Source organism: Phalacrocorax aristotelis, chromosome 5 (genome assembly GCF_949628215.1).
Source record: "Phalacrocorax aristotelis chromosome 5, bGulAri2.1, whole genome shotgun sequence".
NCBI classification, from domain to species: domain Eukaryota; kingdom Metazoa; phylum Chordata; class Aves; order Suliformes; family Phalacrocoracidae; genus Phalacrocorax; species Phalacrocorax aristotelis.
The window spans coordinates 49836867-49958648 of NC_134280.1; the positions used below are offsets into that span (position 1 = coordinate 49836867).

The window sequence follows — 121782 nt, forward strand, 5'->3', positions numbered from 1 at the left end:
ACACCAGGGTGAAAAACAGGTACATGCTGCTCCCTGCGTATCGCCAGCATGTTCCAGCCCCACAACCCAGGAGTGGTGTGGGTGTGATGTGGCCACGGGACTTGTGTTGCCCTGTCTGTGTCCAGGCATGGCACCTGCTCCTCAGCTAAATGCAGGGCAGGAGAGTTTTCTTTCATGCCTCACTACCTACATTTTCCAAATTATCTTCTGTGGGTGGGGAGCTGTAACGTCTTGAGATAGGTCTTCATCCATCAGAGGACTTGGAAGGAAGCACCCCTTATTTCTGGAAATGATGGAGTTCAGAAAGACTGCGGACAAACGACATGATGGATCATTGCATACAAAATTCATCTATGTCTCATCAGGGTCTTCCAAGAACAGCTTTGGACCGTCTCCAAAGCCTGGAGCAGTGCAAAAAGCACCTGAAGTTCCAGTGTCAGAAACACCTGTTATAAAAGAAACAGTTCTACAGGTCACAAAGGGTTTGATTTTTACCTAGGATTTTCCCTTCAAAGGGTGGGTACCTGGAGTTGTTCTATCCCGGCTGATTCCCAAGTGGGTGCTTTAGTTTGGAGGGAATAAATAAGCAGTATGTGTATAGCCCTGCACTAATAGCACTGGTGTACCTGGTATAATGTGTAAGAGAGAGGCTTTATCAACTTGTTAGCAAAATAGATCAAATGTTGGAAGCACAACAGGAACTGGAGGGGACATGGATATTTATCACTAAAAATGTGGATGGACAATGCTATAAAAAGCAGGTAAGTTAAGTAGATAGGAGAAAGAAAGAAGGGGAAAACATTGGAACTAGATCCCAATTAAAGGGGTAATATATTCAGATTGGGACACAAATTATCTTGTTAGCTGCATTGTCTGAAGCCTGGAAAAGATGACACATTTGCATTACAAAAATCAAAGTAGTGGACTCAAGTGGGGTCATAAGTCTTAACAATTTGGGGTATCAGCAACTCCAAACCTGGTTAAAAACCTCTGTGGTAATTTCATGGAACTTTCTGTGATGAAAATTACCAATGTTTTCATGGAACACCAAGAAAAAAATCACCATAAAGCAAAAGCTTGCTTTTTCCTATATGTACTGAGTGACGAAGGTTTCCCTGGACTGGAAAGAGTGTCTCCTACCTTTCTGTGTACATACAGTGGAAGGATACTTGGTGATTATTATCCACTAAAGCTCCCAGCAAAGGTACAGACTGAGTCACTCTAACAGAAACCCACCCATTCCCAGGCCTACAGCACTTACTCACAAGCCAGCATTTAGATATGCAAATAACAACATATTGTTATCAGCAGCTTGTCCAATAATAATTCCTTTGTTTCATCAAAAGGCGTATCAGTTTTGTACAGTTGGCAGTGAACATGCAAAGAGGAATTTGAAAAAGCAAGACCAGCCAGAACAGCAGCCTCTGCCAGTCTGATTGCAGGCATCACTGATGTCAGATGATGCATCAGCAGCTTAGGGTGCTAATGACTTGTTGATGCATTTGACATTATGCAGCTATCCCTTAGCAGATATTTTCATGGTAGGTATTGTTTTTATAGATGTTGCCGTATTACTCACGAGCTGGAAGTTTCAAGGGAAAATTTTGAAAACAGAATGAAAGCTTGAGGGGACAGGGAAGAAGCGAGGGATAAAGCTTGTCTGAACCCTCACATATACTTAGTCCAAAACATAGAAACCTGAAATACCTTGTCCTTGGTCACAAGCCTGTTGCAGAATCAGAAATATAGGACATCTGATTTCATCTTCTCAGCTACAGTCATTTGTTTATAATCAGCTGTAGTCCTTGAACAGAAGTTAAACCATATTAAAAAAAAAAAGAGCGAGAATTTGAAGTAATAGATCTAACTAAATTATCGTCCTGAAATAATTTGGCTAGTTTATTTTCTTTGGGTTTTTCGTCCATCTTTCCTTTAGAGATTTGTAAGACAATTTTTAGAACCTAATATACTTTTTGCATGAAAACGCACTCCTTTCATTTTGGAGAATTAATCACAGTTAATCTGCAGACACTAGCCATTATAGCAAATCTGTCTGTCCACTGTGACAGATAGATTATGAGAGAATAAATGGAAAGTGACATTCACATTAGCCTGAGAGTGTTTTTGGCAGCCATTGACTGGCTTTTCTAGTTGCTATGATTTTAACCCATCATCACTTTTTCATTACACCTACCCAGTTGAGTAGGTTAGGTTGCCAAGTGGCTTTTCCAGGCATTTATTATGACAGTAATGTTGTTTATGTTTGAAGTTATCAAACCCCTCTGAGTGAATCGCTTTCTTAAATATAGAGTATCTTGCTGTCAGCTAGAGACTGGCTGTGTGGGGCAGTTTTGTAGTCAAAGCTCTTCAGGCATGGAGGAGCGCAGATCCAATTGCAAAGAGGGGAGCAGAATTCATGAACCCATTTTGGGCTGCATATCCAAGGAAGTTTGTTCCAGTAGTGAAGCTGCTGGAAAAGATGACATATTCTTACAGGGGACTTTGCATAAAACAAAGGCGTGTGTACCTATATGAGAAGGCAAGTGAGCAAGGATACCAGTGCAGTGAAATACGTCTAAGAAAGAGCAGGGTGGGAAAGAAGGACTTCTTTCTAAATAAAAGGATTGAGAAGTGTACAAAAGATTTCTATAACCATGCCAAAAAAAAAAAAAAAGAAAGATACATTTGTGCTTTGCACTTCGGCCAGAAGTGCAATCAGTACTTTGTGGAATACATGCAGAAATAGGGCTGCTTAGGAAAGCATGTGTTCTAGGGTGATTATCAGCTAAATAAAGGTAATTAAAGATATAAAGGACTGAAGCAGTAAAAACAGGACTGAGCTATTTAACCAAATGTCACAGCTTTGCATGACTGATTATTCATTAACTGCTCCTGGGTAGTTAAGAAACATAAAATGTGATTCATAACCTCTAGAAAGAAAACAAGCTATTTATTAAGAAGCTTAACTTTATGATGCTCCTAAAACTAGTATAAATATTTGAATTCACTTCTAAAAACTTTCTTAATAACATGAAGAAATACATCCATTCACATAGCGTACATACATCTACATACATACATTTCCTAAGTGGCAGTTAGAAAGTAGGCATTGACATATGCAATATAAATGCATATTCCAAAAGCATTATGCAATTAGTTATAATTTCTACCAAATATTTACCACGCATTTTTTATGGAGAACAACTCTATCAGCTAAGGAATGCTAAATTAAAAGAGAAATGATCCACAAAATTATCCTCTGATGAGGCTGAAACCTCTCTTTGGAGGTACGCAATCCAGTAGTACACTAAATGATGACTGTAGAGTGTATTAACAATTCTTCATTAACTCTTTGCATGCAGTAATTGCAGCTCATTTACTCCATCAGTTAGCTGCTAACACTGACTGCACTGCAGGCGTATATATGGGGTGGGGGGGTTAATGTGAAAGCCACTACAACACGATGATTTACCAGGTCATTGCGCAGCACCTAGGAAATCCTTCATTACAGGTCACAATTTGGTGATGAACCAAACATACGTAATTCTGCAAAACAATCTGTTGAAAGTAATTCTTGTTTACTCACCTGGACATCACAGCAGGAAGAGAGATAAATGTTCATTTCCATGTGATTTAGGGTTTTTGTTAAATCTTTTCTTTTTCAATTTCCCCTACCCATTCTGCTGCTGAGTACAACTATTTCTCTTGGCTTGTTGTTTTTTTTTTTTGCATTGATGAGGTACAGCATGTAAATATATATAATTATAAAAAGTCATGCGATTATGAGCATACTCTATTATGAGCATGCTTTAAAGTAAATTTAAAAGGAACACCAAGGAATTGCTGCAAAAGGTAATTACCATAAAATAATGTTGCTTGACTATCAAATGCTGTAATTGGATATTGCTACAGTTGCCAGTGCATTTGTGGTTGAACTATTCAGGTATTAGTTGGAAGTAATTTTTCTGGAATGTCCATCTGAATCAAACAGTACATTTTACAGACCAGTTTAAACACAGACATTCCAGCTTTTCTTTCAGGGTAAAATTATGGCACAATTTTCTGCAGGATCTGTTTTGGAACTGGTGTATTGTAGTTAGATTTTCCTTCATCTTATGATATTCACTCTTTATTGAAGAAGAAAAAGATATTTTTAATGTTTTGAAGCACAAAACCCCCACCCTCCACAACCACTTCATATTGATTTCTACAATTATTTTCCATCTTGTTTTGCTTCAGTATTTCATGAAAAATTTACAGTAATATTTCTGACATCCATAGATTTGTTCCACTTTGATTGCAACTACAAAGTTCCCTGGAACAAATCAAAGCTTATATTTAAAAATCCTTTATGTCATATGCATATAGAAGTTACTTTTAAAAATGCAGTGGCCCTTTATATGGTTGCTGCTATGTCTGACTCTACTGCAGCCTTGCTTGCTTTTCTTTGCCACCAGTTAATAGTTAGAGCTAAAGGAAAAGGACAGATTTTGCAAGGAGTCTGCAATGGGATGTTCAGCTTTCTCTCCTTTCACTGGCTGAAGTTTTTATATCTCTTACTACAACCTGGGGATAAATACTCATAATAAAAGGATATATTCTCATTTTCCTCCTGGAAATGTACATTTCTGTAAAAACGTTTAAAAAAATCTGTGAAGCTCTGCTACAGCAGTATCATTCAGTTAAATTCAGTAGGATGGATTCTGTTGTGTAGGACATCCTACAAAAAGAAGTATGCATGACTTGAAAAGATTTCTACTGGACTTTGCAGGATTTCCTCCCTTCATCTTTTCAACACTACTTACCCACGACTTAAATACAGCTTTGAATCTATGTCCCTAAAGATACTAACAACTGAAAAACAGTGTCAGTAAAATAAAGGTAGACCTACTTACAGAAAAATATGCATAGCTATGCGAAACATAAACTAATGATATGCTCATAGCATTAGATATGGAAGATACTCATGAAGGTTGTTTAAGCTGCCTCTCTATTTATGAAGGCTAGAAGTGTCTAAGGACTAATATAACTAATTCCAGAGCCAGTAAACTCATGTGGTGTCTGTTACTCGGACAACTGAACCTCCCATGTACTAAGCACCTGCTCTGAATTATCCTACCAACCTGCTTTGTTTCAAGAGGCCTTTGTAATAGCAGAACAATTAGCCTCAGTGTTTTCATACTGCAACGTTGTCAGTCTGAGAGAGGAAGATACACAATGCAAATGATGACCTGAGGACTCGTGAATTTAATAAGCAAAAACACCACATGCAAACTCTGGTGGGTAAAAATTCCTCTAATATGTATGAGTGTTGGGTTTAGAGCGAGATGGAGTGATCTTGCTGGAATAAATTATTGCGTAAGCGTAGAACATCCCTCTTTGACCTGCTGGATTTGGACAGCCCGGCTCTGGGCTGACATGCAAGACTCTGACCCCGAAGCTATTCTGTGGACACTCAGAAATACTCTGGAGGGAAGCCAATGGTCCGGTTTTCAGCTGGAGTCAAGGCATTTAGGCTGTATGACATAAGTGTTTGCACTGCATGATAAAAAGTGTTTGTGGCATCTAATAAACTCATTGTCTGGTTCATTTAGGTACTAACTGCTGTTATTATTGTTGTGGTTAACAGTAGTAGTGCTAATATCCCCGTCTCAGTAGGGAATGGGATTTGTGAAAAAAATAAATCAATTAAAAGCCAGAATGAATCTCAAAGAATTCAAATTTTATTTAGCTGCAGCTGAGGGGATCATGAATTACCACCACACACTGCTACGTTTCAAGGCAGAGGAAAGATAAACCAAAAGCAAAAGAGCAATTTGTGTGCATTTAGCAGTCTGTGACCTAGAAAGCACTAGACATTGATACTTTGCCTTTTCATCACCCCCATTGCAGGGCAATAACCCCTGGCAGACAGGTGTGGCAGCCCATCATCTCTTCGAACAGTGCAGCATGTATAGGTAGAGCTCATGAGTCAGAGTCCAAAGGGTGGATGCAAGAGCTCTATCTTGCTACTACCTAAAGAAATTGAAGCAGCTTTTCTCCTGTAAACAGGACCATTTCATCTGCGTTGGTCCTTGCCCTCCAGAGCACGTGGGTGTCCTTGGCTAGGAAATACAAGGAGCAGAATAAATTCAACACCACTAGGGCAGGAAGGAGCTTTGCATTTCACAGGGGAAATGAACCTCATGTTCTTGCCATAAAGGCCAAAAACCCAGTGCTGCAAGCTCACCACGGGCTCAGCTAAAAAGGCAGCCTTCAGCCTGGGGTGCCCAAGTGCCACCTGGTTTTGTCACCCCTGCTTCCCTGGGACTACAAAGCCTACTCAGTTTGCAGATGCACCTGTGGACAAACTAAACCCTACAGTCCCCAGGGCCATCGGACTCCCTCACCTCACGCAGGCTGCTAGTGGGGAGGAGCTAGTCCTAAAACAAAACATGCTGGGAACTGCTTGAGAAAGTGGCAAAATATGTGCCAGGGATGTTGTGAGAGTGCAATGGCATAAAAGATCAAGCTAGGAGTGTTTCTTAACTGTTTAATTTAGTAGCTCAGATATAGCCACAGAGGCTATAGGCATTTAGTTCCCATCAGATCTTCCCTGAGTGATTACATCCAAGTGTCAGCTCTGTGCAGAATGGACCAAATGCACCTCCGCTGTCACTCCATTCATTCCAGCAGAATTATAGGAGTTTGAACAGTTGAGGGAAACACTGCACAGTTCATGGTGGCTTGAACTGTCCCAATTCTTGAGATGTTACTGAAAACACCCACTGGGAAAAGGACCAGGTACTGTAAAATTTCTCAAAATTATCTCCTCCAGCCCTGCTTAGATGTGCTTTCTAAAGGGCTTCCAGCCAAAAATTTTTGCTTTTCTGTCATTACTGTTTTGCTTCAGCTTGAAATTAAACCTGAAAAGTTAAAAGAAGAAAAGAGATTTGCTTCTAGAAACAGACGAATGTATAATGCTTGAATGGGTAAAGAAAGAGAGCCTTTTTCCGTATAATCAACTTGCCAAAATTCATTTTGCAGTGAAATTATTCTTCCTCCAATTCCCTCTTCCCTTCTGTCATTAAACTGACACTGAAATAACACTCTTAATCCCAAAGAGGCATCAATATTTTTGCTGCAAAGTGTTGCACAACTTGTGGTATGGACTAATGCCATGCATTAGCCATGAAGCAATGTCTGACGTAGCTAAAGAACATCAAGTACAATACCACATTTTATCAAAACCAAACAGCAGAACAATGCACACAAGGCTCTTGCAAATATACCAGACCCATCAGATTTCAATCTGATAAAGTCAATACAGAGGAGAAATATAGGGTACATTCTGTCTTCATTAACACAGAAATAGGTCCAGCAGTTCCACTGTCCCTCTGCATCATGCTCTTAACCCAAAAAACTTGAGGACCAGCTTCTCAGGCTGAAATATTGAGAGCTTGGAATTTAAAGATCTGTGCTTTTTTCAATAGAGCACACAGCCCTCTAAATGCCCCAGGCAGAAGGACCACGTGGTGTCTTGGTTTCTTGGGAACGCCTTGCTGGAGACCTTCAGTAGGGGACCAACCTCTGTCCCCAGCTCTGCCTGCAGCTAAAAGGGAGGCACCCACACAGATAATCAGTTAGTCAGCAGAGGCTTAATGTCTGCCATATGGCTTACTGTGGTTTAATGTGCCCTTTCTAATGTGGAAGAAATATGTTCAGGAAGAATGTGGGGTGCACCACAGGGAAGAGCTGGAGAGCGGTTGCAGAGGGTCGGGCTGAGCTCTGGCCATTGGTGTTGAAGTGAGGTGGCTCACCAGCATCACAGCCATCCCTCATCTTCCTGCCATGGGTGTCAGCACGAGGAGCACAGAGGACACTGGGGGTGCATCCTGAGGGCGTACAGCAGGCAGTGCATTGGAGAAGGACCCCAGCTACTTTCACCTCAACCTTGCAGGTCTAGCTGTGGTTGCATAGACTGCTACATGGGCTATTTGCCCAGGGGTTTACCCCATTTCCCAGGCAGGTTTGGCTGTTGGACACACACTCCCAGTTCGAATGCTACCAGTACCTGAGCAAGCTAAGCGAAAGCTACCTCGGGTCCATCTACACGCCCAGCCGACATACTTTGTTATGACATGGCTTGTGTACATTGACAAGTTATGGGAGTAATTGTCCGTGTGCTTTTCATTGTCTCATTACAGGGACAAAAGATCTGGCCAGATGGATCAGTTTGTCTGTTAGAGTGCAAGGCAGCACCACACAGATGTGTGCGAGTGAGTACAAACACCAGAAACAACATCACTTTCAGAGCAGCGATCCACCTAACGATGTAAGAGATGAACCCTGCTGATCAAGGAGCTACAACAACCCTGAGCAGCAAGTGTAAAACCACCTGGGATGCTTCTGCACTGTACCGGGCACTGTGCACAGGCAGTTCAGCAGAGGGGCTGTACTAATTTTGTGGGTAGCCTGCTCCCAGCACCCAGCCTGCCTGCTCACAATGACCCAGGACACCCCAGCGCTGCAGCCTGCCCTGAGCTGCACCCAAGTTGACCCTGCTGGCTCTGACACAGGGGGACCCTTGGCTCACCCCACAATGCTTTTCTTAAGAACACAGCTCTTACCAGCATCACCAGGTTCCTTGCTCACTTTTTCTGCTCAGTTTTGGAGGACATGTGTGGGGTGCATGTTGTAGAGGGGTCTGGCTGCACTGCATAACACAGCACAGTCCATGTTTGGCTGTGCTTCTCTTTGGTGGAAACAACAGGGTTTGGGTAACATTCCCTAGAGCCTCATCTTTGTGATTTGTCTTCTGGTTCATGCCTCCAGTGCAGGGCCTAGAGGGAGGAGGGATGGAAGAAAAAGCATTGACTGCCAAAGCTGGAGTCCAAATAACATAACTCACCATTGACAAGTTTAACAAAAAAGCTAAATCCTTGATTGGTATGTTAGGCACATGGTGACTGGAAAAGCTGAGCAGAGAGTGAAGCACTAAAGTGAAGACAAATGAGAAAGCACACACTGCTGAAACTCATGCTGTGACTTGTTTACAGTAAAGCCAAGGTTTTGCTTAGTTCAGTAAATAACCTAACTTAGACACCAATCCAAACTTCTTTTAAAAAGACACATTGAAATCTTGCAAAAAGTGCAAGATTCCAGTGCAATCTTCCTGTGCTCCTGACTTTGGAGAGTTTGAAAGTTATACTGCAGGAGTGATTTTTTCCCCACCGTGTTTTCTCTTTCAATCAGGACTGAAGCCAGATAACACAAAAGGTGAGTGCAAATATTCTTAAAAGGAAGTGTTTCTAAAACTTTATTGCATTTGTTATGGGCAAGGACCTAATCTCCCTGAATTGGTTTGTTCTATGCAGTAACCAAAATGATTTATTTTCTCGTCTCATTTTAAAGGGCAGGTAATGGGCATTTTCTTATTTCATTAAAGAAGAAATGCACAAAGACCAAAGGTTGGTCTGATTTATGGTTGAGCTGTCTGGTAGATGTTATGGCTTGGATTTACATTAAACCATTGTGACTTAGAGTAAACTAAAACTAAATAGAGACCGTACATGGAAAATGTTTAACAAGCCATTACACAATGAATAAACGGGCTGAAAACATCGTCTGCATGCCTCTCCTACACACATTAGCTGAGGGTGACGGCTTCATCTGAGATTGAATGTGATTTGTTGCTGCTATACATATTGCCAAGCTGCAGCAAATACTACAGATCACATATAATTAATTTTTGAAGAACAGTGAGGGAAAACAAATACAATTAGATAAAATTACTCCTTTTGCAACTTCACCATCTCCTCATTAAGTTTATTCTAGCATCACCACAGGTAAAGAGACAAGAAAATGACAGATATAAATTTTGTATACAGAAACTAGAGGGGACGATTACTAGGGGCAAAGGTTTACCTCCTAGGTGCTTGGTTTAGCACTCGCTTTTTAAGGTAACCATTGCATTACATCACCAGCCACCAATAGAGCTGCCAAACATTTCACAGCTCACGTGGAAGGAAATGCAGTGTCTGAACACAAAGGGCCAAGAAGGCAAAGCCGTCAGCTACACCTTCTGCACAAAGCTGTGCCCTGTCACCGCTGAGAGCATAGATGATTACAGCCTGTAAACCAAAAAGAAACAAACTCACCTGAGGAAAAAACTCCAGTTATTTTCTTGTTACCTGATTCAAAAGCAACCGTAGCACTGCTGAACAATCATTGGGGGAAAGGAACAGACTTGCGTAACCTACAGGGACTCTGCAGCAGATGGTGTGGTACCGGAAAGGACCCAGCCTCCACCAGGCACTCACTCACTGCTGGGATTTTGTTTAGAGACATCCGAAAGGCCACAGATACACGTGTTATTCCTGGGCAGCTCCCCAGTGACCTGCACTCGCTTTGTCAATTCTTTCCTCCTGGCATTTAAAAAACAGTGGTTTGGTAACATTTTCTTCTGAAAATGTCTCAAATGCGTGATCACCTGTGTTTATTTACAAGATTCTTCCACTGCTAGTTTGAAGTACCTCATAAATGTCACCCATCTTCCAGGTTTTTTATTTAGCCTATATTCTTCCATATGATGAGCAGAAACGTATCGGATTAACAGAAACAAGGCACAGAAATGTCCTTTCTCTGGTGCTGCCTGCGTGGCCTGGGACAGCCCCCGTCCTCCCCTGTGCAAACATGCAGTTCTGTCCTCAGTAAAATACATTGTTCTCTGTCAGACAAGGCTCAATGGATGAGGAGTGCTGTGATGACAGCTGTGAGGTGCTCAGATTCCAACTATAAGGCTCATTTCAAGGTGTTTGCTTTAAGTTCAAGTATCAAAGCACATCGCCTGCCATTTCTGTGCACCCCTTTCTTGCCACTTTCTGGGAAGGGTTTAAGGTTTCTCCGTCAGTTGTGATGACTGATTCTCTATGTGCCTCTACAACTTCATTCTACAACAGCAAAGTGAATCTGTTATCAGTTCATAATTAAATAAATATTAATCTGAAGCACTTCATATGAATGCAAATAGCTGTTTGTGAAGATTTTTCCCATAACCAACTTGAAATGCTATTTAATTACTGTTTTTCCTGACATCTTAATTTCACTGACAATTCAAGTGAAATCCGTGCTGAAAAGTCACGTCACATCTCAGATTTCAGGTCGCTTCCCTGCAAGTGCAGGGGAAAATTCTAATCAAAAGCATTTTCCAGTTTTTGTGCTACAGTGAATTTACAAAGCTCTCAAAACAAAGCTGAACTATTTGGTATGACAAGAGGAAATCCTATCAGTTCATGGTTAACAAATTGCCCTCTTTCCAGAGAATCAAGATCAAAATGTGTTTTTATTACAAATTGAAAACCTTGGGTGTGTTGGATAGCTGAGTGGTGAGTAATTGGGATATGGAGTCTTTCATCTGCAGGAGTCAACTCCTATTCAGAGCCCATGTTGAATGACTAAAGCTTCTTTAGTCATGGTGCCAGTGCAGCGCCATCAACCCTCGTGCACAAAGGTGATGCCTAACAGGATTGCTGCCTCTAGCCCTCCTCCTGCCTCCCGTGGTTGAGGAGGGGTGAGGCAGGAGATTATTTTAAAACGATCATGAAAGCTACAGAGAAATCATACACAAAATTTCACCTTAGCGGTTTGTAGAAATAGAACATTTCATGCGAAAATATCATGCCTGCTTCTGGTTTGGAGCAGGGGAAGACAGGGGCATTCACAAGCTATAATTTTTTCCCCAGAATGTCAGATAACAATTAACAGAGTCTTCAAGCTGTGAGGATCATAATTGTAAGCAGATAATTCTGCCACTTCTTCTACACTGCTGAAATCAATAGTCTACCTGTGAAGGAAAACAGCAGTGCTGTGAGAAATTATATTTGGTGATTGCTCTGCTTTCTTATATCTTTTAAATACTCTTCATTTACCTTTCAGGTTATCTGTAACAGTTGTGGCAAGAGTGAGCATACGCAAATGGTTTTTCTGCTCGATTTCATTCATTAGTAATATCTAACTCTGCAGGCTTATGTATTTAAATCTGCGTCCATAGCATAGCTTGTGGTCAAGATGCCTACTGTTTTTCCACATACATTTAATTTCCATGGATGAAATGCTGATTCAAGTGGACTTAATAAAGAAGTAAATAATTTAAGCATGGAAATGAAGCTGTTGCATGTGAGACATCTTCTCCAGTCATCTCATTACTGCATACTAATGGTGCAATTTAATCTCTACATCTTTTGTTTGGTCTGATTAGGCATATCCCAGTTCCTATTAGGCATCAGAAAGAGAGCAAGTTATCCTTAGAAGATAGCAGTGTGAAGCTCAGTCCTTGCTTCCTGACACATCCAGATCCCACATCATTTCATGTGCCTGAGGATGACAGTCCCAGGTGCCAAGTCATTCTAGATAGCCAAGATCTTTTTTGCTGTCATCTGGCAAGTTCAGTAAGATGTTTCCATCTTGTTAACTCTTAGGTCATGCTCTGTCTTTTGATTCGGTGCTGAAATTCTCCAAACACCAAGGTAGAGAGAGGTTTGCCCCAAGTGGCAGAGAGAGGTTTGCCTAAGTAGTAGGACCAACTTGGTAGTACTAAGTAAATTAGTCATTAGCACTTATCTATAGTTGCTAGAAAGAGATCTGGTCTGACACCAGAGCCAGCATATGCTTTGCATAGGTTTTTCTACTACTCCTGGAATGCCGTGCAGAGTATGCCGCTTACCTGCAATGAATTTGTCTGCCGACTCTTCCAACGCAGGCATCGCATATCCTGCATGTCCCAAACACAGACACAGACACAAAGCTTTCATTGACTACAGACCATCCTCAGATGACTAGTCTTAGTAGGCTGCAGCCAGACTTTTGTAACTGCTTTCCTAAATACCAAGCATTACTCGTCTTAGATTATTGATGCTAATGTATTTTATTTGTATCAGCTGTATTGTGGATGCTAGGTCTCCTTTTCTTGTTGCTTTGTTGATAGTGATATGGAAGTTTAGTGCTGGGTAAGATTTCTCGGCTTCTTTTCTCTTAAGCTACTTATTGAGAACTAAACTGAACACTGAAAACTAGAGAATGAAATCAGAGAATGAGTCTGTTGCAAAAGAGCAGAGCTGCACACGGCATGTGAAAGGAAAAAAATAGCACGAACTCCTTTAACTGGATCTGTTTCTTTTGAAACTGTTTCTTCCACATATCCAACTTCCACTGGGACTCCTTTGACTCCCACTGGTCAACAAGAATAGGATGAGCTAAAAGTTTTAATTTCCCATGAAAAAAAGTTAACTTGGCAGGCTGGTTAACTGGGTGTTTAGGCTTTTCTGTCAAACCAGAAATGTCCATGTTACTTCACATTTTTCAGGTTTTGTAAATTTTTTTAAAATTATTATTTTGCTAAAATCTTGCACTATTAATTTAGTACAGTCCATTTTTCACAGACTGGCAAGTTTCTATAAGAATTTTTTTTTCAAACAAAGCAAAAATAATCAAACCTTAATTTTTAACACTTTCAGCAAAACCAAAAGCATTTCACTAGAAATGAGCGTGCCTCCACTAGGTAGTTTAGTGCTTCATGACAGCTGAATGAAAGGAAAGAACAATTCCAGTGCAGGGCAGCTGCCTATATCTGGCAGATGCATTCACATTCAGGACCTCACTGTTTGTATGACTTAGAGGAAGTTGTTTGAGCTCAAGTCTACACAGGTACATGAGCATCTCAAAACCACCACACAGATCATGACTTTATTTTCTGTGTATAAATGGTGTGTAAAAAGATGATAATTGTACTTCTGTCTTTGACAGTAATATTTCAAGGGCAGGATTGAAAGGTGTTTTAGGATACTATACCAGGATGGGCTATATAAGTGTTTTAAGCATACAGGAAATTTTTTTGTCTTATCTTTTTGTAGATAGAAGAGCAGTTATTTACAGCACATGTTGCTGCTGTAAATAGTATAGAAGTATAGAAGCATAGACCAATGTTGGTTAGTGTTCTCCACAATCTAATGACATCAACAACCTGTCTTAATTCCTTTTAAAACTTGAACTTGCTTTATCACTCACCTGCAGGGAAACAGTAACCTAACAGGTTAGAGATAGGTGAGGCTCAAATATAACTTAGAGTAGGTCATTGTGATATGTTCTCTCCCTTGTCCTCTGCAGCCAATTTGAACTTTGCACATATTCTAATTTAAATGGCATGTCCATATGCTACTGTTCTGCCCTAGAAATGCCTATAATTTCTTGCAGAATATAGAAGCAAGAGACCAAAGACAACAGTGAAATCCTAGCAAAAGACAACTTTACGAACTGTCAATGAACACAGCTTGGCCAAAAGATTTGGAAAAAATGTTTTTGAAAAAATATTTTTTCTGTAGAGCCATTTTTGTTTCATCAAAGCCTACATGAGTCACAAAGACATACTGCAGAGTCATAAAAAACCAAGCTGGAAGAGATCTAAGATCATGCCAGTCCATCCCTCACCCAAAGGGCAGATCAGCTGCACTAATGTAATTCTCCAAAGATGTTGGTCTAACCTGTTCTTAAAAATGTCTATTGTCGGGATTCCTATCCGTACCATCACAAATCTCTTGCATACATCTAAACTGAATTTTGTTTGCTAGTTTAGGCCTGTTATTTCTCGTTTTGTCTCACTGGAAATAGGAAATTGTTTATCTTCTTTCTGGCAACTTTTTACATGTTTGAAGACTGTTAACATCTTTCTGCAAAGTAACCCTGATTTTCTAATCTTTCCTCATAAAACACATCTACTAGATCTCTAGACCTTCTTGCAACACTATCAGGCTCCTGGTTTGGTTTTTTTGTTTGTTTGTTTTGGGGTTTGTGGGGTTTTTTTTGTTTTTGTTTGGTTTGGTTTTGGGTTTTTTTTTTTTCCTTTAAGTACTGTGTCCGAAGGCAGACATGATACTGTAGCTAAAGCTAGTCTCACTGCTGCTGAGTAGGCCGGAAGGCCAGTATTGTTATCTCAGAGTTGTCACACCTATTTATATGTGCTCATCTATTTTTTTCACAACAGCATGACACTGACAACTCATGTTTAACCTGTCATCCACTGCAATGTTACATTACTTTTTTCTACAAAACAACCATCCAATAAGTCATTTACCATCTTGCTTTTGTGCAACTGTTGCACATTTGTGTAGCATATTTGTGCAACATATTGAGCCATTGATCTTGCTTTTGTCTGTCTGGAATGGCCTTTTACTTATTTCAGATCAGTTCTGTAATCTGTCATTATTGTTTTGAATTTTTATCCTTTCAAAGGGAGTATTGCATCTCCCAGCTGGCATGACCTACAAACTCAGTAAATTGACTCTCTTTTTTTCATAAGCAATGTCATTAATGAAAATATTCACTAGTACTTGACCCATGACAGATCACAGTGGAGCCACATTAAATCCAACCTAGTTTGACAGTGAATCACTAATAACCACTTTTGGAGTAAAATTTTGCATCCAGTTTCAACACAGTTTAAAGTAATTTCATTAAGACCATCTTTCCATACCTTGTTTATGAAAGTATCCTATGAAACAGTATGAAGTTGATACCTTAGCATATTGAACATAGCACATTCTCTCTCCTATTCCTAAAGGAATGTCAGCCTGTCATGTTATCACAGAATAAAGTTGGTTGGAATGGTGCTTGGAAATCCATTGCTGCTTCTGTAGGTGTTTTGCAAACAGATTGATTATTTGTAGTATTCAAGAAGCTGAAGTTACACTTCCTGACCTATATTTGCCTTGGTCATCATCTCCTTACTACCCCCTTTTAAAGTATAGTTTCTGTATTTACATTTTTCTGTTTACCAGATCTCTGCTTTTCTTTTTTGAACATCATTGTTAAAAACTCAAAGATTGCCTCAGCCACCTGCCTAAGCAGTTTCAAATGGATTTCTATAAAACTAGCTGATGTGAAACATCTAACTCATATTCTTTTACCTTTCCAATCTGAAGTCTCATTTCTTTTTTTTTTTTTTTTTTTTGCTGATATTAATTTGTGTGGGCATGCTGATCAGATGTCCAACCAAATTTCCACTGGGAAAGTTTCAAAAGTTCAAAATGCTCTCACTAGTCAGATGGAGACAGTGAAAAAAGAAAAAGAAAACAAACCTATTTCAAACTGAAGAAACCCACATTTTTTACATTGTAACACATTAAAAAACCTTTCAAGCTAATTAAAAAATATTCGGTTGTAAGTCATGGCTGCTTTTATTTATTTGCAACATGACTTCAGGAAAAAAAAAAGTTGCGATTAATTTAAGAAGATTAGTATTTCTTTTCTGTTTTTCCCCAGGACACACATGAAAGAAAACTTACTAGCAGCAATTTTCTACTTCCATACCATGCTACATGTACCAAGATTTAAAAGATGTGCTATATGCCTTTGGTACTCAGTACCCAGGCTATGATTTCTTCATAGTGAAATAAAACTAACAGGCCCAAAGTAGAATTAAAGGTTTATGAGCAAACAACTCCAGAGAACACTACCTGAGATGTCTCATCTGTGGATCATACTCATTCCTTTTTGCAAACTATTGCTTTCTCCACATTAGTGCAGAAAATAGAGGTGTAAAATAAAACAGAAAAGCATTAATCTATTTTATTTTCAAGGCCTTGCAGAAATAATCTTTTCAAGCATATCACACTCCAGAAATAATTTAGTGAGACTAGGTATTGCAGCTAGACCTCTCACATCTCACACATGTACATTTGTCATAAGTCAATGTTCTGCATGCAGTGCTTCAGCTGCAATCACTTGAGGCATTGAGAGAGATTTGTGTCTGGAATAGAAAATGGCACAGTGGTAAACAGGAGAGTTGCCATCTGAAATGGCTGATACTATCCACTGCAAGATCTCTGCAAGTGATCAAAACCAATACACACATTTTATGTACCTGCACACATAACAAGTCCCTTAATAAGTAACGACATAGCATCCCACAGAGGCATGAGCATACCTCCCTCTTTATCAAAAGCAGGACTTATTTAGGAGAAACACATTTACAATTATACTTAAGGAAAAAAGAATGAAGTCTCCAGCTCCATCATCTTAAGACAACAGCTGGAGAAAAAAAGTCAGACATAGCCAATGAGAAAATGAGAAGACACAGGCAGGAGTGATTAACAAGTTTGGACTTCATAGTTAAGATAATTGGCTTTTTCTGGGAAACCAATCATGTATGATCACATGGGTATATTTTCACATACACATAATTATCCAGGTCATAGTTATGATTTATGCTTTATTGCATTTGGTAGATAGAAAAAAGCATACTCAAGAACATCTTAAAATAGTAAAACTTTAACTCTTTCAATGTTATCCCTCTCCATTGCAAGGCACCATCAGGGAAATTGCCTGCTTTTCACCAGAAAAAGACATAGGAGGGTGGACACTGTAACTGCGGTATCTCAGCCTTCCTAGCTGTAAAGAGGGTCATTTTTTGCTAAGTAAACACCTGGACCATAGACCTTTTACTAACTTCAGTTCCTTATGTAGGGCTAGATTGAAAGGATACTTGCAGCTGTCTTGCTTAAAAAAAACCAAAACCAAACCAAAAAACCCAAATCACAAAACAAACAAACCAAACCAACCCAACCTCAAATTTTCCCATCAAGGGTCATATTTTCTTTCCTGACTTTTCCTGGAAGCAAGCAGCATCTCTTGCTCCTCACAGAGCAGTTCCCATCTCCCCTTTTCTACTGCCTAAGCCAGAGAAGTATCACTATGACTCCAGCTGACCCCTGTGCCCTTGTTCTTGGGAAGGCATGTGCAGAACAGATGCCTCACACATCACACTTGATGCCAGGCCATCATACCTGAACCCAAACATGTAGTCACTGCTCAGCATCAGGTGGGAGATGCTTTATTCTCCCTCATTCATTTGGACAGATGTGTAAGTCCAGGGAATAATCTAGCCCGAAGAAATTAATTGCTTGTAACCAAGCTTTGTGGTGGTGTGATGATCCAATCATGGTTTCTTTGGGTTTTCTTTTCAACCAAGGCCTTTGAATGGGCTGGGGAGCAAAGGTATGGAACAGAGCTGTATAAGTTGATCACACAGTATTTTTTATTTTATTTTATTACTTTAGCATATTAGGTGAACACATACAGCCAAATCATAAAATTTGGAGATGAAAAAACCATAATAGGTCACACCTATCCTATCCCTCTGCTGGTACCAGATTATTATCCGCAGTTTATTTTCCATCTTGGTTTTTCATGGGATAGGTAATTGCTCACTACATCTGAAAATCAGGCCCTGCTGGTGCTCAGTAATGGGGCCTCAACCACTTCCCTTAGGAGACATGAGGTAATTGTTCTCAGATATTAATATGCAAATGCAGCATCCAGAGTTCAAAAGGACTAGATGCATCACACTGCAATTTCAGTCATTACAGTTATAATGGTTTATAATTCTGACCATGTACTGCAGCATGGTGAGCACAGCACAGCTTTGCGGCCCACGTGCCTCCAGCTACACAACCAACCCTTCAGAAAGACAAGCTGCACAGTCAAGAAGTTATTCCCAAAACTCTACCATACAAAATTTAAGGAAAATTGTTGCTATATTAATCAAAGCATAGTACACCTACTAGGTTTCCCCCGGTCCTTTCCATGATGCAGGTGATCGCTTGAGGTTTCACTAACTGGCTTATGCCAATCTAGCTGGAAACAGTTGCTGAAGAGAAAAGAAGTCATCTCCCTCACCTGCTCCTCTGACTGCAGGTTTCTCCCATCTCCCTTGAGTTGTGACTGATGATCCTGTGGCCACGAATGCATGATCCAACAAAAAAATTTACCCTTTTTCATTTCAGACTAATTTTGGGACCTATCCAGCAGTACTGCTGGTGCCAACATCAGGCAACAACAGGCACACAGGAACAAGACAAGGGAGCCAGAACTGCCCTTTCAAAAGCAATCTCTAGTCAGCTTAAACAGGTTATGACTAAATTAAGTGGCAAAAAAGCTCAAGGTGTTTCACATGGTGGCTGAGCTAGGATGTATGCTTCTGCTAAGGCCCCACTTCCAGCCTTGCCTTCCTCCAGGCTGAGGAAAGGCCTGCTGGTGTACATCCTTTCTGGGCTGGGGGATCGGCTTAACAGTCTCTGCCTACAGGTCCCCTGAAACTTATAACCTTGATGCCAACCAAAATACCAGTTTGTAGTATTTCTCCCACAGTGTTGCTGGCTGTTGCAGTGTGACTTTCTCTTGAAATGTAAAGAGGCTTTAAAAATGCTGATGGCCCTTGGGCGTAGCCGCCTGGAGTTTTTATCTTGTGAAACCGTTTATTAAAGGTGACAGTAAAGACTATTAGCTGACTTTGTTCTTAACTTGAGTATAAACAAATGGGTTATCTGTGCCTAGTGAATTAAATTCTTCTTGCACACCAGAAAAAAGGGGTTTAAACTCCAGCACATAACTTTTCACTGTATGTGTATTGAAAACTTACATCTGACGGAAAGCAAGATAAAGGGCATGTCTCATTACAACTGTTCATGGAGACCAAACTCTATGGCAACAGAGCATACTGGGGATGAGACAGTGCTTGCTCAGATCCTGCAACACCGACAGTGGGTCTTTGTATTCTGCCCCCCCAAACTGCTAGCACAGGGTTGCTCCTCACCAATACAAGTACACAGTTCAGCGTGTGAATTACTTTCCTTCATTTAAATAGTGCACTCAGGTTTTAGGGAGCCAAAGGATAATTGTCAGCCTCAAAATTTATTTCAGTCCTCCAATCCTTCAGTACTGTCAACCCTGATCCCTGTTTGTTTACATAGAAAAATTAAAGAACTGCTCCATCTGACATGCTGCAGCTGCTGACAGTGGCAGGTATGAGGGGGGCTGACGGAATGGGGTAGTTTGCTCCCTCGCCCACTCTAGCTCAGTCAGAGCTCTACAGAAGCGCATGAGCTTGCAGCGCCATTGGGCAGCCTCCGAGCCCCCGGGGTTCGGCATGGCTGGGCAGGGATCACAGCAGCAGGCAGGAGCCAAGCTGAGCCAGGGATAAGTCTGGGGAGGTGGAAGGGCAAAGTGTGTCCCTCTTCCAGCGACAGCAAGGTAACAGATTGGATTAAATTTATCATCCAACTCTAAATTTCCTTGAAAGCAAATATAACTTTTATTATCCTCTCAGCCCCAAACCTACTGGAAAAGTAAAATGTGTCCATAAGCTGTACGTGATTGCGTGACAGCTGCTGAATATGCCGTGCATCCCCATGCATAGTGCCCTTCTCCATTAGATGCCTGCTGGCATGCCAATGATTTCAGCCTGAACATGCTGAAATGTTTCACCCATGGACTATAAAATACTGAAAAATATTGGTTTGGCATGAATAACTGGTGAATCATCAGCATTTTTAATTGTTTTGGGGGTATGGAGGTAGTCTTGGTTTATTTGTATTCTGGTTTCACATGAGAACATTGATATGAAACAGCAGTAATTGAATCTGATAAGCTCTGGTGAGCCTTCCCCCAGGAGAAGAGGTACGATTTAGAGAGAGATATAAGAGTACAGAGGGAACTCTAGGAGGATGAATGGAGACTTACAGATTGCCTCACATAGCAACTCATGGATTTTATATACTCCTAAACTGAGTGATCATCATCTGAGGCAGAGCTAATTACCTGAGACATTATGATTGTATCTGCCATGAGAAGGATGAAATTCAAGGCGTTCCCCCCATCTTTTCTTTAATTAATTGTCTGTCTATTTAAGCTTTCTTTGAAAATACAGGGATCTTAGATAGCATAAGACTACAGTCTGTGAGTCTTTGGTAGTGAAGGTTGTTTCTCCTCCCCTTAGTGTTTGGACCCAGGCTTGGTGGGATGGTTGTGTCAAGGAGAAGTACAGTAGTCCACAGGAAATGGGGCAATATCAGAGCTGTGATGTGATCCTCTGTTCTCTCTGAACTGCAGTGCCTCTGTAAGAGAGCCCCTGGCTGTAGATTTGGTTTGCGCTTTTAAATTTCCCTGACTTGGCAAATTCACCGCTTATAACCATGTGAGCTAGAGCCAAAGGGTTAGTTTGGTCTTAGCCCGTGAAAGCCAACTCAGAAGACCAGGGGGCTGAGGGACAAACTTTTTACATTTTATTCCAGGGAAAGAGCAGTTTTCGTGGGCACAGCCAGCAACACTATGACCCCCCGACTTGGGAAAAGGGGATGGGAGAGAATATTGGAGGCAGGAGCTGACAAATAGTGAGCAAAACTGTCAAGACTTGAAGGACAAAGTGCAGTCCACTCTCCCAGAGCATGTTATGATCTCCAGGGAAAGGCTGTGTTTCAGCATCCTCATGGCAGCATCACCTCCAGGAGCTTCAACAGTCCCATCAATCTCCTGACCTTTCTGCAGCACTCGCAGTCACAGCATTTGCGGTGCTTCTCTAAGAATATTAAAAATCTTCAGCCTACATCTGCCTGGCACATCTGAGAAATGCAGGGCCTGCAGCCCAGGAGATGGAGGGTGTACAGTGGCATTAAACCTCTATACACAGTGAATCCTACAGTCTCCAGAGGCTGCAACCTGAATAAACGCAGTGCTTCTCCTCACCCATAGGTTTCTATGGAGCCATCCTGGAGCCTTCCTTAGAGAGATATGAAGCACAACAATCTCCTTGCCACACAATACTGCAGGTCACGTTATTGCCTGAAGTATTCAAGATCCAGAAAGGAGCTTTAAAAAGCAGCTTGTAAGGTGTCTTAGTCAGCCCCTGAAGACCCTCAGTTTCAAGAAGGAGGCTTTCAGAGTATCTTCGTGCTGTGATAGTCTCTTCACCGCTCTTAGAGAAAGAGAGGGGAGGCTCCTCTGCAAAATTCACAAGATGTGCCACTGATACTGAAATCATTGCTTAAAAAGGCATTAATTCCTCACTGAGATACCCACAGCCTGAAACAAGGAAATCCTAGCAGATATCATAAACATATGTAAAAATCTGGGATCAGTCAAGAAGCATCTGCCGATGGAAATAAAGTTATTTTCATGAAGAGTGAAATAAATAGTCCACCTGCTAATCTCATTTTGTGATCTGATTGACTTATTATTCACTTGAATGAAATCGCTGGAAGAAGAATCTATCTCAACATCTAGAGTGGCATAAAACTGCAGACTCAGATACAAATAAGAAATCAAGTACAAGACATACATAAAATGTATAACACCAGCTGACAAATATTTATGAAGCATTCCTACTTTCCAGGGCCAAAAAGTATTGCATATGCAGCAATTTTGTTTGTAAAGGCATGGGGCAAAAGTGTGTTTTGTGTTGCTCTTGAGCAGGCCTTGCAGGGCAGCTCTAGGAACAGAAACTTCACTTCTGGCACAGCCTGTCTCCCCATTCCTCGACAAGATTTGAGAGACGAAAAAATGTGAAGCTCTGAGATTTTTGTAGGTTGTGTCCAGATTTTCTCACTTTTCATCTAGCATCCAAAGGAACACTTTAGATCAAATACTCTGCATCAGATATTAGGGGCAGGCATCGGGGATGACAGTGGAATATGAGGAGGTCCTGTGGTAGAAAGGAAGGTAAGCAAGGTAACAGCAATGATCCATCAGGATGCAAAATTCATGGGACAGTTCCTTAATTAGTTTAATTATAATGAAAAAGTGTAATTGCTTATGTCAGATCTGCTGTGAACCATAACACTTTAAGAAAAATATAATTCCAACTACCAAGTGCAGTTGATTTTCACCTAGAAATTTTCATTAATAGGGTTCTCCCAGAAAAACTTCAAACCAGAACAAAGTTTCCAGTGAGGGGAAGCTGAATCCTGAGCTACTGATGCCAATGTAGTGAGCATGGGATTTTCATACTGTCTCGATCTTTGTGGTTGAAGTTGTTCACAACTTATGTTTATCTTTGTAAATTCTAAAAACAGGTGAGTCACTGAAGTACAAAAGTGTCGCCAGCACTCCTTTTGGAGCTTCCTTTGACAGTCTGTCTGCTTTTGGGCTCCTCACCAGGTTTGAATTGACATTATCATTGCTGAATATCTTTCTTAACAGTTTTTTTGTCGAATTGTATTAATGTAGCAGTTTCTTTAAGAGATTTAGTCAAGCCAGTTCCTGTGGGAACATCCCATCCCGGGTATGCTGGCATGCGTATGTCCAAATGTATGTGTTTACTTTACAGAGAAAGATACTCAACAGGTGCTGTCAGTTATTAAAATTTCCCTGTATCTTCATTTGCTCGATAGGATATAGAAAATACAAAATATTTTTAAAACGGTGACTGCTCATGAAATCAGATTCACTGCTGGTGCAATGACTATAATGTAATGTAAAAGGCAGAAACAAAACAATAAAAGGAAGGTTACTACATAACCTTTTCCCAAAAGTTAAAAATAAAACAGCAAGAAAAAAAAATCTCCTGATTTTTTTTGTGTGTGTTGTTTGTTTTCCTGGTATGTTGGAAGTCTTTTTGGTTTTCAGTAAAAAAATTTGCCAGTGAGAGCTTTTGAACATGAAAATACTCTTGTAGAATATAGGTCTTTTCCTGCTGAAACAATACAGGGTTAGTTAAATTAAAATGTAAATACCTGAGCATGTTTCAAATTTCTCACAAAAATAGTCAGCTCTTTTAAAACAGATTTAGCTAACCGAGTTAACAGTCTCACCTCAAGAAAAGTATTACTACATGGTATAGTAACTGACTGGGGCAGATGCATTAGAACCTGAATTGTAGAAAAAGAAATATTTGCAATCTTAAAAATATTTTAGTTTTCCTTTTCATTTTAGTGATGTCACATATTTAGACTAAATTTACCCCCAGCCTCACACAAAGCACCTTGTTCCCAGGAACAGTATAAATGGTGAATAAGAAACCAAAAAGCTTAAGAAGAAGATATAGCTTGCCTATTTGTTTTGAACCTGCTACAGCATTACAGGTCATATATTTCCCTCATCATTCCCTGTGTTGAGACTGAATCTTATTGTTGAAAATTCAAAATACAATGAAAGCAAAGGAGAATATCACACCATTCTGAAGACAGAGGGGGGAAGTCTTCAGCAAAAATACTGTCAGTCATTTTACTTTCATAATTAAATATTTTTATGGCTCACAAGATTATGCAGTGCACATAGGCATATTGTTCTAATTTCTTGTTCTCCTCACAGTTATAATTAGACCTGTAAACACTGATTTATCTTTAATTTTTGCAACCAACCTCTGATGGAAATAAATAGACTGACTTGGATGTCATCAACTATTTTGTGCATACAGTCTTCGTATGTCCACACAGAACTCTTTGGTGTGGTAAGACCTGGCCATCTACTCAGTCTCTTTCTCCTGCCTATTTTTTTTCCTTCCCTGTTATTTTCTCTAAAGTTTTCATGGGTTGAAACAGAGTCAGGTGACTGAAGGAACTAAATATCTGAGGAAAGGCAGCAGGAGAGGTTGTCAGAAGAAATTCTTGGCTGGCACAAAGCAGAGGACTTAGACTGCATTGTGCAAAGCTCCATTAGCAAGGGAGCAAATGCTGAAACCCCAGATAGATAATCTGTCTTTCAAATTATAATTGTCCTACTTACACTTCTTGGAAGTTATTAGTATTGGTAACTCTAAATTGCTCATCTTTCTGCAGTACCAGATTTCACTTACCTGAAGCAATTCTCGCTCGTCCTTGATGAAGACATGCCCACAAATTTGTATCAGGCTTAGATGTAGCTTGGTAGACTCTCTTTACAGTACTCCTCTTACTTATTCTCAATTTACATAGGATTTTCAAAGTCTGAATTTTGCATTGACTTTTTATTTCATATGCCCTTAAAATGCAGCTGAAAACTGAAGTTTTGCTTGATTTTAAGTCACAATTGAAGAAGAGTTTGGGGGTTTTTAAAGTGTGTGTTTATTTGCATGTTTCCAAACAATATTCTCATTTGTCTTTGTCTCAAATATTGGCCACGGCTTGCTTGAAACAAAAGGCCTGACCATTTACTGGAAAACCAGCTGTGTGTTTATTTAAAATTCAGTCTGAGCTTGCTTGAAATCTGGTTCCAATTCCTTTTGAAACCTGGCTTGGGACTCTCAAGTTCTCAGACCATGACAAGCCTTTCAGGGAACTGACCTGGTTTTGCATGCTAAACATGGGGGTTGTATCTGTGTTTAAAATTCAAACATATTGTTCTACTGAGGTGGACATAATTTTGGAGCTCCTTGAAATTCTGGGTTTGAATATAGGATGATTCAATATTGACTGAACATTCTTAGAGCCACCATCCTCAAACAGCCATACACATAATTTCAAATGCTGTGGAATCACTCGCTTGCTTAAAAATTAAGCACGTTTGCAGATTATAGAGCATGATGGTGTGATTAGTCCCATTGCAGGTAAGCTCCCGGTTTGAGACTCCAGCTCAACTCCAGACATGCTGGCACAGTGACAAGCACAGGTTGCCACAGCAGGCATGCCGCACTACACCACTGTGGTGCCCCATGCTGCCAACCACCTTAGGTTACTCAGGGAAGCAGCAGCAGGGGCTACAGTTTGGCTCATTGCAGGTCCGCGTACTACACCCTTGCACTGTTCTGATACAGTGACAGTTCCCCGCAGAGCGTATATGCCATACAGACCTATTCTGACTTTCACTTAATTACAGGTATTTTCACTTTATTTCCTCAAGCTGCAGACCAAATCAGGAGAGGTGTTCTCTTTGTTCATTAAGTGGTTTTGTAGCCACCACTTAGATGGAAAAATAACATGAAAGACAGGATTTCATAGTTTTAGCTTCTTTGATTCACTAAAGGAAATGCTCAGTGTGAGTAATATCATCCTTAATCAGCCTAGCCCTTGCACACTCTTCAGAACACCTTGACATTAAATCAGTGCTGAAGTAAGACCTTTGTAAAGTTTAGCAGCTGAACAAGAAAGGCAATCTAGCTGCGTTGACATAATCAAGTATTCCAGCAAAGCCTGTGAGACATAAATCAGGTTTGGAAATCCAGTATCTTCATAGCAGCTGGGCTATTCAGCATATTAGTGAATTGAAGCCACTGGATTTTGTGGTAATTACATCAGCCCTTTTGTCAATATTGAAATATTGAAAGAATTAATATTAGTCACTTCTAATCTCAAGACATAAAAAAGTGAAGATAAACATTAATCAGAAAATTTCTGAGTGTTTTATTTGAATTTGTATCATATCCACAAAAATAGAAACAGTCTTTAGAACCATTTTGTGATACATAGTCACCAAGCTGAGATTTACGATGGCAATAGTGAAATATCTAATGTGTATTTGTTTCCACACATATACATTGAACATGATGCTGCGACAAGCAAGCAGGAATTATGCAATGTGCTGCAGAAAGAAAAATGAAAATGTAACTAAACATTTTAATGTCTGTGCAGTTCACCAGCCTACATACAGTTTCTCAGGAGGTTTTTAGAGTAAGTTGCTCTAATTTTGTGCAGAAAATATAGTTTGCAAGTGCTCATGCCAGTACCTTCGACACTGTGATTTGCATGTAACTATATAAATATAATATACTTTCCTATCTAGAGCTTTATACATATGAAAACTTATGGTACAATAAAAATCTATACACATGGTGCTACCAGTTCAGCAGCTGCTGACTTAAAGGATACATCTAAAAATATGATTGCTCAGCCTCTGAAATATAAAATAAAAGAGCAATCAGAAATGCTTTTTGTTTAAATAGTAATTTACATAAACATTCTTCTCTTTCTCCATTTGCTTAGGTCTGGTGAAAAGACTCCCTTTGGTTGGTTGCATCTGTCCTTGGCAAGAACTGTAAACAGTCCTTTGTGTTTGTGTTAGGCAAAGGTTAATATATTTGTAAAACAGAGTAAATGTTGGCTGGCTCGTATTCCAGCTTTATGCTATTGTAATGCTGAATGACAAGTACCTAGTCTGAAAAGTTCTGCAGAGTGGGAATAGAAACTTGCATGATTTCCACATGCTGAAAGATGTGACAGTGTAAGACTGGCATTTATACAGCACTCCAGCATAAATCACTCTCTAGATTTATACAGTATGCTTCTAAATAAAACTTTATCTTTCAAAACCTTTAAAAGCATATTTAGCTGCTGCTTGGTAACCAAATGGCGATGCATGTATATCACAAGTTCATTTTATCTCCCAAGAAATTTGGTGAAGCAGCTTTTTGAAAGTATTACAATCAGTTGCTGTAAGATGTATGTTAACCTGAGATAAGGTACTACAGATTTGTGACAGTACCACTGATTTCAAATAGTCACCCTAGGTGTGGACTGGAGCGGGGGGATGGGAGGAGGGTGAAGAGCATGGAGCAAACGGCTGCAAATACCAGTGGGGTGGGGGGAAGGAATGGTCTTTGGAGCAAAGTGAAGGTGCTCTCCTCCTCTGGTGACCTGGTTCTTGTCATATGAACTACAAAATGGTGGCAAACGAAGTGCAATGTAGCTAATCAAGCTAAAAAAAAAAGGAAATTATTGAGTTGTGCAAAAGCAAGCAAGGCTAGGACAGTCAGTCAAGAAAAGAAAAGAGAGGGAGATAGACTGAGAGGAAAAAATGCTTTGAAGTACAGCGGCTCATGATTTGATTTGTAAATAAGATGAACCTCTCTCCACCCAGGTTATGAAAAATAAGAAATTGTCATGTATGGGTAATTGATGGTGACAGCTCTGGCATACACAGTGTAGGAGGTGGTGTTATTGTTTGACATGTCCTACATGTGTAGATAGCAAGTTAGGCTCTCATGTTTGCCTATAAATTGTTGCTACACACATTTGATTCCTTTTACATTGATAGTTCTGCTGTGGCTTGGTTTCATCTCTATTCCCTTTCAAGACAGTAAAAAAATGGAATATCCTACAACCTCCAGCTGCACCTTGCTGCACTCCAGGCTAATATGGATTAAAATCCAGGGGACACCTGAGGAAATGGATATTGGATGGATTTAATATTGTTAATTGGGGGGTTTTTGGTGTGGTTTTTGTTGTTGTTGTGTTTGTTTCGGTTTTGTTTTGTTTGGGTTTTTTTCTTTGGTTTTGGGGTTTTTTTGTTCTGGACTTCTCAGTCCCTGTTATTGTTTTCCAAATTCCCCACCCCTGAAAAAGTGAGCTGGAAACGATCTTGGTTTCTCCTCTGTTGACATCACCAAGAAAATCCTGTTTCTCAATTCCCACATCTCATGTACTCAGTGACCTCGTGAAGCGCTGCCTCCTCTAGTTTTTATTTCGCCATGTTCTGCATGTGCTTGGTGCCAGCAGGAAACATTCATGACTTGGAGAAAGAAAAAGCTGCCAATGAATGTTCAGTCTCCGCATAGCACTGCTAGAGATAAGCCCAAAATACTGACCCACATCTGAATGTCCCCAAATTTCAGTGTCTTTAGGTTGGTGGGGTTTTCTCCAACTAGGAATCCCAAGCAGCGCCCACAAATACAAAATAGAGTTAGACTTGAGAAAAGCAAAGGGAACTAATATTTTACATACAATGGAGCTTTGCATTTCTCAAAGGTTTTTTCAAAGTATCTGTCCAAGTGAGACTTGATCTGCCAGGAGGACCATACTACTTGAAGGAACTGGGGAGACTGCTCCCTCATGCCATGGGATTAATATATGTTCTGCTTGCCCACCTCCTCACTGCTTCATACGGCATGGATTTGAATCCTTTCATCAGGAATATAAGAGAGTGGGAGGAATATGAACATTTCTACTGGGAAACCAGTGCCTTTTAGTAAGTTTGCCCAGTCAGAAAACAATCATCTTCCTTCAATAGCTTTTGGTCCCTGAGACTAACTCTCTTCCCGCAGTTCACCTCAAAGATGTTAGTTAAAAACAAATAGCCCTTTTCCTGGGATGAGCTGAATGCCCTTTGGAGATTAGGGAGAATACTCTGTACCAGGTAAGGTCAGGTCCTAAACTTCTGCCTACAAAAGAAGGTCCTAGTGGTGGAGGTAGTATGGGTTCTCCAAACAAATGCTGACAGCCGCCTTGCAGAGCCAGTGCTCTCTGTGGCTGGAATAAGCTAACTGAAGAGGAACCCACCGTATGACTCAACAAAAACAACTGGAAGCTAGCAAAGTGTTAAAACACTCAGAAATCAGAGGAGGGAAGGAACAAGTGATATTGGCCAATGAAAGCTATAAACCAGCTGACTATGGAAGAAGACTACTTGGCTCAGAGATGCTTTACTGTTTCCTCCACTTATAGTTGCCTTCCAAAGTAGATTATCATACTCCCTAAATGCCCTAGTATTTTGCTCCTTCCCTTTCATTGCATGACTCGTAAATCACATTATGCCTGTATGATTTAAAAAAAAAAAAGATAAAAACTTCACAAAAAGGGAAAAATAATCATAATTCTATAATGTTACCTTATATCACAGAAAACTGTGTACATTTTTTCCCCATACAGGACATACTTCAAATAAAATAATTTTAACACCAATAATGATAATGTTCCTTCTTCCCGACAGAAGCAGAATTGGTTTTTCACGCCAGTTTGGTACATAAATATAAGAAAATAGTCTTTGAATATTTACATCCAGGTGTTTTAAATGTTATTTCTTGACATATTTAATTCTCATTTTCTCTCCAGCCACGGGCATTTTTTCCAAATTTATATACTAATCTCCGACCATCCACACGCTCCAGGATTTCTCTTTTATAATAATATCTGTTAAAATAAAAACATAGAAAAAGATTTAAGATTAAATTCACTTAGAGTCCTGAAAGGACACTGCCAACTAGGGAATCCCTCGGCTAGCTGAACTGTCTTTATTTTCTATTGATATATATAATACCTAAGATTATTATAACTGAAAGACAGAGAAGAAAAAATTGAACATCTATTTACTTTATATTAATTATCTTCTGAGTTTGAATTTCACCATATTTCAGATCACAGTATATTGCCATGTTTATTGCACACTTTTATGAGATTTCATGGGGTTTTTTTCCAGATAACCCAGGATCTGAAATCAGACCAGGAGAAAATCTCAGCTTCCATTTAAAAATACCTTTTGAAATTTCATAGGTTATGTGAAAATGCTCAGACTTTTAAAACAAAGGCCAAAGAAAATCCTCACACAGAATTTGTAAACCTATTTTAAGATAGTGGGTGAGGGGTATGTCTAATTTCTGAAAACTACTGCACAATTTAAGCCTTCCCAGTTCAGTAGCATGTGAACTTTCAGCTTGCTACAACCATGTTTCCTCCCTACATCGGTTGTCTGGGCTACAGCAACAGCATATATATTATATATAACACTTATGAATGTTATATATATTATAGTATACAGAAGCAGGTGGGGAAAGAAAAGTCAAAGAATATCATAATGTTACAATCTCAAAATCAGTGGGAGAGACTCAGCTGTCAAATAAAGCAACTGGTGCTGCTGACAATACATTTTTAAAAGTCAACCAGATTCTCCACTCAGGTAGTCTATGTGCCCTAGTCTTCTACAGCAACATCTCAGCTCACCTCATAGCCCGGCTGAGTTTCTCGTAAGTCATGCTGCTGTTGTTTTTCTTCTTTCCCCAGAGCTGAGCCACAGCTTCAGATTTCAAAAATCTGAAGACACCTTCTGACCGGTCTTCCCACTTGATTAATCCTGGGTTTTTCTCAGGATTGAGAAGAATATCTCGAATAAATTCCCAAAGATGAGTTCCTCGAGGGTCTGAAAGAGGAAAGGGGGTAGGAGGAAGGAGTGTCTAAAGAGCTTTCTGGGCTATGCTTGCCATTTTTATGTCATGTTCTTACAGTGTGTCATCTACAGATGGTGACCACTTGGAAGGGACAAGCCATGGTTCCTGGAGCACAGGACCCCCACCTCAGAGATATATAAGCAAAAAATGCTGACAGTCTTTACACCGAGGCTGGAAGTGAGTGTCAGCCTTCGGCAGTCTGAGCCCTGTGGCAGGCATGTAGGAGTCCCTGCAACCAGGCGAAGCAGAGTGCAAACCACCCACAGCTTCCTTCAGTCTTTGACACTGTTTCTGCCCTGAAGATAACATGTTTAATTCTTCCCCTCATCTCATTTGCCCATTTTTCCTGATACTCTTCTACAGCGTGGCATGTAACCTGATATTACCATGCGGTACGTGAAACAGCCAAGATAGTTGTGAAGCAGGCACTGAATCTCCACGTATTTAAAAGAAAGACAACAGAAGGCAAAGGAGGTGAAATGCCATTCTGCATTGAGTATTTGGTCTCAGGTCTCTTAGGTAGACTCAAAGAAGTAAGAAGGTGTAGAGTGGATAGAGGGATAGTGACAAAACTGGCTAGTCAAAATTGTATGTGAAAAGGGTATAAAATGTTTGTCTGTGATATCAGAAAAGGCAAAACCAGATCTGGTTCAACAGGTAGACGTCCCAGTTTAAGCACAAGTCCATCCCACAGTTACTATAGAGATGGCACCAGAAAGCCCAGATCAAAAAGAAAAAAGATTAAATAAACTCAACAAGTCAGGTGTAGCAGTTTATGAATTAAAAATAATAAACACAGTGACAAGGTGGACCAGAAAGATAGCAGTCCTTTGGTCTGACTTCAAAGGCATGCAAGGGTTTAGACCAAATTACGAAGGAAACAAGCTAGTCAAAGATGTGAAGGTAAATAGAAAAAAGTATACAGTGTAACATGAGTAGATTTCAGTCAACTAATCGAATATTTTTCTTTGTTATTATAATTGTTTTCTAGAATTAACAAAATGTGGTGGACCTAGTCTATCTGGACATCAGTAACATACTCAATAGATCATGATACAGAGCAATACTGAAGCAACTAGAAATGTAGGGCATTAGCCCAGCATGGCAATGTGACCTTTTCTACATGCCACGGCCGTGACTGAGTTCTTAGAATCATAGAATATCTCAAGTCAGAAGGGACCCATAAGGATCACTGAGTCCAACTCCCTGCTCCTCTCAGGACTACCTAAAATTAAACCATATGACTAAGAGCTTCTTCCAGATGCTCCTTGAACTCTGACAGGCTTGGTGCTCTGACTACTTCCCTGGGCAGCCTGTTCTAGTGTCCAACCACTCTCTCAGTGAAGAACCTTTTCCTAACATCCAATCTGAACTTCCCCTGATGCAGCTTCATTCCATTTCCTTGTGTCCTGTCGCTGGTCACCAGAGAGAGGAGATCAGCACCTCCCCCTCCGCTGCCCTCCCTGAGGAAGTTGTAGGCTGCGATGAGGTCCCCCCTCAGTCTTCTCTTCTCTGAGATGAACAAACCGTGTGACCTCAGTTCTTCACAGGTATGTCTTCAGACCAGCCTGCCTAATCCTTTCATTAGCAACCTCGATATACACACACAAAAAAAGAGACAAAATATCTGTGCGCAGATAAAAAGTTCAGGAGTTCTGGCTGGGCCGAGTCACAGAGCAGGGTAAAAAGAGGGAACGGAGGAGACAGATAATCTGGAGACCATACTGAAACCAGATGAAATAAAACACTAAAAAATGCAGAGAAGGACCAACACTAAGGTTTTCTATTATAAATAGGGAATGACACAGGATGCAAAAGACATACACAAGATATTTTCAGCACAAAAATCTCAGTAAAGTATATTAATGGAACTATGTCCAGAAATCACAATTATGGTAACCTGTCTTCAGAGTCAGCTTGAATCAAAACTAGCAGAAAAAGCAGATAAGGGGAGTGGGAATACTGTCATATCGGAGCAGAATAAGGTGGCATGATTGAGGGGCAGGCACTTGCTCATGATGCTGTGCATGAAAGGTTCTACAAGGCGATGTTGAGCAGGGTCTCTGGTGCATGTTTCGCCCAGCAGGCACGGGCACAAGCATGGCCATGCCTATGCACAGACCTTACCGATTTAACCTTTTACTCCGGTCCACCAGCCTGGCTCAACACAGAGCAGAGGCAACTAGCTTCTGGTGGCTTCCCCATAAGCCCTCACTGATAAAAGCAATTTGAAAAGTATAACAATACTGAGTCAAAAATAATGTAAGCAAGCAGTACTAGAAACAATCAGATCCTTGGAGGATTCAATCACAATAACAATCTAGCCAGTTTTGTTTTCAAAATGCTTCCTTTTCCCTCCCAAAGGGGGTTTGCTTTTAATGTGTTCCTTTTTCTTCAGTCAACCAACCATTATAAACATGGATGTCGACTTACTGTGCTTCTTGGTGTGGGACTTTGGGGTATGATCTTGCGATTTTTTCACATCTGAAGAATCTGCAGAGAAGGAAAATGAAGCCTATTTGTAAACTTGATTAAAGGCTTTCCATTGACTTGCAGGTTGAAAGAAATAAAACCACAAAAAAGAATGAATATATCTTTTAAAGATAATCACTTTTCAGAAGGTAATCTACGTGAGGAGGAAGGGGGAGAGTTTTGTTTTCTGTACTATATGTTAATCAGCACACTTCACAAAGAGACCATTGATGAATAAAGAATGAATGCAGAGGTAAACATTTGGCTTTTGAAACCTAAATTTGATTAACAAATACCTCACCTCATGTTATGTGTGAGAGAGAGAAAAATAAGACGATCATGTCTATAAAAGGAATCCTGAATTGTCCCATTATGTCTTAGTCTTTGCAGAAGCATGTATCTTTGGGGGTTTATTTGTTTCTGAAGACATGATCTAATGTGAAATGTATGCGTTGGTACCAATGCACAGAAGACCTACCTGACTAAAACATAATGAACTGGCAAAACATTGTTTTGGGGGGGGGCAGGGTTGGGGAATGAGGCTGCGCTGGTAGGAGGTTTTTGGCAGCTGGACGTGCATATATTGTTCCTTGGCTCAGAGCCATAGAAACAAGCCATTTCTCATCAATGGTACTTTATCACCTGCAGCCAGCCAGAGGAGGATAGGGTTTCTGGCACAAGCATTTCTTCAGAAATGAAGAAGAAGAAAAGTTCTGCCTGTTCATGACTGTAAACTACCTCACAGCCTGCACGTTCAACCCTCCCGCCCTCAAACCAGTGCAGCCTGGCTCTCCTCTTGTCATTAATGAATAGCTTTCATCTGATTGCTCTAAGTCTCACAAAATCTGTGGGATAGTCCTGAGAGGCAGCCCCTTCTGTGTTTGCTTTTCACCATGCTTCGTGCGTGAATTCCATAAAGCAAAGCTTATGGTCCCACGCGCTTTTTCCCAGCTTCTATGAATGCACGATTATCATACTTTTCATGGAAACCGGGCATTTGCATGGGAAAATGACTCACAGGAAATATTCATTTGCATAGAAACTTGTTGGATTTGCACAAGCAACTGCAATAACTGCATGTGAAAAGGTAGATGCAAAGCTATTCACACACTTGCTTTATTCATATATAACTGGAAACATAAACTGAACAGGTCAGTGAGGCTAAGCCTAACCTCCACTATTCTGAGCCTGGCATAATTATTGTCCTTGACCCCCAAGCAGCAAATGCGCTCTGAGTCATCTTGCCTTCCCACTCTCAAAGAGCAGAAACTAGCCTGAACCTCACTCAGCTTGGGGGAAAAAGTAAAATGAGGCTTATTTCACTGCCTTTTCTCAGATTATGATTCCCCTGATGTTATTAAAAGTCTGTGGGAACTCCAGGCGAGGACAGCAGGGCCCAGTTCTTTATTTGCCCTGTTGTATAAATCCTTCTCATTTTAAAATCCCACAATTCACTTGCAAATATTTTTTATGCTCCACTTAGCTGGAGATTTACTCTTGGAAGTTCAGTTGCCTTCTGCCTAGCTGGTGATTTATTCTGGATTTCAGCTGTGTAAATAGCCTCCTGCTCTGCCTCCATTCCTAAATGGAGACCAGTTTCAAACATGCTATGTTAGGAGGCTGGGGCCTGACAGATGAAAAGACTTATGATGCAGTTTCAACAAAGCTGTCTTGCAAAACTTCTGACAAAAGGTTGCACAGTATTTGCATATGATTCAGGAATGAGCCATTTTTTTACGGGATATACAAATTTAGTTTTTACAGGAGGCTGTGCCCTTGGCGTGCCACCCTACCTCTAGGCTTAAGCAGTCAGCAGGTAAACACACTATGCCATGATCTTGACAGGTCCCCAGTCCTGTCAGAGAGCTCCAAAATCCTGGTAGTCATCTTGTGGGAGTGGGTGGGGGCGATGGAGAAAGCAGAGTGTTTGGTTGGGTTTTTTTTAGGTTTGGTGGTTTTCTTCTTCTGGTCAAGTTTTCTCTCTATTTTTAATTATTACTGAGTGCATTAGTTTAAACTGTATGTCACTTGGCAAGTCTGGCTATTCTGGGAGGCTGGGGGATGCAGCGAATGGGCAGGCACAGAGCTTGGGTTGCCCCCAGTGTAGAGGTAGCACCTGCGAGGCTGCATCTACAGCAGTGTGCTTTCCTTTCTCACCCTCCCATGACCTCCACTGCTTTCTCCCTCAGGTCTGCTTGCTTAACAGCCTCTAAGAAGGACCTGCCTTTCTTTCCCCCCTTTCTTGCTCCCCTGCCATCTCTGCTCTCCTTTTTTCCCACTGCCTCACTCTCTTACCTCCGCTCCTGGTGTCTGCCCATGGGACATGGCCATGGAGTGCCCCAACCAATGTGCCTGGACTGCACTTTCACCAGGCACTACAGGAAATGGTTTTGCTATTTATCCTGCCCTTTAGCAGGTAAATTGTATCTCTGCCTCATGGAAGCACTGTGGAGGGGTGAACAGGCAGGTGGTGCCTGCCCTGCTGTCAGCTGAGATGGGCTCCAGTAGTAAGCCCTTCTGCTGGTGCAGTTGGGCAGAGAGCTTGGTGCCTGCCCTACAGGTCCCCCAGGCCAACCCCAAACCCACCCCAGAACCAAGCAACCTACTCAGCATGAGCCACCGCCTCACTAGGGAAACGCAGCCACTTCTGGGGAGGAACATGGCACTTGATTGCCCATATCCAGCTACACCGCAGAAAAGTATGGTGGAGCTGGAACATCTCGTCTCTCAGACGCTAACAACTTCCTCTTTGACTCAGTCACTTTAAAAGATATGTGGAGATTGCAGATTATTTGATCTTCTTTGTCTTGACAGAGAGAGATGACAGAGGCATTTCTTTAAAGCAAACTATTGTAAATTGTAATAATGATACCTAAAATAGCTGTCAGAGTAGGTATTGCTTGGTTTAAAATTACTGGAGGCTCAGATTCAATCCTACGACAGAATAGCACAGACACTATCATATGTCGGTAGCTCTGGGACATGTGACAAACAATTAATTACAAGTTCCTTACCAGGAGGCTGGTGACTTGGTGTCGTCATGGAAATCTGAGCACGACAGAATGTTTTACTGTCTAATAGCTCTGGGAATTGAAAAGAAGACATTTAAAGTAATAGCCTCAGACAACAATAAAACCATCTCAGAAATGCATGAACTACGGTGATGTTAGTTACCTACTGTGCTACCATATCCACTGTCATACAGGTAATTCTCTTCTTTCCAGGACACCATTAACGATGGATCTGAAAGTAAAGGACCGAGAGGAAAATCAGATCACTAAAAGAACATTTTTTTAGCTCAGGGATGAATACTGAGCACGGAGGGAATAAGAAATGTACGAAAAAAGGGAACCAAGAAGTGAAGGGGCTGTGCACAAAATTATTTCCTTTCACTCAAATTATGGATGCATTTTGCATATTCAGACTTACACAAAGCACTGACTTTTAGAAATAACATAGTAGGCTTTTCCTTTTCCTGGGTAATATATCTTTTATGCCTGCCCTTGAGGCAGGTTTCCTATGCCAGATCAACTCTAATTCTACCTAACCTAGTCCTGAATGCTCAGACCCTGGTGATTATGACAGTGCTTTGGTGCCATAGAGATGAAAGTGTTCTCAAATATCTAGCAAAACAGGAGGATGCTTATAATGAGTATTTATTTCTATAATGGTAGAACTCAAAAGTCCCCTCTGAAACAGAGCTTCATGTGTAAGCACACAGTGAGAAACATCAAAGCCTAATCCTAGGCGAAGGGCCATTTTATTCCAGGTATGTCAAGTCCCCATCCTTAGGCTAAAAATCACCAACATGATTAAAGATGAATAATTTTTAGTGACCTTCTGGTCAGATGGATCAATACAAGCAGAACAGAAGTATTGTCTTTATGACCTGTACATTGATCAGGAAATTACTCTCTTCACAGTTCATTTTTGAGGTCAGAAGCCTTAAAAAAAAATCTCTCTTTCATTTGAATCCAGGTCAGAAAATATGAGGTGTAAGGTTCAAATCTAGGTTTTGCTTAATTTTATTTCATGTTCACATAAATGAAAAAAAAAAAAAAAAAATGGGTTACAGCTAAATCATCATGCTTGGCCGAGTTACCACTTATGACATAGGAATTTAGCAGGCGTGCTAAGTAATAACTGCATGTTTGGGCACCTAGAGCTTGTGTTCCTACAATAGCACACACCCTTTGCTTGCTTGGACACCTGATCCGCCTAATGTTTCCTCTGAAAACAGGCCTTACCTAGCCAGAATATGGGGAGACAGCTTGTCTTCCTGCTTTGGCCTTTTTCAGTACCCATATCCTTGCAACTGCGACAGTCTACTAGGATGAGGCAGTCTTCCCCTCTAAACCACCAGCTCTGTCCCTGCTGGATCACAAGGAGTCCCTTCCCCAGCAGCCCCAATCTGCACTGCCTGCTCCTCCCCATGCAGAAACTAAACCTGCTCCCACTGCCTGTGGTTGGCATCGTCAGAGACACACCACACCACTACTGATTCGGCACAGCTAGGAGAACCATCAGTTAGTCCTGGGCTTTGACCTTTCCAGGATGTGCAGCTTTTCACTGCATACTTTTCACTGCACCGTGTATCTCTAGTGGGAGGCGGAACTAATATTATACCAAGATCTCAAAAATCAGGACTTAAAGGATTACTGTATTTTCCTACTATATGACAAGCATCAAGGCTGCTGCATGCACATCACACGCACTACATGGGCACGGGCAAGGAGTAGATTGCAGATTGCAATGCTTGCCTACTGCAGGCAGAAGGTGAATAGTGTCCCTGGCTGGACAGGCTCTCAGTTAGCTGAATAAACAGGCTGGCAGTATTTGTCAGAGACATCACACGTTACACATGTGGATTCATTCTGCCAGGAGATATTAAAACATGGCTTGTGAACACACCCACATACAAAGAAGCTGGGACTAGTGAGGTAGACCGTGTTTGGCTATGGACAGAGGCCCTCTGACAAAGAAACCCAGAAAATAATCGTGTCTGAAGAGGAAGATTGAACTGAACTGCAGTTCTTTTCATTGTGAAGCAAAGTCCTAGGAGGAAAGGGATCTAGCTATGAACACACTGGTAAAAAGAGACTGCCACAGGAAAAATGCAGATTTGGTCAAACCAAAATACTTCCTGAATTTCAGTTTCATTTAAACACGTGAGGAAATTGAAATGTAACATTTTTTTTCTCTCAAAGTTGTTTTGTTTGGAAATTTCCTCATGTTTCAAACATTAACAAAATTTTTTTAATCTTTTTTTTTAAACTGAGAATACTGTGAAAACAGTTGTTTTGAAATCCACTGAATGAAGCATACAATGAAGTCCTTTACAAAGCTGCACTCACTGAACACTGCTAACTATTCCAACTGTGAACATCAGTATAGACCACTGTTACTGCAGAGGTGTCCTAGGAAAAGTGGCCACATACAAAGATACAGTGGTACTACCCAAACCTTCAAAAAGTAGACGTTGACCTGTAATTGTTTTACTTCTATTCTGCATGATACACTTTCCATTTTATTTAATGCCATTTTGATATCTCTTTTGGAATAGACAGTTTCCCCTTTTTGTCACCATCAAAAGACAAGTTATCCAACTGTTACTCACCTGTTTGCTCTGTCTTCACAATAACATTATGAGACTGATACATGTCACTTCCGCACTGGCCTGCAAGAAAGAATATGGCAGATAGGATGTATGACAACAAGCACAGAAAAATCAAAGGTATTAGCTCCAAGCAGCAACTGCTACAGCTGAGCCAGAGGGCTAATTCTGGAGTGGGAAACATACCCTTTCTCATGGACCTTCAGAATTCTGCCTTATGTCATAACTAAGCAATTTAGCAATACAGTGAACGAGGTATAAGCAGTATAGCAAACATAGCAAATAAGGTCTGCCAGGTAGGTCTCTGGGGAACGTATGCGACTTCTGAAGATCCCAGAGTTCAGACCACTGTATGGGTGTCTCTGCCTAATACCTATTTACCATTCCATTTTAGGTGCTGAAGGTTGCTGTAAAGCAGTTGCCCTGCTGTCCCAGCTGCCTGAGTGAATTCCTGTAGGCTCATACTACACAGATGTTCCCCATTGATATCAAACTCCTGGAAGGGTATGCAGTTGGCATCCAGTTGGTTGGTATCAAGGAGATGCTGTAGCCACTCCCAGACTTGAAATTTAGTCCAGTACTGCGGGTGTATTTCATGCCACTGGGTTCCATAGAAGCTGCTGGACACTGGAAAAGAAAATAGGTATTTACTGTCTCTGTTAGCACTATGGGACTATGTCAATGACAAGAAAGGTCTATAGCTAAATTGCATGCCCTGGAAGTCCACAGATATAGATTCTTTTCTCAGTCCTTAACACTAGCTCAGTAGCTATTGCTGGAGAAGGTATTGTTTGGGGTTGGTTTTTTTTTTTTGACTCAGTTTTTCCAGTTAAAAACTGGAATTATTACATTACACTTCTCTTGGCAGATTGAATATGTAGGAATTAATTTATTAATATTGGCTAAATACACCAAAATTCTTTGATGGAAGATACCTTGCAGAAGTACTATTGAAAAGGTATGTTGATCCTTGTGAGGGAAAAAAAATTTAGTGCCTCAGAAAATGATAGAAAAGCCTTGCAAAATTCTCATAATGTGACGTGAAAATTTCCTTTGAATAAGGACTTAATAAGGACTGAATATGAATTGTCGGATTCAATCAAAGAATAGTAAAAGCCAAGGCACTCTCATATTGCTCCACAGTAAAAGTCTATCAGTAAGGCTCACAGCTTCCTGATAGAGCTTGTGTTCTGATTAATCCACACTATTTCTGTAGTCAGGTAAGGTGATTTCTGGATGCAACTGTAAAACTCATTTTTAGTTACGGAAGGTGCCTAATTTTCTTGTTAGGATGTCTGAATCTTTTCTTGGCAATCTTTTAAACTGCTCTCAGTTGTATGTCATTACACAACAATAATTTACGTGTGTAAATGAAAGAAATTGTGAGTGTGGATAGGATAATCATATAAGATAAGAGCAAAGGCAGGACTGCTTTAGTCTTCTCTCACAGAAGGGCTGGCAAAAGGACTTCAGTGCAATTTACTCTTTGGGAAAAGAAAATGGAGTATGCCAGGCAGAGATGGTGGCACAATAAAATATTCACAAGTGCATGAAGCGTTTAAGGATGACAGACTGCAGAGGTGGTTGAATTACAGGAGCAGGAAAGACTGCCATGGCCTAGCTCTACAGTAGCCCCACTCCAGGATATGGCACCAGTCCATTCTGAGTCTCCCCAAGAAAAAGATTACCTACAGAGCTGTGAGAAATACTGTCAACAGCAGATATTGCTAGAGGACCACAAGCAACAGAATTGCTCATTTTAGGAAATCATGTCCCCTCAGGCGCCACTGGACCTCAGGTCTCTTTGGTTAAGGTACAGTGAACAATGCTATTTTCCAGGTAAACACAAGAAAGCCTCAGAGTTACTTAGGTTTCTTTACCAATATTGGCCAACAAGATATGTGCCAGTAACTTAGGGAGTTTGCAGGACTGTTTCTCATCCTCCTGTTGAAGGATTTGGGGAACAAATGTGGAAATTAAGACTGTGGTATGTCAGAGAATAAATGTTTGATGGAGCCGTCAAGTATTCCCTGAAACGGAGTTTTATATGTCTTCCCATCACTTCAGGAGGGTGAAGGAATCTCAGAGGCCACTAGACTCCTAATGTAAATGGAGAGCCTTTAGTAAAAGGAAAGACTAGCTCAGTAAAAGGAAGTGAAGTGGTGAATGATTGTAGAGGCCGATCTGATCTTTCGGCTTCCTGGCCCTCTAAAACATAAGTGAATCCTAAGGATTTTCACACTGGAAACATGAAAATAGACCCACCATTTCCCTTCATGAAATCTGGTGCAAAGTGAAACTCAACCAGGGCTTTTTCCCCCATGAATTTGTTACAGACAGGGCGGCACATTTATTATGTGAATTTCTTAAGTATTAAGAAATTACACATGAAAAAGAGTTTCATTGAGCGGGAGCTTCCATTGTAAATTTTGTTGCAGCATTATTTGGATTAGAAGGACGATTTCAGTATGTGTTTGTCTGCTTAGATTTTAACGTTTATCCATTGACTGAGTGATGAAAAGAATTTAAAAATTATATCAAACACTACATATATGGGTATATACTTTTATACTGAGAAAGAATATGTATATATGAACACATTCTTGTATATACAGGCACATAATCAGAAAACAGTAAGAAAAAAATGAAAAGTTTGCAGATTGCAAGCTATCTAGTGCTTTAATGTCAGTTTAATTAGAAAGCTATCTAGGAATATGAGCTGATAAAGCAAATACAGTGAAGGAGCAAAAAGACTATTCCCCTGGAAAGCTGGAGGGGTGATTAGCATTGAAGAGTAATGTGGTTCAGAGAAGGTGTGAGGGTTAAAGGTAAGAGAGAAAGAATTCTGGACTGAAGAAAGGGAGCTTTTGGCACTTCCAACACCACTAAATTCATTTTAAGAAAAAGAACCAGTAAGGAAATGAACCATAAACTGGTCGCTTTCAGAAACTTAGTGTTGTGAGTTCAGCTTTTTACAAATAAAGCAACAAATGGAAATTTTTCATACCAGAATTGAAACTCCAGTAAGTTAGTGTTACTGAAAAATAACACTTGTGCATCTTTAAAGCTGTAGTAACCCCTTCCCCCCTCAGCCTGCCCCCAAAAAACATGGCTCAGAGCTGTTGAATTCCTCCTACCATTGCATGTGGAATATCCGTCTGTCCAGGAAGGCTGCTGGTGGAGTAGATTGCTGTTGGAATTGATACTCATTCTGCCAGCTCCTTCCAAAATCATGATCTGTAAGTGAATTGAACAGCTTGCTTAGTGAGCAGTGTCTAGTCCAAGAGGTAAATGGCAAAAAAAAAAAAAAAGAATCCACTGAGGTTGAAGTGAGGAAGCCAATTCCATTTGTAGAAGATACAACTGAAATCAAGAACATGTTGCCACAACCCCTTTTCCACTGCCACAAAATCTCCTTATGATAAACATTACCCTAATTGATTTGCATATGCAAGAAGCAAGTTTCTACAGCTGCCCATCCATAAATGAATAATCTGTAATCAGAAATGAAGCTGACTGAAAAGGCAAGGCTCCTTACAGAGCAATACAGGAAAACTGCCAAGCTTTGAGAAATAAAATACTAAATAGTTTTACTTTTTTTTTTCCTAATTTAAAGAGAAATGTGGTTTAAACATGCTTTCCTTTTCTTCTTTTATTTTTTTTAGGAGGGAAGAAAGGCTTATCAACAATTGCAATTGAAACTATACGGTTGACAACAACCCATGTTCAGAAACGCCCTCACACAGAAGGGCCTACATGTTAATGCTACACGGAGGTAATGTTACAGGGAATATCTTGTCAGCTGACCCAGATTCTTATCTGATCTGTGTCAGCAGTGTCCATAACACTTCCCAGTAACAAATATCAGAGATCATACATTTCAAACCACCAAAAAATCAGTCAATGATCTTGAAAATGAGACAGACAGTCTTGTAACAGAAACAGCATTTAGGAGTGACAGCATTCCCTGTTTTAAGTAACATAAACTTTCCTTTCTACTTATCTTAGCATTAGCACCATGACTAAAAGTGTCCTTTATTTTATTTATACTTTAAAAAACCAAACCTACTTATATGATATTTTAGAAAAATGTCACATATTTATTATATGATTAATCTTTACCATGAAGGTATACAAAATTCCCCAATTACAGGTATTCTTGATATTTTACATTATCTTTCAGTGGTTTGAAGTTGCAAAGTTTAAAAATATACATTATAACCATAGACATTCTTGAAGAGTTTGGAAAGTAATTTGTTAAATATTATAAAGGCCTCAGATTGTTACTCATATAAATACACAGAAAAGAATGAAACCTGTGTTCAAATATGTTCTAAGCTGGAAGCCACAAAGTCTGTAAAAACGAAACATTAGACATCAGGATGGCATGTGAATGAAGCTAGACTTCACCTTGGAATTAAAAAAGGGATGAAATACAAAATGGACTCGTGAAAGTTAAAGTCACTGGTCACCCACTGAGGCCAACAACAAAACTTTCCTTGAGAGCACAGCCTGACCCTCTACAAGCTTATACCAGCAAATTTTTAGGTAGAAGAAAAGGAGTCAGTAGAAACACTCAGCCTTGGTTTTAAAGAACAGCCTGAAGACGACCTGGGTTGGTATTTTCCTCTGTAATTTAAAATAATTTTTGTAACTTTTAAAAGTTACAAGTCTCTCTCTTTCTTCCCCCTCCCCCCACCCCCCCCCGCCCCAGATATATATATTTGGAGAGGGGGAGAGAAAGGTTACTGAGAATTGCTTAAACAGTCTTAGAAAGTTTATCACAGAGAATGGTGTTTTACAGTATATCCTAGTTCAGGGCCTTTTTTTGTAACTATATGGTTTTTAATCATTTAACACAATTAGGTATGAATGAATGAAGCATAAATGATAAAGACCTTATTAGAGCATCAGATAGAGGTGAGGTAGAATACCAGATATTCTGGAAAAACTATAAAACTTGAGGCTTAGCAAAACACTCTTGGGAACTTAGTTTGGTAAATAAACTTATTTTTAAACAAAATTACAGGACGCACTTAATATTGAATTTCAACTTATTGATTTGAAGTCACATTTTCAGAATCCGTCTCGGAATTTCAGGTACTGTGTTAAGTGGTTTTGCCTTCTGCAACTTCTGTAGTTCTGGAATTCTACGTAATTTTCATGTCTGACACTTGTGCAAATAAAAATGTGTCTGGGAACATGTGTGCATATGAACCGAAGTTATTTCTGTGTTTAATCTCCTGTGTAATTTTTCCCTGAAAATTCAGTTCAGGTAAACTCTTATATTTCCTTCATCATAACTAATCAGGTGAATTTCCAAACTAAAAGATCCTATGACACTTTGATTCAGCAACTCAAGCTATGGATCGTTAAATAAACAAAATCATGTGTCCTGCATAGTTTTTCCACCCCAGCAGGAACCATGATCAACGCATATCAGAGATCTGAGAAGAAGCACTCTGACAGCCTTTTCCCTAGATTCGGATTTCAGTTATTTTTCCTTTAAACTCTTCTTCCCTGACACAGTCTAGCAGCAATTGTTTTCCACGTTATCCCTGAACAACATTCATAGTATTTTCAGATAATGTGCATAGAACTTGCTTTATAAATGAAGCAATCAATATGTTTTTGAAAGCTATATAAGTTATCTCAGCCAGAATAACTTAATTAATTTCCAGTATAACCTGTGGGAACAATTGTGCTTGAGAGGAAGAATTTGCAATATGACATTATTCACAGGAATAGGACTGGTTTTAGCTTTAACCCAAACTTTCCCAAAGTTCCGTGTATTATTCAAGGTACTGGTTTCTTGGTGACTTGAAAATTGTCAAGTCATCTCCTTTATCTTAATGCAAGGGTGTTCCTTACCTGGAAATCATTCTAGCACTTTGTTCAGGGTGAGTATAAAGTCCCACTAACATAATTCCACGCCTTTGCTTGGAAGCATACAGCATCATGCTCAAAAATGCTTTCCCTATGAAAACAAAACTCTGATTGTCTCCATTTCAACCCATATATGCCTTTCTTTGATACAAGTTCATGGCAGATTTATGCTTATAGCAGTTTCTCATCCCGTACTTGGAAAGATTTTGAATCAGGATATTGGAAGGGGCATGCTTTTCATTAGTTTAGGGCCAAATCCTCAAATCTCCCTTGTGTATAGACAAACCTAGTTAAAGGGTGTGAAGCCTCAAGGGGAAGGACACATAATATGTTCAGTTTTCTTTTAATCATATGCCATGTATCAAAGCGAATGGTGGAACTAATGAAGCCTGGTTTCCTATGACTGTGTATCTTGTGGTTGGATTCTCTACTGTCTAGTAAGATGTGAGTGCTGATTGAAGTTTTTCCCACGGTTGGGGCATTCATAATATCTCATCGTCTCAAAGGAGTGAGCTCAAGCTTCACTCTTTCTTTCAGATGGAGTATTAATAGATATTACTCCTGTACTTGGAAGTCAGTGTTCATTAATCCTGTAAGAACTTCATATCTTTGAGACTTCTACCACATATCAAATTTAATTAAAATTAGCGATGGGACTCAAAGATTGTTACAGACCAAATGCAAAAGCCAACACACAGAGAGAATAACAACAAAAGCCTCATTTCCTCAGGAAACCGTGTTAAAAAGGGATTCTAGATGAGTTGAGATTTTGGAAGAAATATAAAGATCTTGGGATGTGTCTCTCTACTAAGACATGGTACATTATAAATGAAAGCACACGTGAAATGTCACATGTATTTATATACACATATATGCCTCTGTGTTTGTGTGTGTGTGCATTGTGTGTATCTGTATACACATTTCCATTCTTTTCCATTGAAGAGGAGCCATCTCTGGAGTATAATCTTATACCACTACTAGGAACATTGCATAGTTATGAGAGGAAGCAAATAGCACTTTACTCAATCAGCAAGATTAAATATAGTTGTGCACTGGTGTTCAGCAACATTCTTTCTGGAGAGAATTCTATGAGAAGGGATGAATGCATCCAAAAAGAATCTTTCACCTACATTCAATATATCAGGTGGTATTGAAAGACCAAACCCTGACGGCCTTTCTTAGTGAAGGCTTTCACTGTAGTCAGGAGCAGCTTTGATTGAGCCACAACCCAGTGACTTGGCAGTAACAGGAGATCGTTTGCTCTATTCTTCTTTTCTTCCTTGAACACCTGACCACTCAGAGTAAACTGCGGTAATGAAAAGAGCAAGGAGCCATGGCCTGCCCATGGAGCAAATCCAGTATTGCAGAAAAACATATTTACAAATCCTTGAACCTTGGACACTGTATAGTGCACTCTATGCAAATTATTTTATTGCACTACAGGTGTGCTCTGAAAATAAATTACTCTGTTCCCCATTTCCACATTCAACCCAATGAGTCTTAACATCCTGATAATGAGTTTCTCCTTTATTTGAACCAGAATCTTTCAGGAACAGCTCGTATTAAATGACAGGAAAGTGCTGAACACAGTATGAAAGGCAAATAAGCAATACAGAGAAAATGAGTGAATCCTAAAGTACTACAACAAGAGTGATTGTTCTGACATTAATTTGCACAGTCGCTTGTTACAACACTGAACTGAACTAGGGGTCTTATTAATTAGAAATATGAGGGGGTGTGGAGCCCATAGGGGAAGGGGGCCTACTTCCGGTTTGTAAAGCTAGGTACTCTATGCAAAACACACACACAAAAAAAGATATCTAAGGCAAAACTGACTAAAACTATTAAACTATGACTCCACCCGTAAGCTATGCAAAGTCTAAGAGTGACTTCTAGCTGAGACAAGCTCAGTGCAGGTCCTCCTGGCCTGTCCAAAAGGGTGGATCTCTTTTGGCATATTTACCTATGGGATCCTTCCCCATTTTTCCCCTTTTACCATCATGGCTGAACTTCAAATGCAGATTTCACCTGGGCTTATTTTCTTTGAAGTATGTTATGTACACAGTGAAGACAAAATGCCTGTTTTTCAGGGCTTGGATTTTGTGGAACTAGAATCTACAGAGTATGTTAAATATTTCAGATCATTACTGCAACTTGGATTACAGTCAAGCACTTAAACGGCAATCTAAAATAAATGATACTGGGTAATAACTGCAGCCGCAAAGGAACAGAATCCGGTTTTTAATCTTTTTCTTGAAAAATCAAAAGACAACGAAGTGGGCCGAGTTTTCAAGACACCAGAAACAAAGGACAACTACAACAAAGCAAGTGGACCTGCTTTACACATATGGTTACTTCAGAAACATAAATGCATTGTACTTGTAATGTATATGATCAATTAACTGCTTTGCATTCCAACCACCTATTTTACATCTCCAGTAGTGGTAAGGGCAGGCAAAAACTGAATATATAAACGCTGAGAGCCTGTTTACATGTTACTGTGAGCTTTGGATCTTCTGGGTTGGGTTTTTTTTTTCCTCTCACTTAATGTGTATTACTACCAGGGCTCCAGGGTCTTATTCTGAGCCAGCGTGCCTACACATACAGTTATGGCTGACCCTTAGATTGCCCTATGATCTCTATCTGTCTATTTTGCAAAGGTCTCAGGTTCATCCTTAGTGTCTGCCAAACTCCCAGATGAGATATCATCCCTGCCACAGCTCACTTTCAGATATGACCTTTTCTGCAGTGTGGTAGGATCCCTTCTGGCCATGTAGATCCACATGTAGCCATGACACACTTTGTTGTTTCCATCCCTTTGTTTTAGTGCAGAGAGAAGCCTCAAAAGAAACAACTCATCTGGAGGCTGATTCCTGGCAGGTGGCCACAAGAAAATGCTCAACTTTGGACCACTTTGCTATGACCCACAAGGTACCTTTCAGATGACATCTTATGCAGCTTGGCTTGGCTGATAATAATCTCAAGACTCTCCACTAATATCATTACAAACATACCCCATAAAAATTTGTTTCCAAAGTCTTTGAAAGCTTTGAAGAAAGTTCATATGAAGAAGCACTATGATCACACTCAATATTTGTTGTATAACATACTGAGTATTTGATGCACTTCACTTTTTGTCCATCATATGTACCTTTGGGCCACAGTAACAAAATGTGTTTACTGAATCACATTGTGAGTGTGAAGTTCAAGGAATCATTTTTATATGAAAAATTTCCAAGTAATCTCCAAATCTCTTTGTATTCAGGATTCTGGTTTGGGGATTTGGGGCCAATCTTTTCCCCTTCTGTGATTCCCAACTGCACATTCCTATGCTTCTATATTTTTGGTGTATACAGCTGTGGTTCATATGCATAAACCCACCTTTGCATGTGCAAATATGATTCTTGGTGAGCTTTCAGAGGATACACTGAAACCTTGATCGTTTACAGTTGTGGGTTTTTGGAAAGGAAGAGTTTGGTTTATTCTTTTGTTTTCTTTGAACCTTGTATATTAAATGTATACCTGAAGGTAAACTGAAAGACCAGAAAAAGGAAGATGAATAGAAAAGGAGTATTTAACATTTACCTACATTACAGATAGGATCATGATAAACAAAATCAAATAAAGCTTGATTGGAATCTTTTATTACTAAGGATCTGATTTTCATGATGCACTACAAGGCAACTTTTGTAAGAGCTATGTGGTGGTTGTTTTAACATGTTCATATGGAGGCTTCAAAATCTTGCATATATATTTTAACTAAAGAGAAACTTGGGTAGAAAAGTTAGGATCTAGATCTCTATCTGAGCTATCCCTCCGCTCTAGGGTTTGGGTTCGGTTCTTATCTCTCTTTTAACAATGCAATTTAAAGACAAAACCATAGTTCAGTTTCCTTTTTGAGAGAGAACAAAGTTCACTTTATGAATGAAAAAAAAAAAGAAAATTTACTTGACGATATGCAAAGTCTCATAGGTTGTTTTTTCTCTGACCCCTTTTTTCCACAATCAACAATCTTCATATGAACTGACTTCTATTTTCAAGGTACTTATTAGTATAATGAAAATAAAAGGGAGAATTTTAAAAGAAGGTTTCCTTCTTTGTTTTTCTAAATCAGAAGCAAACAGAAGGCCAACTGTGAACATAGAGTCCTCAAGGCATAGATGTGTCTGACAGTGCTAACAGCCAAAGGTTGGTACTTCTGCAAATTTTACCCATAGTTATGTTACCTTAGCAGAAGAAACAGTGAACTGGAACCTGCCACTTAACAAGGATCCAGTGTTTGGGATCCATGCTTCCTTGTCATATCACAGGCTAGATGTGCCTCTTCTTGCCATGCCACTAGTTTTTAAATATGAAAAAAAGAATATAATCATTAACTTTACTGTCAAAAACCTCATTCTCTTCTTGCAGAAGATCTGTCCACAGATCTATATATTATTAGTGGAATTGCTAGTCATAGAGCTAACACAAGCAAGTCAAGAAAAGACTTTATTTCTTGTGATAAATGTTCATGTTATTTTTCCATTAACATATCCTTAAAATGTTTGGAACAAGTAGACACATTAGCTAAAAATGGCAAAAAAACCCAGGATTTTTTTCTTTTTTTATTCTTTTGAGTTGGTGCTGCAAAACACAGCTTTGACCAGCGTATGGCACTCCTTTCATTACTGTCTGCTCTACCTCAGCAAGTTTGTGGTAATTCAGGTCAGCCATTTTTCCTGAATTTTTAGAAGTCATTTGCCATAGATTCGTCAGTCTAGCCTCAGGGATACAGTGTCTTGGAAAACACAATAATGGGAAAAACTACCTTTGTTCTTTATTCTTCTTTCAGCACTTAATACCACACCTGATGGAACAAATCCACACCTCCTTTCATGTCCTTCCTATCTCTCTCATACATCCTTCCTCTAACCAGAAGCCAGCTCATCTCCCTAATCTCCTTTTGCTAAACACGTTTCTTTTGCTTACAATACACTAAATATACAAATGGCCAAAAAGCACTCTAGATGCCCCTGTAGCTTGACAAGCCACATGTCTATAATTAGGCAAGAACCTCATCAGCTAACAAAATATTACCATCATGTTCTAACACCTTTGCTTTTTCCCTTGGCTCCGGTTCCCCAACCACTTCCCTTTACCTTCCATGACAGCTTCTCTTTGCATTGCATTAAAGACTAACAGCATATCGAGGGAACTGCTTTCCATACTGCTAATGTAGCTTGTGTGACTGTTCAGTTATTAGTGAATAATGACAATAATAATTGTGTTTGTATTCATGTTTGGCTCTCATTAGGTGCTGAAGCATTTCTGACATAACAGCCACTCAGCTATAGAGGCTCTGACATATGCTGCTGCAGAGGCCAGTACTTTATGGAGAAGTTTATTTTAACCACTGTCACCACCAGCACTTCTCTGTTGTTATGGGACTAATCTGGTTTTCAACAGTAGCAACCATTGATTTTCCTACTTCCAGAATAAAAAGATCCTTTTCTTCTCTTTTCCTTTTTGTAAAATGTATTTCATACATTTTGTGTTTATAAAGGGCATCTGCTTGGAAACCACAGGTTTCCTCTTTGGGGCTCAATTTGAGTGACAACTAAACAGAGTAAGGAACATGGGATGGATATGAAAACCAGGACAGTGCCTTGAGGAACATACAATTTTTCCCATTGATACTACTATTTTTAACATGAATTGATTCATTCAATCAACGAACAAATTGTATTTCTTCATTAGGTACATGAGGGCCACAGCAAAACTTAGCTAGGACAGGGAAGATGGAAGAGCATAAGGCTTTTTATCCTAAACTAGGTAGCTTGCTGGAGGACTAACCTAGTCCACAGCAGTGTTTATACCTTATTACAACCCACTGCCTGGCTAACCAAAATCTGATCACACGCTCTTTTGCTGGCATGACAGCAAAAGGGTATTTCAAGGAGGAGACATAGCAGAGGCAGTGCAGGGCTCAAGGTGGGAAGGATGATTCTGTGCATCTGACAGGGAGGGTTTAAACGGATGACTATTGACTTCTCTGCCTGGGTCAGCCATGTTCCCTAGTGCTAACCTGGGACTCGCCAATCCCACATGCATGATAGCTCCAGCCAGGACACCTGCTCCCACTGCATTCCTCTCTAGACTACCAAGTATCCCAAGCTGGGCAGCTGTTTGCAAAGGAAAGCATCCCCAAGTGGGCAGCTTCCACTGGAACAGTTCAATGGAGCTCACTGACCCTGTTTCAGGAACCTGCTGTCAGACTATTATTTGACTGTCATTCAGGCTCACATGTTTGTGTGTGTTTATTAAACATTTCTTTGGAGCCCAGCTACATCCATGTGGTTTCTTCATATTGTATTTGTTGTGTAAAGAATAAGAGATTGCAAGACCACTGCCCTGGCATCCCACTCCACTGGCTGCACAAGAGCTGTCTGCTTCACCCCCTGGGTGTAGCAGCAGGCTTACTCACCCCACGCACCCAGGACTTCAAGGAAGCCCTAAGCCTCCCAAAGCCACATGGCACTGGGACAGTAGCTGACGTATATGCTGGCGCTCATTTACACTCCCTGTCTTCATTAAAAGCAACCAGAAAATGGGGGGAATGAAGTTTCCTTGCTCTGCAGCCACCTTCTATAAGTAAGGCAAAAAGTTGTCGTAATCAATGTCTCCCTGCTTTTGTAAAAGCCAATAACAGCTTCCTTCTCTCTCTTGCATGTGGTTAGAGGAGCAACGCTTCCATGGAGTTGCTCCTTCTCACCTGGCACAGCAAAAGCTGCCCATCCTGTTTCCATTGATTTCTCCAGAGGTTGCGTTAAAAAATACAATGGAGTATTTATGTGGCTGTGTTAGGAGCAGGTTATTAAGTAAAACCCACCGTAAATAGAGCCGTTAATTCAGTTGCTGGCATGGCTCTCTGTTATCTTCTCAATACCTCCCAGAGGGTATTAGTCTTACCCTTTCGTTTGAGTTGGCAGCAGAGTTATTTTTTTGCACCTGCTGCTCTACTCTGATAACAACACAGGTCAGCTTTGATTTGTTGGAATATAAACAAAAGAGCAAAGCCAGGCATCTGCCTCAGCAGCCTGGGCCGGTTTGACAATAGAGCTTTTCCCATTGGGTTTTGAACAAAAGTACTCTTTCGATTCTTACGTGAACTCTCTCCCGCTTCATAAATAGTCCTTTGCTACAAAATAGTCTGGTGTCGGAGGCAACCTCAATACTGTACTTTTCCATCAGCTGAAACCTCAGCAGGTCAAAGTAACACACTAGTCTAAGACTTAAGTCACAGGAGGTGTCATACAAAATACATAAAGAAAAATAATCTGAAACACAGTGGTTCAAAAATTAGCAGGAAAAAGCAACAAATGAAGGGTAAGCAGTAAAGGAACTTTCTTAAGAGGTAAAGAAAACCTGAAGCCCTGGGAAGGTTTGCTTTCCCATATGAACACATACATACTCCAACCCTTAATCTACTATTTAAAAGAAAGAAAGTAAAAAAAAAAAAGTATTCCATGAGAAGTAGGTACTCATCTTGGAACTGGGCTACTTTAAAGTTCTTCCGATAATCAAGGTTGCAGGGCTTATCTACAGTAAAAGCATCTACAATGATGGAAGGACTCCTGAAACACTGACAGTCATAAAGCAGAAAAGGAAGAGTCCACAGACAGGCAGTAAATAGCACAAAGCACAGAAACGAAGGAAGGAACTAGCTTTACCTCCTTATTACAAATAGGAAAATTGAGACACAGAGCTGAAATTATTTGCTTAAGTCATATAACAAGTCAATGGACAAGTCAGTCCAACTCTTATCTTCCAGCTCAAACTCCATTGCTATCCATTGCATCATACCTCCAGCAAAAATTTCAACATGCAGCTGACAGGATGATCATGGGTTTTTTGAGGGCAAAGAGAAGGCATTAAACAAGGGAAAGAATTTTCTATAAAAAAAGGGACCTGTTCAGACTAAAACCAAGACTCTTCTGTGTATCATGACTGTTATGTGCCTAGTAGGGATTTGAATGTTAAGTTAGCCAAACAATTAAATTTACACTTGAAATATTAAATCAAAAAAACTGCTTTTGACCTATATATGTATGATCCTGAAAATAAGCTAGAAATTTGTAAGTAGAGCTGGCTGAAATTCAAAATTTCTGTTCTGTGGAATTGTGGCTATTTCAAGGTGCTTTTTTTCTTCCTTTTATTTTTTTTATAACAATGAAAGAAAGGAATTTTAAACAGCAAGTTACCTGGCAACAGAGAGGGAGGATTCCCATCCCAGTCAGCTGACATGTAAAAAAAAACTATATTCAGGTTGTCCAAGTCACAAAAGTGCAACTCAACCTGTATGTATAATTGTTCTTAAAAGTCGGAAAATGTCAAATACCAGACTAAGATATTACTGCAAACAGGCAGTAATGTCACTACAGAGCAGCTGCACTGGAAGCAATAAACTTGCCTTACATGGTTATTGTGCACATGGTCACCAGGGAACCCTCTGCAGAGCCTCACCACAGTAATCCTGAAATGCAGCCTCTGCAAGCTACCAGATTTGACTGTCTCAAACGCTGCCTAGGTTGTGAAGTTTGTGATCCTGTTCCTCTTCTCTCACTGATTGCTGATATTCTTCTCTTCTTCCTTATTTCTTTTATTTCTCTTTTTTAAATTTTTGTTTCTTTTTTTTTTCCTCTCTGTTCCATTTTTTGCCTTCTACTTAGTCAGACTGGTTGACCTGGCCAGCTAAGCTTCTTTCAAACACCACCACAAACCTGTAACCAGCAAACAGCAACAGACAAAAACTTCACCTTCAATAATCTACCTATGGTACAAGAGTGCCAGGTCTTACAGCAACTGTGGAGTTTGTGGCTGGTCTCTAGGATGGAGGCTGGAGGAGTCAGAAACAGGGAAAAAAGCTCACTTCCCTCAGTTCTTTCCACTCCCCTGTGCAGGTATGTATCTCACTTAGTCCTCAAGGTAACTGGAACAGGTTCCACCAACAATACCAATAAAAATATTTCTGGTCTATTTCAAACAACTGTTTTCGTCAAGAGGAGATTTAGTACCATGTGAATTATATCAATTTTTACATTGTTCTAGGAAGGAATGTTAGCAGAGATCCTTATAACAGCTGTTTTCAGGTGCTGGGGAGTTTTTTCTTCTTTTCTTTTTGTCTTTAATGATTAAATCTTCGTAAGATTTTTAATATTGAAGATGTGTCATAGCATAAGGCAGCCTGACACCTTGGTTCTAAATGACACAAAGCCCTGTTAGCTTTTCACATATATAAAGCATTGATTGTGTTAACACCTTCAAGTCTGTTCTTCCCTCCATTATATCAATGCTAGCGCAGAAGAGCCTGGTTTGTTCTAGAGCTGCAGGCCTGCTGCTTATAGTCTGGGGTATGGGGAAGGGCAGCCCCAGGTACACCAGCTCTAAGGCTGCGCACGTGTCCCTGCAAGAAAAACTACTGCTGCACAGGGCAAAAACAGCAGGCGTGGAAGTCGCAGACAGCTTGGGCCGGGGCTCTTGGTGTGAGCACCCCCCTCACTGCACTGCAGGACAACACTAGCCAGTCATTTATACCTACAGACAAAACACTCCTATATACCAAATACCAAATGCAAAGAGCTTTGCATTTTAAAGGATTAAATGAAGAAGCTAGTTATTCAGATTAGCAAACAAAATGGATTGAAATGAGGGCAAATATTTGAATTCCTATATTATAAAGTAAAGCAAGAAAGTCTGTGCAGGAGATAAGGGATGTGCATGTACTCAGTGCAATACATTTGTGTGAGTATATGCATATAGGGAGTGGCTACAGGCAAGCTAAGAAAAATTTACTAGATTGACTACAATTTTACTATCTTCCAAAAACATTTAATCATTTCAGACTTTGAAGAAAGAAAAGAAGTTTCTACCTGTTCTTACAAAGTATTACAGCTCCATTAAAAAAAGTCTTGGGAGGGGTAAGGATATCTACAAGTCACTAAATGAAGGAAAAATGATATCTTACATTTTGTACATGTCATTTTTTATTAGCCTGTAAGAATATCTTACTCATCTAATCACCTATCTCCCTCATCTACTCATCTAATCTAATCATACAGTCTTCTAAAACTTTTTCATCTTCCTTTGTCAAGGCAGCTGCCTGGGACTATTACAAGTAAAGTCTGTTTTATGTGAGTAGTGTGTTAGGTCCTGCTGCAAAAGAGATGAGAACAGTGCCCTTGAATGCATCAGAATTTGACTCCCTGATAAAGCCCCTCCATAGCCATTCCAATCTATGAGACAATTGCTTAACCAAGCGTACTTTGAAAGTGCATCATCAGGATGCAAGCTTCTAAACTATTGTGTAATAATAATTATATGTTTCAGTAAAAATCATTAAGAAAGTTTGGGGGTAATCATTATATCATGGACTTAGTCTGATTCCTGACCATAGCATCTTGGGCAGTTTTACATGGGTTTACATGGATTTGTTAATTATATAGCAATATAAATTAGTTACCTGCTCACTGCTAGATGAAAGAAAACCCAGAGTGGTTTTAAAAAAAACCAAAAACAATTCTGATAATGGCACTTGTGATTTGGACAAAAAGAACGTATTTTTATACATAGTTGCTCAATTGTTACAGACTCATAGGGGCTCAGGACACTATTACAGCTACATCTGATTGTGAGCTGAGGAAATATCTCCAGTGTTTATGTCTGTATCCCTCCTCCATAATAGGCAGGAACTTTTATTTTAATCTATGTGTTTGCAGATCCTTTAAGTAGAATTACTTTCTTTTCACCACTGCAAAGCAATTCTATTTTACTACCCCATCTTATCGGTCTATAACCACCAATCATCCAGCCCCAGCTAGTTGTTTTATCTACTAGTTCTCATACTCTTTCCTGTGGAGCACATTTCACAACATCAGCAGAGGTAATGATAACTACAAGCGATGTCAGCTTTTGTAAAGGAAGGCTTTGAGGGCTCTTCCTCAGAGGGAGACACGCAAAATGCCAAATGCCAGTTTATTGCTCCACTGGCTGCATGACTCCATGTTTACTCATTCTCACCCTTCTATAGACCAATGACCAACAAATGTCCCAAGTATTTTAGGCATTCAGTGAGGGAGTTGGTGCAAGCTACATCCCCAGTAGAGCACAAAGCAGCTCCCATACTAAGAAAGACTCCAGATAACTTCTACAGAAACCAAATTAATCCTTACTTTTCCATATACCAGCTGTGTGAACAAATGCTTCTTTATTTACCCTTTCTATCACCAGTGCTACTTATGAATTTCACCCATACCAAATTCTCAGTGTACGCTTTTCTCGAAAACTTACTGAAATAAATCCTTGGTTCATCAGGGGCCAAAATATATCTAAGCTGCAGAGCGTGCTGAAGGCAGGGACAGGGAGAAAGAGAAGCAGGCATCTGTGGTTAGAGATCTTGAAGTGCCCTTGAGCACTAGACTGGCTGAGTGGCTGAAGCCAGCACACTTTGCTGAAGATGGTGTTGGATTTCATGTTCACAGGGCACTTCTTATTAGGACAAAAGCTCCATGAGTTTATGCTTGAAATTTCGATAGTAACTAAGCTGTGAGATGGGGCAAAGACTTCACTTCACTAAACTTCACAAACTGTGCAAGCTACAAAGATTGTTAGCATTTCTGTCCATTTCCTTATGTACAGCAAAGACTTTATACTTGGTTCTGCCACATCCTAACATCATGTGTCATTAGCAATGACAACTGACAATTAAGTTTGTGACCCTTTTCTTTTTATGTGCTGCTTGCTGCAGGAACACCTAGCTCTCAACAAGAATACCTACTTTATAACTGTAGGAAGGCTAATGAGAAAGAGCACTGCAGAAAATCCTATAAAGGGTGGTCACATTACCATCAGAATAAGAAGGGGCTATTCATCTCTATCTGTAGCTTGGTCTCAGCACACTGACCAATTTTTAAGCTAGACAGGTCTGTCCTGTAGCACCCACTTTCCAACCTGTCTCTCTGTACAGTAGGTCATTGCTCCAGTTCACAGAGATGGTATTCATCGTATTGCAGAAAGAGCTCGGACAGGTGTGTGTAAATTGATTCTAAGTAAGTAAACAGCAATAGAAAGCACATAACTGTAGACTCCATAGAATAGATCCAGGTTACAGTGCAGTCAGTAGAAAGTTTGCCTGGGAGAAGACTGAATAGTTTGTCCTGAGACTGTTAGACATGTTTTTAAAGAGTGTGTAAGCAATGAACAAGAGAGGCTAGGCAAGCTTCGATTTTGGAAAGTTATCATGGCTCATGGACAGTCCTCTGAGTTCACTGAAGCAATAAAATCATTAATCCTCCTCTGTGAGAATTCTATATAAATATTCACTTCTTCAGCAGGTGTAGGATTTCAACCTCACAGGGTTTTTTTAGTGCAAATTGCCGTGGGACAGGCAACAGCCTAACACGTCAGTCCTGTCTGGACACAGACACGTGTACAGAAATCCTCCTTTTTCCTCTCTAATCTTTCTTCATCTGTGTCTCTGGACAATTTCTTCCTTTTTAGTTTGATCTCTCTCCACTGCAATTTGTTACCTTGCACCTCCCAGACAGAACAAGTACTGATCTTAACAATAAAACTCACTGGAAATGAAAAAAAAAAAAGGAAATTCAGTGGGAGCCAGATGATTTGTCATTGTCCAACAGTCTTATTGGCTGTTTCCACCACGGCTGAAAACTCACAACACACTGAGAATATCTGAAGTAATATAAAATTACTATGACAATACCACAGTATATTGTCTCAGGTGAAAAGAGGGTAATAATATCCCATGTTAAACAGACCATATTCTATTACCTGATCTCACCATGACTGGGGTAATATGTATTGTTGTCACCATATAAATTGCTGTGAAGGGCTACCTAATTTGTGCTGGGGCAAACCAAGCATTATACTGGTCTGATAGGAGATCCTTTACTACTGTGACTTGGGAAAAACACACTTTTTTACCATCCTTATAGGCTTTACAAATAAGACTAGGACTAGGAAAAATGAAAAAAACCGTGCAAACAAACAACATCAGCTCTACTAACAATAACCTCATCTCTGCATGTCGGACCAATGCTTGAAGGCGAGAAGGGGGTCTGGAGGACAGTGATGCTAAGAAAGCCTTGGGCACACTCTATAAACCCCTGATCCTGAACTCCCAGTATATTGACTCATATTACCTTTGTGTTTAGCACTGCTGTTCCTACAGCCTGTCTCCAGTCCTGACATCCAAATTTCACAGCAGATGTTCAAAAATTAGAGGGGACCATTGAATTGATTAAAGGATGGAAAAGCTTAGAGTGGAACAGGTCGAGGTCCTAGAGGATTTGGCCCTAGTGTAAGTTTTTCCATGAGAGGGAATAGCCTATGGAGCTCGGACTACTACACAATTATCAAAGATTAGGCTATGGAAGGATTTGTCCCTAGCTACCTACACAAGGAAGAGGAATTTGCCACCCAGGGGACATCACAAGACAACAACATCAGGTGGCTGAATGCTGAAGTTAGACCATGTCAGACTGAAATGAGATAAAATCTTTTTAGAGGCATGGTATTTAATTGCTGGAGCACTTCAAAAAGTTCTGCTGATTTTCCCATTGTTGGACTTCTGGACTTTTTTTTTCAAGATTAGAAGTTTTCTAGAAGATAAGCTGTAGTTCAAGTCAACTAATTAAACTCTGACAAATTCTGGGAAGTCCTGTGTTGTTATCACAACAATCACTTCTGGTTTCGAAAACTTTAAGGGCCAGGAATTAAACTGTCATTAATTGCAATATTTGTTGATGAAACACCTTAATACTGTTGTTTTTCTACTTTTAATTGCAACTGTTTTCTTTGGTTTTTGCATTTGCATTAAATAGAAAAGTTCTGTATTTTCCAGCGCTGGAATTTTCTACAGCGCAAATAGATGTCAGAAAACTGACTTAAATTGTTACCCACAGATTTGCTATCAAAACAAAACTTAAAGGAGTGTATTTTTCTTATTCCACTGAATTTTTTCACCGAAATACTGGTGCAAAATAGGTATATTTAACGCAGTCCCATGTGGCACAAGTACAAAAAAAACCACTAAATGAAACTTTTACTTCAATGTTCATTTCTGTCACGATGAACCAGTTTCATTGTCTAAAGAATATGAAAAAAAGGATAGCTGGATATACTTCAGAAGCAAAGTTGACAAGATATTTTTAGATGAAGTAATCGGAAAGCACAATACTGACAAAATTCAATGACTTTATAACCATATACACAAAAGTATGCGCCTAAAATGTCTCATGGTGAAATGCAAGCCTTCATCACTAAGCCCATTCCACATATATTACAAAATCGACATGGATTTTGAGCAACTTTTTCTTTACGTTTACTTCTACCATTACTTGAACAGCTGTGTCTATACCTTAAGGGGCCAATTCTGGTTCTATTCAAGTAAAATTACCATTGGAAGAGAAACAAATTAAACAGGCAAAGACACTGTAGGCCTCTACTCACACTGTATTTACCTACCCAGTGCTTGAGCTGGGTTCTTTGTGGTGCTTTATCTTAGAAGGGACTAAGATCGGCAGAACCCCCCCTCACCACAGGAATTGCCAAGAAATTGCCTTAAGGATAAAACCAAGCCAAATTATAAATATATTTTAGGATTTTTTGTCATCAGCACAATCACCATCAAGATCTTCATCACTAAAAGCAAAAGGAACACCATCATTGTAAAGTGTCTCCCAGTTCTGCGACACCAGCACTCTTAATGATATTGAGAAGGTCCACTTTCTCACCCCTTGCCTTACTGAACAGATGACCACTCTGTGGACAAAAGCAGGAGATTTAGGACCCAGCATATTATTAAATACATCATAATAAAAAGAATCCTCAGGAAACTTTAAGTAATCCTGACAAAGCCACTGGCTCAATTCAAAGTCAATGCCATTCTGGGTAAGTAAAGGCAGTACATCTGGCCCCAATCAAATATAAACACAACAGAAATATTTAAACACAAGTAAGATACAATTTCAAAATAGGAAAACAGACATCTTTATTGCAACGTTAAAAAGCCTTTTGATCAAATGAGCTTAGCTGCTAGTCCCAAGTGGGAAGGGAGGGGCTCGGTAGGGTGGGCATGAGTCCAGTAGACACTTTCCTCTTTTTTTTTTTTCAGTGGTGTTAATTTAAAGGAAGTATATTTTTAAAAAGATACCCAAACACCTTACCTCATTTAGCTGCAGATTCTGGAGTGGAAATCCTTAACTGAGGCAATGGGAAAACACAGGTACTAGGTTATGTCTCCTAAAGACTGCCAGGAGTGAAGATAAATGGACGTGATATTAATTTTAAAACATTTTGCTGAACACTCAGGCAGCCAATAGGGAAATTCCTTAGGTCATTTCCTGTTCGTTTGATTGGGTCTTCAACGACAACAACCAAGATGAGATTGGGAGCATTTGCATAAGGCCAGCTCAGTCCTCAGTATTCAAAAAGAACAGGTCTAACCGGGTTACACACGTGGCTCCAGAACAAAAGAAAAACCTGGTAATGGATGAGGGATTGATTTCTTTGTAGTTGTTTTTTTAGGACCATCCCTTTTTTTTTTTTTAATGGAGGTTATTTCAGGTAGATAGGGAGATTATAATTAGAATGAGGAGAAATGAAAAGCAGGAATGTCCTAAATTTAAATTAGTCTGGAAATAGCATTAGGAGATGCATGGTATGGAATAACCCTGTGCTGGAGGGAGGTTGACTGGGTGAGCCAATACTATGGGCTCAATTCTTTCTTTTCATACCTTGAACATCCTGCAAAAACCATGAATCTGCAGAAAGGGGAGTCTCTTGGTCTTCCAGCTTCTCTGGGCATCTGAGAGAAAGTAAAGACAAAATGAGGGAAAAAATCATCACTGTATGTGTACATGGGGTTGAGTATGAAAGCTCAGCTACATACAGGTTAGCAGGACAGAAAATCAGCAGATGAGTGCTCAGCTTTACATTTCTCTGCTTTTGACCTTTCTAATTCTGAAGGTTAAGATCGGCAGGGCAAAGCTAAAACTTTTCTTAAGGCACCTGCTTCACAGCCCATGGAAGTCAGAGAAAAACATTTTTGCTTGTTCTGAGCCACAGCCTGGGCATTGCGTTAGAGGCCTTTCACTAATTCAGTCATCAGTTCAGCTGTCACCTTGGGTGAAGAGCAAGGAAAGGCTGTTTCTTCACGGAAGATCTGTGCTTGCAGAACAGACCTGAGAGTTGTGAGTCCAAAGCTTTCCTTGAGCATTTGTGAGTTACCCCTCCAGCTTGCGACCATGGTCCTCAGCAGGAAACAAGGTGCTTAAATGAAAATATGAACCCTCATCTCTCTCTCATTATTTCACTAGTCAGAAAAGGCAACTAACGTGACAACAGCTAAAAATGTAGTAACGTAGGAAGGTTCTGAAGTTTCATTAATTTGTATGCATAAAACACAAGAATTGCTGAATGTTATTACGCAGTGACTGTTCAGTGGTCTCTGTGAATTGACTTTTCCAGTCTTTGTTCACTTTTGATCCCAGGGCTCATCATAGATCTCCCTCCCAACAGATGCTGACAAGCATTCTCAGTTCTAAATTTGCCAAACACAGGGAATGAATTGTCCTTCAACATCCAGAGATACTATTAATTATTATTCAAGGCTCATTGTAGGGGAAACATTTCATACTTGTTATTTATGCTGAACCTGATTTCAAGATAAATAGTGCATCTCAGACTTTAGGAATGTCACCTTTGTTCCTATCATCTACACTAACATCAATTACAGTAAAACCTGACCTGCTTTTATTTATACAGATAAGATGCACCTGTGTACAAGTGTTGCTTGGGAAGATCATATTGTTTTTCACTCAGGTTATAGTCAAGTTCCATGGCTGCTCACCTTGAGTCTCACCTATCAAAGAACGTTTTCACTGAGGAAGAAGGATGGCTGTAAATGTCCATCTTCAAGAGCAGTAATGTCTTGTAGCTACAGCACCAAGCGTTAAGGACATCACTGAAGACAGCTAGATAACAGTTTGGAGTTCTCATAAGTAGGTCTAGTACCTATAAGAGTTCTCTAAGCATTTATGTCACCAAGTTTAAGTATTTGCATACCAGTTCATGTCTTGGTGGGTATTTATATTAAAGTTTTCACCATCAAAATGATGTCTTTTTATCATAGCAGCATGGATGATCAATGCAGAGCAGGAGAACAGGAAAAAGCTAAGAAGGAAGCAAAGAATGAGAAAGCAATAACAAGCACTTCCCTTCCCAGGAAGGATATCTTTAACAAAGAACCAGCTCTTACATCCCACTGAGCTAAACATGAGAGATTAAATCACGAAATACATCTCATGCTGCAGAACCACCACAGAAGCATGTGTCCACTGAGTTTCAACATAGCTAGGGAAATCAGACTTTTCCTACTGCTAGAAAGGACACCAGCAAAAGCAGCAGAAATTTGGTTCAAGTATGGTACTTAGATTGGTGTGTCACTTCTGTTTGTGTGGCTCTAAGCCTTTTCTGTCTCTGCTCCCAAGGGCAGAGACAGCTCTGGTTGCTAAGACCTAGAATAATTCCAGACAGACAAAAAATCACATTGTACCAACAGGTCTGGGCAAGGTGAGGCTAACTTGGCCAGCACACCAGCATGCATTATTTAGTAGTGTGCTATTTTCAAAGGCACGGTGCCACACAGGGTGGTGGCTCCTTAAATTTACTGCCCTGCCTGTCCAGCTATGCTGCACCCCCATGCTCCCAAGTATGCTATTGACACTTACATGTGGTTCAGCACAGAGAGAATTACGGGTGGCTTTCGGAGACAGACAGAGCTTTCCCTCTGCGTATCCTTCTCCAGCAATGCAGCCAGAAAATTAGCATGATTTTGGTCCCCAGACAATTCTAGGTGGCAGAGAAAATATTAAAACCTCTATAATTAGGACCTAGGAGTCCATATTCACAGTATGGCAGAAGTGTCAGTGCAGATTCCCAGAATTAATTTAATTATAGCCATCAAGCATTGAGGAAATTATCTAAATCTGTCTAGATTCTTAAATTGGCGTCTGTTACTGTAGTGTCTGACACCTGATGAAAACAGAGAACAAATGTATGGTAATTTCTACTTTTCCATTAATATTAATCTCCACTTCATTTGTTGAATTCCAGTGGAATATCAAAAGGAGCGTGTAATAGGCTGATACGTAGGTTAGACTCGCTGAGCAATCAGAGAATTCAGGGTATGATATTCCTGCTTTCATTTTCTTGCCCCCATATCAGAAGTGATTCAAAAAGTTTGCTGTGAAATAATATACTTTCTGTAAAAACATTGCTAGAGAAGCCAGAAGGAGCAGGACAGGTGCTATTTCCAAAGTGTGTTCGATGTTATAGGCAAGCACCACCTATTACTAAGGTTGCCCATTACTTAGGCTTGCAAGTCATTGTAATTTTTTTCTTTACAGTTTGCCAAAGTCTATCCCTTAGGTGTTTGGCTAAATTGAAATTTTCCATAATGGGGATTTGCTTTGCAACAAATTTTTTGAATAATTGTCATCCATAATAGTGTATGTTTTTCTGAAAAATTAAAGAAGGCAGGCAAAAAAATGCTGTTCTTTGTATCCATATTAAAAAATATTCCTGCCTTTTCTTTGGAAAGGTTAAGTACATTTATGTTTGAAGCAAAGACTGATGAAAATGGGATGTCAAGTTAAGGGTGTGCTGTTTACCATGCCCAATAAAATCCAACCAAAATTAGCCATTTTATAGCTCACTGAGAAATCATAGTCCACATAATGTATTCCATGATGAAAAGCCACATTCCCTGCAGCTTCCTTCTGCACTGAGCATTCTCCACCTCCTGGCTTCACAGGGCTTTCCCAGCAGGTAACAAAGGCTATTCCTGTGCATTCACCCTCCTGAAAAGGCAATTTTTCCAATGACTTCCCCCATTTGGCCCAGCAGCTACTGTCAATACAACAGGCAGATATCTTTACAGAGGATCTAAAGGTTTCGTTCATGGGCTTAACCCACGGGATATGCAATGCTGAAACACCTATCTTTGCACATCACATTCAAAACCTAGAAACCATACACAAGAAACAGCACTAGGAGAACATTATTAACATTGTGACAAGTTAGGAGGTACTGTACTTAAGAACAGACAAGATGATACTCATTTGAAGAGAAGCTAGCCAATACTATGATTGAGGGAGTGTCCCTGAGCTTATTTGCTGCACATGAATCAAACTTGCTCTGAAAATGTCTATTCATTTCCTCATGAGTTTTCTTATAGTGTTCATCCTCATGGTATTTGAGGTATTATAGAAACACATTTATTTATAACGTAAATAAACATTTAATATGTGTACATTAGTGTATTACATTATATTAATGCATTAGCACTAATATTAAAGTATTAGAACCAAAACACCTTTATGCTTCCCTTATGAGGTAAGAAGTTAATAATTTTTATCCCTATTTTAAATGGGGAATCCTAAAAAGATCAAGATAAAGCCATTTAATAATTCAAGGTATCCATTCTGAGCACGTATTTAGAGCACTTAGTATTCTATAGTTATGTGAAGTATTGAAAGCACAGCTCCCACTCACCTCAATTTGAGATCTTAGCGCTTAACAGTTCTCTAAATCAGACTCCTTTTCTAGCAGAAAAGAAGGAAAAAAAAGATTTTAAAATTTATAAATAATAAGTTAGGTTTTCCATGCAAAAGATAAGGGTAACAAAGGGCTAGAATGAACCAGCAGGACAAACATGAATTGCTTACACAAACATTGAAAGAAAAAAATGCAAATCCTAGAGAGAATATAGGCTTACTATTAATTATGGGTTTGTTTTTGTCTCCTCGGTGTGCAGGTCAAACCAACTCAATGTAACAGTGCAGTGGCATCCAGCCACTCCTTTCTGCAAGAGCACATTGTTACTCAAACTGTTGGGAGTAAACTCATGAGAAATATGGAGAGAGATTAATATTGACAAATAATGTCCATGGCAAATAAAAAGATATGTAGCACTGAGGAGACCATTAAATCCAGTGCAGCATCTGTTATGCTTTGCTTCTCATTTGAAAGAAAAGCATCAAAAATTTATAAGCAGTCAACAGGACCAATTGGTAAGAAACTATAAGACTATTTTCTGCCCACATGAACTAACACAGTTCCATGGTTTTCTGTGAGGTTTTGGCAAGGTATATCATCTAACAGCATTTTTTAATGTAGTTGTATACACAACTGAATTGCCATTTCAGGAGTCAATTTATTATGAGGCTATACTGACTGTGCAATGATCTCTCAGAGAAAAAGCTTCATAACTATGCAATAGTAGGTGTTAAACAATGGGTAGGGCAAAATGACCTAATGGGTCTTTTCTATCTGTTGTGGTTTGAATCTCTTAGCAAACACCATGATGCTGCCAGGACCAAAGCAAAACAAAAGCTTTGATTTTTGAGAACATAAAACTATCTTTCACTAAATGCAAACACAAAATAATGCACAAGGATAAAAAAGGAGCACAAATATGGTGAGATAAACTTTTAGCAGGGCTCAAATACTTTTCCTGTTACATTCATAAACCAGGATATGATGAAACCACAGGGCCTGGGAGAGGCACAACCGTTCCTATGAGTGTTGCACCTCTTGCTCCCAAAATTTGGTGAATATAGAAGTATGTTTGTGCTAGGATCATTTGTAACTACAAATCACTGCACAATCACCCCGGTGCCACCAATTCACATATGTAGGAACTGGAGTATAGCTACAGAGCTCAGAAGTGGTCTTGTGTCATGTGGATACCTTGTTATTGAGCTACACAAGAGTTCAAGTTCATTCCTGCACTTAAATCCTCACTAATGACTCTGTATCTGTATTTTGCTATGGCATTTTATATAAACCATATGGTGTCAAGCTTTTTAGGAAATCTACAAATGGGTAAGTGGCACCCAGCTGCAGAATTTCGATTCTACCGTTATTTCTTATCAAATTAGACTTTTCCCAGTTTAAGGGTGTTGGATTACCTAAGAGCTCACTGGGGGTCTTTGCAAATCTAAATGGTTTGAACATTCTCAAGCTTAAAAGCTGTTCAGAGGAGAGGATTTGATTTGAGATAATCTCCAGCAGAGACCTACAAGGAGCATGCATGGTTTCTTTTATGTGCTGGGAAAGCAGGAAATTAAAAATTAAGGACAACAGGCTGCCAAAAGACTGGTTATATGTTATAAGGACAGATCAAGGAGCAAATAAAATGGGAATGAAAAGGGATGGCAGGGCCAGTTATGTGAAAATGGAAATTGTTCACACTGTAATCAGCTACTTTTCAAGGCAGTCACCCTTGTAATCCATATGGTGTGGCAAAACGAAATAGAGACGAGGAATCAAAGGCATCCCTGGACACAAATACCCACAGCCAGATTTAGATCAAAAGCAGTTCAAGGCCAGGACAACAGAGGTCATAACTGAGAATACAAAGACAGACAGGTTGGGGTGCAGAGTATCTGACTAAAAGATTATGGATTTGATTAGTTATGAGGAATCTATGGCACAAGTGCTGCGCCCCTGGATTGCTCAAGTAGGAATATGCCCAACAGAGATCCATGGCAGCATGAACGTGTGGGTGACCAAGTTCTTCAATGTGAGCTTCTCACTCTTCATGACATTGAGGAGTAATAAGATTCTGTATAAGTGCATTTTCATGCATGTCTGCGTGCATGTGGGTGAGCGTTGCATGGCTGAATGACTGAGGAGGGGATAAAGTAAGAAACTGATTATGCATATGTCTGTCTTGGTGCATAAATGTGAGTTGAGAGCATTCAAATGGGTACATTCATGTACTTGGGAAAGGCTATTAAGGAAGCCTCCAAGATTTCAGCATTTAGAGTCAGGGAGTGGACACATCTGCCATAAGGCAAAGTTGGAACAGCTTCACAGAAATTAATGAAGGGGCCTAAGAACTGCATAGGTACAAAGGGCATTAAAAACCCAACCCATCATGGTTCAAGTCAGCCTTAGGAATCATACCAGAACAGATCTTTTGGGGACATCCCAAAGCAAGCAGCTACCTGCAAGATAGCATAAGGTGTGAACAATTCATAGGCTAACTTCCAATCTTTGTGATTATGAGAGGATTTTCTTTGCCAGCATCTGAGTGGGGGAGTGAGGGTTAACCCTTGTACGTCGCTATAGCAGGCAAAGGTTTCAAACCAGTTTATCCCAACTCCAATATCTACACAATGCTCAGTGCCCATGAGATGCAAATATCAGGTTTATGATTAACTGCATTAAAATTCCATGGAACTGCAAGTACTTTTATTTGTTTGTATAATGAAATTGAAACAATACACCCTTTCCTTACTATACTTTCACTTCGCTAGCAGTTAAAAGGAAATCGTTCAGTAGATATATGTGCCATATCCTTATATGTCCCAAGAATTTCCTTCACATCCCTTACTTGGACATACCAGTACACTACCTGCCAGGGAATACGCATGGTCGATGCATGCATGACCAGGGCAAATATTGTTCTAGTGGAGATAGAGGATAGGCTAAGCAAATATTTTACTCTGACCTCAGAGAAAGTCAGGTGTTTCCCACTACAAAACTTGCACCGTGGAGCAGATACTTTTGCAAGGCAGAACATAGATAGGACTTCAGAGGCCTGGGTTATTCCTCTGGGTTCTGCCACAGCCTTTCAGCAATTTGCCTCTCTAGATCTATCTCGAGTATGCTGGAAATGAAGTAACTCTTCCCGAAACAATGTAACACTATAAAGATGAATGCATTTCTGTTTGTGAGACAGTCCAAGTTGCCGCGGATGTGTCTAGATATGAAGACTCTACAGAGTTAAGTAGGGAACCCCATAAAAGGTCTTGCATATACCAGACTATTGTACTAGCACTTATCATGGTAATTAACTTTGAGGGGCACAGAAGTTCAGCCTTTGTCCTTAGAGTTTTGCTGCATTAGTCTTTGAGCTGGGCTTCCCATGTCTGGCAGCTATAATATTATCCAAATATCTTTTCCACTGCAAAGATTTCATTCTTCTAATCCTTACATTTGGCACGTTGTTCCCAGCTGAAAGTATGTGTAAATCCGTTTTGCCAGGAGAAGGGGCCAATTTTATCCAGCTACGTGGCTGGTTGATGAGTGAGCACTGAAGAGCTGCATTTGTCTGTTACCAATGAGGCTGTTAAATCCTGGAAAGTGACCATGTGAACAGTATCACAGGTACTGCAGTGAGGCACACTGGCATGAAGCTGGCACTTCATCACCCCTATACAGGGTTACTATGCAACTATGCATTAGTCAGAATTAATGACTTGATTTATTTAGAAAGAAAAACCTTCTCCCAGGTTTCTCCCATGCCCTTTCTGAAATGCCTTTTAGCAGCTGGCATGGTGCATCTGTGGGAGGAAAGAATGAGAAAAATTGTAGTGACTTTACTAGGACTCATTCTGTGGCTTGCAAACTAGACTCAGTGACCCACAGCAGCACAGCCCTGAATTTCAAAGGCGTGAGTCTCTCCTTGAGTTGCTCCCTATTCTTCTAGCAAGCCAGCAAAAGCCTTGGAGCTGGAGTTATGATCTTCAGGAAACTCCATCACTGGTCTCATGCCCTGCAGGCGATCCTTCTACTTACACGCAGTTTCCACAGGAGAACTCTACAAGCTTATTTTGTGTGAAAGTTATTCTCTTTAAGTACCAGGGCATATTAACAGGCAGCAATGTGTGCTGCAGTCACCCTAGTAGTGGGAGTCAATCTCCCCAAGAGTGAAGTGAGCTGCTGATTAAGCAGACAGGTGGCTTTACCAAGCAATTCCACACACATACACACGTTGCAGAAATGCCTCTCAAGAGCATACTTGAAAGAAGCACCTATGGAGCAGCCACATCTGGAGGAAAGAATGGACACATTTAAGTCAATTTCTGTACTAGGAGATTGCACCATTGCTGCGAAAATTAATTGGCCGTTCTGTCATTACTGTGAATTACATAATTTAGTTGTTGGTCTTGATGATCTAATCTAAATGGCTACTGGCACGACATGCTTGCGTCTGAGCATTTTTGGTCATGGACAGAAAGTGCACAAAAAGTATGGCCTCAGATCACAACACAGATTGACAGGAAAGCATGTTAATACACCCAGGACTTTCAAAAGAATAAAAGGAGTGGAGGAGAAAATGGAAGGAAAAAAATGGGCAGGGGTAAGGGAGAGTTTCAACTTATGGACTGTATAGGAAATGGTACAGTCACTTCCTGTATTTCTTTTCTTCACCATACAGTTGGATGTATTTATTTCATAGGATGAATCAGGTTGGAAGGGACCTCAGGAGATCTCTAGTTTAACTTTCCACTCAAACTACAGTCAGATAAGTGAGCAGACCAGGTTTCTATATGCTTTAGGGTTTTGTTTGCCCTTCTAAATCAGTTCCTTGATCAATCAGGCGCATTCCATGAATTGAAACTACCATTATAACTACCATTGTAACTAGTATATAATCTAGACCAGTGCTCCTAAGTATGATTCTTGTATCTCTTCCTTTATGAGACTATTCAATGATTTATCACATTCTGGTAAGAAGCTTATCCTAGTCATCTGGCTCAGGTTTGCCCTGCTCATGTTCAGCCATATGCTCCAGTTATAATCCACTGTCATATTCCTCTTGTCATGTCACTTCATCTTCTAAACTGTGCATCACATCCTTTTTCAGATCTCCAGTAATGCTACACGTAGAGTCACTGAGGCACCATGAAATCCAGTGTCCATAAGTGTACAAGTTAAAAGAAAGCAGCCACGTCTTCATGTGCAACTGTGTATAGTAAAAAAAAAAAAAAAAAAAATTAAAAAAAAAAAAAAAAAAAAAAAAAAAAAAAACAAACCTGAAGCAAATTCCCCTGAAGATGATGGTTAATTATACATGAGTCCAACCATTGCTAAATACCACCTTCAGCATTTTTCTCCATATAGCATAGCTGCATAGAACAAGCTCCATTCCCAGCACCAGCTCTCATCCTGGAAAATCAAAAGCAGTCAAGGCAGGTAAGACATGATATGTTCATATATAGATTCATCACTCATTAAGAGATACAACGAAAAATAAGTGATACTAGAACTTGCACATATCAGTTGTCTTACCATTCCAAGCATTCTTCATCTTAACACCATAACATATAAATCTAATGTGAGTTTCTGATGACATAATTCTTCAAGAAATGTGGTTTTTTTTACAGTAATAATGAACACAGGATGCATGTCTTAGCATCCTAGCATAAAATATTTGGCATGCAAGTTCTTAGTCTATTTGCTGACATTGAAGTATTATTTTAATAATGAAAAAGATGGAGGGGAGTGCAGGGGGAGAGAGAGGGATTGGCAATCATCTATGAAGCACCATTTGGTGTCTATGGATCTTCTCTGAGATGCAAGGTGAAAACAACAATCTGTGTGTAAAAAAAAGATCACATTTTAAAATCACCATCCAGATGAGATTTCATTCATTTAGAATTGAGAATAAGTATTTATATATGTATGACTATTATACATATAATTTTGACTGAAATGGATCCGAATAGAAGTGGCCATTTGCAATATTCGGAAGTGAATGAAAGCTTTAAACTAACCATGTTCTTGTGTAGAAATCCTAGAGCTGATAGGAAGCTTTGAACTGACAAAATTTTTCCAAGAGGAAATTATTTACTGTTCACTTCTGACAGAGTGCAGTCTAATACTCAGGCTAGCAGATCTAAGAATTCAACTTCATTGTTTTTTTAAAATGCTGTCTTAACGTCGACTCTTTTTCACAGTCATGGGTTTTGTGTCCTGATCAACTGACAGCAGAAAAAGAAGTCTGAAGAGTACAGTAATGATCTGATGATACTCACTTCAGCCCTGTGGTTGGCTGGACTCTCAGGTGCTGTGTTTTCCTATTTAAAATCTGTTACTCTTAACTAATATCCAATGGTGTCACTGCAAATAGCTACATCACCTGGTATTTTTCAAATTGTTTCAACTGCAAATTTTATAGGCAGATGAGTCCCTTGGACAGAGCTGTGAAAATAACAAATTTCTTATACGAAAGGACAATAAATCATTACTCTGGTGACTCACTCTCTGTATAGAGGATGGAAAATGAAAGGGTAAGTCCTTGAATAAGAACTGACTGAGACCTGAGTGAGACCAGTTACTGAGATAATTAGCCGATGAATGTGAGATGAAAGCTAAAGTCTTTTCATTTATACATTAATGAACCAGAAGATCAAAGACCTTGGCTAAGCCTATAACCACGACTGCAACATTGGCTTGCTATGCAATAATGAACTCATTATTAGCTGCTTTCATAAATTACCTGTGGTAGACTATTTTATTTTTAATACTGTACATAAAGCACAAAAACAACTACAATGTTATTTTAGAATATTTTAATTGCTAAGCCTGCACTTTTGTGTAATAAGCACATTCATCCTTTCAGCTGATTGCTGCTACCAACTCTAGTTTTCTCTTGGAAATTTCCCGACAGGTGGCAAACCTCTCAAATTTTGTGGAAGAAAGGGGAAATAAGTGACTGAAAGGCCAAAGTAAGCTTGAAGTGAGGTGCATCAGTTAAGAAAAATCTGAAAATCTGCCTCAGAGGGAGGAAAAAACCTGGGCAACATGCTAGGATTTCATAAGACTGAGAAAAGTAAATATTCTAACTCAGCCTCACCCCATCATTTTGTGCCAGTATATTTCTGCCATTTATCATATTAGGGACAGATATGCCTGTACCCATGATCACAGAGTTGATGTTTAGCTTGGATTATTGTGTATTTAAGGCTCTGGGGTTGATCTTAGGCAATCTGGACTGTATTTCTCTTTCTACCATAGACTTTCTGCAAGACTAAAGGCAGGTTATATGATACCCATCTTTCAGGTCCAGACCTGCAAAACATTATATCATTTTATACAGATGCTAGGAGAATAAACGTATAAATGGTCATAATCTATATTTGAGAAAAGCTCATAATACACATGATTGAAACTTCCAGATAAAATCCTAGCAGTTCATGAAGAGTTGTGAATCAACAGTAAGACATGATATGGAGAAAAGCTTTGTCACAAATGGACAAGTTATTATGTGGGCATGTTAGTATATGCCCCGTTTTAAGGGGCATAGGAAAGAAAGGTATTTTATTTGTTGGCGAAATTTCTGATGCAAAGGTATATTCATATTTATTTATGACCCACTCAGAAGATCTGACACTATTGGTGAGAATTTTAAGCTTAGGGGATTAAGCCATCAGTTGCTACAGCAACACAAAGCAATTATTCACTGCTCTGGGAATAGGGTAAACCTGACACGTTGATTCCCCCCTTATATTTTTTACTTAATGATTTACCTTCAAGATGATGACCGGATGATTCACAGCGCAGATGAAAAGAAGGGTGAGTGAAATCCCCACATCGAACAGTTTATTCAGAAATTCTTTTTGCCTGGAAATTATCCACAAGCTAACATTTTTTCATGTGCTTCATTATTTTGAACTGCTCTGCAAACTTCTGTCAACCCCCACAGTTCTCACCGAGGATTCACCAAAGCTTTTGTTTCCAGCATGACTATTCAATAATGTCTTATTCATCCTGTGACCTCAGTAACATGTTATGGTTGTTTTTCTCCCTAACTGAATGACTTGAGAACCCACAAAGATCTAAGATGGCTGCAGGAACACTTCCATTGAAAATACTCGTGCATGTCAGAGCATGTCATTGCAGAGGTGCAGCTAGATGGATGTTTATGGCTTGTCCCTATTTCACAAACACAATAGTAAACAAAATGTCAAGCCAAACACAAAGACCAGCAAGTACAGTCCAGAGTTGTTATTAAAACATACATTCTCAAAGCTCTTTGAGTCACTCTTCCAGATTCCCTTGAGAAAGACAGAGAGAGAAATTCACCATTGCTTTGCTAATACACAGGACCTACACAGCACAGTTTTGTTGGCTCTTCTTATGCCCTAGAGAGAAAAAGGGATGTGGCTGAAAGACCTTCAGCTAGATGCATTTCCCCAGGAAATGCTCATAGCCTCTGAAAAGGGTGCATTAGCCACAGGAGCTACGACATCTCAGTGAGTGCCAGGGGGCACTGCCAGTGCCAGTGCCGCTGCTGCAGAGTGCCTCATACTATGCCCTTGAAAATCTTTTCTGAGGACTTTAGTGGTAGATGAGAACTTGGCTTAGATATTGAGTTATTTTTGGTAATTAAAGAGACTGTTTACAATATTGTCCATGGAAAAAGAAAGGGGGGGAGGGATAAAGGGGGACAGTGGAAAGAGCCCTCTAACACCCAGCACCAAAATCTAAATGCAGAGGATAAAGTCAGAAGATATGTGCCATCAACTTCAAGGACACCAGATAGTGCTAGCCCTGCAACCAATACCAGCAGTGCCTACCTGAGCTGCATAGCTGGAGGCTTTCTGGAAGGTGCATTCTTGTTTTGTCACTTCAGCTCCGATAAGCTCTGAATCACAGCAGTTCCTTGGTAGCTTTGGGGGGCAGAGTCCACTCCTTTCTCAGAAGAGTCCTGCTTCACCTCACCCAAGTGCTAGTTTCTTTAGCCTGTTAATTTCAGAGTTGAGATAGACTAAGACATTAGATCAACAAGCTGCTTTCTTTGTCAGTGCAACACCATCATCTTCATTATATTATATGAGTCTATGACTCAGCAAAAACAGTTTATCTTGCTAACTTTTGACCCATTAACTCTCGCTAGTGCTATGCTAAACATCAAGAATCCAAATAGACTGCACCAGGCCCAGCAGTGGAGCTACCTTTCCACTGCCCCAGTTAGCTGGTGTAGGGAGGAAGCAGGATCTCTAGACCCTTCCCAAATCTTAACATTACCTTTTCTTTTGCCTGCCCATGCCTGAGGTAGGTAACGAGAAAGCTGTTCATTCGTTTGGTCTCAATACAAAGTATTATATCAGCTCGCTATTATTTCGAGTCCTAGTTTAGCTCTCTCCGCCTGTAATTAAAATGTCTAAGGAAGGGAGCACAAACTGTGTGCTTGTCTCGACATAAAAAACATTTCTTCTTTGATTACCTTTTCTCCATGCATACCGTACAATTTGCATTTCTGCATCATGACCAAGAGTTTCCTGCAGCCCTATTGTCCCATCTTCATCAGAATTGTGACTGTTTCCCAATCAATTTTCACACTTCACAGTAGTATTGGATCATCTAGCAAAAATCATTCCCAGAGACAGGTGAATCAATCAGCTCTGAATGGGAAAGAAGGAATCCACTTAGCCACAAATACTCTGAAGTTTTTTTTCTCTTGGGTATTGGAGCAGACGAGATCTTAAATTCTTCTAATAATGTTCCTTCTCCTATAAATGCTCCCATTATTAAGGTAGCTGGAGAGTGAGTATGAGAAGCCCACTCCTATGGTTTGGTTCTAAAATGCAGGCAAACTTCTGGGTAGGAAAAGACCAACCTGAAACAGACTTTCCAATCCATACTAACAAGCAGATCTTGAGCCATAGGATTTGCTGTCATTGATCCTTGAAGTATTTGGCACAAACCTATGCAATGGCTCTACCCCAATAATAAAAACCATGGGAGTATATTTTTACCCCTTTTTATTTAAGAGTGGATCTGTTCATTATAGTTATAGCATCTAGGCATTTCAACAAGCAGGACACACAGACCTCACAACAGATAACATGATCTGATGCATCACTAAAACATCAAGGAAAATTAAGCTCAGGACAGCTCTCAAGGTCCATGCAACTGGTCACCATTCCTGCACATGGACAGTGTGTGAAGAAGCTGTTTAGAGGACTCAGCTGCTTGTCAGTGAGGAAAGCGTAATAATTTTTTGCTGTTTAACTAAACTAAATATCCACAATGGTACATAAATAAGACAAACAGGTCATGAAAAAACATGTAATCTAAACAAAATTAAAATTTATATTAAAATTATTTAGTTAGGAGGTGGAAAAAAAGGAAGAAGTAGAACGGAATTTTAGTTCAGCTTTCCAGCAGAAGTCCTAACTATTTTTAAGATGATGTTTGATCTATGGATGAAAGGACTTCTGTGAATTAGCAGCCTCCAACAGGAGAGGATAGGACTCAGCAGTTACAAGTCTTAGGGTCATTAGAGTCACGTGATCTCACCAAGTTTTTCTTTAATCATTTTTTCCCCTTTTTAAATCTGCTCTTGTTACAGAGCGCCAAAAATGCATTGTAAAGATGCAAGCTAAAGCCCAGGCATACCTAGTCAACACTGACTCACTGTGTGCCTTCGGCAAGTGTCTGTCTTATTTCATGAAGAGGTGAATGGTGCTGTGATAATTCTCAGTCTCATAAAACACTTGAAGAACTTCCTACAAAAAGGTTTAGCTCTACAGCTACAATCTCTTACCTGCCTCCTTCCTAGTCCAGTAACATCATCAGAGCAAAGCACAAAAGTCCTACAGAAAAGCAACTCCTACTGCTCATCATCTACTAAACAAAAGTGGAAGCTAGAAGAGCTCTTAGGTGAGATGCTCAGGGTGAGCCAAAGTGCCTTGGCCCTGTACAATATGAGATCAGAGCTTGCCCTCAGCAGGGAACAGACAGCCTAGTGTCAAGGCAAGTGCAGCTAGTGCCCTGGAAATCATAGGCAGTAGATGCTGTAAAAGCAGATTTGTTTCCTGCTTGACTCAGCTTTGATTTTAATTTGGCACATCATCCATTTGTTTACAGTGATACAGACGTAGTCTGGAGAAACCAATACATGATTTCCAAAGAGCTAACGCATTCCATTACAGGTCATAATCCCATGCTTGATTAATACATCGTGACCTGTAACAGTCAGGTTGGTGTGTAGAATTGCACAGCGGCTACCTCATTCCTAGGTTTGCTTGTCTCAGACAGTGCCATAAAGGCATATATGTATGGCAGTAACAAAGCATGGGGATGTATTGACTCAATGTGATTGCACTCAGTTGCGATATCAGTTTCACAATGAAGCATAAGGTTTTGAAGAACAGAACTGGCTACAACCAACCTATAAAGCAGTCACGCACAACTGCAGGTCAGACCTGCGAAAACAGGGCAGGCTTAGGCGGTCGCCCGGTACGCTGCATCCAGGTGTGCGCTGTGGGTAGAGACAGATAAAAGACATGCAGAGGGACTAAGGCTACGTATTACTTTATCGGCCTTGAACAACCACCTCACGACAAGGGAAACAGCACCATCTGGTGGAGAGCAAGCCAAAATTAAAAGCGGTGATTCCTCTGGCCGCTTTATCACCACATTGCAAAGAACAAAGGAGTTACTATTGTCTCTAACTCACTTTGCACAACTCCGGGAACCCCGACTCACTCTTCACAGAAGATCAGATCTGTCTCATTTGTGTATGTAATCTGTGCAACTCATCACATAAGATAAAAATGGGTCTGTGAGTCTGGGGAAACTTGGACGTCAAGGATGGTTTTGATTTAAATTCCTGAGCAAAATCAGATCCAGATATGACATAATATAAATCTGGGTTTTACTTTAATTCTAAAAATACAAATTATCTAAAGTCAACGTGTTGCAATTCTATAATAGCTCATACATATTTCATGTTTCCCCTGAAAAAAAATGCATTCTTGAGACTCTGTCTTCATAGATTTTTTTTTTTTAAGCATTCCTCCTCTCTCCAGTCAGAGGAATCTCCCCTCTTCATTCGTTAAAGCACTGAATTTCTTGCAAAGGGGGAAGCCAGAAGGAGCAGTACTATAGGCAGCAAGACCAAGAAATCCTGGTTGCCTGTGGATTTGAGTCTTCTGGCACAGTTCTCAAAACCCATGTGGGCTCTACCTGAGAGATTCCCCCAGCAGTATTGTTAACTATAGCTGTGTCTTATCTGGATTCTCTCCTGTCTGATAGGTGTTCCAGCACTTCCTACATATCGTTTTTTACTGAGGGACTTGAAGGGTCTGCTCTTTTTCCTCATGTGGCTATTTCCATTGAAATTGTGGTTTCCTTGGGACTTCTACTCATGTGTTCAATGTAATTAAAACTGGCTGGTAGCTTCAAAAGACAAAAGGAGGCAGACAGAAAAGATGCACGTGAACTTAGATGCACAAGCTTTCTTAGGAAGCAAGACTGCAAAGGCAAGAAGCTAAATGTGAGCCATTAGCTCATCTGATTGCTTTGCAGTGAGTGGCGCTCAGTCCAGCGATTGCAGAGTATTTCTGCAACTACAACATAGCAACAGAAAGATGCCAAGCATCTGAGCCTATTTGGTACCAAAGTAATTCATTAGAATTCAGAAGAATTAAGTGCAACATTCAGCCGAATTAAGCTGGTGAGTTACAGTTCAGGTCAATTCCAATGATGTTGTAGTTTGGAAAAGAGAAAATATCAAGCAGTAGTTTCAGAGTTTAATATTGAATCAGCAAACATCATTTAATGTTGCTACAGTAGGGAAGATCCAAGGGACACCTGAAAAGAAACTTCAAACAGCTTTGAAAATTACACTACAGGCAGACTGTGCTGAGTCTTTGTTTCCTCCAATGGGATCACAGCTTCATTTCCCCCCCTTTGATTTTGGCAGCATTTAGCTGTCTTGCACCTAATGGACCATCGAAGAAGTCAAGTACAGTATTGTGTAGCTTAGTGGGAGATGAATGTCAGATTTGTGTAAAGTGGTTTCTTCCAATTTATTTTATTTTTGCTTGCCTTGCTAAAGAAATAAGATAAAAGTTATCAGGGGAGAGAAAGAGAAGGCGACAGCAATGGATCCTATTGGCCTTGCACAGCAGTTGCAGGGAGAGGATTAAGGCTTGTGGTGGTATAACCCCAGCCAGCAACTAAGTACCAAGCAGCTGCTCACTGACTCCCTCCTGCCCTGGTGGGATGGGGGAGAGAATCAGAAGCAAGAAAACTTGCGAGTTGAGATAAAGACAGTTTAACAGGTAAAGCAAAAGCTGCACGTGCAAGCAAAGCAAAACAAGGAATTCATTCACCCCTTCCCATCAGCAGGCAGGTGGTCAGCCATCTCCAGGAAAGCAGGGCTCCATCACATGTAATGGTTACTTGGGAAGGCAAATGCCATAACTCTGAACATCTTCCTCTTCATTCTTCTTCCCCCAGCTCTATATGCTGAGCATGACATCATATGGTATGGAATGTCCCTTTGGCCAGCTGGGGTCAGCTTTCTTGGCTGTGTCCCCTCCTGGCTTCTTGTGCACCCCCAGCCCACTCACTGGTGGGGTGAGAGGCAGAAAAGTCCTTAGCTCTGTGTAAGCTCTGCTCAGCAGTAGCAAAAACATCCCTGTATTATCAACACTGTTTCCAGCACAAATATAAAACATAGCCCCACACTAGATACTATAAAGAGAAGTCTATCCCAGCCAAAATGAGCATAATACTCTTTCAGGAATAATCAAATTTCACATAGAAAATATATAGTCAAATACAGAATTTATGATACTTGGATAAAAGGACTTCTGCTGCTACTCACTATTGAATTTGCCAATAAATGTTAACAATATCCAACACCAAATCTATTTGTGGTTACAATCACCAAAATGGCATTGACAAATAAATACAGTTCTGTCCAAGCTATCTATCTCAGTGTCTCACCTTCATTGTTTACCATGCTGGGAACCACTTATATGATAGTAGCGGTTGCACAACGAAACAATCATCTGTGTGTTTTCACTGTTCTCACAACAGATATCTGCATTCTTTTAACATCTACCCTGTAAGTCATTGTAGGGTTATTTCTTTTGCACTTGTGTATGCCTTCACTAACAAATTGAGACATCTGCTTGTTTTGGGTTTTTTTGTTTGTTTGTTTTTTAACTGGCAATTCACAGTTCGGTGGATGGAGTATTCTGTTAACTCCAGTACAATCTTGGACCTCTTTTGCTGTAAGAAACCATGTTTCTGTCCTACTACTGCCACATAGTGTCACCTATGTGAACCAAGTAGAGTTCCTCACTGTCTGATTTGACCGAGAATCCCATTTCAAGGGATATTCTCTTGAAGTTGATATATTTTCACAAAATATTTAAATTTTTGACAGAAGGGAATTTTATGGTGGAAAAACTGCTGTCCTGGTGGATTCCTCGCCAGCATTGCATTCAAGTACTTATCAGAAAATGCAATGACCAGTACCTGAAAAAAAAGTTCTCCTAATTTCTGCCTAGGGACTTGGATCTTGCTTCTCAACAAGGAAACATAAAGCGGGGGCATTAGCCCATGTTCTACATTCCTCACTGCAGCTCCTACCTGCTTGGGAAGGTAGTATACGTGGCCCATACACCTGCCCACATAGCCTCCACTATATCTGCAAGCAACAATTGCACATTCCGAGGAGAAATTTCCAGGAGGCGTAGTGAACTCAGACCTGGAGTCAGTGCTAAGAGAAGTAACAAATTGACTCACTGGCTGAATCTATGTCATCAGTTCAGCCTGCTCCTTGTTTCAGCCTGGGACCCATACCTGCCTGCATGTATTTAATGTAGTAATCTTGCACCTTTACATATCATTGTGGTTTCTAGACATGCATGTGACCTTCCAGACTGTTTCCTTTTTTTCTCCTGTGTTTTTTATGGAAGTAGACTTTAAACAAGCAACCAACTTTTTCCACATTGCAGTAAAAAAAAAAAAGAAAGGTTTATAAGTTAAAAATAACTACATTTTGGTTTAAAACTACAAGGACTGTGAGATTTTTATGTAACAATGTTATGTTCTAGATCATAGAATCATCAAACCATAAAGGATGGAAAAGATCTCTAGCATCTCAGGTCCAACTGCCAACACAACACTACCATGTCTCCTAAATCATGTCCTGAAGTGCCACGTCTATGCATCTTTTAAATACCTCCAGGGATGGTGACTCCACCACCTCTCTGGGCAGCCTGTTCCAATGCCTGACCACTCTTCCAGTAAAGACATTTTTCCTAATATCCAATCTAAACATCCCCTGATGCAGCTTGAAGCCATTTCCTCTCATTCTATCGCTAGTAACTTGAGAGGAGACAAACACCCACCTCGCTACAACCTCCTTTCAGGTAGTCATAGTGGTAAGGTCTCCCCTCAGCCTCCCCTTCTCCAGACTAATCAATCCCAGTTCTTTCAACCTCTCCTCATAAGACTTGTTCTCCAGACCCTTCACCAGCTTCGTTGCCCTTCTCTGGACATGGTCCAGCACCTCAATGTCCCTCTTGTACTGAGGGGCCCAAAACTGAACACAGTACTCGAGGTGTGGCTTCACCAGTGCCGAGTACAGGGGCACGATCACTTCCCTGCTCCTGCTGGCCACACCATTCCTGATACAAGCCAGGATGCCATTGGCCTCCTTGGCCACCTGGACACGCTGCTCGCTCATGTTCAGCCAGCTGTCGACCAACACCCCCAGGTCCTTCTCTGCCATGCAGCCACTCTTCCCCAAGCCTGTAGCGTTGCATGGGGTTGTTGTGACCAAAGTGCAGAACCCGGCACTTGGCCTTGTTAAACCTCATACAATTGGCCTTGGCCCATTGATCCAGCCTGTCCAGATCCCTCTGCAGAGCCTTCCTACTCTCAAGCAGATCAACACTCCCACCCAACTTGGTGTCATCTGCAAACTTACTGAGGGTGCACTTGATCCCTTCACCCAGATCATTGATAAAGATATTAAACAAGACTGGCCCCAAAACTGATGAACACAGACTACTTTGTAATGATGTGCTTCATTGAAAATTCTCTGCCTGAAGAGAGTTTGAGGTTTCTCAGCGCCACAAGACATCTAATTCCTTCCTTGATCATGCTGTTATTCTTCTGTTCGTTGTTTGGTTGGGGTTTTTTCCTAATAAGCCAGTAAGAGGGATGTTTGCAAAAATGCCTCTGTAACTCTAATGTAAAGTTACTGCAGAGACTCAGCTGATGGCATTTGTAGCTGATTGACTAAGGTGTATAACAGGTTTTGGATCAGAGTTGTGAAGTACTTACACACATAAGCATATACAAAACTGTGAACAGAATATTAATGGAAGCATATTCAGACTCCTGGACCTCTAGAACATTAACAACATTCTGAATGAGCACCAAGGGGCCTTTGCAATTGATAATTCTCCATATTTTATCCTTGTTCTATATATATATTCTTTATATATAAAGAATGTTCTATATATATATATTCTAAACAGGACTGAGAGCAAATCGTACTATCAAAACCTGCTTTCTGCTGACTTTTTTCAACATATTCTCCCCTTATGGATGGTTAATGTATTCATTTCAAGAAAAATATTGCAACGACAATTCAATATTTCAATATTCAATTTAAAGAATAATATTGCAATATTGCAATGACAGCAATGACATATGCTACTTACCCTCCTCCACTTAATCATTAATGTATCTTAAAGGAGCTGATTTATCTTAATGCGAATTACACTCTAAAATTTACCCTATCAGGTGCCTAGGTGAATGACTGCAGTCAGCTTAAGTACTAAAGGCTTCTTCCAGGTGCAACATACAAACAAAGGGACTATTCCTGTTTGAAAACCAAAATGCCTATTACAAATCCATAAGATGCTAGAGATCCCTTCCAAAAAGGTAATGTTCACAGATTTACATGAAAAAAAAAGAGATAGCACAAAGAGTAATATGAACTACTGACTAAAAAAAAAAAGAAGCAAGAAGGATATGTCATCCTTGTGGCTGGTCACTGTAAAAGCACTATCTTATAACCACTCTATCCCACCTTCATAAGTTGTGTCTAATCTTTAGGACAGCTAATGCTATTCTAATGCAGACTCTGAGTATCCTAAAGGAAAAACTGAAGCTTTGAAAACAGCATTGCAAACCCCAACAGCAAAAGTGAACAAGACACTTCCCTCGTTTTCTAGATGTTTAGCACACATGCAGGACAGCAGTTCGCTGTTGCTCCCTGCCTCTGCCCTCCCAATGCACCTCACTTGCAGTTCTTCCCTCACAGTAATGTACAGAGACACACTACAAGCAAATATTCTCAAAGCATGACAACTGATTACTGAGTTGGCATTGGTACAGCCCAAGCATGTTAAGACCTGACAGTATTTCAATGTTGTAAAAGGAATTGGACGTGCAGTAAGGGCGCGCCTTCTTAACTTCTTCACTAAAAGTTGGTTTGGGGGAGCTCTGTAATCCAGCGTAATGGTAGAGTAATAAGACTGGTGATAGAAGGTGTAATCCTAGATGAGCTCCATGTAAGAAGAAAAACATAGCAATGGTTGCAGAAACTACCATTACACTTATTAGCTCATTGTTCAGCTCTCCGGCTTCCTCACTGAACTTTGACTGTCATTTATATATTCAGGAAAGTGGATGTGAACTAGTTAAGTGTGTGAAGTTGATATGTATATGCTAAAGCATGTTAAACCTCCAATTCAGTGTTCTCTTGCAGCCTTAAATCACTGTAGCTTAATCTTTGAGAGTAAGATTATTATATTTAACTTTTCTTTTAGCAAGGATAATTTACCCTAGCCTAGCTTTCAATCTATTTTCCATCAAATTTTTGCAGCGCGGTAGTCATATTGTCTTGTATTCTGATACTTTCAGAGCTTTCTTACACAAGGCCAGGTCAAATAAGATGACTAATTGGACATTAGATGGCCAAAAGTGTGACTGCTGTCAGCCAGCCTTGACCCAGCAAGTGGAACGGCTCTGTACCAGTACCAGAGGATGCTGCATTTGCTCTCATTGTTTGTGTGAATTAATCAATTGTATTGTTTGTAATAGTTAAAGCTTGAAAAAAACCACTTTTTAGAGGAGTGAAAGTGTTCCTGGTATTGTTGCTACCTGCCAGCCTGGATCCATGCTGCCTCAAATGGTATGGTAATTCACTATTTAGGGAAACCAAGGGACTGTCTCCACTGGCAGTTTTTAAGAAGAGGTTGGATGAAAAATTATCAGGTGTTATCTAGATGCTGATTCTGCCTCAAAACAGAAGAATGGACTGGGCCAGTGATTCCCAGGATTTCTAGGTAACTGTGCCATCACTTTTTCCTCTGCCTCCTCATTTCTACATTCGTATGCTTCCATACTGATCCTCCACAGACTGCTCCTTTGCTTGTCCTCTTACTCTCATCTTTGAACAGAAACAGGCCCTACTTACAATGCTGGTGTGCCTTATTAATAAGCAACTGAGGAACTCCTGAGCTAAGGCAAGGACTGGCTCCACTGCTGGTTTTGCAAAATCCTGAGCAGCACCACAATGACAGTCTTCCCAGCATGTTTTTCTATTTGTAGTTGTGGCCTGAAAGCCACTTTCCCACTTCCCCATCGTAAACTGGATCATGTAAACTCAGCACAGGTTAACGCTTCCTCTGATGTATTTCCTATCATGTACACAAAACTTTGCAACATGCCCACTCCTGCAGTCCTTCTTCCATCCTTCATCTGCCCTGGCATTTACAGTTTCTTCCAGCAAGTTCCCTGGGATTCTTTGATCAAATATGAATCTTTGTAATGATAAAAGGAAAGCCAAATGCTGTCTCCCCAGTGCCTCTTCACTGTCCATTCAGCTCATGCACATCGTCTTTTGGGATGTGTGAAGGGTTAAAGATTGTTCTTCATGCACAACAATGTGCCATTTATCTGCGAATCCTTCATGCTTAAGTCCTGAAATATCAAAGACATTGTTTGAACCAACAGCACTGTCAGCGTTAAGCTGCCCAGCATTCTGCCCAATGTTCCTGAGAAACAGTAGACACAGAAATTTTCATTTCTTTCTGGAAGCCATCTAGTGAAAGGTAATTTTAATGTGGCTGATGTGCTGATAGTTTACAAGGTCATTTGAAGTAGAAAGTCAACATAATGAAACACTAGAACAGGCTTAAGTTTCAAAATAGTGATGGACGCCCACTGTGCTTCTGTACAGCACAAATTACTGCTACTCCTATTTTCAGGATTAAACTGAAGCAAAAGGTCACACGTATGTATTTCTCCAAAGCAATGCATGGCAAGACAAAAAGTCAAGGACAGGGCCCTTGTTGCTGACTGCTTTCTGTGGTCCCTGGGCTGTATTTTAAACTGCTCTTTACTGTGTCCCAAAGGATGTATGTCACCCACTGAGCTTCCAGACCATGGTTTGAAGGGACTTTTGAAGCAACATTTTCTGCCAAGAAACTAGCATACCATATTAATGGTATACTGGTTTAGAAAGAAGAAAGTCTACCAATGCAAAGAGGCCTACCTATTTGACCCACTGTCTAGAAAGCTTAATTTGGGCAGAAGAACCTTTGTTCTTTTTGCTGTCTGTATCTTCCAGCCAAATTTAAGTCAGAATTAGTGAACGCTTTGCCCTTCTAAGTTGTACCATTGAAGGTGACAAAAGTTTGTAAAAATCCAAGCAGTTATCTGGTTATTCCCACTCATTTGTGAGTCTCCAGCAGAGCATGGGGTCTTGCAGGATTTAATGATTCTCATAATCAACTTTTCCAACTAAGGGTGTCATGAGTATTTCCACTCTTTGAGTCTTCTGCCTCAGGTCACTAACAGCTCCTCCTGAGATTACTATTACCATTAATTAGATTGTTATTAATTATAGTTTTAGATTACTATTTTATAGTTTCATTTATTATTATTATTAGTAGTAGTAGTAGTAGTAGCGGTGGTAGTAGTAATAGTACTGTTTTAATTTAGATTACTCTTAATAGAAAATCAGAAGAAAGACTGTGCTTGTGAGAGAGAATTTTTGTTTCTCATACGTGGACACAGAAGGCAGAGTTTATTTAACTGGAACTGAGAAGTGTCCACCTTTCTGGTCACTCAAACATACATAAGCAGCCTTTGCAGGCAATGACAAACCATGCACACATGTCTAGCAATTAAGAGTTTACTTTTCTGTGCCTTTGACTTTCAAGGATTAAGAAACAGGCTTAAACACTTTTTGAAGTTTCTTCTTTCATTGAATCCCTTAATCCCGCCAAGTTTGGCACCATTTCTTACTCATTTGTTTATATTTTAATCTAAAGATTCTCACTTGAGAACTACAGTGACCTTTTGTTTAAACCCCAGGCTGTGAGAGATGGTGCAGGTTGGAGTTTTGTAACTGCTTTTCCAGGTGCCTCTCATGACTGGGGGGTGGGCAGGGGCAGTGAGGGTGCAGGTGAACACTTCATGATGTTGATCACAACCATAGTAGCTGATTTTAGCTTTGCAGGTTTTGTCACTGGGCCTGAAGGCTTATAAGCTAACAGACAAAGCAGTTGTAGAAAGCAAAGGATGTGATGCTGAAAGATCAATGACTGAGCAAATGTCATCTGTCCCTGTGGGCTAGATGACCCTTCATTTTAAATAGATACTAAGTAGAACTGTTAATATAGGTAAGCATTTATACAATGCTAGCAAAGGCCCAGAGCTCATGTTTCACCCACTTCACCAAAAGCTTAACTTTTGGCTCGCTACAGGACCACAAGGAAGAAAACGCTCTTGCACGAACAACAAGCATGGGCAGGACACAGAGGTCAAAACACATTAGTGAGCAATAGGGAAATTGTGTTCTCAGACCAGCATAAGCTGTGAGTTACTGGGGCCTTGCTCTACTCATCTTCTAGGGGAGCAGCAAAGATGCCCTCTCTTACCTATCCCCCCCCCCAATTAGCAAAGTGAAGTTGGTGGCTGCTTACATGTCATGCCGTGTGTTTGCTGGGGATGACAGAAAGACCCGTGTCCATCCTGTCAGAAGCTCTGATGCCCCAGCTGCAGCCTTGCACTCAGAGGCTACGTGTGAAGCACAATGTGCTCTGGCAGCCCTCTGGCTGGGACGGGATGCCACTGCCATGCTGCACCCTCAGCAAGGCTGTGTCAGCCTGTGCTCAGGCCTGGCTCTGGACTGGTCATTGGGAAGCAGTAAAAAACAGAAAACCAGTTCCTCCATACCCCACATGCTGCAACATGCTGTGGAAACCCTGTTGAGCAAGAGCTCCAGTTGCTCTGTCTGACTTCCAAAAACAGCATCAGAAATGTTTGTCCCAGGTCTTATTTCCTTCCCTTCACTCAGTTTCTGATGCTGCAGCTGGAAGTTCTAACTTCCTTTTGGCCTGCTTTTTCCTCCTTCATGCTTCCATCCCTTCCTTTGCTATTTTGCTGGGAAAGAAGGCTCTTCCTTAGGAGGAAGGAGACGAAGGACTGCAGCTCTGGTTTGAACTGCTGTACTTGGAGGCAATGGAGGCAGGTTAGGGCTTGACCCACAGGAGGTCTCTTAGAGTTCACTTCAGCGAAGAGTCATACACAACTAGACTGAAAATATAAAGGAGGTGAAAAAAGTTCCATTTCCTTGCTGCTGTGTTAATAGCACATAGCACATTTCATTCCTGAAGATGTGTCTTAAGAATGAGGATGATCAACAGTGATCCCTAAAAGGAAAAGATTTTGTACAGCAGGGCTGCCTGTGGAGTTTGCTGCTGGTGGTAGTTATCGCTGAGGCGAATGGAGCAGCTAGGTTTCAACAACATCAGCAGCATGACTATCCACTACAGTTACGAAAAGAAGGACAGCAATAAAAGTTTCTGAACCTCATGGCCCATGGCATCAGCTAATGCCTTGAGAGTCAAGATGGGAATTTTCCTACACGTCCCCACCTCCCCACCTCCCCCGCGACCCCTAAATTTCAGAATCAGCTGCATGCTTTCTGCGATGCTTCATTTTCCCAGGATATATTTAGTACCCTTCCCTCTGCTTTGTTCTGGCTTGTTAGATTTGGGATAAGAGATGAGATCTGCACCAGGCTCTGCTTTGTACCAGGATAGATAGTATACAACATGGTTCCCCCTACCATGTAGTGTAAAAACTAATTATTTGATCACATAGTGCCTTTCACTCAGAAATTTCACTGACTGACTACCATAAAAATCACATAGTTTTCATGCTGCCCAAAAGAGAAGAATTAGACTCATAGCTTTTACTCAAAAGATATAAAAAATCCTAATTTCTGCTAGTTATATTTTCCAGCCACCAAAATGTCAGGTTTCAACCACAGTGCCTAACCTCTCTAGGATCCACAGAGTCACTCTTCCTCACCCACCATGCTGGAGGCATCAAACCCACCAATGTCATCAAAACTTGCAGAAAAGAGAGAGCTGCAGCCAAGTCTGCCACAGGGTAAACTGCCGTTCGGTTCAGGGCACTGGATGCAGGATTTGACATTCAAATTCTCCCTCCACTTAAAGATCTCACATCCTTTATTGCTTATGAGAGCCATGCTGTAGGGTGATGTTCTTTTACTTAGCTTAATTAAGGGGATTTCACACTGCATGGACTAATTCACCAAGCTGTAATAATTTGCTGAGCCAAAGCATGAGGATGAGTACTTTACAGGACCACTGTTAGGGCACTGACCTTAAATAAAGGGGACTCAGGCTTACAAAGCTACAGAATATACAAGGTGTGAAGAAAGGCTTAGCTTTATTCAGAATTGCCTAAAGAACTATTTTCCTGAATGAAGCACTTCTAGGCACCTGTGAGTAGGAAAGGAAAACTGGCTTCAACTTAAAAACTGTTAAATGTATTGTCCCAAGACAGACAGATTCATTAAGCCAAGAAACCTACTGTGCATATGCATGTCTTTAAATCAACCTTCCTTTGAAAAAGAAAGGTGAAAAAAATTTCAGGGGTCACCAAATGATGAATAGTACAAAATGCATACAGATGATGGTTCCCAGGTCAGAATAAATTTGATATGCTTTACCTTCAGATCCTTGCTGTTACTTTATTTTACTTGAGATCCTTCATTTCAGGTAAGTCTAGGCATCTCCTGTGTAGACCTCTACATGAATAGTGGCCATCTAGACTTCTGAGAGAAATAAGCACTTCACATACTGGTGAAGTGAATTGCAGCCTGAGAGAACAATGCCTGTGGGAAGTCTGTGGCCCACTTTCTTTCTGTCAAGCAGAAGGAAAGAGAAAGCAACAAGTTCTCCCATAACAGACTAAATCCCTTTGCTTGAGTCAAAAATTGCACAAAGACTTTTCTGCACCAAAGTCAATCCAGCAAAGTAGCATCTTCCATAGAGACATCAAAGCCATGCTGCTGGGCTGGCTGGAGAACCAGTGTTTCCCTTCTGACCCATCTGCAGCTACAAATGCCAGCTAAACTCAAAAAACTCAAGCACTGCCTACTCTTCACCACCAAGACTCTAGTCAACCTTTGCTTCTGCTCAATATTTCTTTCTACCCCCAGTTTTAATTCTAATAGCAAAATCATTCAACAATGTCTTCTCACAAAAAATTTTTATAGTAGAAATTTTGCAGCATGTGACTAACATACAATGATCATCCCACGTAATGCCAAGGAGATTTTCAGCTTCCAATGTTCTCCAGCTGCACTCTGTCTGGTGGAGAGGGTATCTAGGATAGAAGGGAATGGTATGTCAGACAAAATGTTGGGAACTTGTATGCTGTATCTTTCTTTAAACATGTTACTAATTGTGGTATCTCTTATGGACTTACCTGTTTCTAGTCAGTAGCAGTGTCTCTACATGGGATTACAAGAAAAAAGATGGAAAATCTGTACCTTTTCAGGAGACTGAGAAAACCTGTGGGAGTAGATACTATAAAACCCAGCAAAACCCAAGATAAATAACTATTCATGCTGCCGGTAAATGCTGAGCAGCAGGTGCTATCAGAAGTGTAATAGTTTAGGCATGTCTGATCACATTTAGGTTGCAGAAGGCAGGCACACTGAACTACTCTCAGGATCACTAACCAGCAGATCGTTACCGGAAGACATTGAGGCTTTTTAGTCATGCAGGAGAAACATCTAAAATTCTGGTTTCTCCATTGGTCAGACCAACAGGGTGTAGCTGTTTAGGGACCTGTGCAAGTTACTCTGTTATGTACAGGACAGTTTCATCAGTGCTCCCCACCCCCGCCAGGTTCATGCCATCCTGACACAAGCTCCCAACTGCTGGAAAAGAGCCTGAGAGAGGACCTGGTTCTTTCTCAGAATAGGCCTCCCCACTGGTGTTCATGGAACAAGTTCAGAGAGAGTCATGTCTGTGCTGGCCCAGGTACATGAGAAATCCAAAACAAAATCACATCACAGTAATATTTCAGCCTACTTAATCTAGATTTTTGGAGCATTGTTACTTATCCTCACTGCAAATGTCAGGGTGAGACTCCTGATGGTGACCCATGAGGTGACGCACACTCAACAAGGGAGAGATGGAATACTTAATGTATTTCATGCACATCACTAAACCTTCAGATTTTTCTTTCTCATACAGATCTTCAGAAGTATATCAGGATTTGTATGGGACATTTCTGTGAAAGAGAAAAAGGGTTAATTAAATCAGTCAGTCCATCATTTGGTTAAGTAAGATGTCTTTTTCCAATTAATATTTTTCCAGACACACCTCCCAGAAACCCCCGATATTCTGGGGAAAGTGGCATGATTTTTGTTTAGAGGGTCTACATGTGCAGGATCAAAGATGTGATACAGTGTGTTCATCACATCTCTGCTATGATAGAAGAGATGACCTCGAGCAGTTTTCTGTTGGTCAGTTCTGAATGGAGGACACCGAGTTAATCAGGTTTTTTGCTGCTGTGGATAAAAGAAGCAATTAGATTAGTATGTCATATAAGTATTGTCCATTGACAAGGGTCCTGCAACTTGTTACAGGAAATCTCATCCACTATGTGTAATAACTATAAATATGGACTTAATGCCTTGCTTTCATTTTAGAGAAGGGTTGTGGGTTTGGGGTTTTTTTCCCCGGAGTACTGTCTATTATATTGTCACATAACCTTAATGGTCCCTCTCTTACTTACAAAACACTATTAGAACTTCCCCCTTTTGACAGAAACTCAGATTAGTTTTGTTTAAGGATGAAAGAAAAGATCAGGTCATTATGATCTGAAGTATCCTGGTGAGAATTTTCTTTAAATTTCTTCATTGAGAGGGAGAGAAAGGAGACAAAATCTTTTTTTGTGTGTCTCATTTCTTAGGACTATACCTATCACATTGTGTTTACACAGTCTTTGAGATCCCTTCTGTACACTACAGTAACTCTTATGCCTTATTTAAACAGTTATTGATATGTACAAGGTTATTAAAATTTCTCTAGTAGTGTGTATTTTCTTTTTATAGCAACAGTCTCTATTTTCTGCTTTACCAAGGCAAAAGCCATGCTGCAGTAAATCAGACCTTGGCTTTGCAGAAATAGATAAGCTATTGCACAAACTCATTTGTTTGGCCTCACACACAGCGGACTGGGTTTCTGAAAAGATCTGCTTGCAATGGAGCTGCCACAGCATATATACATTTTCCCCATTGGTAGAAGCAAACTCCATCATTGTGCCATTTTGAAAGAAATGTGGACAGAGAAAGATACAGGAAACATAAGCAGAGAAGGAAATAAAAAAAAAAAGAAAAGAAAATTAAAAAGGAGCGAGAGAATGTAGTTAGTTAAAGGAGAGCAAGGAGACTGTAGTGAGGAGGAGGAAGGAGGGGTCATCCAGGCCTAAGGCTTTGCCACATAGGAGCCCACAGAGGAATCCTCAGTTACATTTGTCAGACATCATCTTGTGTAACTAGAGGTGAGTCCCCTGGTACAACATGCTGCTCTGACATGGCTAGCTGGGAGAGTGCACCTGGGTGGCCCTCTACATCTTCATTAGCAGTGTGTCTTGGCATGGGCCACATTGTGCTGGGTAGATAAAATGTGTCCCTCTGAGTCACTTTTCCTGGTATTCAGCATTATGCAATAGCATTACCATACATCAGAGTCGCTTCTCCGTACAGTCACGCTGTGCAGCACCACTCAAATGAGATGCACACGAAAGCAGCATGGTGAAGCTCATGAGGCATGCTGACACCACACTAATGGAGCAAATAAATGCCTTCACTTGAAGCGAAAGCATAAAAGAAAAGCAGAAAACTAAACCAAAGGGATCATGCAAGCCTCTCTATTTGTCTCATTTAATCAGTCCTCCCTCCCCCATCCTGAATGACAATGCCAGCTGAAAATTTTTTTAATACAAAGCCCATATGAAAAATATTAAAAATTAGGTAATTTTTAATATTAGCACTACTATGTCTCAGGAGATTTGAGGTCTCATGTATGCCTAAATTTGAACTCTTGCTGTTTATGCAGACATCCTCAAGAGGCTACTATTTAACATGAATCTCTGGGGCACAAAAATATTTTGATCTAAGCTGACCAAATTTATATTTAAAAGAAGTACAATTTTATGTTAGATGTACTTATTTCATTCTCCAATTCATTCTCTGCACCACCAGTGTCTCTGATCTGTTGTTTCTAATCATGTCAAGCATCCTATCCATGAACATCCATATCACTGTGACTGACTGTGAAGTAATTTCAGACTTAAGGCAGCTGCATCTGGGCTAGAACACAGCAGCTTTTTTATGATCTCAGAGGCACTGTGCTCAGCCAGACAGATGTTGCCTGATACCAGATGAGCACTTTCCTTTCTGTAACGCTGCAGATATTAGCTGCAAGACTTTAAACCCATCACTTTTCTGCATCCTGGTGGTTGCCAGATGCAGATGGTGAGAATGCCAGTTCCTGGGCTTTGAGAGCTCAGGACAGAACGCAATAGCTCATCTTACATGCTAAGGTACTGAAAGAAAGAGTGAGAGTCTCCTTTGTTCAAGTTCTTAAAAATACCATGTTTGCTTAAGGTGACACAAGAGTCACGCTTATGTAAATCCACACTTTTCTGAAAAAGAAGAAAAAAATAATATAGGTAAACTTCCTGCACTCGAGAATGTTCCCTCCATCCCTGCCATCCCTGGGCTATGTTATACTATATATTACCACTGTCATCAAAAGGGGGTGTCTACAAGAACTTGAAAAAACAAACAAACGTGTCTGTAAGCTGTTCCATTTATTGCAGTCCTGCAGGTGGCTTTATTTCTAAAGTGCCGGGCTGTGTTGCTGTTAAAGCTGGCTGCACACCCTTGCTCCCAAGACCTACTTCTGCACTTTACTGCTGCATAAGGAGTTATCACCTACCTACAAGTAAGCTTCATTTCTTTATTGAACACATTCTTAAAAGAGCTGTAGGCTGTCAAAATGGCTTTGCTATGATGATTTTATCAGGCACCTGGCTGATGCACTGACTGCCATTCTCATTTGCGCAGCACCAGTTTTCTCAGTGTCAAACAATTGAATTTGGTTTAATGAATTAATGGCAGAGGCAAGCATGAGCCTCAACAAGTACTTTTTAATAAGTTTACAATCTAGGCCTGTCTCACTAAATCAAAAGACATTGTTGGTAATATGACAGATAAGTAATAGCTTCTTTGAAGCCAGCACCAGCTGGAGTAAAACCAAGAGCTGTAAAGCTGTTCTGTTGTTTAAAATAAAACTGGTGACCCCCACTTTCTATGTCCCCAAAGTATATTTAAGCAGATATGTCTGTGTACACACAAGCAGCACCAGCTAATAGGGAACTACTATTTGATGTGACCCAAACCAATATCTTGTTTGCATAAAATAATTGAAAATATATTATCTTTGCTAATGATATTAATAATTAACCTTATTTTCTGGAACTTCTATAGCCCTATATGGGAGCACGAGTGGAAACTGCATATGGGTAAAACAGGATTGTTTTTTTTTCCTTCCCAAAAGGCTTTTGCTGCCTGTCGCAGCACATGGTCAGCTCTGTTGGTAGAATTTGAAGCTGCCAGCTTTGCCCTACTCCTGTGAGTCACAGTCTTGCCTGCAGCAGGGGCTGAAGTTGCCAGTCCACTTTACAAAATTAGTTTCACGGCTTGGAGAAATAAGTCTTCCTCACAATAAACTACAAAATCAAGCATGTGCATAGTTCTGAATTTTTCCATATCTAATGGTTTTGGCTGTATTTCACACCCCTCTGCTTGTAATGGTTCATCCATCTTCCAAAGGATCATTTCACCTTGACAAAATCTACTTTCCACATTCCAAAAAAATCATAATGAAAATTCACAGGCAAGGCACTAATCTATCATTACCATTTGGATAACAATGATGGAAATGCTAATAACTTCTTACTTTTCTACCTAAACCCCAATGGAGAAAGGACCGTAATTTTGCAAAGTAACATTCTTTTATCTAAACCATATTTCCCAATGTTGTTTTTTTTACTAAAAGTACTAACTTTAAAAAGCCAGCAGATTTTTTTTTGATACTACAAAGAAATTGCGAACTCGCCTTCCTCTCACCTTTTTTAAATTTGCATTTCTAGGGAGAAATAACTGTTAAAATTGTGAAACTGTCAGATAGAAATTATTACCTGGTGAAAGACAGTAGAAATAAACCTGAAATTCTGTGCTTGCTGATTTCTCTTAGAAAATTCCTGTTTCTTGAGTAGAACTGGTATTTCATTCCAGGCATTTATCTGTGTGAAATCTTACATATGGACAGGCAGGTATAGAAAGTGGGGGAGATACTTTGAGAAGACTTTCTTCACGATCATTTTTAAAACATGTCTCTCCAATGATCTTCTGACATTTTCTATTTTCTGCAAAATGGTAATTGGCTTTCAGCAGTTTATTTCTGCCCACTGTCGTGGTTTCAGCTGGGATAGAGTTAATTTTCTCCCTAGTAGCCAGTGTAGTGCTGTGTTTTGGATTTATGATGAGAATAATGTTGATAACACATGGATGTTTTAGTTGTTGCTAAGTAGTGCTTACACTAGTCAAGGACTTTTCCAGCCCCCCATGGTTTGCCAGGTGCACAAGAAACTGGGAGGGGAGGGGACACAGCCAGGACAGCTGATCCAAACTGACCAAAGGGGTATTCCGTATCATATGACATCATGCCCAGTATATTAACTGAAGGGAGTTGGCAGGGGGCAGGGCAGCGATCGCAGCTTGGGGACTGGTGGTGTCAGTTGGTGGGTGGTGAGCTGTTGCATCACTTGGGGTTTTTTCCCCTGGGTTTCACCTCTCTCTCTCTCTCTCTCTCGTGTTGTTTTCCTTGTCATTACATCATCATCATCATCATCACTGTTATTGTTATTGTTATTGTTGTTATTATTATTGTAATATTTTATTTTAATTATTAAACTGCTCTTAACCCACAAGTTTTCTTACTTTTGCTCTTCCAATTCTTTCCCCCACCCTATAGGGGTGGGGGGAGTGAGTGAATAGTTGCGTGGTGCTCCATTGCTGGTACCATTGGGTACCAGTGCATACTTACAGTGGGTTGGTCATTCTGCTGAGGGGGATGACTCTTACAGGAACAGGAGTATGCTGGCTGCAGAGGGTATCGTTGGGAGGATCATTGTCATCACACTTTCCCTGGAGGCCTCTACCTTTTTCAGAGGTGTTAACTGGGATCATCTCGTGCACAGATGTAGGTACATCTCTGGCAATGTCCCATCATTACAGAAGTGGGTTGTCAGTGACTCGTAACTCTCCCTGTTCTGTGACTTTCTATCCATCTCTTCTCCATGTCTCTGGCCTGCCACCTCTTGGTGACTAATGAGCAGTGAAATTCTCCTATTGAAAGAATTTCCATTGATTTCAAGAGGGCCAAATTGTTTTTCCTTTGTGATAAACAATTATTTTCTTTTGCATAAATGGTAAGCATGAGTAGGTCTCTAATTCATTTTTTTTCAGAGGCACTGGGGTCAATACACTTGCACTGTAGTAAAGAATGGTTGACCTCCTTCTACCTCTTCCTGTGAACTTCAGAATTCTGTGCACAGTAAGCCAGCATCATCTGATTAAATTATTGAAATTAAGCATTAAAGCAACAGCAGAAAAAATTAAATAAGCATTTTGTACTTATTTAGATTTGAATTATATTCTGCAGCAACTCAGAACTGATAAAAATGCCACAGTTCTGACTTTCTAAATTGTTTGCAAACAGATACGACAGTGACATAAATGTATCTGACATATGAAACTTTCTCTGTACGGATCATCCAATCAGATGAATAAAAAAATCAGATTGGGACCATCACAAACCTAAATTCTGGTAATCTTCTTATATCTGAGACAGGACCTGGTATATTCATATGGCTCACTTTTTATGAATGCTATAAAATTCTCATATATAAATATTGCTCACTGAATATATGGTGTTCATCCAAAAGCACAGTTACATGTAATGACATTTGGCTGAAATGCAGAGATAACAGACTTTTTGACTATATTGACTAAAATGAGCAATAGTTTATATTCTTATACGTTTCATTCATAACAGGATGGTTAGGTGGAAATGTGATGTTCTCGAAATACTACCTTGCCCTATATATGAATTTCTGTATATCAAAGGATTTCAGGAGCCTCCCAATGTTTCCATGTTCCGTACCTCATCATTGTTTTATTTAGACTAAGATCAGAGTTTTCTTTCAATTCTGCAATCTATCCATGGAAAAGTCTGAATCCTTCACATTCCTCAGTACACACAGCTATTTAGACAGCTTTTGAGTTTGTAACAATTTTAGACTACACATTGATCTTTAACAACATATTACCATACTAAAAGTCTCAGGTGTCTTTCTGCTAGATATTACCCAAGCTGGAATTAGTTATGAAAGGCAGAATCATCTTAGGTCTGAAGAAAAGAGCCAAAACTATCTTGAGCAGTTTTGTGTGAAGTCTGAAAGGCAAGAGCCGCAATCAGGTCCATTTATGCATTTATGGAAGTTAGTCCTTGGAACATTTCCAGTTTCTCCTGAACAGGAGAGTACACATGAACTAGAATATAAAGAACATTGAATTTAAATTCCACTTAATTCTTTCCTTCGAGCCTCCTAAACTGTCACCATTTCTACTAAATTTCATATGGGAGGTTTAGGTTCTCAGGCATAATGAGCCTTAGTCACAAAGTACAGAGAGATCTGTATGTGTACATATGTGATCCATGTATAAGAGAAAGAGATGGGAAAAAATTCTTCTGTACCTGCTTTAGTTCATATCATAGATCATGTTATCCTCAGCCACTCATTTAGTTCCCAACTAGTTTATTCTTCGGTCATCTCACTTTTGGTGCAAGAACCTTCTTCCCTGAAAGGTAAAACCAGTTTTTTGCATAAATTCTGAGTTTCTAATCTCTTTTGAAAACATATTTGTTCCCTCAGCCTTTGTTCGTCTCCTCATGCTCTGGTCTGGCTGACATCTGTGGCCGTATCTTATGGACAAAGTGAGTATCCTTATGGCCAGAACAATGTTTTCTCATATGTTTGTGCGGGGGTTTGCTCAAAATTTTTTACCAATGACCTCATCAAAGCATGAAGTTAATCTCAACTATGTATTTCTAATTATTTTATGGCTTAGTCTCACTTTTATTTTTATATATATAAATCGCAGTATTAGTTTCCTAGGAATGTCTCATTGCAATAATTTTTACTGTAAATTTACTTATGGTATGTTCATCAGCTGCATTTTTGCTGAAATTCTCAGTTTCTTCCTTCACCGCAGTTTTCATAAGAACAACATTAGCTTCATCTGAAATTTAGTTGATGGTGGGCAATAGTACCTCATAGTACATAAACAGCAAGGGAATAATGCATGTAGCCTTATAACTTCGGTCCTTAACATTCTCTTTTCATCTTCAACTAACATATTAGTATCTTAAGGTGATGCTGGAGTCAGTAACTCAGAGCACATTTCTGTCAACCACAATGATTCGTGATTCCTCTTGTGGCTTGGACAGTATTATATGGAACAACTGGAGATGCCTATACCACCTTGGATCATCAGAAATGCAGGTAGATAGGCTCCAATAGAAAAAAACCTGTACAGTGTCAAACTCAAGGGTGATTTGAATTTAATCCATTCCAGACTAATCAAGCAGCAAACATACTATGGATAATAAACCTGCTGCTGAGCCTTCTATTGTATGCATTCTATTTTTCTAGCCTTACTGACCTTTTCAAGCATATCAGCAGCCATGCAAAACAATTTTGCACAGGAAGAGGAGAAACAACTAGCAGCTGTAGAGGTAGGACCCTGTTTAGAGGGACTTTAGTCTAGGACAGTGCAGCCACAGCTATGTTCCTATGAGAAAACTACAGGGTTAGTTTGCTTTTACTTTCCCACAGTAGTCTTTTTGATGTTTTTATTTTTCTGGCCATTGGAATATATCAGGATTCACATTTGGGGACGGCATCTTTTTTTTTTTTAAATACAAAGTGGAGGAAGTTAAGAACTCTGTTACTAAAAACATTGAGTGATTTTCATTTCTCTTCTTTGTTTTCAAACACCGGGTGAAAAATGGAAAATAATACAGAAAATTCCCAGAAATTCTAGGTCCAAAAATTAAAACATTTTGCCTAAATGAAATGTAACTTATCCAACTGACAAAAAGGTGGACCAAATTATATAGGGATTATCTGCCTGCCCTGTATTATCACTGGGCTACACACAAACAGACCGTAAAGTTTGCCATGGCTTATAGCACTATTTCCCCCCATTTTAAGCACACATACTACGTTGGCTTGCCCGTATATGCCATGCAGAAATCAGTGCATCACAGGAAAAGCTGGACAACTGTCTTTTATTTGTCCAGCATTCCTGAACCTACCTGAGACTTACTGCCTTCCACAGCTAGACTTGTCACCACTGACAAAACCACATCCCCTGCAAGGCAGGAGATGCATTTCAGCAGTGTCACCTTAGCTAAAGGACATGAATCAAGTCAGATCTTTTTGCATTTTTTAAATTGTTATTTTAAGAGGCACATTTTCTTTTTTTCTTTTCACATGTAAGCACTTTATCTTGAAATTACTGACACAAGATGAATACTTGAAATACAAAAGGCTGTGACAATAGCAAACAGAAAAAATGCAAAAGGCGGGGCTTGATATGTTCTAGAGGAATAAGGAAGGAAGACTGCAGTCATAACAGAAGAAAGAAGAAGGATTAGTTTTGCTTGAAATATGCTTATTAAAATGAACTCCACCATGAGATTTGCATTGCAATGTTCCTCTTTCTTGTCAAACATGTTGCAGATTATTATTCTTTCTGGACATCCATCCAGAATGCTGGAGTAAGTACAATGTCTGTGAATGGTTGCAGTTTTGCTGTGACCAAACTAAATGCCAACTGCATTTCCTTTTCCCACTTTAACAAATATCAACAGCTTACACTTGTGCAACATAACACAGGAAGAGTCCCTAGATGCTGCAGACCCTTCTGGTAAATACTTGCATTACATCCTACGGAATTTCAGGATGCACTCTTAGTGTTCCAGAAATCAAAGACAAAACAAAAAGAACTGCGTTTTTGTGTGAATTTCACACTAACAGTGAATGTGGGATCCACAGTCTCAAACATGGGAAAAAAGGCAAAATAGAGAGGTCGCTTAGATAGGGCGTTGAGGAGTACACAGAAATATGGCAGGCAGAAGACATGCTCAATGCGACTTTGGGACTCAAAATTGCAAACAGACAAGGTTCATCACCGTGAGCCAGTCAAATATCCAAGCAGACCCCAGCACTACTCTCTCCTTGGCCATTCTACTGAAAATGGTGAAACTGCGTAATCCAAAGGAGCTTTACATCCTGCCTGGATATAGAAAGACATAATACACTGTTATTACTGTAACACAAAGTAGTGAAGGTTTCTCTGCTTCTTAAAAATTAAGCAAGGACTTTTTATTATTTTATATTTTATTTTATTTTATTACATTGTTATTTCTTATTTACTATTTATTTTATTAAAAATTTTAAATATTATATTAGTCCACTACTCACTGGTAAGTCACCTCACTAGTAGCAGGTTTAATGATTGTCTTGAAAGCAAACAATTTCAATGTACCATTTTCAACCTTGTCTTGGAAGATTTATTACTGCTACATGAATTTAGGCTCAAAAACTAAGTTATTCAAAGTTTTTTCTAAGTGAAATAAAAGTGAAATGTCTGCTGCAGATACCCTTTCTCTATATTCACTACTTCCCAAAGATTAGTGTGTATACCAGCTAGCAATATTCTACCAGGATCCATTGTGATGATACGAGCAAAAGAGTTTCCCTAAGCAGGGAAATTCATAAGTTAATTTCCCTTTTTATGAGGAGTCACATGGAAGAGACAGGGCCAACAATGGGTAGAAGTTACTCCTGGTGAGATTCCAGTCAGAGACAAGTGGAGAGTTTTTCACAATGAGAACGATCAGCCACTGGAGTAATCTTCCCCTGGAAGCAGTGGGTGCCCCAACACTGGACACTTCTAAGATTTAACTAGACAGGGTGCTGGGCCTTCTTACCTAGACCATGTTTTTGCCAAGCAAGTTTGGACAACGTGATTTTTGAAATATCTTCCAACCCGTTATTATACGATTCCATGATTCTATGCCATAGTAATAAGAAACTGAGGAGCATTTTAGCTTCTTGGAGCCCTCAATGGCTCAAGCTTTCTCTGGCTTAGCAGAGTATTTGACCAAACTGCAGCCATAGGACTCCTAGGAAAGGAAGAAAAGCTTAGGCATGGATCCTGGAGGGCTCTGTGGGAGACGACACTGCCAACAGCTCCCAGTGGTGAGCAGTTGCTGGGTCACAATCTGCTGGACCTTACGCTATCCCATGCTGGTCCCTTACCCACCTCGCAGCTGCCCAGCATGGAGAGTGGCTGGTGAGGCACAGGGACCAGAATGGGACGAAGGCAGCAGTGGAGGGTGACCTGGGTACATGTTGAACATGGGGGTGGCGCCAGGCTGAAGCTGAAAGGACCAGGAGTATTGAGAGACTGAGAAGACCGGAGACAAGGCAGTGCATAAGAAAATATGTGGCTAAGGCTTATCAAAATGAAGTAGGGTTGTGCAGTGACTGAGACGGTTGTCAATAGTACAGGTAAGACTGGGAGAGATGAAAAAGATTAGAGAATGCTGGAATTAAAAAACAACCTTGTGTTTTAGGTTGCACTGCTCTCCTGTGAGACTGACAGCTATCTCTGTCTTCCAGCACAACCAGGCCATTCAGAAGATTATTAAATGCAGGCGATAAGGATGTTAGCAAGGGAATTACAGAATACAAAGCCAGGAAGGAAAGCTCATTAAGAAAATTAACTTTTTATAGTCAGTGCAGAGTTTGAACACTTGGCAGTAAAAGAAATACAACAGATCTACCTTTACAAATGGCATAAGGCCTGTGAGAAAAGACAGTAACTGGGCCAGTAATGCAAGACCTTACCACTACATACTTAAACAATGAACCAAACTGTGTCTGCATGAACATTTTAATTCTAGCTTTTCCCAATTTTGCATGCCAGACTCACCACATGAATTAAGTTCCTTGAATATAGATTTGTATGTGCAATGCGTTTATTTATGAGTTGTGAATGTAATGACTCACAAAGGTGATACTGTCCTACTAAGGCAGACAAGTTCCACCCCTGTGAAGATCTGATTTTCAGCATGAGACGTGATTTTTACTTGGGGGAAGGAGGGAGGCAATACTGCAGAAGTAGTTTTATAGGGACACTGGGCTGAGTGAGAAAGAACTAATCTAAGTATAATGAAAGGGAGAGAAAATATGATATATATGACAGCAAAAACCAAGTGCAAAGGGACTAGTGGGAAAGGAAACTTAGTCCACATGAATCATGCCAATACAGACATACAGACACGATGCAAAAGGTAAGGAAAAAGAAAACAAAACCACAGGCATGGTCAGAGTAGTGGGAGGGAGAAATCATTTTAGTAGCAGATAAGTTGAAATTTTTTTTCATGGTTTTATAGTCTGCTTTTTCTACAACATCTTTCTGAGCTACAGTCACAAGCAATGATGCAAAACGCTAGGGGGACTCGTCTTTAAATTTCAGTTCAGAATTTATTCTGTGAGCAGAAGGACTGAACACTGGGTTATGGTTTTCCCTTTTATGGATTTCGTTTTTTACTGATGCAGAAGAAACAAAGACATGCCTTAAGGACTGTAAGTAAACTTCTTTGTACATAATAAGCTCCATTCAACAGGAAACATACTGTATTCAAAGATTAGCAATGTTTAGCCATTCAAGAAATTCCTAAAACTGTAAAAAAATCCAGGCCTTTTACTTCCTTACATGCTTTTCCTGAAATAACTGCAGTATGCAGAGAAGTAAAGAATAGCAGATATCCCAAAATTTCTGAATTGGTATTTTGAAGAGAACCAGGATCCCAGGAGCCTTTGTACATTCACTGAAACTGCAAGGCAAGCATTGAGCAGAGCAAAGCTGTTCTTATCTGCATAGATTTCAAAAGGGTAGAACTACACCTTCATTTCCTTGAGAATACTTTCAGTTTTTGCAGGAGGTTATATAGGTGGTGGACTAACATACAGTCAGAAATACAGATCTTGTTGATCCTGGAAGGAGTGTAGCTTGCCATTTATCTTCTGTGGAGGCAAAATAGGTAATGTTAGCAAAATATCAGGTGCCTGACTATGTCTAAGCACAATCAGAATAGTCTGTAATCACTCACTTCTGGCCAAAACCAGCTCTAATAGTCTAATAACTGTCAATCAGCTCTGGACTATTAGTGCTTCTGGCTGGATTCCTGCATTCCACATTAGGATTTAGGCAACGTGGGATAATGGTCAACCCTTCCAGCCAATAAAAGAATACGCAACTAACTCATTGACAAGAAAGAAGCAGTCAGAAAAAAAAAACCAACCTGTATTCCAGAATACTATCTTACCAATTCTACCTTATGTTCTTTTGGGGTCTGAATATGGTATGAAACCATCATATCTGAAAGCATAAGTCCTTCAGACAGCCCTGCATGGACATAGACATCTTGCTTCCATTTTTTCATGAATATCATGGTTTCACATGGAGCCAAATAAACTCTTGGAGTTGAGCTCTTAGAAAGAAAACCAAAATGGGATAAAAGAATATAAAACTGCAGCCCATCTTCATAGAAGTTCTCCTATTTTTGTCGGGTTTAGCCCACTATCTAGTGAAATGGAGTTGTGAGTCTCACAGGACCTCAATGATTAACCATCACAGTAGGTGTGTACCAAGCAGATACAATTCTTTTGTAGCCACTAGAGTGGCAAAACACAGGAACAGGTTGCCCAGAGAGGTGGTAGATGCCTCATCCCAGGAAGTGTTCAAGGTCAGGTTGGATGGGTCTCTGAGCAACCTGATCTAGTTGAAGATGTTTCTGCTCACTGCAGGGAGGGTGGGGGGAGTAGATGACCTTTAAAGGTCCCTTCCAACCCAAACCAGGCTATGACTCTGACTGCAGATGAGTATTGTTAGGAGACTTTGATAATCCTTCCAGTTGCAGTCATTCATTAGCCTCTTCTAATTGCTCTGTGCACCACCAGAATATTGAGACAGACACTGCTGAAGTATTAGTCACTTAGCATGGTGTCTACTAAGGCAGTTTTGCTAGTACAAACAAATAAAATTTCACTGAGGTTTGGCTTTTAAGTACTGCCAGCTCTCATGATTTTATCATGAAACTTGAGGTGATTGTTCTTTTTCTTAAAGTCACATTTCCTTCTCTCTTTGCCTATTCACACTGCTTGTAGCTATCTTAATGGCAGAGGTACTGGAAATAACATAAGTTAAAATAACCTAAAGGCTCTAAATGCAGAAAAGCAAATAAGAAACATCAGAAGTCACTATGCTTATGTAGCTCTCAGGACTTGGTGGGGGTCTGACCCATGATTTTTTGAAATGCTTGTGGCCGGTCTTGGGATTGAACATTCATTTAGCACCCAGCACCTTGATTAGCTAGTAACTAATCTGAAGTTAAGGCAATAGCTGCATATAACAGCTCTACCAGCTTTTTTAATAGATTCCTATTATTTAGAGCACATCTGATGCTCAAAATTATGTTTGAACTGAGTTGAAATAACAGAGAAGAGTCTAGCAATCTGGGAAATAGGCTTTGGAAGTCCTCATATTATTGTCTCATTTTTTCAAACAAGACAATGTTTGTTACAATCTTTTGCTTACAAAAATTTAAATGAACTTGAAAATTGCTTTTAGAACATGAAGTTAAATACCGTGTTGAAGTAACTGATGATCAGTGCAACTGAAGCTATGAATGGCATAAAGTTTGCTATACAATAAAATTCACTAGATGCTAGCATCTGAGCTGCTTCCATGACCCTGATGTATTCTTTTCTGGAACAAGTAATTTGAAGCAGTTATAGAGAGGCAATGCATTATAATTTTGAAAATTAATTTGAGATAAATGCAATTGGTTTGTAAGGTTAACCCAATAACAAAAATGTACTGTAAATGTAATTCTGCCTTAGAACTTTGGCAGAAGTAAGAAAATATCTACTAAATAGCTGCATTCTTTCTCTTCAAGACCTGCAGAATTCTTATTTGCAGAAAGGTATAAGAGACCTGCCCCTTTCTTCTGAAGAAAGTAGTACCACCCTGGACTCAGAAAACAGGGGAAAAGGCATATTTTTGATTGTTAGATCAGAAGCTCTGACAAAGATGTGGGGACAAAGGAAGTAAAATGACAGACGACGTATGAAAAAATGAGCAGAACTCTCCAGTGGCTTGACAGGCAGCAGGACCCTTCATTTAGTTGATTCTATCTCAGCATCCATTTTTCATAACTAACCTGAAAACTCAAGCGGGGGTGGCGGGGTGTCTGCTTATTGTGCTTTCTGGCCCATCAGCGATATCTCAGGGAAAGAGGAGGGAAAAAACCTCTAACTATAGATCTTTGCTATCCCCAACCATAATATCCCTAATGTTAACTGTAATGGGCACTAACTAAAAGGCTAAACATAAATCTCATGGCTCCAACAGAAACCTTAATCCCCCTGTAAACCTAAACCTAATGGCTCTTACCTTTACCGTAACACTAAATGCCACTGTGAAAAATAAACCTACTATGCCCTAACCCTGAAGCTAACCTTAATGAAAAAACAGAGTCTAACAATACACCAAGATCAACAGGGCACTATCCATAACCCAAACTGCTAACACCCGTCTTATCCATACCCCCACAACTTACTCAAAGCCCAACTTCAATAGAGAAAAAATAACCTGTCTTCCCACACAGAAGGTCCAAGTACTGCGATATGTTGCTAGCACTCATGTTCCTTTAGCAGCCTATTCACAGTCTCATCAACACTGGTGATTTGTGCTTGGTCTGTTACTTAACCCAGTCCCTCACCAGGGCGCAGCAACAAAACAGCCTCCACCTATGGCTCCCACAAGGAACTGCCCAGGTATAAGGGTTGTAGTGTAGTAGTACTCAGTATTCTTTGGCAGCAATGTTGTGGCCAAACATCACCAGGGCCCCGTGTGTCCCAGAGCATTCTCTCAATGAGAATCACATTTCCATTTGTCTGTGCTCCTTGTAACCATTAAGTCACCATCAGATAGTGGGAAATTGCTCTAAGATGCATCGGTTGTACCCAGTCCCCTCCTTGGTCCCACACTTGCAGTAGCTGTTCTAATTTTTCCCCAGGCTTAGCATAGGCTCACAGAATGGTCTGTGCCTCAAGAAGGCAGTAGCCCATAGTGACAACTGCCAGAAGGCAGTCAGAGGATACCAAACCAACCTGTAAGCTGCTCGGAGGAGCCTGGATACACAAAGACACTAGGAGGAATATAGGCAGCACAGAACAGCATCCAGAAAGTAATTGGTGGCCCACTGACACCAGCAAAATGCACTCGGGAGCTTGCAGGCTACAAAAAAAGCTACCATTGGACCCTGGACTGCTCCAAAAGGCTCCTGGGGAACCTAAACTGCACTGAAATTCACTCAGAGGCTGCTGAACTGGAGAGAAAGGCACTGAGAGACCACAGGCTACACTGAAAGGCCTGCAGGGCCTGAAAGGGCCTGAAAGACACTGAAATGCACCCAGCAACACTTCGTTAGCACCAAGAAGCACTCAGAGGCCCCTGGAGCACTCCAAAAGGCATTTGGAGACTGCAGAGCTGCTCTGGAGGACACTTGAGGACCCCAGAAGTACAGGATGGCACTCTGCAGCTCTGAAAAGCCACCAAAGAGCAACTGAAGAGCCTTTGACACAAGCAAAATTCATTCAGAGGTTGCTGCCTACATGACAAGGCACCTGGGTGACCCTGCACTGTTCCAAAAGGCACCCAGAGAACCTGGACTGCACAAAAAGGCACACAGAGGATGCTGAAAGTCAGAGAAAGAGAGCTGGCAGTGCTTTGGCTGTACTGACAGGCAATTGGTGTCCTCCTCACCCCCTGAAAGGCACCTGGAGGATACAGAGCTCTTCCAGCAGACACCTGGATGACCCTGGATAGCATACGATGGCACTGGCAGCCTTTTGACAGTCCTGAAAAGCACCTGGCACATCCTCTAGACTGCACTGAAAGGAGGTCCTACATTCCCTGGAAACACACTTGGAGGCACTCTTGGACTATGACAGTCTATACTTATTGTCCCCGGAGCTGCACACAAAGACCCTCAGAGGCACAGGTCACACAAAAAAGGGCTCCAGTGGGACCTGGACTGCTCTGAAAGGGGAACCTGCAGTGCACTGAAAAGCACTCAGCAGTGCTTTGACAGTACTGACAGGCACTCAGAGGTCCCTGGAGCACAGAGATATGCACTTGGAGGACACAGAACTGCCCCAGAGGATATTTAGATGACCACACAGAGCACAGAAAGGAAACTGATGCTACAGAAAAAGGGATTTGGGAGACCCTGGGCTGCACAGAAAGCCCACAATACTCTGCTAGCACCAAACATACTCAGAAACTGCTGGAGCACACTGAAAGGTGCTTGAAGCCCAGATCCCACAGAGAAGATGAGGATGGTGGACGGTGCCAGAGGACACTTGGAAGAATCTAGGCAGCCAGACTACACTGGTGGGCCCTTTAGTTCCCATCCAGGAGTCCATTGTATGCTGGACAGGTGGGCCTTCAAACTTGAGCATACTCTACAGATCACTGGCAGACATTGCTTTGGGCTAGTGCAGCTGTGACACTTGGCTAGTAGGGCATCAATAGCCACATTCTGCAAAACAAACTGAAGTCACCATTTTCTGTGAATCAAACTTTGCAGAGCATATTTGGGAATATTAGCACAGTGCTCCAAATTCTAACCCTTGGGCCAGGATCTCCACGGGGACCAGTGATCATATCATTTTCCACAGAGTGGATTCCCCCACAATTTACGATATGGGGGAATACTGCAGTCTTCCAAATGTTGGGCTACCAGCCTGTGCTGGTTTTGGCTGAGAAGGGGTTAATTCTCCTCACCGTGGGGGTCGGCTACCTTTCCAGCCTCCCGCGCTCTGCCGCGTGGCGGGGGGGGGGGGGGGGCTGGGAGGGGCGGGGCCATGGTGGGGGCGGCTGACCCCGACTGGCCAATGGCAGGTTCATTCCATACCACGTGACACCGTGACCAGTATATTGAGGGGGGGCAGTGGCAGCGCGGAGCCGGGTGGCTGCGGCGCGTGCGGTTTGTTCTGGCGGTTCGTTCCCCCTCTCCCCTCCCTTCCCCCCTCCCCCGGGGCTTTGCGCCTCTCGTTGTTCTACTTTACATTGCATTTCTGTTGTTGTTTCTTTTAATTTTAAGTATTAAACTGTTCTTATCCCAACCCACGAGCGTTACCCTTCTGATTCTCTCCCCCATCTACCGGTGGGGGAGTGAGCGAGCGACTGTGTGGGGCTGAGCTGCCGCTAAACCACGACACAGCCCACGGCAAATTGCAGATACCTCTGGGGTAGAACCATTGCCGACAGTCCCATGCGAATACCAGTTGCTCCTGTGATTCTTTAGCAGTAGCAATGCTGAAGAACGAATTAGCTAGCCCTAAATGAGCGTGCCATAGTCCAGCTTTGGTTCCACTTAGCTGAGGGAGTGTGCCAATGTCAGGCATGAGGGCTGCAAGTTGGCCTGGTGGGGGGCATCCTTATTTAAGAATCAGCAATCAATGTCATTCTCCAGTACCCATTAAGGAACAAGGCCAGCCTCTCTCACTCTCTAATTATCTAGACAATCTTTGCCTGTGCTGCTTGGATACAACCAGTTTTGGGCAGGGTGGGGGGTGCAGCCTTGCAGTTGTGGCAGGCTGACACCATTTTCTTTTGGCAGGTCACAGTATCCTTGTAGTCCTCCCAAAAAATATCGCACTTATAGAATGGTAGTTCTTCTGAAAGATGTTATCCTTCTAATTTTTATTCCTTGGAGACTTCAAGCTTCCAGGTAGGCTTGCACAGCTGCCAGTGGGGTGGAGTGACCATCAGAGCTGCAGCATAAACTTGCAGGTGAGTAAAGAGAGGCAGCAGCTTGGCAACTGGCAGAGTGCGCTGCCCTGCTCGCATGGCCTTCTATGCAAACTGCCAATGCCATGCCATCCTCGTGGCGATCCTAGCTGCTGGCTCTTCCTAAGGTCCAGTTACATGCAGCTTCCCATGTTTTGAATGGTCCATGAGGACCACTGGCGCTCACCAAAGCTCACCTGCCTCTCTCCCTGGACCTGTTGCCTGCCATCTGGTCCTTACACACACAGTCCAAGGGTGCTTGGGGCCCAGAAACCACCTCAGAGTATCCCAGGGACCTCCCAAGCCTTGCAGTCCTCTCAGCAAGTGGCAACAACTGCTGCTGCCACTGCCAGTGTCAGCTTCTTGCAGTCTGAACTGCTGATAAGTCTGCTACATTATACACTGATATTGTGTGCAGCAGCACACTAGGATGTCCTTTTGCTTTGTTAACAACCAAAGGGCGTGCAGGGATCACTCTACCATTTTTGTCCTCTATGGACCCTTAGGTCCATTGCTTGGTAGAGGAACCCCAGCTGACTCCATCCTAATATTCACTGCACTAATTAAGTACATGACCCCTACCACTCCATTTGCCCAGTACAGACACTAGAGGTGGGGAAATTAGGGAACTTCCTGACTGCATGTGCTTTGATTTCCAGCATGTCCTGCTCTACTTGGGCTTCCATTTTATCCAAGCTCAATTGCCTCTTCAAACTTTCCAGTTTTGCTTGCAATTGTCTTGTTTTCTCTAAGGCATTTTCTAGGGCACACAGGTGTCCAGATTTTTGCAGTTGTGCTCACGATTCCCTTGTTTTCTTTAGCTCACTTTCTAAGGTCTCCCCCAGTGTCTAGGCTTCCAATTTATGCAAGTGCAGCTGGGTCTTCAGATTTTCCAGTTGTGCTTATAATTCCCGTTTTCTTTCATCCACTTCCTAGGGTCTTCCCCCGTTGCTGGAGGCAAGTTAAAAATAACCAGATGCTACTTTGATCTTGTCCTCTGCCCCATCCTTCTCCTTGGTTCTCTAAACATTGCTCAATATCCCTGCGAGTGAGGTAATTCCTTCTCAGATTCTCAAAATTCTGGGGGGTGGGGGGACAGTGTGATGTGTCCCCCAGTATAAACACTGTATAAACAGTGTTGGCTCACACAGTTGTGTACAGGGACACCCTACAACTCATTTCACCTTTTCCTGCTCTCCAACATCCCTTGTCCAAAATGGCATTTCCTATTGGAGGCCCATGGGTTTTACAGTAAGGCAGTAGGAGGCCCTGGGAGGTATGAGCACATAAGTACTTGGAGCCCCCCAGATAGACCAGAAGGGTACTCAGAGACCCATGTTGCACCCAGAAACACAGCTGGAAGTTCCTTGGGTGCACAGAAGGGCATGCTGAACAACAAAAAAAAAGCTTTCAGAGGCCCCTGTTGCACACATGAAGTCACTCGGAGGCTCCCAGACAGAATGAATGGCACCCATAAGCCCTGAGAACAGACTGAAAAGTGCTACACACAAAAGTAATCAGAGACAAGGATGTGCACAGAAGGGCACTTGGAGGCCCCTAGGCAGCACAGAAATGACACAGAAAAACATGGGCTAAACAGAAAGGCATCTAGAGGCTCCTTCGGTTCAACAAAATGGCACTCAGAGGCCTCTGGGGAGCACATAAATGCAATGCAAGGACCCCTCAGGACAAAGACACTAAAAGTTTACACAGAGAAGCATTCAGAGGCTCCTTGGTTTAACAGAAAGGCACTGAGAGCCCTCTTTAACAGAATGGGATAAAGAGGCACCCGTGAGACAGAAGATCACATGGAGGAGGCCCCTGGATTGCACAAAAAGGGACCTGGAGGGCCCTGGGCCATACAGAAAGGTACTCAGAGGACCGTGCATCTAATAGAAAAGCTCACAGAGGCCCTTGGTTCAAACAGGAAGGCACTCAAGTGCCCCAGAGCCACACAGAAAGGCAATATGAGGCCCCTGGGTTGAGCAGAAGGGCAGGAATCATTGAATCATTAAGTCTAGAAAAGACCTCTATGATCATCAAGTCTAACTGTCAACCCAACACTACCATGCCTCCTAAACCATGTCTTGAAGCACCATGTCTACATGTTTTTTGAACACCTTCAGGGACGGTGACTCCACCGCCTCTCTGGGCAGCCTGTTCCAATGACTGACCACTCTTTCAGTAAAGACATTTTTCCTAATATCCAATCTAAACATCCCCTGATGCAGCTTGAAGCCATTTCCTCTCATTCTATCGCTAGTAACTTGGCAGAAGAGACCAACACCCACTTCACTACAACCTCCTTTGAGATAGTTGTAGAGAGCGATAAGGTCTCCCCTCAGCTTCCCCTTCTCCAGCCTAAACAACCCCAGCTCCCTCAGCCTCTCCTCATAAGATTTGTTTTCCATAGCCTTCACCAGCTTCATTGCCCTTCTCTGGACATGCTCCAGCAACTCAATGTGTTTCTTGTACTGAGGGGCCCAAAACTGAACACAATATTCAAGGTGCAGCCTCACCAGTGCTGAGTACAGGGGTGCAATCACTTCCCTACTCCTGCTGGACACACTATTCTTGATATAAGCCAGGATGCTGTTGGCCTTCTTGGACACCTGGGCACACTGCCAGTCTGTGTGGAATGTAAAAATACACGTTCTGTGACTCTGTCTTATTTGTCACTCATGTTAATGGGGTTGGTGGTCTTGGAAGTTGAACCCCAGGTCCTATTCTTTGTGGTTGTGAAACGATCTAGACTGCAAAACCCAAAAGCAGACTTTAATATAAAAATCACTGCTGTATGTAGTTGTTTGAGCATTGATAAAGTTCCGCGCTGTTATTTAGAAGGAAGGCCTGAAAAATCTTAAAAGTGAGAAGTTCAAATACAGTATTTACATTAATGCTGCTCTTGGTGTTACACATTACACAGCATGTTAAGGACTTGGTGTCCAGCAGCCACCAAAGTTGAAGTTCATCTTTAGGCACATGAACACCATCACAGAATGCACATGTAAATGTTTCAAGTGCTTTGCTGGATTGGAGCCAAAGACTCACATCCCACAGTAGTGACCTCTTTTTGGAAGAGGAAGGATCTGCAACTGACTTTGATTCTGTTCTTGATAAGAATCCATCATTACAAATGGTAAGGTCCTGCCCCAAAAGTCAGTCAGGACTATGTTTATTTAAATGTAACCAGGATGGAGGTATAGTAAGTACAACTAGTAATTTTACTGAAATGCTGCAGATTCTTTAGGCTGTGTGTGCACTATGAGCTGTAGCCTACAAGAGCATGGATGGACTTGAATGAGCTACATAGACTAGTCAAGGCAATCAACTGCCAGAGCCACAACGTCAGCAGGCTAAGTTAGCAGTCTTGCAGCGTGGGTAAATCTTTCTGTAGCCTCCTCACCCAGCAAGCCAATGCCTTTCACAGAGTGTGTCATGTGAAAAGTTCACCCTAGTTTCCCAGGCATTGCCACACTATGGCTGCAGCCAAGAGGAATAAGAGAACTGGGTTGGATTTCATAGGAGACTCCATCGAAGTGCTGATGTTTCTTGGGAAGCCCTGTCATTTGAATGAAGATAAAATGAGTCACTGCAACTTTCTGCCTAGAAGAAATGTTGCTACTGGTGACAGGGGAACCTGGGATCAGACTTAGTGAACTAAGTATCAGAGAGCCACCATAAGGTAAGACGAACTCTGTCGTGATGTCAGATTTAGTTGGGGCAACTCCCTGGATGATGGAAGATTTTCATTAAGCTGGGTTGCTGGGCCTGAAAAACCAACACCTTGGTTTTACGTGTTCCTTTCATTATCAGGCTTCCTACTTTAGCCTCCTGAATAACCTGTGTTTTCTCCTTCCACGGCAGAGATCATAAACTCCCCTTGTACATGACACCATCCTTGCTCTGCTTAACAGTGCAGACTAGGGTCTGGGGCCACCTGGAGAGCCCCTGAGATGTGGGGCACCAGCAATGATGCTTTCTCTAGTAATTTTTCCAACCAAGGATGTTGCTTTATTTTCTTTTGCTTTTGTGTTGTGTGAACAACTTGAGCATTTGTTAAACCACTTCCACCATGTCTGGTTGGTACTTGGTGGGATTCTGCTGAACAAGAGGTGACTGAGCTACACTTGTCCACCTTCACTGTCAGCAGGCTGGAGTGTAAACACCAGAGTAGGCGATAGTGTCCTAGCACCAGTATTTACAGAGAGAGAAGTAAATAAGTTGCTAAACTTCAAACCATATATCTTGTCCAGTTCAAGAGTCCAAACTGGACAAGGGTGCCAAGTGTTTTTTGTGCCTGTGGCCTTCTTTTGAAAGGACAGGCTGTTCAAGAAAGTCTACCTCCCTCTATTTGTACTCACCATTTGTTTTTAAAGGCACTCTCAAAGGCCTCTGCTGTCTCTTGACTGCAGCAAGAATGTCTGGGAGAGAGGGGCAGGAATGGAGAACACACGACATTTTGCCAGTAAATTCAGGCCATATACCTGATATTTACCCTACACATATACTGCTGCATGCATACCTCATGTGGAACTGCACATGCCATACATATTACTTAACATGCCTGATAAGTAAGGAGTGTGGATAACTGACAATATCCTATGCACGGAACTCCACACAAGGACATCTGGTAGGTAATGGCCCTCCCTGCAATGCTGGGATCTCATTACATTAGAGAGTGACATTTCTACTTGGAGACTGCAGGTACAATGTGGGAAGGTCAACCGTGAGCTCACAGGATTAATAATGTTATCGGTGTAATCACCAGGTGTTAGAGGAGGATTATGAAGGTATGCACCATGTGGGAAAAACAGAGATTGTGCAAGCTCATCTGTGTTGCATTATTATTATAGCTACTGAAAAGTAGTGATGGATACAGTCAGAAGTCCCTCTGCAAAAGCTAGCAATGAAAGGGGGCAAGTGAAGTTAGCTGATCTCCAAACAGTCCCATCATATTTGCATCAATATTCATGTATTTTGCACACTTTCACAGGAAGTCCAGCAAAGCTGTGCACTTTTCTATTTGGAAGTCAAGTCCAGCTCAGATCCCATGAGAGGGGTGAGAACTGCAGATATCTTTGAGGAGTCTGCAATGTGCAGGAGTTTTTACAAAGATAAAGATGAACAAACAAAAAACAGCCTTGAACTTTCAAAGGGGCTTAATACAAGTACTCTCTGAAAAAGTATGAGAGAAGAATAACTCTGCATTTAGCTAATTTCTCAAATGTAGTAATCAAAAACTATTTAAACACATTTCATGCTGTGTTTTCCAGAAAAACATTGACCTTCATGCAAGTAATCCTATGCTCCCAAGAAAATTATTAAATGACATAAGATCAGTCACAAAAAATATAGGATGAAAAAATGAATCCATAATTTCCTTCCTGTCCCCAAACAGAAGAGATAAAATACCTCCTCAGATTAGAAGAGCCCCAAAATTTTTGGAAAATATAAGATCACTGCGTCATCTAGTCAAGTGCTGGGGTATGACAAGTCACAGCTGCATCAAAGGCAAGAAGAGAAAGTTTCACAATGAGAAACATGTGCAATCTATGCTTTGTGAGTGCCTGGTCCTAGTAGTTATGTTGAATTAAATCCCAAAGTGTAATTTTCCAAGGGTTTTTTTGTCTATTTTTTTTTTTATTATTTTTTTTTTAGCAATAGCCACGAGAGGGCAGTAAGCCCTATTGTCTACTGAAGGAACTATTCCCTCAGGTTCTGAACATGTTGCACAAAGTACTTGTTCAATAACATATGCAGCTGGTGTGTGCAGAGTGAGGATTTAATGTGAGACAGGGCAGTACCTCACCAAGTTTTCAAGGTGAGGATCACTTTGACATACTGAATCAAACTCAGGAATCATGAAAATAAGAACATTTATTAGGGAACTATTATTATGGTCTTTTTAAAACAGCATTATTCTAGAGCATGTAATTTTCACACATGTATTCTTTCTACAAAGTCATTTTCATTTATTTGTTTCTAAAACCAAAATGTGTCTGCATCAAGTTCATATTTGAATCATGTTAGCTTCCTAGAAAAGCCACATAAAATCAGTCACTGGCAGAGTAATTAACACTTTGCTACAAACATTAGGCCTACATTAAGATATCCTGAAAACACTGCTTTACTATTTTCATGAACTTTAGTAGAAAGCAGTCTTTCCTTGGATACTGTGATGTTTCACTATGTTGCTTTTCTCCACTGTTCTTCATTTTAAATCATTCAGAAAAGTATAGCCTTTGAAGGAGAGGCGCAATTTCCGTCCCTTCTCTGACCAATTCCATTTCTTCTATATTGTCATATAGGAGAACAGTGACATTTCTCAGCCCTACATGCTTTTAATAATTCTATATACTGATGACTTTCTTATCTTAGCCATTTTTCCTTTGATCCTTCTATTCCTTCATTAAACTGCAGGAACATATTTATGTGTGGTAGTATTCTAGTCATCCAGCAGGTCATCTGTGCAATTCTTAAATTCGTTAGCCTCCCATGCACACATGCAACCTAGACTTATTCTCACAGGCAATTAGTGTAAAGCTCCAGCAGGCAGAACATGGGGCTTTGCAATAGTCATTCCCTAGCTGACAGCATTTTGAAAAGCAGCCTGGTAGATATGGCTTACCTAGGAAGCCTACATTTTAGTAAATAGCCCACAGTCATGTATATTTTATTTCTTTAGGTCCTGGAAAATATCTTTGTAAAACATGTTGATGATCTGTCCTTCCAGTCACCTTTCTTTATCTGTTCTCAGCTCTTTATGTCATTTCAACGTGTCTTTCAGATATGTATGGGTAGAATTTGTGCTTTGTTTATGACCACAAAACTGAGCAGAATTACACTGAATGGAACTATGCAGCCACAGATATGGACAAAGTCCACTGGATGCTTACATCACTTCAAAGAGTCAGCCAAACAGCACAAAAGTACTTGTGCACTGCTTAGTTTACTTTCTGCTGCCCATCTTGATAGGAGCTGAAGTTAATGGTGGTAAATAGGTTAGTCAAACACCTTGCTTTCTGTAACAATTTTTATTACTTATTAGGATGGTTTGATAAACATGAGGCTGTTAAACATGACTAAATACTTCAATTTTTCCAGAAACTGAAAAATATAATTGTGCTTTTCTTAGTTCTTTACCCACAAAGCCAATCTTTCACCTGCTTATATTTAGGTGAAGAGTACCACAAACTTCACTGCCTCCTGCACCAAATGCAAAACACTTTTTCCAGACTTGCTTTGCTTTTATATATGTAGATACAGCAATGTGCTCCAGAAATATGAAATCATAAAAATATAAAGACAATATATTTTGCCAATTAAGTGAGGAAGAAAGACCTGACAAGGTCTTGTCAAACATGACAAATAGTTTGTTCTAGAAGGAGCTTCCTCATGCAGGGAGGAGAGTAGATACAAACAGCGGAAGACTATAATATAAAACAACCCCCAAACTAAGTTTTGAATCTGGTAATTCTCCAGCCTTTAAACAGTTTTCCTCTCTAGTAAGGCCTTAGTGGTAAAAATCAGCCACTGACTTTATTGGTGTTGGTGTCAGTTTCTGACCGGAGAAAAAAGGGGGGAAAAACAAACAAACAAACAAACAAAAAAACACACACAAAAAAACCAAACCGAAACTTGCTTGATGTCAGAGATTCCATGGCAGATGAAAGAAGATTTGGGCTCCTAATTTAAACATTTATGTGCATTAACCAAGATCCTGGTTTTGCAGCTACAGCTTTGAGCGTTATAGTTGGGATCTATCTGCTGTAACACTATTAAAAGCACATTATTGGACAGTCTGCTAACTAGTTCATCACATTACGTTGCTTCACTCTTGGAGGACCAGGGCTGGTATTAGAATGTTCCCACTGCTTCATAGCTGTCTTCAGCAGTTATGAAATCTCAGCAGAACTGTGGGAACTGCCCATTCTGGGGTGCTATTTGTGAGTATTTGGCACTGCTTTGGCAGGTGTGCTGCCCCACTCACCCCCGCAATGTTCCGAGAGACCACTTGAGAGGTTATGGCAATGTTTGCTTGCCTTTTAAATGCATATGTTTCCTCTCTTCCCAGTAAGGATACAAGAAGATTCAAAGTGTCACCAGGGCCAGCAAAAGCAACAGGGCAGAACAGGAGCTGAAAGGGAGGAAAGTGAATGCCAGAATACTGCAACAATTCATATAGGCAGAGTGAGGAGCTAAACTATCTGTATGTAAGGTTTAGCACCACGAATCCACAAAAGACCTGTGATATTTACTGCCACAACAAGCACACAAGCATACCAGAGTATCTGTTAGGGAAAATGATCAGGTGCGGAGGGTGCAGAGGGTGCCGAGGCCCAACAGTTGTGGCAAGGACAAGACACACAGCATTATGCCACACTGGATCTGCCCCAGCAGCACCCTACAAACCACTGCTGCAGATGAGGAGCTGCATCCGTAACCTGGATGTGCAGTATAACTATGCAGGGAGATTTTAAACTACTTTTCTTCCAGTGCAAACGTTGTCCGTGCCCAAGTTACCTCACACTTGCTTTCTCATGTCCTGCTCAAATTTCTGCAGGATTTTTCCCTCTTCTTGCCCACTCAGCACTCTGCTTCACTTGAGTTGGTGGTACTATAGAAGTTAAAGGAAACATTCCAAATAAATTAGTCTTTATTATGGCTGCAGATATAGAAAGATAAGGAAATTCAATAGAAAAGGTACAAAGGTAGATTTTAATCATATGTGCACACTCAGCTTTGACTGAAGATGAGACTTGCATATGTTGCAAATCTACAGGGCCTTAAAATCTCTTGGTTATGCATTATACATCTGAAACAAAGTCTTTGGAATTGAGCTCATATTGCAGCCTGTTTACAGAAATCTACTGGTGCGATAAGAGAGCAACTACAGCATAGATAGTTTTTACTTTGGCATGAACATTATAGTGAAAATGAGAACCCTTTCAGGACTTTGCAAAGTTAGAATATCCTTTTCTTTCCTGAAACAGTGGTTGGGGAACAGTCTTTGTGAAAAGTAGCACTGTGGATCTTAGTTTGATTGCTGTGACTATGGTGTTCAGTGCTGGATACTTCATCTGGTTTAGTTTGGAAATAGCTCTGGCACTGATATTAGATGCTTGACGGGGGCAGGGTTAGCCTGATCCAAATTTTTTGGGAGGTATTCTGAAATGTAGAGCAAGAAAATCACAAAGCAGTAGGCAGAATGGAAGCATATGTCCTCACACAGCTGTACTCATCACTAAAGAAGGCATATCTGAGTGGCCATGACAATTAATAAGGAAAATGCCATAATGAAGTGTGGATGTGCTTCAGTCAGCTATGGATGAGCTGGTGGCATTTGAAGGGAAAAGGCTACACTGACACAGCAATGCTATATAGCCGACATCAGTCCTAGTTGCAATGCTTTGGGGTTTCATTTTGTTTGTTCAAAAGCTATGAAGAAAGTGGAAGGACAATCTTTTCATGCCCTCGGCTGGAGGCATGTAGTCCTGTGCATTTTTTATTCTGTCTAAAATGGCAAAAACATGTGAAATAAAGGGAAGTTTCTCCTCCTTACTCCCCACCTGCACAGATCGGTTTTTGCATGGCCTTCCCATGTGCTCTGCTTATCTTGAGCTATGAATACCATTGAGGAACCCAGCTTATATACTTTGTCCCTAAAGTAGAGTAGGAAGGAATTGAACTCACTTCATTTTAGGCTTGGTCTCTAAACAGCAGTTCTAGCTCCTTCAACCTCTAGACACAGTCTGAGAATTATTGTAAGGCACATAATTGGTATATTAGAAATCAAACAAATAGTCACAAATAGTTAATACCATTGTCTTTGCAGACCTATGTGGATAGCAAACAAACAGTTCTAATTCCATCCAGTAGGAAATAGTGCATAGAGTATCTGTTGCCCAATGGGCAAAAAAAATATGCAATACAAACCCCTTACTTTAGTTAAGCCTCACATTTGAACCTGTTAAGGAAATATATGCTATCAATTTGTGAGCGACTCTTCGTATGAGTGACAGGCTTTCTATTGACAATGAATTATTTTAAATAAAGACATAACAGTGTCTTCCAAAAAGTATTTGCCAGATCCTTCTATCTGAACAAGAAAAGCTCTACATAACCTCCCAAATAATCTCTAAATAAACCTCTATTCTTTGCTAGAAATGATGGTGTATATTTTCAGGCCAGAGTTTTCTTTCTCAAAGTCTTGCAGAGTTTAGGGAGCTCCACAAACACAACCATGATTAGCTTGCAACATTCACTGTGGCTTTTTCTAATATACAGTGACCTTTAGTATTGTATTTTTGACTTGTTCCCTTACCTTAGAAAACTTCCAACTACATTCTTCCCTTTCAAAGCTTGGCCAGGCTCCATTTTGCTACTGTTAGCATAACCTTAGGCACATGCTGTGAGACTTGTAAGTAATGTCCTTCATACTTGGGGTGTCATCCATCTTCTCACATCCAGGATGCTATCAGGAGATCCATATTCCTCACCCAATGTGACTGTGAAGGGCAAAGCCAGGAGTCATATATATGCAAAGTAGGAGAAAAGAAGTGAAACATCAGGAGAGAAATGAAAACCAGATCTAAAACTCTGTGTGTGGGGCAGATCTGTCCCATGCTGTGGTTGTTCCTACTAAATAGCCTCTTGACCTATTTTTCTGAGTGGGGGATCCCCTCTGAGCTTGCCCAGAAAGACTGTCTCATCTGTATACCACAGCAGTGCTATTCATTTTGCTCCTACTTGGTCAATATGTGTTAAAAATAACTTGGAGAGACAGTGCTTGAAGTGTGATGTTTTGAGTATGCAGATGTCACTTAATTTCTTTTGGACATTTCTGCCAAAGATGCTCAGGCACTTTCAGAAAATCCCAATGGGGACTACCCATGGTTACTTGATTATAAATTTAACCTTTCCTGAAAAGCTGAGGTACCTGAAGTTTACAGACATTTTGGCCAGCAGCATATTAGACCTATACCTATCCACCTCTCAATGGATACTGATCAGTGCTTGTGTTCACTTTGTCCCCCGGTCATCTCTTTGGAGGTAAGACTATCTCAGGCATACAAAATGCTAATACCAGGCACTGGGAGCATAACCCCAGCCGTGGAGAATTCTTGGATCAGATCTGGGGAAGTTAGGTGTTTTTTCACCAGCTGAAAGTTGTAATTTGTAATTTCTAAAGCGATAACAATTACAAGTGTTCACTTTCCAAGGAGATTGTAAAGTCTAGCTGGTTCATCAGAGCATTAGAAAGGTACACTGTTTTATTTTGATTTATAAACTCTAAGCAAAACCTGTGACATGTTCTGAGTGATCATTTTGCAATTCCTTAGTCAATGAATTTAAAACCAAAATGCTTGTCCCACTCAAGAAAAATTAATACCCTAAAAGTGAATAATAACCTCTAAAAATTATATTGTTTAGAAGAGGGGCATATATATTTTCCCAAAATATCTTTCTGCTATTGCAATCACAGATGCACACCATAAGTCCTCTGCTAGGTCTGACTGCTACAGAATACACTGATAACCTTGTTGACAGCTCAGTCAAGTGAGGTGTAGTAGTATCCGTTTTATCTGGTTAAAAAAAGCAGCGCAAGACACGGCAACTCACTCTGTTCTGTTTAAGTATCTGTTGCATTGCTGCTGTATCTTCATGAGAAAGTATTTAAGAATGGGCAAAGATCAAGCCAGATCAAAGTCTGAGAGACTACTGCTGGCAGAGCTTTGTGTTACCCAGTAAAACAACAGTGGCTGAGGTGACTGACTCATAGCAACAAGGGCTTGGGAGATCAGAGTGGTATAGAACATGTTAAAAAAGGAGGATGTGGCAAGGCATGGGCATAATTTATGGTGTGTGAAATCACTCAGTGATTTTCACTGGACAGAAATGTGCACTACACAGTTTTGCAACATTTAAATCTTGACAAAAAAACCTATACCCTTTTGGACCCTGCATTTTGTAAGGACCTTCGCTTTTCCTGTATCATCTCACAGAAAGGTAGATGTGGCCATTTTGTGAGTCTGCATATGTGTATGTGTGTATATTAGCAGGGCCTTGAGGATATCCTCCCTCCACCCCTCCAAGGCTTTTGTCTGCCAGATCTCTGTCCCTGCTTAGACACTGGGTGCAAGCATCTGGCCTTGAAATGAGCTGTTGGGGAAGCTGCACTGCAAGAACCCAGCAGGGCTCCCGCTTTGCTGGGAAGTAACTTTTAAGCTGAGGGTCTCATCCTTGGTGCCCTCCTGCAGCTGCCTTGCACCTGGCCATGCTCCCTGTTGATCTGGACCTTAATCCTGACTCAATTTTCCAGCTTGACAATCTTGGACTTACCTCATCTCAAAAAAAAAAAAAAACACCCCCAAAAAAAAACCCAAGTGATGCAACCAATTACCACCCACTGACTGACACCGCCAGCCCCCACGCCATGATCGCTGCCCCCAGCCAACTCCCCTTAGTTAATATACTGGGCATGATGTCATATGATATGGAATATCCCTTTGCTCAGATTAGATCAGCTGTCTTGGCTGTGCCCCCTCCCCTTCCGGCTTCTTGTGCACCTGACAGAGCATGGGAAGCTGGAAAAGTCCTTGGCTAGTGTAAGCACCACATAGCAACAACTGAAGCATGTCCATATCATCAACACTGTTTTTATCACAAATCCAAAACATAGCCACATACCAGTTACTAGGAAGAAAATTAACTCTATCCCAGCAGAAACCAGGGCAGTCTGCCAGACCTCTGGCCCTGCTTAGACACTGGGTGCAAGCAATCTGGCCTTGAAATGAGCTGTTGGGGGAAGCTGAGCTGCAAGGCCCCAGCAGGGCTCCTGCTTTGCTTGGGAGTAACTTTTAAGCTGAGGGTCTCATCCTTGGTGCCCTCCTGCAGCTGCCTTGCACCTGGCCATGCTCCCTATTGATCTGGACCTTAATCCTGACTCAATTTTCCAGCTTGAAAACCTCAGGCTTACCCCATTACTGAAGATATCACAGAATCACAGAATCACAGGTTGGAAGGGACCTCAGGGATCATCTAGTCCAACCTTTCTAGGAAGAGCAGAGTCTAAAAAAGATGGCCCAGCACCCTGTCCAGACGACTCTTGAAGGTGTCCAACATGGCCAAGTCAACCACTTCCCTGGGGAGATTATTCCAATGGTGACTGTCCTCACTGTGAAAAATTTCCCTCTTGTGTCCAATCAGAATCTCCCCAAGAGCAACTTGTGTCCATTCCCCCTTGTCCTCTCCATGTGACTCCATGTAAAAAGATGTGACTAATGATCTGTCCGACCCTCCTTGCTTTCACAGGATCTGTGCTGCTCACCTTGCTTAGGTGCCATGGGAAGATGCCTTCATCAGGGAGGGCCCTGCCCTGCCTGCTTTGTCCTCACCCTCAGCTCCCTGGCATACAAACATGTATAAACTTACCTATCTACAGAAAGTTACATTTTGGAACTGATCTTCAATTCACTTACTATCAATTTGTTTTGCCACTCAGGCTATCAGTGGCACATTGCTGTGGGACACTGACTTACCTGTGCTTACATCCTAACCATGAAATGGAAACTTTTGTTTTCAGATATCATAGAATGTCCTGAGTTGGAAGGGACCCACAAGGATCATCAAGTCCAACTCCTGTCCCTGCACAGGACAACCCCAAATCACACTCTGAAGCATTGTCCAAGTGCTTGTTGAATATCGTCAGGCTTGGCGCCGTGACTGCCTCCCTGGGGAGCCTGTTCCAGTGCTCCACCACCCTCTGGGTGAAGAACCTTTTCCTAATATCCAGCCTACCATTCCCTCGGGTCCTGTCACTGGTCACCAGACAGAAGAGATCAGCACCTGTCCCTTCTCCTCCCCCTGTGAGAAAGCTGTAGACTGTGATGAGGTCTCCCCTCGGCCTCCTCTTTTCCAGGCTGAACAAACCAAGTGATTTTAGCCACTCCTCGTACGGTTTCCCCTCTAAACCCTTCACCAACTTTGTGACCCTTCCCTGGACACTCTCTAGTAGCTTTATAACCTTAATGTACTGTGGCGCCCAAACCTGCACACAGCACTCGAGGTGAGGCTGCACCAGTGCAGAGCAAAACGGGACAATCCCCGCCCTCGACCGGCTGCAATGCAGGGATTGATGCACCCCAGGACTCGGCCGGCCCTCTTGGCTGCTAGGGCACACTGTTGGCTCATGTTCAAACTTCCCATCAACAAGAACCCCCAGGCCCCTCTCTGCAGAGCTGCTCTCCAGCCTCTCGTTCCCCAGTCTGTCTGTACATCCAGGGTTGCCATGCCCCAGGTGTAAAATCTGGCACTTGCCCTCATTGAACTTCATATGGTTGGTGATTGCCCAGCTCTCCAGTCTGTCCAGATCCCTCTGCAGGCACCTCTCTGCCCTCGAGAGTGGCAACAGCTCCTCCCAATTTTGTGTCATCAACAAACGTAATTAGCATTCCTTCCAGTCCCACATCCAGGTCATTTACAAAGAGATTAAAGAGTACTGGCCCCAAGATGGATCCCTGTGGAACCCCACCAGTGACTGCCCACCAGCCCGATGTAACCTGATCGGGCTGGTGACCTGATGTAATATCATGGGAGGTAACATGAAGGAAAGAAACAAATGATCTTGGTCCTGTTTAAAATGAAACTGCAGTGGCGTTTTGACTGGCAAGCAAACTGGGAAAATATCTGCTCAAGCAACTGAGACTGCACCCAATAAATCTGGGTTCTGAAAGTCTTGAATAATTCAATTCCAATAAGCAGAATAATTCTGTTTCAGGCAACAAAGAGAATCACTTGTCTGTATTAAAACTGCTTGACTTAAGCAACTTGAGAAACTGAATTAATTCCAGAAAAAATACACCAAAACAGAACAACACAAAATCACACTGGAGATACCCAGGTTTCCAGACCAGATCCGGGTTTAGGGTATAGTGCTTTGCCATCATTAAAATCTGTTAAAAAATAGACAAAAGTAAAAATAATGAAAGATAGGTATACTAGAGAAGAAAAGCTGCTACAAAGAAGCCACGTTGCATATACAGAAGCCAAGATGTCTTG

The 121782-nt window shown here is 40.7% G+C and overlaps 2 protein-coding genes across 15 annotated transcripts; one reads left to right on the forward strand and one right to left on the reverse strand.

Moving 5' to 3' along the window:
• Window positions 1–26098: 26098 nt before the first annotated feature.
• EHF (ETS homologous factor) lies at window positions 26099–73315 on the reverse strand. 14 transcript variants are annotated; one of them, XM_075094379.1, is made up of 14 exons: window positions 73058–73315; window positions 69512–69644; window positions 64236–64285; window positions 62411–62531; window positions 61531–61654; window positions 60416–60486; window positions 41876–41975; window positions 39120–39365; window positions 38742–38801; window positions 36299–36367; window positions 36139–36207; window positions 33086–33145; window positions 30429–30624; window positions 27989–29621 (listed from the first exon to the last, which is right to left on the reverse strand). In XM_075094379.1, exons 6-14 carry the CDS (start codon window positions 60422–60424, stop codon window positions 29522–29524), a joined length of 909 nt encoding a protein of 302 aa, XP_074950480.1. In that variant the 5' UTR covers window positions 60425–60486; window positions 61531–61654; window positions 62411–62531; window positions 64236–64285; window positions 69512–69644; window positions 73058–73315; the 3' UTR covers window positions 27989–29521. The 14 variants fall into 14 exon arrangements, 11 of the variants coding, with proteins under 11 accessions (XP_074950480.1, XP_074950485.1, XP_074950478.1 ...); XM_075094384.1 differs by lacking the exon at window positions 73058–73315 and adding an exon at window positions 72008–72413; XM_075094377.1 differs by lacking the exon at window positions 61531–61654 and having other exon boundaries at window positions 27992–29621; window positions 73058–73283.
• A 22840-nt stretch (window positions 73316–96155) lies between these two features.
• LOC142057034 (ETS-related transcription factor Elf-5-like) lies at window positions 96156–102972 on the forward strand. Its single transcript, XM_075092515.1, is given in 7 exon segments — window positions 96156–96209; window positions 96211–96284; window positions 97527–97604; window positions 97606–97642; window positions 97644–97756; window positions 100393–100442; window positions 102818–102972. Coding segments are annotated over 7 exon segments (561 nt in total).
• The last annotated feature ends 18810 nt before the right edge of the window (window positions 102973–121782 follow it).

What these genes read in the sequence shown, in the direction of transcription:
- EHF (XM_075094379.1), bottom strand. An exon ending in TGTGAAGACAGAGCAAACAG is followed by an intron (nt 36,368 to 38,741) that starts GTGAGTAACAGT and finishes CTTTACTTTCAG; the next exon opens with ATCCATCGTTAATGGTGTCC. An exon ending in GTCCCACACCAAGAAGCACA is followed by an intron (nt 30,625 to 33,085) that starts GTAAGTCGACAT and finishes TTCCTCTTTCAG; the next exon opens with ACCCTCGAGGAACTCATCTT.